Below are 121,896 nucleotides of genomic sequence, written 5' to 3' on the forward strand. Positions count from 1 at the left end.
ATATCGTTCCTAAGAGAGGCTGGCTTTTTTTTTTCCTGAGGAGTTATTAAAAGAAGGTGGCAAGCGCTCCGAAGGATATGAAAATTAAAAAATCGTCTGAAGGAAACTCATGAAAAGGCTCCTGGTTAAGGCTGCTGCCAAAGAATCCCAGCTATGTTATGTCAGAATGTTTAATTGCAAGCTGCATTTTTAATGAATGGAAAGATATGGCAAAAGCAGGAAACCAAAGGAGCCTGTGAAAATAAAATTCCAATTGGCGCACAGGAGACTGAACCCCGATGTTAATATCCTTGTGTGTTCAGAATATAGTATTACAAGGAGGCATTCAGAGGATCATATTCCCCTGGTCCAGTTAACCCTTAATACAAGTGACTAATTTGTCAAATAAATGTTCCAAGGTTAAGACCTGCCTGGTAGGTAAGGTTGCCAACATCCAGGTGGGGGCTGAAGATCTCTTGGAATTACAGCTGATCTCCAGATGATAGAGATTGGTTCCCCTGGAGAAAATGGCTACTTTAGAGGGTGGCATTTATGGCATTATGCCCTGCTGAGGTCTTTTCCTAAACCCAACCTCCCTAGGTTCTACCACTGCCAATCTCGAGGTTTTTCTCAAGTCGAAGTTGGCAGCCCTACTTGTAGGCACATTTCCTCATCCCAGAACTATAAGGCTGCTGGTGATTATTTGTTAGTGCAGTGAGTGTATGTCGAGAGAGGATTTTTACTCTTTAACATTAGTCTCACTTGGAAGATCGGGCTCAAGATAAGTCGCAGCATGCACATTGCCACATGTGCAAACCTGTCACAAGAGGGTCCCAGAAGTTGTCTGTGGTGTTGTGTGCGGAAGATTCTAAAGATGATGCAGAGAACTGAATTCAATTTGGAAACTGAATTGACCAATGTGGAGTACTTCACATCAAAGCAAGGTCTTTAGAGCTGCCATTAAAATGTCAAAATTCCACACAGGAGTGGCAAGGGATTAATTTATTTTTGGCTGATGAATTGCCTGCTGTTAAATTGTGTAATTAATCAGTTGGATGTAAATGGAATCTGCACATTACCCAAACATCAGAATAGATGTCTTTTTGAAATATTGAAGGAAGTGTGAGATAAGCGACTGTGTTTATTTTCTTATCGTGTTAATCATGCCTTGCTTGTCTTCCAGAGACATCCATAGGTCTCCTCTTGAGGCACTTGCTGCAGCTTCAGCAAAGATACTGCCTCATGTGCCTACAGACCATGTCTCAGGCCTAGGGTTGCCAACTCCAGCTTGGGAAATTCCTGGAGATTTGGTGGGATGCCTGGGAATGGCAGACTTTGGGGAAGGGAGAGATCTCAGTAGAAATGTGATCTAATGGAGTCCCTGTTCCAAAGCTGCCATTTCCTCCAGGAAATTTATCTCTTTAGCGTGGATATCAATTGTAATTCTGGGAGAACTCCAGGCTCTGCTTGGAGGTTGGTGGTAACCCTTTCAAGTTTCAGAGGAGTTAGCTGTGTTAGTCTGCAGTAGCAAAATAGAAAAGATTCCAGAAGCACCTTTAAGACTAACCAACTTTACTGTAGCATAAGCTTTCGAGAACCACAGTTCTCTTCGTCAGATGTAAAGTTGGTTAGTCTTAAAGGTGCTACTGGACTCTTTTCTACCTTTCAAGTTTATAACTTAATAAACAACTTATAACTTAATAAACAAAGCTCCTATTCATTTTCCGGTATCAGTTAAAACTGGCACCCAGTTTTAACTGATTAAAATTGGTTAATCTATCTATTAAAGCTTGCAAGGCTACTTTGACTGGTTTGTATCAGACTACTCCGCTAAGCAAAGTTTGGAATCTTCCTCTGGCCTTCCTCCAATCTAACTGTGGAATGCTAAAAGAAAGTATACCCTTTGAAGTCCATTGAAGTCAATGGGCTTAGAATAGGGTTGCCAGGTCATCCCACTTTGTGATGACATCACTTCGTGGCATGCTGGAAAGAACATTGCTGCATTGTGGAGGATGTCATCCGGAAAAGTCCACGGGGACAGGGTAAGTCCCCTGTTTCTTTCCCCACCAGCTAGCTGAGTGGTGGCAGTAGGGTTGCCAGCTCCAAGTTGGGAAATTCCTGGAGATCTGGGGGGTGAAACCTGGAGAAAGTGGAGTTTGGGGAGGGAAAAGACCTTGGCATGGCATAGCTCCATAGAATCCACCCCCCAAAGTAGCCATTTTCTCCAGGTGAACTGATCTCTGTGGCCTGGAGACCAGTTGTAATTCCGGGAGATCTCCAGCCACTACCTGGAGGCTGGCAACCCTAGGTGACAGGGGGTGCAGGCTGAAGGACTGGCAAGCCTAACTTTGAACGGTGTAACTGCTTAGGATGATACTCTCTTTAAGGAGTGATGTTGGAGGAACTTCAGATGTCTCCATAGGCCTGGAGGAACTCCGTCAGCCCAAGGCTGGTTACCACCCAATATTGTTTCACCTCCCTAAACAAACTCATGGGCAAAACATATGGACATTTCATATACCCCAAGGGAGGCAATTGTTTAATCTAGTTTTAGTGATCAAGAATAAAACAGTGGCTTCTGAATGTTTCCGTCTCCTAAATTATACCAATGAACGCTATTCTATTTAATAGAACTAGAGTTGCCAAAGCTGGCAGGGAATTTCCTGGCGATTTGGGAGTGGAGCCTGGAGAGGCCAGGGTTTGGAGAGGGGAGGGAACTCAGCCAGGTGTAATGCCATACAGTCTACCCTCCAAAGCAATCATTTCCTGATCTCTATGTCCTGAAGATCAGTTATAATTCTGGAGGATCTCCAGGCCTTAGCTGGAGGTTTGTGTATTGGAAGGGGTGTTCGGTTGCCCCCTTTTCTGTATCTCCCTGGCCCTTGGGCCCCTTCAAATTTGTTTGTACTTTAGGATGTTTCCCTTTTCATTGGTTGCTGGCTTAGCTGGAGGTTGGCAATCCCAAGGTGAACTCATGAAGATGTGTTGGACTAGATGACCCCAGAGGTCCCTTCCAATTCTATGATTCTATATGGGGGCATTAATCAAGCAAGCTAATATTGAGCAAGCTTAGTATTGTTCATGCGGGCAGTGGCAGGTTTTTCAAATCCATCTCCTACCTGATCCTTTTTAACTGGTGATGCTGGGAATTGAACCTGGGACCTTCTGTACCCAGAGCAGGTGCTCTACCACTGAGCCACACTCCCTCATTTAGTGGTAGCCCTTTTGATCCTTATGTAAAGATACTAGCCCTTTTGAAAGCAGTAGGCTGTTGGATACTTAAAGATTATTTTTGTTGTAGGGACATTTGCAAAAATGCCATTTTTGAGCAAAGGGGAGGCAGCCTCCTCCACTTTGAATTACAATAAAGGTGTAATTTCTTGAGGATCTAAAAAGCCAGTTTAGCGCATGCTGTTGCTATTTATATCGACTCTTTTGAACCCAGCTGTTCGTTCATGTTAACATGCAGCATGGTGTGAAAATTCCAACGGATGACTGTGAATCCCAAAGAGACCTGCATTCCATCTTTTGCTTTCTCTCTTACAGAAACACAAGCACACACGTACTCTCTTTAAGCACATATAAAATATCATGTTTTGCTTGTATATGGGTCAATAAGGCAACACAGGTAATATAGGGAGCATAACTATTTCTGAAAGGTAATGCCGAGAAGAAAACATTTATTTTAAAGACTCAAATTCAGCAGCTGACACTGAAGAACAAATCTGCAACTTTCACTTGGAAGTATTTGAAAGAGATTTTCTTCTCTTCCCCCACCCCTTTCTTTTTACCTGTAACTTCATTCTGGCAAACGTATCCTCCGCCCCCTTTACAACATTCTTATACAAGCTACGTCTGATCCAATCTTGTGTACTTTGGCCACAAGTCCTGGAAAAGCAAATACTCCCAAAGCAATTTAAATATGGAGTGCACTATATTCAACACTATAGAAGCATTAAGCGGTAGATGAACGGGCGACTGTGAAGTTTACATGTAGGCACTACAATGAGAAGAATCACTATGCCCTTTTCTGGGTAAAATTAGCACTCCCTGGCAATAGTTGTTGTTGGAAAATCTTGCAAGGCGGATGATGCTTCGGTTTAGCACATGATGCTTATGTGCAGTTCAAGATACAGTTGCCTGCTGGTACCTCCAAAGGAATGAAGCTTCACCATTGGTCTTCCCCTGGACTACATAATTCTAGTCTGTTTCTAAGGATTCCCCCATGTGCTTCTAGTTTAATATTAAATTGTCTAAGAGTCTCCCTTTTGATAGATGCAGAGGAGTTAGCCGTGTTAGTCTGTAGTAGCAAAATCAAAAAGAGTCCAGTAGCACCTTTAAGACTAACCAATTTTATTGTAGCATAAGCTTTCGAGAATCACAGTTCTGACGAAGAGAACTGTGATTCTCGAAAGCTTATGCTACAATAAAATTGGTTAGTCTTAAAGGGTGCTACTGGACTCTTTGATTTCCCTTTTGATAGGCATTAATGATATCTGCTACTTAATTTGTTGATGCTTTTTAAAGTTCCTGTGCCTGTTAATACCGACATCATCATGAATAAACATTAGACACCACAGTGGTGGGAGAACCTGGTTCAAATCCCCACTTAGCCATGGAAGCTTGCTTCATGATCAGCTTGGGCCATTCACGCTGTCTACCTACCTCACAGGGCTGTTGTTGGGAGGGTAGACTGGAGAAAGCTACAACTCACTTTAGCTCCCCGCTAGGGAGAAAAGCCAGGGTATAAACAAACAAGCAAACAAAACAAAAGTCAAAACTCTTTGCTGCTTTCCATCTTCCACAAGCATGATTTACGTATGTGCAGGAAAAACATGGGAAAGAAAAGTCAATTTTCTTTTCATGTGTGAATGGAAGTGGCCCAGGACATTTTTACACTTTCCTTATGGAATAAAATGGGACTTATTTTGAGTAAATCTCCTTAGGATTGCTCTCTATACCACATAGTTCAAAAAAGGGAGTCTCATTATGCCTTCTGATGCCACATTGGGTGTAGCTGGCAGGCATTCCTCTTAATTAAAGGGCAGGTTCATTAATCTCCTATTATTGCTTCTTGTTGGGTTGGGTCAGACTGTGTGTGAGTACATCCTATACTCTGCCAACCGAAAACGAGCATGGCTACAGAAAATTCACCAAGAAGCATCAAATTCAACTATGAATTTTAAATACGGGCGATTTTTAAAATAATTTGAGGATTTGATCCTTCTTTGCTCAGCATGCATGCATATGTGCTGTGAAGTTGTGACCGACTTATGGCAACCTCAGCAAGGGACTTTTAAGGCAAGTGAGAAGAAGCAAAGGTAGTTTGCCATTGCTTTCCTCTGCAGCGTCTTCCTTGGTGGTTGCCCATCCAAGTACGGACCCTGCCTATCTTCTGAGATCTAATAAGATCGGGCTATACCATGCCGCCTTCCTTTCTCTTTCCTCAGCAATGGTTATATATTCTAAGACAAGCCAGAAGTTACTCTGCTGCTTCTACCCTCTTTGTGCCTTTGCAGAATTCTAGGGGTGAGGGTTCCTAGTTTTTCTCCCGTGTTTTCCCAGGAAAACAAGGTTTAATGGATAAGAATTCCTTGAAATGTGAGAGGCAGAGGGGAAGGGATACCCCTGTGCAGGGTTTTTTTTTTCTGGGAAAAGAGGTGGCGGAACTCTCAAGAGGGAAATGAGGAAGAAAACATGGGATTCTTTGAAATCATTATTTTCAAGCACTATTGCTGAGTATTTTCAAGAGGTGCCGGAACACCGTTCCCCCGCATTCCCCCTGAAAAAAAAGCCCTGCCCCTGTGAAATAATAAAAGTATTTCCCACAGCTATCCACACTGCAAAATGTCAGACACAGAAATCATTATTGGCTTTTTGTTACAGAACTAGATAAACTGTACCTGTGACATGAGCAGAAGAAATGTGAATTCTGTATCAGTAAAGACCAAGACATAATACACAATTAGACTCGAAAGGCACAGTGTGGACACACCCCAAGTTAAATATTAGTCGAAGCCTGTGCTGAAGATGACTCACAAGCAAAGATGACTCAGAAAAAACAGAACTCCTTCCAACTTGAGAGGAATGGGAAACACCGTGACTTAAAAAAAAATCGCTACAAGCTCCCTTATTGGAGACAGCTAAAAATGCTTTGCATCTTGTAGAGCCTTGAGCAACTGGAGAGCTGATAAGTGGAAAACTGAAAATATCCAGGTAGAAACGGAACACCAGCCTATAATTTTGTTTATATCTTCCTGTGAATCTTTTCTGTGAAAGCATTATCCTGGCAGGAAGCTACCACATAGCCCTTCACCACAGTGGGATCCAGCTGGACTTGGGAAGCCCTTCCTCTCCGTCTTCTATGAAAGGATGGCAAGAAGCAGATATAGATATCCATCATATCTGACTCCAGTGCTGCCACCCTAAGCATCCTTCTAAGCCCACTGAATTCTAGTTAGGATTTTGCTGTAGCTCAGCTGAGAAAACGCTCCATGAGAGACATTTTGGTAAGTTTTTACCCCAAGAGTCACTTCAGGAGCTGATTTTGGGCTGGAAAAGTAGCATAAAAATGTAATAAATATTTATCCCTGGTTCGCTGCTGTTACATATGCCGTAGAAAATGGCGTCGTCTTAACTGCCACAGAGAAGTCTTCTTGCAGTTCTTCACATGTGAATAACTATTATTATCAGGGCTTTTTTTCAGCAGGAACGCGGGGGAACGGAGTTCCGGAACCTCTTGAAAATGGTCACATGGCTGGTGGCCCCGCCCCTTGATCTCCAGACAGAGGGGAGTTTAGATTGCCCTCCGCGCAGCAATCTAAACTCCTCTCTGTCTGGAGATCAGGGGGCAGGGCCACCAGCCATGTGACCATTTTCTCCGAGGGCAACCCACTGAGTTCCACCACCTCTTTTCCCAGAAAAAAAGCCTTGATTATTATACATGGTAATGGTAGTTTTGACTTTCTCAGCATTATGCAAAGAGCTTGAAAATGGGTTATCATCCCTAATTTGGTCCTGAAGAGATCAAGTGTGCAGCTAGACTGTACATCCCAACCCTTCTTCAAGGCTGCAAACCAGAATTCATATTTGTTCACCATGACAGAGCACCATCTTGAAAGAATGCTACAGCTGATCTGCATACCATTTACATGCATATGCTAGAGGCAACTGCAGATATGACACAACTTTATTATGCTCTGTGTCAGAAAAGAATTTGAAGCAATTGAAATGACGTGTGTTCGGATGCGTGACAAGTCCCTTCTCACCAGCTGAGACTTCCAGCCAAGAGCCATTTGTGTTACTAAACACTCACTGGCAAAATCATATTACGGCTCATCAAAATCATGAGATGATTTAGAAATGATGCAATTCATTTTTTCTTTCTTGGCCTTACACTGTGACCTACAGTTTGGCAGGTGAAGAAGAGGGAAGTTCGCAAATTATATTCTTACAGAGGAATAATATAAAGTTATGATATTGGGGTGCGGGGGGGGGGGGAGACAGGAAAAAGACATTATGTCCTGTCTAAAACAAGTAAACACCTTTTCACAAGATGGAGTTAGGGGGAACATTTTAATTTATTGATAGTGTTGCCAGTAAGAGGTTGCATTAATTCCCACCAGCTTCTCTCACAGGACGTTGGAGAGGCCCTCTTCCCACCAAGGTGCTAGTACTAAAAAAGCTCTGGGGTTGCCAGCTCCAGGTTGGAAAATTCCTGGAGATTTGGGGAGGAAGTTTGGGAAAGTGGAGTTTGGGGTAGGAAGGGAGCTGAGCAGGGGTGCAATGCCATAGAGTCCAGCCTCTAAAGCAGCCATTTTCTACTGGGGAACTGATCTTGTTGGAATTCCAGGAAGCTTCTGGGCAATTTCAGGAAACATCTGGGCCTCAATTAGCAACCTGTTGATTCCTCCCCCCTTTCAGGTAACTGTTAGTAACACTGAAGCCCTGATAGGAGCAGGGTGAAGCAGAAGGAGACAATCCAGCCAGTGTTTAGTGTCAGACTAGGACCTGGGAGACCTAGGTTTGAATCCATACTCCGTCGGGTTGCCAGCTCTGAGTTAGGAAATGCCTGGAGATTTTGGGGAGTGAAGCCTGGAGAGGGTGGGGTTTGGGGAAAGGAGGAACTGCTAGGGTTGCCAACTTTGGGCTGGTAAATACTTGGAGATTTGGAGAGTGAAGACTTCAGACGGGAGGGTTTGAGGAGGGGAGGGACCTCAGCAAGTTATAATGCCAGTCTCCACCCTCCAGAGCAGCCACTTTCTCCACAGGAACTGATCTCAGTCTGGAGTTGTAATCCTGGGAGATCTCTAGCTACTATCTGGTGGTTGGTAACTCTAGCACTCTGCCATGGAAGCTCATTGGGTGACCTTGGATCAGTTGCATGCTCTCAGCCTAACCTACCTTGCAGTGTTGTCGTGGGGATAAAATGGAAGAGAGCAATGTAAGCCACTTTGTGCCCCTCACTGGGGAAGAAAGATGAGGTATAAATGAAATAAATAGAGTAAATTCTAACCATGTCTGTTTTTTTCTCATTTTGTGTCCTGTCACGTCCTTGACAATCTTTTCTTTTGCACTATGCTTGGTCTCATTTTGTGGCCTATTAAGTGTTTGAAAATGGCCCCTCTTTCCCCCACCAGGGAAGATAACAAAACATGCTCGGGGAACTGTCATGCATGTGTTCAATAACTGGGCGGACCACGAATTGTGTAGGACAAAAGATCTCAGCTAGGGGAAGCACGGCAATAAACTGCAGAGATTGTGAGTTCATTTATTTATTTATTTTCTGTCCCTCTTTTATTTATTTTATTTGTATCCCGCTTTTGTTTATTTTACTTGTATCCCTCTTTTGTTCAATTTGTATCCTTTTTGTTTATTCTATTTGTATCTTTTATGTTATTTCCATCCCTTTTATTTGTATCCCTTTATTCTATTTGTATCCCTTTTCTCTCTTTTGTTTGCTTATTTTATTTCTGTACCTTTTATGTGTTTATTTTACTTGTATCCCTCTTTTCCTGAGGGATGTGGCTGGTACGCTTTACAACCCTCATAGAACTGCACTCAAGAAAAAGTTTAAAAGCTACAGTTTAAATATCCCAGCACTTTAGGGGACTGCTGCTAATAAAGTTTTTTTTCCCTCCTTCAGGACGACTTCGCTCGCCCCAAAACAACCCTAGCTCTCAATTAAGTGAGAAATTGTGAGGGACGGGTTCCTTACAAAAGGAACGGTATGATTGGCTGGCAGTTAGATAGCACACGTGTGAAACGTCAGATGCGTGTAATAGTGTGAACTGCGTGTAGGGTATTCACACTGCTTTCGGTTACAAAAAGGCTGGTCAAAGGACAGCGAAAGCCGCCCAAACGAGACCAGCCTCTCAAAGCTCCCCTGAGGGCGGGAGAACTCTCACGCGCATGCGCCTCCCCTTCAACCCTCACGAAAGCGTCGCTCGTTCCCAGGGGAGGGGAAGAGGTGGACAGGATACTTCGGGCGCATGCGTGCGGCCCTTTACACAGTCAAGGTCTGTTCGGGAACAGCGCCAGAGCGCTTTCACAGCTTCGATTGGCCGTTTATTTCCCTGTGTACTGCGCTCTGATTCGGCCCGCCGTTCTGTCAAACAAAGTTAGAAGTAACCGCCCACTAACATTTCTCAGATTGGTCAGTACGTCTTTCCGTCCTTCAATCTCTAGCCTCTGGTTGGATCTCGTCCTCCAGTGGCTCCCGCCCCCGCCGCCCTATCAGCTCACGGCATCGAACCCGACGGCAGTAAAGAACGTAAGAAAACCAGCCGCTCCCCTAGGGTTAAGCCAACATAGTCCCGTGGCCGGTGACCCTTTCGGACGAGGAAAAAGGCAGCTCGAGTGGACGCGAAGGCAATTTTGTTTGGGGCGTTTTGTCACTGCTCTCGTTGCGAGGCGTCGACACCCGAAGTGGAACCTTGGAGGAGGAGTTGGCGGAAGGATACGAGAGCGGAGTGAGTGAGGAGACCTTGAGGGAGAAGCGTGTTGGGATGTGGAAGTAGTTCCGGCCGTACTTGGTCGCGTCGCCTAAAAATAGCGCCCTGTGGATATCCCTTCGCCGGTGTCAGCCTCAGTTGGGGAGGCGACAGTGGAGGAAGAAGAAGAAGAAGAAGAAAGCGGAGGGAGGGAGGAAGGAAGGAAGGAGGCGGCTGGCGGGTGAGTCAGGACCCGGGGAGGGGGAGATGAGGAAGACTGGGGGGAGGTGGCTGATAGCTCTTCCCAACCCCTTCCCCAATAATCTCCTCCCCAATAATCTGCTCAAGTCAGGAAGATATTGGGGGGGGGGGGTGGAAGAGTGCGAGAAACTCTTAAGTAGGGGGCTTAGGTTTTTCTCCCCCCCCCTCATATGGTTGGAATTGGGAGGAGGACGTGGTTTGGCTGAGCAGTTATAACAAAAAATACTTGGGGGTTCCTGTATAGTGTATATATTTTGCATACACCACGTACACAAGATGCACTTATTAATTTAGAGATTCTTAAAAACTTTATAGCTTGAGAGGATGCCTCTCCAGAGACTGGCTGGAGGTGGCTTGCAAAGTAACAGCAAATATGATGAAATCATAGAAATAGTAAGTGCATAGTGTACAGATGAATACCTTCCTTCTCTTTGTAAATATGTGTGTACACGTATACATACAGAGAGAGTATTCATGCATATATGTGTATGTATGTAATTTCTTACTGTTCTCTTTGGAAACATACTCTTGTTGAGCAGGATGGTATAGAAGGAGCCATGTGTTTATTTTTCCTGTTTTGTTTGTACTCCACTTTTCTCCCCCAGAGTAGCTTACAGTCTTGCAGTTATCTTCACAACAGCCCTGTGAGGTAGGTTAGGCTGAGTGTGTGTGACTGGCTGAAGGTCACCCAGTGAGCTTCTGTGGCAGAGTGGGAGCTTGAACCAGGGTTTTCCAGATCGTAGTATCAGGTGGACAGCAGTGTTGGTCTGCAGTGGAAGAGGAAGATTTGAGCCTATTAGCACTTTAAAGACCAACAAAATTTCCAGGGTATAATTTTTCAGGAGTCAAATCTCCCTTTGTCAGATCCTAGTATAATACTCTAACCAGTATACATGTTCATAGAATCATAGTGTTGGAAGGGGCCATACAGACCGTCTAGTCCAACCCCCTTGTTGGTCTTTTATGTTTGTGTGTGTATGCACACACACACAAAAGATATATCATGATCTAGAGAGAGGCTGAAAATTCTGCGCATATATATGTAGGAAGACGATGTTATTTGACCACGTAATCTGGAATGTGTGTCTGAACAAGCAAACATCAGGACTGTTTTTGTTGGGGTGAATCAACTTTTTGGAAGGTGAGATTTCGGGGTTTAAAGAGGAAAGTTGAAGGAGGAGCTGTATTTGGTGGTGCTTTCAAAGATTGTGCTTTGCTTCCCCCCCCCCCCTCCCACAACCCCAAGGAGGAGTTGGTGGTGGTGTGGTGTGCTTGGCAGGTTAAAAAAAATGTTGGTGTCTGTGTAATATTTATATTTCATCTACAGTAAATAACACAAGTGATCCAGTTGCACCTTAAAGGTTAACCTAACATTTTCTTAGTTATTAAAAGTCACTTAGTCTATAAGTTGCTGTAGGGCTCCTGTTTTATTTTCCTTGTGCAGGCTACAACTGCTGCACATTTAGAATATATAATGCATTTATTTGTGTTGAAAATGCCTATAGAAAATTGTTATACGCATCATCTTGGAAGAGATATTTTTCACAATTTGGGATAGGTTTTTGGAAGGGGAAGCTGAATTTTGAGGTACAAAGGAAAACAAACTCGACAGTGAGTGTCTGTGGTGCTTTCTTTCAAGCACTCTGCCCTCCTTTGCTCCAAATATGATCTTTCTCCCACAGAATATTGGTTTCCAGGTATAGAAGGGAACCTTTTAAAATGTATATCCTGTTCAGTTTCTCAGAACAGGGCCCACGTGCTAAAAGAACTTTTTGCAATGTCTTATCCCTCCCCACGTCTCTCTCTTTTGAAGGTGTGTGTGAAATAGGAGTCTAGAACATTTTTCTGGCTCCCCCCCTCAGCAAGTGGCGGCTCTTGAGGGCAACAAGTGAGTGGGAGGGGGGCACAGAGGAAGGAAGGATGTAGGCTGCTTTGTTGACAGAATCATGTTCCTGTTCCGACTGCTCATTCCCCTCACATGTTGTCCTGGGATATCCTTTCTGGTCTCTTCCTTCCATCTCATCTACGGAGTTAATTCTGTATGGGGAGATTGGAAATACAGGAGCAAGAGCTTGTAGAAGCTGTGTTCTTTCTCCCTCTCACCTTTCAACAGTAGTGGAGGGAGGGAACTCTTGGGTGCTAAGCGTGGTATTTAATGTGCAGAGACTCGGTTTTGAGGCCAGATTTTCATTGTTGGAAGGCTCTTGGGAATTCAATGTACCCTCATTGTTTCAGACTAAGAAATTGGATGGTATCAATAAAATTGGCACAGAAAATACAATGTGTTGGATTTAGGCTTGGGGAGAGAGTAGGGGCAACTTTTTAATGTGGTTAAGATCTTGGTAGGCCTGGGTGGTAGCTGATTTTTTAAATTATTATTGGTGGTCTGATGAGAGGACTGGCAGATGTGGGGGTGGGTAGTATCTTTATTCTTGTGTTTCTGTTTTTTGCTTCTGGATTCAAAGCAGGTTTTTGGCCGGAAATATTTGTGCACATACTGTAAGATCAGTGCAGATACCTGCTTTGAAAGGAGTAGATGTAAAGACTTGTAACAAAATCCACAACAACCATCGATGTAAAGACTGTTGTGAATGCTTCGGTCACAGTAGTGTCTGTCTGCAGATTTGTAAAAAAGGTAATGCTTCCAGAAGGCAACCTGTGTTTTTGAGCATTTATTTTTATGGCTAGGGCAGGAATAAAAATTGCAATAGAATTTTACCTTCTCTATGTGAAACAAGCTCCTCTGGCTCATGCAGAGGCTTTTCCAATGCACTTTTCATGTTTATATAGGAGCCATGATAAGGGATGTACAGCAATCAAAGTATTTAATAAGCATCTAATGTGACAAACTAAACAGACTAATGACATGTTGATATCCATTTACGCAGTGGTGTTTTTTTTTTTACTGCTTACCCCCCCCCCCCCCGCCCAAAGCATGATAGAAGAATTGTCCATGTTATGGATTTTGTTCTCTTATTTTAAACTTTGCATATTCTTTGCTTGCAAAGCATTTACCGAGGGCAAGATAAAAAGAGAAGTAAATTTTCCATTTGTGGAAAAGAATATTTCTTGCTAACAATATCTGTCATACCACACCAATTATGTCATTTTTAAATAGTATGCTAGGTCCAAAAATCTAAGTAACCAGTCTACAGCTTCCTCCATCTGTCATGAAAAGTGTGTGCTGCAGGAAACACGTAAGAATACAGGTGTGTAGCTATAGTATTAATATTCCAGAGGAGCAAAGAGTCTTTAAGAAATTTCAAGCTGTCTATTAAAAAGTAGTTTGCCACATTTCTTAAGGTTGTTTGTATGCCTGGTCACTACATTAAACTGTCTAGCTCCCTGTATGGATAAGGAAAGCAATAAAACTGGGCCACCCACAAATAAGGTAACTTTCTATAAATACTTGGAGAACACCTTAGGTATGCAGGAAATAAGACTTTATGAATTAACCTTCCCTCGCCACAAAGAGGAAGGGTGAAGAACAGCTGGAGGAAAACGGATTGTGCTCCACAAGGGAAGGAATTTTGGGATCAGCTAAGTGTCAATTAAAGGAAGGGAAGGGGAGAGGCTGAAGCCCCTGAGAGTTTAGAGAATCTGGCATGGGAGGAGGTGTTGTTTCCCACCCCTGTGGTTCTTGGGTGGGACCCCAAATGGTCTTGCGGTAATGACAGCCAGTTTTAATATAGAGTGTAAAGGAATGGCAGCATTTTTTTAATTGGCTGTGATGACCTGAATGATTCTTGTTTCCTGCATTATCAAGGAGATAGCTGAAAGATTTCTCTTTCTGTAGAATGGCTGCACAGGCTAGTTGGTAATATGCAAACTAACACCAAGTCAAAGTCGTTCACCTGACGTGTTTCTAACATTCTAGAATAGCTATAGGCTTTCAAAAAAGAAGACATGGGTAGAATCCGAACTTCAGTAATTGGAAGATTAACTGGGATTTGGAGCTGTAAATAATGTGAAGCCTCAGATTAGATGCTGGGAAGGGGGAATAATATGATCTGAGGGCATGGCTTAGGGGAAGATTAAGAGATAACAGTGCATCTAGAGGACCTGGAGTTAATGTTTTCAAACACACTTACTGTGTTGCATCTTGTCCACAGAAGGATGAGCCAGAATTAAGGGAGGATAACTATGATGCTTAGATACTTTGTAAGGTGTGATTTGGAGCAAGTTCAGAAAATGTACTCGGAGATCATTTATCGTGAAAGTAGTCTAAAATAATTTCTTCAGTTGGGATGCATCTGGCATGGGCAAGTGAAAACAATTTTGTCTCTTTGTCTTCTTTTTACAAAAAATTCTGCGTGGAATTATTGGAACGGCAGGAGCAGTTCATGCAGAGCTGCCGTTAGGCCAGGGATGCTTGTGTTGGATGTGAATTAATGTGAGAAGAGAGGCAAATGGTGTGGAAGGGAAGAAGTGGCACAGGGAGATTAAAGAGGTGAGGTGGAATGAGCCAGTGTGGGGTAGTGGTTACAGTGTCGGAAGATCAGAGAGACCCAGGTTCGAATCCCCACTCTGACGCTGAAGCTCGCTGCATGACATTGGTCTAATCACAACTTCTCAGCCTAACCTATGTCACATGGTTGTTGGGAGGATAAAATGGAGGGAAGAAGGACGTAAGCTGCTTCAAAGCCCTATTGGGGAGAAAGGTGGGGTATAAATGAAATAAATAAATATTGGGATTGCTTACACTCTGTAATGTTTTCTGTTTTAGGTTGGTGCATTATATCTAGGCTGTTCAAAAACAGGTTTTAACTTCTCAGTGTTTGAGATCCTGCTCTTGGGGCAGTGCTAGTAAATGTTGCTTTCATTGGTTTTCTCCTTTCAAAGAAGCTTTATTTTTGGTTGTTGGCTAAACTGTACAAGATATTAATTGGAAGATGATTTTGCTTAAACCACTTTAATAGGACTTGTAAAATTGCTTTAGCCATTACTTCCATGTAAGACCCACATACACAGGAAGCTGTTTGGAGCTAAGACAACAGTTTACATCTGCAGTACATGCGTACCCTTATTACTGTGTTGCTTAATAATTTCCATTTTCCATTATCTGAGAAAAAAGTGCAGTTAGGCATGCTGACGAGAGTAATAATTCACACTTGATTTGCTTGTGGTATCTTGTATTTATATAGCAGTCATTACCGTGTTCGTGGTTATGTGATTTAGACTGGTATGTGCATTACTATTAATTATATTAGATTTTCATATCTTTAGCCATTTGGGCAAACCAGTGCATAGCTTAATCTGTCCACTTGTTCAGTACGAGGAAGGAAGCAAGGGAACTTTATCTTGAGTTGGTGAGCCGTCATAACTAATGTATGTATTTAATCGCATGAGCGATTGCCTGTATCCTTTCTCAGTGTTGTAGATACCAATTTCTACTTGGCTGTGTTAAAATTATTCCACAGTTCAATTTTGAAATCATTACCCCAAACTCACACGCTGGTGCTATATAAATCATGTTAAACTGCAACAATTTTGTTATGGTATATACCCGATGGTACCTGATGGTGGGAAGCCAGCAGGAAATGTTAGAGAACAGATATTTGCTGATTAGAGATGGGCACGGACCTAGATATGAACCAGAGTTCGTGACAAACCAGGCCGGTTCATGGTTCGTGAACCAGTGGTTCGTCAGAGCCCATTTCTAACGAACCGCCATGAACTTTAGGCTGATTCATTTGGTTCGTTTTTTGGTTCGTCACTGCAGACAGCCTGGCACCAATCAATCAGTTTCCTAAGCAACAGGGGATGGACTTCCTGTTGACCTTCTGCTGGCCTGGAAGTGGCAATTTGCTGCCCTGAATGTGACGTTTTCACAAACCAAACAAACTGGTTTGTGAACCAGGGCAAGTTCATGAAAGTTTGTGGTCCACGCAGTTTGTTTTTTTCCCCTGATTCGTGCCCATCTCTATTGCTGATCATCTTTGAGGTCAACTAACTGCTTTAACTAAATGACCAAATTTTATCCTTATTTCTAACCTTTTACCTATAAAGAATTGCTTTTACCATAGCATGGTTGTAAACATTTCTGAAAAATACTTTCTTGCATATGTTATGACCTCAGCAGCTTTTCAAGGATTTGTTAACTTGATGATACTGTAGTCAAAATATGAAATCTCATGGGGGAGTCTTCTTTCCTTCCCCGCAAATCCTAAAGTTCCTAATAGAATGTTCTGGATGCCATAATGTAGCGACTTAGATCAAAATTAATGTTCCTTTCATTAGCGTCCTTGTTCACAAGTGAAATTCCATTTTTATATTCACTAGCTCACATCACTCAGATTTTTTTAAAGCAAACCTAAGTCTCCTTTTAGGACATGTCTTGTCCGACATTATCCTTAGGAGCTGTATATTGGTCATGTCAGTTTCTCCCTATTTTAACATTATTTGTATATGGTATTGGCAGTACTTATCCAGGTGACTTTCTAGTAACAAAAATGAATATAGTCAAACTGTAGTAGTCAGTTTTGACCTGCTGGATCTCTGTTGTAGTGGCCTAAGCATGTTTGTCTTCCATAGAAAACATGTATGAGGTAATAAGAGATGGTCCAGAAAGCTAATGTTTTGAGTGGAAGAAATGTATCACTAATGCATCTTTGTGCTTGTTACTGAAGGACAGCTTGAAGCATCCTTGCTGCAATTTTAACCACACGAATCATTTGTTCATAAGTGGCAGCGCTATTTGGAACAAATTGATGCTCGAACAGAGGAAGCTTAGTTCCTCTGACTTTCAGTGTTGTGACATCATAGTTCTGGCTGTCTGACCTTTTGGCTTTGACAACTCTTGCAGGAGGGCCCAGGGTTTGAGGCAGGACTCAGCACTCTGAGGATCAGCGTCATGACGAACAGCGAATTGCTGAGAGCTAATTACCCATCTTGCATCACTGCCTTCATTCGCTCTCAGATTCCTTACTTTGGAAAAAAAATAGTTGCTGTGCTTATCTGCCAACCGTGCTTTTGAGGTGAGCTGTGTAATATTGATGAGGTGTATTAAAGCTCACCTCACACTGGTGTAGGAGAAATTACATTGGAGATTAATAGGATAATGGAATATGCGAGTCTGAAGTCAAAACTGTATTTTTCACTTTTCCTGTATTATGCAAAGCTCATCTTTTAATCTCTCAATAAACTACGGTGCAGTTGGTGGTATATCTTGTCACATGCATAAACTGTTACTTAATTCACTTGTGATATACAAGACATGCCAGTAAAACTCTAGTTTTTACCGGTTTTGTCTTCCTCATCTGTATTTAAAATGTAAAGAATGGTAACTGACTTGTTATAAGACATAACTTCCTCTCTAGGGAATCTACTTTAAAAAACGCTTCCTGAAACGTACTACTCATGGATGATGGTCTAATTTAGAACTGTATCTGGCATAGTATGCAGTAAATGAGTAAAATATAGCAGGAGTTGAAAAGAAATGCTGCACCATGACAGTGTTATTCTTATGCCAACTATGTAGTGTACTGTGTGAGAATTACAGTGAAATCCTTAGCAAACTTACTCCAGTCTAAGGCCATTGATTTCTGTGGGAAACTAAGTAAGTGAGACTGGAGTAACTAAGCCCATTGATTTTAATGGGCTTAAACTGGAGTAACTCTGTTTGGGATTTCACTGTATCTGAAGAAGTGAGCTGTGGCTCACGAAAGCTCACATCCTACTACAAATTTTGTTAGTCTTTATCGGTGCTACTGGACTCATATTCTACTGCTAGTATTTCACTATTAATCTCTTTTCTTCTTGGATATGTTAGTACTTGTACTTGCCCCCCCCGCCCCCTCCCGTTTTTAAATATTAAGACTGTTTTGAGATACCTGATTTACACTGTAAAGTTTTGTTTGTTTATTTATGATGGGAGCTCAAAATGTTATACTATTTTTGGTGTCTCATTTTTCATGAAAATGTCTTTGTATAGGACTACATCTTTTTTTTAAAAGCGCAGATAGAGATGTCACTGATAACATTTACAGGAAACACTGAAATGTGGACTTTCTTCTTCGGGTACCATGAGATGAAATTGTAGCAACCTGTATCATGTTTGGCCTATAGTAACTTGCAGTTCTGATAGACCCAATGGCTGAAAACTAGATCTACAGTTCTGATTTGACATTTCTGGTCCTGTTGTATTGCTGAGAGATTAATGGAAGAGGTATCATGAATAGCATAAAACACTTCTAGTCCCCCCTCCCCACTTTACGCTCACTTGAAATGCCATAGCGATTACACAGAGCAGTATTACTGCTACGCCTAAAATGCTGAAAGATAAATATTTGTGAAATACATCCAGTAAAATGTGTAAGTTTCCGTGTAAGTTTCAAAGATGTGCTCTCTGAGCAGAATCCTCTTCTGGGAGTTCCAGTTGCTCCTCAGTAATGTGGTTGCATGCTTGTCACCAGTTCCCATGAGCACGTCTAGAAACCTATCACCTGCTTCTCCTGGACTTCAAAATATGTATGCTTGTCTCAACTCCTACACTACCAGAAGGGTGGTGTTGTGCTTTTTAAGATCTTAAATGTGAAAGGGTTTTTTTTTAGTTGCCCTTAACATATGGGTCCCTGTGTTAAAGAAATCCATAATTGCTGGTTTCCTTCTGTAATTGAAAAACCTGCTCCTATCCCTAATGAGCGGATGTAGTAATTTCCATTGATCAGCAGTGTTAGTTGCTTCTCCAGTACCGAGTTCTTCAGAATTGGTGGCTGTATAGGGCGGTCTCCCTGCTCAGATACATAAAACGTAAAAACTTTTGCTGGAAAGCAAAGCCTTCAGAACTCAAACATCTGTGTAAATATTTACCGCATGCTCTGTACATAGACTTGTATTACCTCTGAACATACCTTGGTTCTGTGTAGTATTCTGAGAAACCGGCTGTGAGATCTGATAGTGCTTCAAAAGGTGCATAAAGCAGCCATGGGCAGAAGTCATTCAGAGTCCTGCAATGGGGGGTGGGGGTGGGATTGTACTGTGGGAAAGTGGCTCTTGTGTTATGGTAGATTCATGTCAATGTGGAGAGGACCCCTGGAGCTGGGTATCGGCATACCTAAAGGTGGCAAACTCCTGCCCTTATCTTGTAAAGATAAATGGGATCAAGATATGGAAAAGCCTAGGTTCTGGTAGTCGGCATCAGGATTGCTTCAAAGATGCTAAACTGAAATACTGAGCAAAGGTTTTTAGGATCCTGAAAACTTCTGCTTAAGCAGTGGTCGTTCTAAAGATATATAATGCTGGAAGGTGGTTATCTTATAGCTGCCTCCTAACAATTACTTTCACCTTCCTGGGAATCCATATAACTTGCTGTTGCAACGAAGACGTGGAATTAAAAAAACTGATAGGCTGTATACAAGCTAGCTAAGCTCTACCACTTAGTTGCTTGTGTTGTGTAGTGACTGGGTCCACAGAAGATTTCGAAGCCCCTTTTCTCACTTGAACACAAGCCCCTTTTCTCACTTGAACACTTGTGCACCCGGGCTTGTGTAGCTAGCAATGTTGTGGTGGACTTATTTGCCAAGCTGATGTATAGGTGTCGAGATGTTATCTAGAAGAGTGTCAATCAGGAAGAGTAATACTTTGCTGTTTTGTGCTCAAGATTCTCAATCTGCTACTTCTAAAACGGCAATTTGTGATAATAAGCTGATGTAGCAGACTTTGTTACCAATCCTAACAGATCTGTTAACCTGTGATAGACTCCTAGGATGAAAAACAACAGTAAACTCACTTAAGAAGGATTTTTGTACATTGATAAGTGATGCAGGCAGGTGTAATGATACTTCAGTCATTACCAACAAATCACAAAACAGCAACACCTTCACTTACAGAAGTAAAATCAAGATTGCTTTTTGTTTAAAGCATGCTTTCCCCAGCACACAAAGTGCTTTTCTTTTAAATTTGAGCCCCCATAAGGAAGAAACATAGTATAGTGCTGACACTCCCATTTGAAAATTTAGGCAGCTGTACTTGGCCAAGCAATACAAAGCTGTCTAGGCAGCTGGCCAGATATACATTCTTTGCCATCTTCTAAACCAAGGTGCTGGAGGCAATCCAAAGCATTAGGCTAGAGAAACGTATTCACCTATCTCTCGCTGACTTAATCTTTCTTCTTTAACTGATGACATTGGTGGCCGGTTTCTGTGGGTGAGAATTCCGGGGGTCAGTTGAATGCTGTGCGGCAAAAGTCACGTCGTTTTGTGATACTTGGGTTAGTTGAAAGGGTATTCGTTCACTGTTAACTGTTCCTCATGATTCAATTCAATTCAGTCGCATCCAGTCCTAAACAACTGTTGCTCAGCTTTGTCCTTTATTACTTTGTAGACATTATACATATATGTCATGTACTTATATATAAATTGTAGGAAAGTGTCTGAACTCAGTATCCTGAGGAGTTAGCCATGTTAGTCTGTAGTAGCAAAATCAAAAAGAGTCCAGTAGCACCTTTAAGACTAACCAATTTTATTATAGCATAAGCTTTCGAGAATCAAGTTCTCTTCATCAGATGCCTGATCAAAACGATCAGGTTTGTTTAGGTTTTGATCAGGCATCTGATGAAGAGAACTTGATTCTCGAAAGCTTATGCTATAATAAAATTGGTTGAACTCAGTATGTAATTGGTCTTATGAGTAATTGAAGCATGGGATGATAGTTGAAGCCAGTGTGTCAGTTTATGGTGCACAGTGCCATGCGCACAGTGATGCATTACATGCTAACAAGGAATTTCTTGCAAGTTTTTAAAGCTGATTTTTAGGGGATCAGATTCAGTTGTCACTGTGATCATCCCCCCTCCGTGAAGGTGAGGATTATAGTAATGAACCCCCTGCTCCCTTTAACTTTGAGCTAAGCTACAAGAGACAAATTACACGAGGAGGAGCACGTGAAGGGAGTCGCTATGTTAGCTGGGAAGCTGAGTTTTAAAAGAGATCGGAAGGCTTTGTCAATTTCCCCTCTATTCAGAGCCAGGGAGATGCTGCTAAGAGGGTTTGTTTATTTCTCCTTTGCCCCTGGCTCTGTATAGAGGAGAAATTGACAAAGCCTTCTGATCTCTTTTAAAACTGGGCTTCCCTGCTAACATTGTGACTCCCTTCACATATTCCTTCTTGTGCCATTCATCTCTTGTAGTGATGCATTCAAAATTTCTAGAGATACAAAATAAATTTCAACTTTTAAGGTACGTCAAGCAAAGGAGGTGAGAGGAATTCATCAGATAATTGAATCAGACATCAGCTGCAGATGTTTCTAGGAACAAAATTCCATTTTTAACTATTTATATCCCAAACTTTTTGCAATGCAGATAGATCAAAACGGGTAGCTGTGTTAGTCTGTCTGTAGCAGTAGAAAAAAGCAAGAGTCCAGTAACGCCTATAAGGCTAACAAAATTTGTGGTAGGGTATGAGCTTTCGTGAGTCACAGCTCATTTCTTCAGGTACTGTGGAGACAACATACCACAGGGGTTTGCTGTAACTGTGAAAAAATACGAGGTATTCACTCGTAATTTAGATAACAGAGGCTGCAACTGTAAATGGAGTCTTTGAGAAGTGTTAGACTCTCCTCTTTCATTTTGCCATGTTGGTGCTCATGGCAGAGTGACGGTTCCTGCTTTACGTTGATTTTTCCCACTTGGATCTCTTGCATCATCTTTTCATGCACATTCAGCCATGCAATGTGGATTGAATCTTACTGTAATTGAACATTTTTATACAACTGGAGATTAGTCGGACTTGTATCTTTGTAAGATTTTCCGTTTTATACATTCCTTTGGCATAAAGCAATTCTTGGATAGTTGAAATAGGGTACAAAAATCCCAGGCACCTAATGTATTGTGTGCGCGCGTGCGTGTGCATTCACACATATGGAAGGAAGGTGTGGAGCAGGAAGCTGAAAATAAGAAAACTGCTTGTATCTTCCAGTAGCACTGCCATTAATTCAGTATGGCTTACATGTGGCATGGTAACACAATATCATTCTTTGTTCAGAGAGTAGAAAAAGGACCCAGAAGGAAGGGGCTAGGTGAGATGGATCTGCAATGGGTACAGCCAAGCTAAATCCTGGAAATAATCACTGGAGGTGGTGGTTATAAACATAGTCTTGGAGAAGTCCAAGGACATTGAGTGTTGTGTTCAGGTATGTTGGGCCAAGTTAAGAATTCTTGGTTTCGAGTGATGATTGAAGATTTAAGAATCTTCAAATTAGTTATAAATCCTGCAAATGAGGTGATGAAGTATTTCTTCACTTTTTTATTGTAGCTTTTGCAGGTCCAAAGTTGCATTTTGACAGCCCAATTCCGCTTATATGCTGTCTAGACTGTAATACTGGCACAGTGCAGTGGTGTGTCAGATTGCACTCAAGTTAGGCTGGTACAGGGGAATGTAAGATTAGTCCATAACTCATTGTGATAGATCTAAGCTACTTGAATCAAACATATTATCAAAATGTATCTTTAATTACAATGGCTGTAAGACTCCGTGTCTGAGTAACTTTTTAATAAGGTGCATTGAAGCTTCCATGCTGCTTAATGCTTTTCAGAAAAAGGAGCTATGTGCAAATTTCACTTATGACTTTAAGCACACTTGGCAGCTAGAAAGACACCTGTGTGCATTACTCACCACATGTTGTTGTGTGGTTTCAAGTTGTGAATTCCTGTTTCAGTCTTTGTACTTTGAAGAGAATAAATTAGAGGCAGTCCAGTAAAAGAGGACTCAGAGCCCACCCTGCACAGCTTTGACTTTCTGTATGTAGAAATAATTTTTTAAAGCAAGACTAGCAAATATCTGATTAAATGTTTTGCTGTTTTCTTAACCATGTTTTTCAAGTGGCAGGTTTTAAAACTAGAAGATGCCCTTAAGTATAAGAATCTCACTTTTTAAATTATATAGTGTCAAACACTGAGCGTTTCTGTTTTTTGTTCCTCCCCTTTCTCTTTTTTTTCTAAAAGGGTGTATTGGTTAGAGTGTCAGAGTAGGAAGCGAGAGACCCAGGTTTGAATCCCCGCTCTGCCATGGAAGCTTGCTGGGTAACCTTAGGAATTGATGTATTGTCGAAGGCTTTCACGGCCGGAGAACGATGGTTGTTGTGGGTTTTCCGGGCTGTATTGCCGTGGTCTTGGCATTGTAGTTCTTTTGGTGCTACACCTCTGAAGATGCCAGCCACAGCTGCTGGCGAAACGTCAGGAACTACAATGCAAAGACCACGGCAATACAGCCCGGAAAACCCACAACAACCAACCTTAGGAATTCTTACGTACTATCTCAAACCTCCTGAGTTCTCTCTTTCACATGGGTGCATCACAAAAAGTATTTCGAGGACAAAGCATGCTCTGTGTCGCTGATGAAAGGAAGGAGAAAGTCTTGGATCTAGGCGTGCTTCCTTCATGCCTATAACATTGCTGCATTTTGAAAAGGTGAAGCTTAAAGATGCTCCAACATATAGGACATTAGTCATCCATCCTGGAAGCTACATACAGAAGAAGTCATCTATGTTTCAAATGACAGAACCTGAGGCAGCCGTGTTTAAAACTGGTTGGACCTGCAGAACCAAATAAGAAGCGATTGACTGGCAGAAAGACAAGTATGTAAAATTTTAGCAACCATGCTACTTAGCTTATTCTAAATCTGAGCAACTGATAGTAAAGGAATCTCAATTTTGAAAATATAGTACATGGATTCAATGCTATGTGCAGCACTAGAAATTATTTTCTGCACTTATACCCTGCTTTCTTCCCAGTGGGGAACCGAAGCAGCTTTCATTGCTCTCCTCTCCTCCATTTTATCCTCACTATAGCCCTGTGAGGAAGATTACGCTGAACATGTTGGACTGGCGAAACATCACCCAGCAAGCTTCTGTGCCAGAGTGGCAATTCTGACCCGGATCTCCCAGATCCTGGTCCGACACTCTAGGCATTGCATCACACTAGCTCTCCTAATGTTTATAGCCAAGTTTGGGGGCTGAGTCAATTAGAGGAGGGAACTCTTTGGAAATTACCACTCCCCGAGCTCCAGGATTCTCAGTGGTTTGAGCTGGTCAGTTCCTCCCCCCCCCCCTTTAACTGTGACTCAGCTGCTCACATAATTGCAGGTAGCTGGGTTTTGTGGGGTTTTTAGTCAGTTAAAAAAAAACAACCCTTTCTTTTCTCTGAATGGCCTGATATTGCAAATTGCCCAGGGGCCACCTGTCTTTAAAGATAGCATCGAATACCTTGATGTCAAACTTGGTCTTGCATCCCATTTTTTCCTTGTTGATGCAGGTGAAATAGTAGGCCACTGTAGCCTACATCTAAGTTGTTGGCAGCTAGTCATTAATTCTCGATGCTTCAGCTGCTATAGCTCTTCAAGGAAGCAGATAGCAAAAGAATTAGGAAAGCCTTGCCAACCTGCTGTCCCGTAGCAGTGGCTCATTTTTCTTTTGGATGAGAATTACAAGAGTTGGGCTGTTTAGAAGGCCAAAGGGTGTTAAGGCATCAGTTGTAGTAGTGTTTACATAAGAGCCATGCTGGAGCAGACCAGAAGTGCATCCAGTCCAGCATCCTGTTCACACAGTGGCTGACCAGCTGCCTCTAGGAAGCCCACAGGAAGGATGACTGCAATAGCATCCTGCTTGTTTGCTCATAAAATACAGTGCCTGAAATGCAGGTGTTAAGTTTATGTTCTGTGCCTATGTGTAGAGCTCTGCACCAGTGGTTTCCATCCTGGGGGACGGGGACCCTGGGGGGGGGCGGTCTGTGTGGGGAGTAATTGCAAATGGTCCGTGTGAATCCGTATGCCACTTAGCTTTGCCGTTTTGTTCTCTTTGTCACTATGTGTTTTCCTCAACAACAGATACTAATATTGCAACTACTATCATGTGTTGGGAGTTCTGCAGACTTTTTTGATTTTAAAAAGAGAACCACTCTTCTGCATCATGGATTCTCAGCCAATTTCTGAGTACATTGGTAAAAAACTGAAAGTTATGTTCTGGCTGCATAATTATGAGTGTTGAGTCGGGTAGTGACTGCAGAGGCATATTATTTATTTTATTACTTTATTTATCTGTAGAACCTCAATTGAGGACTTACCACACTCTGTTTTAAATTGTCCCTTATACCAGGAACCAAGAGGAAAATTTCTCGTGAATATTTTATCTGGTCTCCATCTTCTGTCTGACTTTGATCAATTAAATCTTATTCTTTCAGATACAGACCCTTTTATTTCAAATAGGATGGCCCTCTATGCCCTGGCTGCTAGGAAACTAAGGGCAAATGTGGTAGCCAGGAGAGTAAACACCTGACATAGATTAGAAACCGTTCGGTTTTAACCTTGTTTAATGTTTACATTTTAGGTGAAATGCATTTTATAGTCATTTTATTTATATCTATGTAACTATCTCTGTATTCTTGTATTTTTTTTGTTCCGTTTTTAATGAATGATTTTAGATTGTGAAGGCCTGTGGCCACATACAATAAATTCGCAGTACAGTATTACTTTATTTATACCCTGACTTTCTCCCCAGTTGGAGGCTCAAAGTGGCTTATATCCTACTTCCTCCATTTAATCCTCACAACAACCCTGTGAGATAGGTTAGGCTGAGTGTGTGTGTTTGGCCTAAAGTCACCCAACAAGCTTCCATGGCAGAGTGGGGAATCGAACCTGGGTTTCCCAGATCTTACTCTGACACTCTAACCTGTAACCACTTACGAGAGTGCCTACCGGCCTCACATTTTCCTTAACATGTTTTAATGCTACCTTTACACATACCCAGGCTACAGTGAGTTGGAGGAAGAGGAGAAAGTCTTCAAAGTACAGAAGCTGAGCTCCTGGTATGAATGAGTTTTCCGTTATCCAGCTAATTAGAAGCAGAAATGGACCGAATAGTTGTATTCAAATGATTTAATAGCTGGTAATCAAACGTATCCTATTTAATGCTAGAGAACTAACGTCTTCCCTATCAAAGACCTGAAATGACCATGCACACATACATTCCACAGAGTTGTTGAGGTTTCTGTCCTAGAATTCAAAATGTGTAGTCTTCTGGAGTTATCTTTGTTATTAAGCTTAATTGTATAGCTTATTCTGGGGGATCTTTTTTCCTCTAAAGGTATAAAAACTGCTCCTGTTGACAAGAAACAACTGTTTTTCAGAACATGTAATATTACTAATGATTAAGAAAGGTCTGCTCTATTTTCAATAAAGAGTTTTTTGTTTCATAATTGTTCTCATCCAAAGACTTTTAAGATGGGTAAACCATACTTTGACTTTTTTTTAGATATTTTCCTAACAGCAAACCTTTTCTGTTAGTAGCCTCTGGCTGCTGGCATCAATGAAACCCAAGCAAGTTTTCACATTGCCTTCTGTAGTGCTGCTGTTGGGTTTGCGGGCAGACACCTCCCAAATTACAGCTTGCTGTTACTATATTTTAAAAAATCAATTTTTAAAAGTAGCTGGATCAGCACGTTGAGAAGAGAACCTTGTTGGATAACTTAATACCAAATACGCCTGTGTTTTGAGAGCATGGTTTGAACAAATCTCACTCTGTATAGTACAGTCAATATTGCACTTCATAAAAACAATGGAATATTTATGGAATGTTAGACTCCACAGTGACTGTATTGAAAGCCCGTAAAATCTTTGCTCTTGTTGCTTACTGAGCATGTGCGGGAACTTGTATATTGACTCAGAATGGACACCCCATTTGTGGCCTGTGCTCACATAGCCATTAGCAGGACTTTTTTCCAGCTAGAATGCGGGGGAAGAGAGTTCCGGAACCTCTTGAAAATGGTCACATGGCTGGTGGCCCCACCCCCTGATCTCCAGACAGAGGGGAGTTTAGATTGCCCTCTGCGCTGCTCGGAGATCAGGGGGCAGGGCCACCAGCCATGTGACCACTTTCACTGAGCGCGATTTAAACTTTTAACCGCCCCCCCCCCCCCGTTCCAGCTTACCTAAAGTGATGTCATTGGCCCTGGGAGCATGCGTGCTCTTTGCACGCGCACATGTGGTACCAGAGGCACCACCTCCTGCCAAGTGTTGCCTCCTGTGCGGGCAACCCGCTGAGTTCCACCACCTCTTTTTGCAGAAAAAAAGCCCTGGCCATTAGTAATATGTAGGAAATACCAGCGTACCATGCAAGCTTGTTGTAAGGGTAACAAGAGAATATATTGTGTAGTGCTTTGAACACCAAATGTGCTCTCTCTCTATAATGCTTGTTATGGCCTTGGTGCGCATGCAGACTACTTTCAGGCAACACTCAAACCGGTGAGCATACTGAACTGTATTGTTGAAAGTGAATAGAAGGGGAGGCACAGTAACACCACCTAACGCAGCTCTCTGTGTATTGACTTAAATCTCAGTAAATGTACACCTTTTTATTACTTTCATACTTAAAATGGAGAATATGGCAAGTCAGCACAATCAGTGGCTGGTTTGTATTGGATATTGTAGCGTAGGAATGCTTGTTACTGCTTTGGTCTACATAACAGAGGGGGCAGCAGGTTGTAAATAGCGTGGCGCTTGGCTCCTCCAGTGTTTACTGCTTTTATTAAACTTGGCATCTAGTCTTTCTTCCAAAAAGAGTCCAAGGGGTTACAACAAACCATTAACACTTAAAACACAGTATTTGCAGCCACAAGGTTTATTTCTTGTAACTGTTTCTGAGACTTGGAATATAACTCATATGGGGGTTTATTAGAAACATATCTATGATTTTACAGAGGACTATTCAGACTTTTTCAGAAGGGTGTAATGTTCAGTGGGTATACTCAATAGCATCATGGTTGCAGGAGTTGAGGATCGGAGGAGACGTGGGACAACGCCTGGCCTAATAGTCAAACGCTGTGAAGTATACTGACGCAACTGCAGTTTGGCCTATAAAGCTGTACGTCGCTGGTATGATTGTGTGATTGGGTTGCTTCTCCCGGTGAAAGGTTTGATTGGAGAAGGGGTGAAAAGAAGAGCGCCGTGCATTCTCCGAGCCCTGTAGCAAAAGCACTTGACAGCACACTCCTGCGTGGAGTTACTCCAGTCTGAGGTAATTAACTTCAGTGGACTTAGGCAGGAATAACTCCATATAGGATTGCGCTGTAATTTTGCTGGGAAATTTTTTGGTCAGCAGCAATAATACAGTAGGTGCAGGATATGATGGTACTACATATCCATGAACACGCCATGTTTAAAAATCATTCAGATGAAAACCAGTGCTGGAACACTTGCACGCCTTTTCATAGAAAGGTATTTTTAATATGAGTTAAGTTTAGGCTGAGAAAGTTGAGAGGAGCTGATTATTGATGACTAGGGGAGAATCAGGAAAGTTGGAAAGAGACAGTATTTATAAAAAAGTAAATACGAAGGCCATACGACTCTTCGCTCTTCCCTAATATACCACGTCTCCCTCTGCCACCCCTTTTGGTCCCATGTCCATATATCCCTTCTCACCTACATTTCCTGCTCACTATGTTCTTTCCTTTTTACCCCTTGTTGCCTCTTCTCCATTTTATTTTTCTTAGGTGTTTTATGCATATCATGTTAAAGATTTTAAAAAATCTAAGTATCCTTTCTCCTTGTGATTTTCTTTATTATTTAATTTGTATATGCTGATACTTCACAGTTGTGTAAGCTGTGTAAAATTTCCCTTAGGAAAGTTTCGATGTGTTTAAATCTATCAGCAGTAGTATTTGTGGGAGATGAACAGAGAGCTTAGTAGCATGCCAGAAGGGAATGTCCTCTTTATACTTAAGGGTTTCATGTAGTATGTAAGTAGTAAGTACTAAGTTTGTGCAGTTATCCAAATTCAGCTTTTAATTTTTATGTTCATCTCTGGTTCTGAATAATCTCTACTCAACAATTTTTTAAAGGCCTACCTGCATTTGTATTGCAGCGCGTAGTCTGATCTAGGTGTGATTCTCTTGGACTGTGTGTGTTAACTGTAATCTTCTGGTAATGATGGTGATGAAGTCCTTGGACTTCAGCAGTGCTTACTTAGAAGTAAATCCCACTGTTCAGTAGGCTTCATTTCCAGGAAAATGTGCATACAACATAGTTAAATTAGATTACTTCAGACTAAATTGGTTGTAAGTTATGCTGCCACAGCTGAATTCACAAATACAAAGGTTGTTTAAAAAGTCATGTTGTATTTTGCTTAATTGGGTCTCAATAGAACAGGTCTGAAATTTTAGAACCGCCTTAAAATGAGTCATTTGGATGTTATTTGCCATGAGGGCAGTATGTTAACAAACATTGGGTTGAAAGTAAGTAGTCCCTTGTTCTTGCTTAGCCTTCCGGTAGCAGTTCCTCTGCTGCAGCTGCCCCTCACTTCGGCTTCTCCCTGTTGCCTTGAGGAGGCTGTACTGATTGCCTAGTGACAGCCCATATATTATTTCCTACTGCTTCCACATGATTTGGTATGCACGATTTTTTTTTCTCCTGACAGCTTGCTGCTTTATTCTTTTGCTTGCTTATATGCTTCTGTAGACAGGCAGCTGGAATGTCATTTGATACTCCTCAGAGGTCTAGACGTAGTCCGAGAGCCGCTGGTTTCCCAGTGCTGCTTACACCAGAGATTAGCATTAATAGTTTGAACTCTGACCTTCTTCTGCCAAAGAAAGAAATGTTGCCCTTACTGCCTTTTATCACCTTGAAGTTCTGTATTTTTGATGCCATGAGCATCTTCAAAAGGGGCTTCAACTTCCAAAAGCCTGTGTTGCGAGACCTCCCTTTTTGCTGCAAGAGATTAACAGGGCGACCCCACCGGAATTCTCACATGTGCTTTAGGGAAATACCAAGACAAGAACCTGTCAGTGCACACTTGGTTCAAGTTGTCAGGGCTTAACAGTGAACATGCTTGGGGCTATGTTGTAAGATCCTTACCCGAAAAATAAAGTCTGTGAAGTGCTGTAGGTGAAATGTACAACTGGAGCAGTAGCAACAGCTGACGTAAGCTTGCAATGCAAACAGGTGCTGGCATCTTAGGCAACTGTATTCAGCCTGCCCTATCCAGATGGCAAATGTGGCCTCCTCCCCATTGTACAGCATATTTGGAATTCTTGATATCATGAGTGTGATCTTCAGAGAGATGCTTGCCATAGGACAGCGAACTTCGGCTTCCTTAGAACCCACCTTCAACCTCTAGATGGCTGCATGGGACCCATTAAACTGGAAGCCTGTGGCAGGAAAAGAAGCAGTCTTGAGTTGGGGCTGTCAGATTGCATGGAGCACTGGAGGTGGTTAGGCCAGGCTGTACCGGGCAAGTAGAAGAGGATAAACACAGGAGAACTTTAGGAAGGACCAGTGGGAAAATGGGGAAGGAAGCGAAGCAGCACGGTACCCTCAGCTGTACAGAGAACTGTTGCATGCCCCGTAGGAGCCCCGTACCTGCCACACTGCTGAGATTTCTACATGTGGCAGGTTTGAATTTCTTTCTGCCAGTACAGACCTTTTGACAGGTGCCAGCACAGAGAAGGAAGCGCATTACTCAGATACCTCCATTGCAAAGCTATTAGCTTCTTCTAGGCAAGGACTCTTATTCGAGGTGAGGGGAAAACAAATGTTTCTGCAGTGAGTTTCCCCAAGAAAGTAGGCCTAGGGTAAACTGAATGGCCACAGAATATATCCTTGTCACCTCTGCAATCATTTAGTGTATGTGTTTTTTGGGGTGGGTGGGGGAGGAGTGAAACAGAGGTTACCTGTTTGGTTCTTGTCAGGGGTGCAGGTAAGGCACAGTGGCCATCTTTTGAACAAGATCCCAGCAGAACAGAGGAGTAGAACTTTTCATGAACATTTCTCCAACTTTACACCCCTAAGACACCTTATAGTGCATTTGAAATCCTTCATCGGCTTGAGTGAAAACCAGCCATATTATACTAGGATAGGAAAGACTGCAGAGAGAGTCATAGTTTGCTGGAACGCCACAGACCGAACATGCCTGAGGTACCGGGTTCAAACCCTGGATGTCAGGTCTGGATGGAATCTTACAAACATCTCAGATCTTACATTGTTAGACCCCAATTGCTGGAGGGTGGGCCGTTGATGCTAATTAGCTTCCCTACTTTGCTTAGCAAATAAAGCCACTCCAGCATAAGCCTGACACTAGTGTAGGGGTAAGAAATGGGTGGTAGCAGCAGAACCTCGGAGGAGCGGGGCTATCCTAAGCCATGTCACACCCTTTTAAACCCATTGATTTAGAAGGATGGAACTTTGCTTAAGCTTGCATTATTAGCATCTAACGCCTTAAGCCAGGTTCTGTCCCCTGGACCATCGGTGAAAGAGGTAATGTAAGTTTAAAGGTTTTAATGCTTATTGTTTTATGATGATTTTTTGTGAGCTATCACAGGGACTCTATGTAAAATACAAGACGGAGTATAAATTTTAATTTTGTAAATGCACAGGCACTCGTTGATAAGAACAAGTTTTTCTGTAGCTCGCTTGCTCTGTACTATAGAATCCACAGATTCCTCATTTTGCTGTTTGTTTTTTTCGCCTGCCCCATTTGATAGCTTCTTAACATCACTTTAATACATTCTGTTCCTCTTTGCTGTTACTGTGTGCTCTTTACTAACAAAGAGATGCTAGGAACTGTGCTAGTTTTCTGCCCAGTCTTAGACTTCACACAGACATGCAGTGAGGCAAGGGAAAGGAACCTGTTCAGTAATATTAGCCCTGCTTCAATCTATCATACAATATTCAGTTTCTTAATCCATAGGGATATGTGTAGAGGAGAGGAAGAAAAACTACTGTTCCCAGATTCTTCTCCGTATACATTATTTAGAAGAATTAACCTTTCCTTAAAATCTCAAGCTGTACTCCCAGTAGGCTTTCAGGAGTCAAAGCTTGACTGAAGTTATCTCAATAAGCTGTATGTTAGCAAGATCCTGGCGATACTGTGGCAGAAGAGTTGGGAAAGGGGAGCTGGGGAAGAGGAGAGACAGCAAGCATTTTGGTCTGTCTTGAGGCAATGTGGTTCATCTTTTTCAGCTCCATACAAAGATTGCTGTCACAGACTCATCCCCAGGCAGAGAAAGCAACATTGTAAACTGTTTGGCACACCTTGCGGTTGTGTTCATAGGCAACCACCTCTCCACAGTTAATGCTTTTTCCATTGCTCAGGATGCACAAGGCCCACCAAGGGACTTTCTCAAGCAGTCCTTCTGCCTGCAGTATCTTTCCCATCACGGGTGTGCTTGTCCCAACTCTGATTCCGCACACGTTGGATAATGCACTTTCAATGCACTTTATCAATCGTTTGAGGTGGATTTTTTGTTCCGCACACAAAAAAATCCGTTCCAAATGATCTGTAAAGAGGATTGGAAGTGCATTATCCAACGTGTGCAGAATCATCTGTCTCTCAAAAAAGCAAAAGTGCTAACCTGAACTCAGATGGTAACTTCAGCTGTGAAAAGAATTCTTGTAACATAGTACTGAGTAGGGGAGGAAGTAAAGACAATAATTCCTGGCGGGTAAGCTTTCCGGTGGGAGGATGGATAGTACGATACACTGAACCCTTCTCATTTCTTCATATCTCTGCATCCATTCATTTGCAATACAGTGTTGTGTCCTCAGTATTGAGAGAGACTTTTGAAGATGAGGCATACAAACCAAATGCAATGTTAATTTGGGTGTCCTCGCTACATACTACAACAGTTTCGTTATGCCACGCCTATCTCCGACCTGTATAATTAGTATCCAGCGGTAAGAAATGCTTCAAAGACACCAGAACAGTCATTCTGAAATGTGTTGTTGTAACTTACGTTACGTAATGTAAGCGGCCCCTTGATGTAATAAGGGGATAGTAGTCATATCAATGACACATGTGCTATTAAATGAGCCTTTTTTCCAGGCACACACAACTGTATTTTACCATCTGAGCCGATGTTTATTTGCTCTGTCTCTCTGTTGAGCGTTTGAGGCAGTTAACTGGTGAATATGGGCTTTCCCCCTTGTTCTGTTCTGGAAATGGGTATGAGCAGGCGAAACAAAGAGTGATGGATATCGAACAAACAGCAAGCAGGTCTAGAGAAGTCACCAACCTTTCTGTGTTCGGAAAACTCCAGATACGTAGTTTCCTTGGCTACTTACCTCTTTCAGTTGGAGATCTCTAGTCACAGGAAGGCATTTCCTTTGCCAGATGTCAAGTATTACCCTCTGTGGGTTTGGATGGGTGGTATAAAAAGGTTCGCAAGACAGGCTATGTCCTTGTGGTTCAGGGGAGATCAGAACTATGGAACATGTTCTACTTCGTTGTTCCTTGTATCAAGAAGTTTGCTCCAAGTTTATCCTCCCCTTATTTAGTAGGTATTCTGATCGATCAGACTCGGCATATGTTAGAATGCTACCAATAAATGAAAATTCACTGGTGACAGCATATTATGCGAGGTTCTGCGCAGCAGCCTGCAGGATTCATCAGAAATTGGTGGCTTGAGTTTTATTTATATACTTTATAGAATTTTAATAATTTTGCCCAGTATTTTGTTAATATGTATCCTCTGCGTTACTATATGTGACCATCAGTTTTTAACCTTATTTGTTGTGGTGGTTGGAATTTTCACAAGATTTGTGCTGGTCTATGACTGTACTAATAAAAATTTGATTTCTGTTCTGTTGCTCATTCAGAGATATTTTAAAACAAGTTTCAAGTTGTCATAGTCAGTTTTAGTAGAACGAAATTAAGAGTCCAATAGCACCTTAAAAACCAACAATTTTCCACGGTGTAAACTTTTGTGAGTTAAAGTTCACTTTATCAAATACTGAAGTGAGCTTTGACTTATGAAGGCTTAGATTCTGGACAATTCTCTTGGTCTTTAGAGGTTGCTACTGGACTTGAATTTTGTTCTAAAACGAGGAAGACTTAAGTGGTCCAAAGATATTTGAGAGAGAGGCAGGTATATATAAAAATTTTAAATATATAAATATATCATAGGAATATACAAACATCTCTTCTTCCAACAACATTCCTCCAACCCATTTTTAATGTTGCATCAGAATGTCACAACTGTCTTTGCATTTGAAGGTGAGTAGAATGTGAAATGTAGTCTGTGACTAATCTCTTGCTATTGCTGCTTATTAACTGTGAGATAGGTGCAACCATGCTACAAACTATTTCCCACTCAGGGTATTTTGTGACAGTTGGCTCAGAAAATTCATGTGTATGTTTCAAGGGGCTTTTTTCTCCTTTGCTTCAGAAAATTACAAGCCCTTAAATCTTCCTGTTTTTCTCTATTCCTGATTTAGTAGCTTAGGATCTAAAGAGGCTCTTCAGGCACACCCAAGAGCTTGGGCATTCCCAGTGGGATTTTGGGTTTTCTTTTGAAGAGTAGGTCCCCTGTCACTTGATAATATGATTCTTAAATTCCTCTTGGTTTCAAAAACACTTTTGGTCTTTGGCTTTGCAGTGGGGGCTGATTTTTTTTTTAAAAAACCCAGCTTTTGCCCCCTAGAGCACATAGCATTGCTCATACAGCATTCTAGGTTCTGGCCTGGGTAAAATCTCTGATTTTATTGTTGTTACTCTGTGGTACTGCAGGCTGTTCATTGAAATAGACAGGGGGGGAAACAGGAATTAAGAGAACAGAAAATCTTATGCTACTTGTTTTGACTCAAAAAATAGCAAAGGTGAGAGGCTTGAACTGGTATATTTGCTGAGATCAAATTTCACGTGCTTTTCCATCATGAGGTACAGCCATCTGATCGGGAGCACTTATAGGCTTGCATCTTTCCCCCTTGATGCATTTGGATTCCCTTTTTCCTTTTCTTGGTTTTCTGCAACTACTACTTGCAGCAACATCAGAGCTAGGCATGTCATGGTTAGCGTTAACCAGTTACTTCCCTACCATGGTTTTGGAGACTAACTGTAGTTGGCACTAGCCGTAGTTTTGCCTGATTATTACAGAGACTTGTTGTAGAGACAATCAGGAGGGGAAAATCAGAGGAGGGGAGGGAACCTGTGAGCCTGTGGCATGTTCCCAATCCTCCCATCCGTGGCTAGGAGGATTGTAATGTGACATCCGTTTGAACCATATTTTTCTGCATCATGTCTCTTGCAGTCTTTGTTTGCTACATTCTTTCAGTGTTGTGCTGTGCGTACACATACACTACTGTTGTCCCTCAAGGTTCTAGGAGGAGGAGCCTGACCCCAATCAGTTTGGTATAGTGGTTAAGAGCACAGGACTCTAATCTGGAGAACCAGGTTTGATTCCCCGCTCCTCCGTTTGAAGCCAGCTGAGTGACTTCGGGTCAGTCACAGCTTCTAGGAGCTTTCTCAGCCATATTCACTTCACAGGGTGTTTTGTTGTGGGGATAATAATGGCATACTTTGTAAACCGCTCTGAGTGGGCGTTAAGTTGTCCTGAAGGGTGGTATGTAATTCAAATTTTGTTGTTGTTGTTATTATCATTACCCCTTTCTAATTCAAAGTACTCATTGACCGTAAGAGGTACTGTGGTGTGGTGAATGGCATGTGTCAGGCTAGTACTGAGGAGTCTTGGGTTCTAATCCTCCTGCAGCCAATAAGTTAAGTGGGCAAGCTTGAGCCAGTCACTTTAGCCTAACTGGAATCACAGGATTGTTGTGGTGATAAAGTGGGGAGAGAACATGTAGATGATCTCCTTAGAGGGAGGGATAGAGTTGCCAGCATCGGCAAATGCTGGGAGATTTTGAGGGCAGTATTTGGGGGAGATGTGATGCCTCTTCCAGGTGGTGCTCTAGAAATTTCCACTAATCTCTGTTGTAGAGCAGGGGTCCCCAACCCCCGGTCCATGGACTGGTACCGGTCTGTGGCCTGTTAGCAACCAGGCCACACAGGAGGTGAGTGGTGGGTGAGTGCAGAGCCAGTTCCAGGGAGCAGGCGAGGTAGTTAGTCACCTATCACCCCCAGATGGAACCGTTTAGTTGCAGGAAAACAAGCTCAGGGCTCCCACTGATTGTGCATTGTGGTGAGTTGTATAATTATTCCATTATATATTATAACATAATAGAAATAAAGTGCACAGTTGTATCATTCTGAAACCATCCCCCTGCCCCAGTCCATGGAAAAATTGTCTTCCACGAAACCGGTCCCTGGAGCCAAAAAGGTTGTTGTAGAGAACATACAGACATGGGGCAATTCCTAGAGCATCACTCTAGAGGACATTTTCTGGACCCTTTTCTCCAGTTCCTCAGTTTCTTGAAGGTGGGGGAATTGAGGGCAAGGGTTTTCACACCAAGGTTGATAAATGGCAAGCCTAAGGTGGGAGGGAGAAAAAAAAGATCAAACAAAAATAAACTTGGAACTGGTGCAATAGAAAGACAGACCTTGATTCTGTTGTCGAATTGTCAGTAAAGTATATGCTATGTCCAGATTTTTCAGAAGACAGTAATACATACACTGTGAGAAAAGTGGAGGTGACTAGCTGTTTGCCAGTTAGTTGCTCCATAAGCATGCAAGCTTTTGGTGTGCAGAAATTTCTTTTTTTATGTGGACAGTGACACCAGCTTACATTTGGAGAGGTTTGCAAGCTGTGGGAAAAGTGTTGGATTGGTAATTGGCTTGTTAGTGATGTGTGAAAACTTGCAAGTTTTACAGTAATGAACATAACCTTGAATTTCTCAGCTATTTGTCAGTCTGTATGTTCCTGTGAAATAGTCTGTTGGGGGAAAGCAGCACAGCACGAAGAAGCATCAAACTGGGTTTATTTTTAAACAGCTTTCAAAATATACTAGTCTTTAAGCACGCACACAGAGCTGGTTTTGACCCTGTGCTATTGTCAGGAGGAGATGGCTATAATCTATAATAGTTTGAAATAGAACAATACCCAGATATTCTGGAATTCAGTTTGCTTTAAATGCTTGGTGCATTGTGTTGGAAGACTCGGTTTCTGCTTGATTTCATCATGTCTGTGACAGAACAGAACAGAAAAATGCTTTAAATGAGTAAATGTATAATATAATGGAATTGCACTTGAAAAAGAGCAAGTACTTTTCTACCCATTGTGGACTATACAGTGATTTTTTCATTCACAATATTGTTTTGAAAGAGTGCAGAAGTTTCATTAAAAGGCTTGCTCGGGTTTTTTAAAAGGAGCTGTTGACTTTTCATGCATTCTGAGACACTGGGAGATGAATGCAAACTTTGACATGGTTTCTTGCGGCTGAATTACACAGACGGACTTCTTGATGTGAGTGCTTTGGACAGGATACAGTGAAAGCTTTATAAGACCTAATTCAGAGTGTCTTTCTAATTAAGGACGAGTTGTACTGTCTTGATAATGACTTCCTGTGTAGAAGTAAATGATGTGAAAATTTATACTTCTGACATCAGAAAACTGATTTCATTATGTCTTTCCATTCCAGATTTTGGAAGCAACACGGTGGATTGTCTGTGGCTTTAGTCCAGAGAGAATCGTCTACCATGCGCTAGGACGCAGAGTTTGTGGATTATTTTACTTGAGTGCTACTGGATTATAAAGAGGGAAACTGAAAATGGGGAGGAAGAAAATACAGATCACAAGAATAATGGATGAACGAAACAGACAGGTGAGAAAAGAGAATTACTTGGGAATACATTTGCCATACATTTGTTTTTAAACAACCTTTTGAGCTTTTGAGAATTCTGAGAACAAGGAATGGGAACCATCATAAAACGGCTGCAACAGAGGGCTGGAGTGGATCACGAAAAGGCTGGCATGGGGGTATTGGGGCTAAACACAAAATTTTGGCAAGTTGCCATCCAAGCATCCTTGTGCCATGTTCTGTGATACAAGGATGTTGTTCTATGTTCTCCTTCTCCTAGAGGTGAAGGAAAGCCAGGATTGGCACTGCTTTGGGGGAGAAGCACATGGTCACCAGGAAATCCCTTGGCAGGCTCCATGGAGCCCATGAATGCCAGGTTGGGAATCACTCTCCTGTATGGTTATAGGCATGGTGAGAAAGCTTGTTAAGCACTGGCTCTTCTGATGTTTCTCTGGTGGACTCGAAGTTTGCATGAGATCTTTCCCCTTCCGTTGTCTGTGCTGGAAAACTGTAATCCTGTACATGTGACAGTCATGTAGGGTCTGAGACAGGAGGTGCCGTTTTGGGAACATTTACAGTCTGAGCCGGTGTATGTACAAAGCTGTGTATCTTCAGGAGGCATATGTTCCTGATCTCCCTCAGGGCTTGTCGTCCCTGTATCCCTGTGTCAGGTGTTCTAATTTCTCCAACCCTCAATACAAAGTCCAGTGTGAGGTAGTGATTATAGTATCAGACTGTGATCTGCAAGATTACAGATTCAAATCCCCACTCTGCCTTAGAAACTCACTCGGTAATCTTGGGCCAGTCACACTCACTCGGCCTAACCCACCTCAGAGGGTTGTTGTGAGGATAAAATGGAGGAGAGCAGAACAATGTAAGCCCCTTACACGACAAGAAAGGAAAGGTATAAATAAATAAAACTGATCAATTAATAAAATGATAAATATCAATTTAATACCTGAATGGAGTTGAAAAGCATGCAGGCTACAAAAGCAGTATCTCATAGAACTTTTTCAGCAATTAAATGGTTCTTTTGGCTTTTTTTAGCCAGCAACAATAAAACATGTATGAAGAAAATCTTCATTGAAGTTTGAGACATTGTTGGATGATGTGAGCTACTATTTTGCCCATGTAGCCAAAAACTTGATTTAATGACATCTTCCTTTTTTAGAGCTGGCAGGACGAATGTGGTTATTAATTGCAGGCATTTGCAGCCACCTCATGAATTGATTAAGAGTGTGTGTGAGTTTTTGGGGGAGAGAGGGTTTAAATCTACTAGAGCTGCTGTAGCATAGTGGTTTAAGTAGTCAGGCTGCAAATCTGCACTCTACTGGTTCGAATCCCCCTACTGCTATGAACTCCGCAGGTGGCCTTGGGTAAGCCACACCTCTCAGCCCCAGCTCCCCAGCTGTATTGTGGGGATAATAACAACAATGACTTTGTTCACCTCTCTAAGTGTGACAATGTGTCCAGAAGGGCAGTATATAAGCACACTGTTACTATTATGTTATTACAGTTACTTTTCCTTGGAAAACATGCTGATTGAAAGGGTGCTTTGTTAATTTTTTAAAAAACCCTGAATAGGAAGATAAAATTACTTTGATCAATGCATACATGAGCTGCTGTCATGATTTAGTTAAACATTTTAGAGTGAACCAACAAAGGGAACCCCCTGGCTATACAGACAACTCAGGCACAACAACCAGGGTCACAAAAATTAATCATGCAAGGTTGATATAAATTTTTATATTATATCCAAAGTGCAAAAGTGCAATATATATCAAACAAGACTTAAAGTGCATATATATACAAGAAGAGGTAGTCTATCGGGTTGACAATAAATATATTTCTATATACAATAAATATTCTGGTGGTGGGAGAGTGTAGACAGATGGAAGCATGCACACGGAAAATGTCCATATGTCCAAGAGTGGAAAAAGGACGTGTCCAAAGACACCTAGCCGACGGGCTACAGCTTGCTATTTCCAATTCCTGTCCCTAGAGTCTAGCCCAGGATGAAGAAAGACCGAAACGGGAATTGGAAATAGCAAGCTGTAGCCCGTCGGCTAGGTGTCTTTGGACACATCCTTTTCCCACTCTTGGACATATGGACATTTTCCGTGTGCATGCTTCCATCTGTCTACACTCTCCCACCACCAGAATATTTATTGTATATAGAAATATATTTATTGTCAACCCAATAGACTACCTCTTCTTGTGTATATATATGCACTTTAAATCTTGTTTGATATATATTGCACTTTTGCACTTTGGATATAATATAAAAATTTATATCAACCTTGCATGATTAATTTTTGAAACATTTTAGAGTGGCAGCACTGTTCGTGTATTGCAGAAAAATGAAAAGGAATCTTCTGGCAGGACTACCGGATTTCTGCCCCATAAGCTTTTGTTAACTAGAGGCCGTCTCATCAGATGTATTACATCAGAAGTGTATATGTTAGATTTAGGTAGAGAGAAAAAAATTGCAGATGGTGCTACTAAGTGAATCTTCCATATTTTTCAGCCTGATTGTGATTGAGAAATATCCATTTGATAATGTTACTGAGTATAACTTTTAAGTGTGCTTTTTTCTGTCACATGTACCAGTGTGATGTAGTGGTTAGTGTCAGACTAACAACTCAGGTTTGAATCCTCACTTTGCTGTGGAAGCTTGCTAGGTGATCTTGAACCTGTTGCACACACTCACCTCACAGGGCTGTTGTTAAGATGGAGGACATTAGGGAGAAAGCTAGAGTAGAAAAAAGTAAGGTTTGAGACTCATGGTAATGGTAGTGCTGCCCCTTTATATCTACAGTTTAGGTTTTCTGATTACACAGAGGGAGAAGTCTGAAAAACATTTCCCTTCAGATAGAATTATACCTCAACCCAGCATGCTGTATACAAAGGAACTGATACTCCAGGGGATTATAATTAACACTAGTCTGTCATTGTAGTGGTAATTAGGAACTCTTATCTGCTTGAATGAGCCGTAGGCCATTTATATAATTGAAATTTACTGAATAAAGTGCTGTAAACTTGCTATCAAAGGGACCAGTGCCAGCATTTTCAAATGCTTTCCTTCTCTTATCAGTAAAAGAATTACATGGGAGAATTTGTTTTCCGTTTTAACATACTGAATAAAAGCATTTGCAAATGGAAATAAATGTCCTGAACGCAAGTGTGTATGTTCCACATAAAGCACATGTAGTCTGAAGGGAATTGTTATTGGTAAACTTTTAAGGTGACTTTTAGCATTATTCCTTTTTCCAGTATTGCGTGTCTGTGTCCACAGAATAGCCTGTTTTGTGCTGCTGAAGTAGTCCATTTTCTGCATTAAAGTTCAGCTCTAATTGAAATGAGGGTTCTTTTCAGTAATGAATGTAGCACTGTTTTACCTTTAAAATGGGTAATACCTGCCCCCGGTGGCACGATCCTAATGTCTGTCTACTCATGAATAAATCACTTTGGTTCTGTTCTCCCAGCGTTTTTCCTTTCCTTGCTTGTCTAATTTTAATTCCTCCTTTTAGTTTTAGTCTAATCTGAAATAGTATGTTTACTTTATAACAAACCAAAACAGCAACTCCTCATTTTTAATTATCATAACAATGTTATGGCAAACAAACCATTTGTTAATGTTGCTGTGTGGAGTAACCATACAGAAGTTGATAACTTTGGATATCCCACATGGATCTCTGAATTTTAAGTAAAAACAAAAACATTGTAAGTCATGTTTGGAGGGGGGGGGAAAGCATTTTAACCCTTGCCCCCCATACTGGAATACAAGTTGATCATATGTTACCTGGCTTCTCTGTAACAAAAAGGTGAATAAATCAGTAAATGGCTAGTTGACTCTTGGTAAGTTTTCAGGGTTGGGATTTGTTTTGCCTATTTTACATTCTTTGTATTTGGGATTGGGAAACACATAATGCTATATTAGTTCAGTTTTATTATACATTTCTGCTGACGAAGTTGCCATTAAATCAATGCTTATGGGCATTCCTAGACATTCAAAATATATTATTGAATAATGTTATTAAAAGAGATTCAGAAGTTGTTCCTCGTTAGGCCAAGAATCTGGAAATGGTTGGGGCTCACTCTTGCACATTTATTTCTTAGGCATGTTACAATGGTGGTAACGTAACCTGGCAGGTGCTTTTGTTGTTTTAATCTTCCGGCATAACGTGCATTGTGTGTGCTGTGTAGAGCTAGGCTGAAGCAATAGCATGTTGTGTTCCATTTCCAATCACAGTCTGGAAATCCAGTTTGCAGATTCGGCTTGTGGGTCAGTGTTTGCCTAGCTATATGTCAGTTTAGATAACTCTTCAAACAAATTTAGCAGAACTGCTTGACAAACACTATCATGGCACGCTGGGATTCCATCACTTTTTCTGAACAAAGCTGCATCTTGGGGCCACCCTTTCACGTCATTTAGTGGCTGGCTTTCCGTTTCTTGCTTCACTTACTTTGCATTCCACCACCAGATAATCCATTCTAGAGCTTGTATTGGTCCTTCAAAAGCCACTGTGGCTCTGTACTGCTAATTTGATCTGTCTTCTGGTCTTAAAGACAAAGAGTAGTGGAACTTGGCATGAACACACAATATGGCAACTTTGCCAAAATGTATGGGTCTGACCCTGTCCTGGATTGGAGGACTGCCGGATATCTTTTTGAGCCAGTTTTATGTAGTGGTTAAGAGCATGGAACTCTAATCTGGAAAGCTGGGTTTGATTTCCCCCTCCTCCGCTTGAAGCCAGCTAGATGACCTTGGGTCAGTCACAGCTTCTAGGAGTTCTCCCAGCCCCACCCACCTCACAGGGTGTTTGTTGTGGGGATAATAACAACATACTTTGTAATCTGAGTGGGCGTTAAGTTGTCCTGAAGGGTGGTATATAAATGTTCTTGTTATTATTATTGTTGAAGATAAGTAGCACCTTGTAGAGCAACAAAATTTAGGGCAGTATTTCCCAATTTTTTTCCCTGTGGAGCAACTCCTAAATTATTTTTTCAAATATTGAGGAATCCCTACCTATGGAAACATTTTCAGGCACAATTCAATTATTGCATACAAAAGAGCTGCTAAAATATAAGGAAAGAAAAAAACAACAACCAAAGAAAAAAAGGTGAAGAATTTTTCCTATCTTTTTGTATTTAATCTTCTTTCAAATGTCAAAATATCAAATCACAATAAAGTTTAAAATTTATTTAAACATCAAAATAATGGTCACATCTGCAGTCAATATGAGATTTACTTTCAGTGTGATATTGAGGTATTTTATTTTTGCACAGATGTTGATTTCGTGGCAGAATTTGGATATTTAATTTTTTTGTGGTATTTCATATTAGTTATTTATTCCATGATGTCCCGTGGAACCCCAGCATTCTACAGAACCCTGGTTGGGGAAAACAAGGTTAAGGGAGTCCTCCATAGAAAAAAGGTTGGGAAATACTGGTATAAGCTTTTGAGACTCAAAGCTCACTTCGTCAGATACAAAAGTGAGCTTTGACTCAAAAGGCTGGGAAAGTTTCATTAGTCTGTAAGGTCCTGCTAGGCTTTAATTTTGTTCCATGACTACTGATTATCCACCTGGATACCTTATGGAAGTTGCCTCAAGTTTGATAAAGGAAAATGGGATATAAATGGAATATCTCTCAGCATAGGATTATCTGGTAGCATCATTTTATCTGAATCTAACTGGTGTTGTTTCTTGGGTATATGGTGGTCTTCCGAAAGAGGTCATAGAGAGGCTTTTAGAAAAAGAATTTCAATACAGTCTTACTGCATACAGCCTAATGGAAACCCCAGTTCCATCTATTCTCTAAGAAGCATTGGTCTTGTATGTTTTCAGACTCACATGAAGTTGTAGAGCTGAGAACAATAACTTAACTCGTAACTCTTCTGTTACTTATTTAATTTGCTGAATTTTTCTTTGGGGCTTGGGAAGGTAATTGTTTTACTATCGCTTTCTTTTTTAAACACTGCTATTGTAGACTTGACATTAGACATGCAACCTTTCCTGGTGACTCCATAATTACACAGGGGGACAAACTCTTAAGTAAAATTGATAGCTCATTAAGAATTTCCCCATGACTTCAAGCTGCTGGCAGAGCCTTATAATTAACTTAGAACATGTAGGAAGAACTGATCTTTGCCAGAGGCGAGTGGACAGGTAATACCTTTAGAACCCATCTTTGGAGCTGCTGATAGCTCCTGTCATTCACCTCTGTCAAGTTTGTAGGCTACTTAAATTATGCAGTCGAATTCCTGAACAAAGATTAGACTTGGTTTGGTTTTGTCTTTTGTCGCTCTGAATGTTCCCCCCCCGCCCCTCCTCAGTGATTGTCTCTGGTGGACAAGGTTTCTGCATCTTAGTTTACTGTTGAAGAGGCCTTTCCAGCAAATGTTCTGAACATGGCTATGTAAACTTTGGGGACATGTGCTAAATTTGTTTTTGCCTGTATAGTGCATCTGACACTTGGTTCTAGTTCTTATTAGGTTTTGCTGGTATCCCAGTAGCATCAGCTACATGGCTTCAGAATTTGCTTCATATTTTTGCATTTCCTATAGACTATGGAACCGGCTTGGCTGTGTCTTTTTATCCACAGGTGCTTCTGCACTTGAATCTTCCTTTTTACCCACAGTTTCACATGCCTACTTATTACAGTCGCACTTAAAAAAGAGGACTTGCCTAAAGTTTAAAATCAAATCCACTATTTTCTTAGATAACTTCCTTCTTGAAACAAAGTAGTATAGCATGACTTCTTAAGCACACTTCCCTTGGCAGAGCCAAAATTTCATGCTTTAAAAGAGACCGCAGGACGAAAAGTTTCTTCTTAGGTATACTGTTTGCTTTCCTAGTTTCTACACAGCCTATGAAAGAACTTATATAAGGCTACAGTCCAGTGGGCTCCTTCATTTCAAACAACGTGAATGGTACATGAAATGAGAGCCAGTGTGTTGTACTGGTTACAGCGTCAGACTAGGATGTTGGATAACTGGGTTCGAATCCCCACTCTGCCATGAAAGCTTGCTGGGTGACCTTGGGCCAGTCATACACTCAGCCTAACCTACCCCGCAGGGTTGTTGTGAGCATAAAATGGAGGCAAGGAGAATAATGTAAGCCACGTTGGGGTTACATAAATATGTTCATAAATATGTCCCCTCTCATCAAGTGCTTTTTTCTCCCACGTCTCACCGATCTTGTTGCGTGTCCAACAGAGGAACTGGCAGTCTGGAGCGTTCTGGGTAGCAAAACAGGCATAAATAATCCACGTGAAGCTGAATGACTTGAGGGCTCAGGAACTCTGTTCCTGACCTTCCTGTAGCATCCAGTTGTGGGTGATGATATAAATGTCAAATGCAGAGTGACAGCAAAACATGAGTTGTAGGGAGTAAGTGGACCTTCTGAGTGTTTTGTTTGCATCTTATCCACAAAACCTTGCTGTATGCTGACAAAACGCTGAATCTCTGATGTCTCTAGTGTTAGGGTATTGACTAGAAGTACTGTTAAGTCATTCAGTCCTTCAGCTAGGAGATGATGATGCTGGATAACCAGCTGAACAGTACAATGGGCGCTCTAGACACATCATGAGAGTCAGTGTGATGTAGTGTTTTGAATGTCAGTCCACGGTCTAGGAGACCCAGGTTCAAATCCACACTGTGCCAAGCTCACTGGGTGAACTTGGCTCAAACATGCTCTTTCAGTCTAACCTACTTTGCAGGGTTATTGTGAAGGTAAAATGGAAGGGGAGATAGATGTACGGCACCTCGAGCTCCTTGGAAGAATGGTGAAATAAAAAACGCCTTAAGTAAATTAAAATGTAGCCTTTGCTTGCTTTTATGTACTGGTTTCCCAAACAAACCTTCACTTGCCTGAAATGTATCTGTGAAGGGCTATGGAAGACCCACTCAAGATCAGAGCAGTTCTTGATCTAGGTTTGATTTCTTGCCATTTGATCACTAATATTCAGAAGCTTGGAAAGTCTCCTTATTTTAAATGGGCTCATTGACTCAGTTTGCCCATATGCTGACCAGCTTTCCTTCAACCTGGTGCTGAATCTGTGGCAGCTACCGAGAGCAAGTGCCCATGTGAAAGAGTTCCTCTGCAATGATCTGCACAGCTGTATGAGGACTGAGCCTGTCACATGGCAAATCACTTTCGAGCAGACTTCCTGAAACAGTTGGTGGTATGACTTGGAAGTGTGTTGCTCAAAGGGAAAATCCCGTGTGGCATGTCCAAGTTCTTAGAGTCATCATGAGTCCTGGCCCGTGAAGTGGACCCTATCCTGCTATTCCTCTGATCAGAGTTTGAAGCCTTCCTCCAAATTAAGTTACTCTTCTGTTGGAGGAAGAGCCACTGAAGCTGGAGGAAGGTGCCTTCGACTGGAGGATGTCTCTGAGGAGGATGGTTGGATCCACCCCATTATGAAAAGTTTTTTAGCAGACCAAAATGGCCAACCTCGTCTTGTGATGAGTGAGATGATTTAAACCTGCTTTTCACCTAAGTTTATACTTTGCCAATTTGATAATGCATCGTTTGTCATGAGTATGCACTGACTAATGTCTGTTTCTACGCCCAGCATTCCATAAGCTTTCTTGTAAAAAAAAACACCCTTCTCTTTTCTCTCCTGTGCAGGTGACCTTTACAAAAAGGAAGTTTGGATTAATGAAGAAGGCCTATGAACTGAGCGTGCTCTGTGACTGTGAAATAGCACTCATCATTTTTAACAGTTCTAACAAACTCTTTCAGTATGCCAGCACAGATATGGACAAAGTTCTTCTCAAATACACAGAATACAACGAGCCACACGAAAGCAGAACCAACTCTGATATTGTTGAGGTAACACAGTTGTAATCATGAATTAATTTCTTGCCTGCTTTATCCGTGTTATCTGAAGAAGTGAGATGTTGCTCACGAAAGCTCATACCCTACCACTAATTTTTTTAGTCTTATAGGTGCTACTGGACTCTTGCTCTTTTCCACTGCTGCAGACAGACTAACAACGGCTACCCATCTTGATCTTTCCTGCTTTAGTTCAGAAAAAGCCACTGCATCTGAATGTTAACCAAAGTCCTGGGAATTAATTGAATTTTACACTCTGTTTAGCCTAACTGCTCAGATAAGGGCAAGATGGATCCTTTTGTCAACATAAAGTGATCACTGGATCTCAAGTACTACTGGTTCAGTATTACTTAAACCAGGGCTTTTTTTGTGGGAAAAGAGGTGGTGGAACTCAAGACTGCACAATGACGTCACTTTGAGTCAGCTGAGACAAAGGGGGAGTTCTTTTAAAGTTTAAATTGTCCTCCGTGAAAATGATCACATGGTTGGTGGCCCCGCCCCCCTGATCTCCAGACAGAGGGGAGTTTAGATTGCCCTCTGCGCCGCTGCTTGGCGCGGAGGGCAATCTAAACTCCCCTCTGTCTGGAGATCAGGGGGCGGGGCCACCAGCCATGTGATCATTTTCAAGAGGTGCCAGAACTCCATTCCACTGTGTTCCTGCTGAAAAAAAGCCCTGACTTAAGCCCTTGTCATCATGGAATTTCATTATGTGTTTTCTCTCTTTTATGGAAGAACATTGAACCTTATCCATTTTTAGACCTACCAGTGATCCCTTCTACTGTTCATATGTATGTGTTCCTTGTATCAAAGGAGGCATAAAGGATTTGGGACTTTGTGAATTGGCCTATTTTGTTGTTACTTGCTGAGTAGGATTTTTGTGGACTTAATATACATTCCAGCTTATGAATTGTTTTAAGGAACTTTTAAAGAGCACCCTGCTCTCAGTTTCAGAGTCAGAGGCTGTTTTTAGGATCGTATTTTTGCTTCGGTGTTCACATAATTTGCAGCTCTTGCCATGGGGCAGTTAAATCAATACTACAGTTTAAGTGGGTTGCTATTCAATCCTTCTGTTGCCATTTTTTATTCAAACTTTTAAAAATAATCACTTTGATAAGAAAATCTCGGAATTGTGTAACTGATCTCCCAGTGGAATTCTGGCCATGAAAATGACTGCACAGCTCTGGGCGATGTCTTTTCAAGCAAGTAGCAAATGGTGTTTTGAGGAGAGGATGGGTGGGACAGCCTATGTTCTGTATAATTGCTCATCTGCTGGCATGTCTCCTTATTGAGCTGGTAGAGCATGGAGAACTATGATACTAGGATGCATAGAGATGTCCCACTATTCTGTTTAAGGTTCCTTTCTGTATTCTAAAGCTTGTCTTTTAGCTGAGAGAATATATAGCTACTACCTTGATCCTCGTTGAAGTCTCTCCTTCTGAATGGAACTTTTATATAGATATCTGATGCAGTGGCTCCAAGTCACGCAGTGTAAAACAGTATTCCAGGGGTACACATTGAAGACCGACAAAAATTTATTCCAGCATAAACTTTCATGATTCAGAGCTCTCTTCAGCAGACACACTCCATCTCATGAAAGCTTACGGTGCCAATGGATTTGTCTTTTATTTGCTGTTACAGACTAACACAGCTACCCATTTGGAATTACAGCCTTACAGTGAGGCTTGATATAGTACAGCTCATTGTCTCCCTCTGGGAAGGAGACAGGCTAATAGAAATGAATTCTAGTCTCCACTTTGGTTGCCAAGCTCTGGACTGGCAATCCTGGGAGCAATGAAGGGGGGGCGGAGCCTGAGGAGGGGCAGTGTTGCTGACACTGATGAAATTTCTGGATAGGCAGCCGGAAGTGATGTCACAGTGGCAGTGACTTTTGAGGAGTTCCTAGAGCGTCACTGGTGCTGTGACCTCATTTCTGTGACATCATGACATCAATGCTGTCGATTCCCCCCTCCCCCAATTTTTCTCCCAATGCTCTATGAAGCAAGCCCAGGGGATAGAGCAAGGAGGCATGGGTGAGCAGCTAGTAAGCCTAAGTGCTCTTAGTTACTGTTTTGTGGTTTGACCAGTCCCGTCTCTGCTCTGTAGGCCATTTCCAGGCCATTGCTAAATGCTTAACCAAAGATCTCTGTACTAGAAGTTTTTCTTGATAAATCTTAAAAAACCTTTCAGCAACTTGCATGCCTAGTGCGGCAGCTCCAGCAAATTACAGTGAGAGGGTGTGACCTGAAGTAAATTGCAACACTTCGCTTGACCTTCAGTAAAGCCTTCTTTTATCTAATTGTATAGTTGCATTTCATGCCTAGTGGCACCGCGCCAACAACGGGTGCAGTCTTGGGTCTGCACACTGGCACAGCAGTAACCTTCAGTGCTGTGACATCACTGAGAATGCCGTGCAATGCAGTAGTCATCACGCGAGGGTTCTTGGCAGCCACAACAGACTCGAACAAGGTGTGGAAAAGGCAACATTCTCTGTAGTTCGGCACATATTAGCCCAGGCATTGACAAATTTCCTTTGGCTTTAGGAGCAAGACATTTTTCATCCTTCAGAGTTTTATATTTTAATGATGCTATTTTCTAATTATTGCTACCACAAAACCTAATCCTAAACCCTTCACCAAGTTTTTAAAACCTATGAATGATCATTACCACTGGCCTCTGCCCCTAGCCTAACTTCTTCCCAATTTCTCATAATTTCATTGTTTTTTTCAAAAAGCTCCGTTAAATTGATTATTGCAGGTGGTAGAGAAAGCAGCTGGTTAAAAAATGACTTGATCTACCACCACTGAATGGTGTTAACAGAACACTGGCAAGAAGTTTGTTTATATTCCTTTTTGTCACACAACAAAACATAGATGTGAAATGATAAATAAGCTTCCACTCCTGCTGCTGAGAGCAAGTACAATAAAATCATTACTGAAAATACAATGAAATTTCTAAAAACCATGATGAGTTGGTGCCTGGGGTTGCCTTAGTCCTTCTCTTCAATTGAAATTAAGCTTCAGCCCATATATCAGGAATTATTGTTTATTCTTCTGCTTCTTCCCCTCTCTTCCCTTCATTTGGTCTCTCATGTCAATTTTTAGATTGCAAGCTCCACCCTTAAAAGTCTGTAAAATCTGCCTTATGAACCCTCCCAACCAGTATGGCCAGCTTGAAAGGCCCTGCTTTTGGTACCCTCCCTCCTTCTGCGATTAAGTGGGCGGCAACCGGGGAGAGGGCCTTCTCGGTAGTGGCGCTATAACTCTTGAACTTTTTCACCAAGGAGATTCGTCTGTCCCCTTCCGTTGCCATTTTCTGCCAGCAGGCGAAGACTTCTTTGTTTTGTTTGGCAATCCCTGAGGAATCCTTCCTTCTAGCCAATGTTTTAATTCAAGTACAGCAGCACCGTAAAGGCCAATAAGATTTCTAGGGTATAAACTTTCAAGAGTCAAAATTCCCTTTATCAGCTTTAAAAAAAAATTCCTTTGTATTTTAGCCCTGTTTTTAATTATGATGATGTGTTTGAGGGGTTGGTTTTAATGATTTTAAAATGTAATTTTCTTATGTATATTTCAGTTGGTTAGCTGCTTTGGAGGCCCTTGTGAGGACAGAAAGGTGGGGTATAGATTGTATAAAACAAAAATAAAGTGTCAAGCTCATCGACAAAAGCTATATACCTAATATTTGCCATCCTGGGAGCCAACAGACTGCAAGGAATAGAGGGGACGGAGCCTTCTTAGTTGTGGCTTCCTGGTAATAAAGGAGCCAGGTGGGAGTGTCTCTCTGGCAAGGCAGAACACGTGGAACTGGAGAGCTCTGCTTACCGTGGCACAAGCCGCAGTGTTGTGGCTGCGCTTGAACTGGAATGCTTGGATAAGAATGCAAAGCAGAAAGACAATGTTATTTTCCTGAGTGTTTTGAGATGTGCTTAAACAATAGTATGAACTATAAGTAAGAATCTGGCAGGCCGCCAGAGGCAAGTGAGAGTTTCCTCTCATTGGCTGCACAGAGCAGCTTTGGTTAATTTTAAGATAGCTCATAATTTTTTTCCTTTTACTCCATTGATATGCTGTACATGATATGCTGCAAAAATTTTATTTTTCATTTATTCATATTTTCGATTTATATTCCGCCCTCCTCGCACAAGCAGGCTCAGGGAGGCTTGTAAATCTTGTGCATTTCAGTGCCTATTTATTTATAATTTAAAGGATGGAAGATTGGCAAATGGAAGCATTGGAATCCCGTTTCAGTCAGTCCCAAAATATTTTACCTCCCCTTTTTTTTAAAAAAAGTGTGTTTTACAAAGCATCGTGAGAATTAGTAACACCAAATGCCCTTTGTTAAGAAGCTCTTAGACTGGTTGCAACAGGCCTTGACATCTTGCCACTCTGCTTGCAAAACCCTCAATATGGGGCAAGTAGGCTAATATAAAAAGCTGTGAGCTGGTAACTTCTATGGACTAACTTGAGTGAGGTAGAACGAAGTTTGATGTTTTGTGTTTCCTTTTTGAATACTTCCTAGCTGTCTTCAGAGCTTGCTTGTTAACCTAGGGAATTTCAGGGCAGAATTCATATATGACTAGTGGGGACTCATGAAACTTTGGAGGGGGGGAGGTTCCATCCATCCCCCTCCCAGCCTGCTAGGCCAGCCACTCACTGGCTATGTTGCCCACCTGCTGCACTGCCAACTTTGCCGGCCTGCCTGTTGCAGTGGAGGAAGACTGTGGAGGCTCCTACTTCTCCTTGCCCACCTGCTGCTTGTCTGCAGCACCAGCAGCAGTGGGAGCAGTGGTGAACTATGAAAGCTGCCACGCTGCCCTCCCCTGCCCACTTGCAGTGCCTCTGCACCAGCCATTCAGGCTGAGGACCACAGCACCAGCGGCAAGGGCGGGGGGCAGTGACAGTGGCTTCTGGTCCCCACCTGCTCGCAATGCCCTGCCTCAGCCTGACTGGCTCAGGTGACGGGAAGGCACCTGCGCCACTTTCTGTAAAAATGATGGCCCATTTCCTTTTTCAACATACGCTTTAAGGGGATCTGATGATGGTCTGCAAAGCTTGAGATTCTCCCAGGTCCGTAGAAAAATATCTGTTGTATATACCAGGCCCATTCTCTGTGTCTAACAATCAGCACGGGGGCTATGTTCACAATTAGATTTATGTTGCTAAAGTATCAATGGTGCCAATGTTAGTGCGCTATGGAAATTGTGAGTTTCGTACCAAGGGCTGGATCCTCGTCCAGTCCCCCTCCTCACTGCATCCCCCCCCCCCAGTCCTGCTGGGTTTTTATGCTATTAGGTTCATAAATTCCTGGAATAGCCTTCTCAATAGTCAAAATGGGAGGCCCTCTTGTTGCCTTTATTTTGTGAAAAAACTGGTTGGATCCATCCCCAAGTTTTGTAATGCAGTATAAGAAGAATGCTACTCAACTATGTTTACAACTTTCTGTTATTCTTGGAGTGTAGCAACAGAGCTTGGAAGTTCTGCAGTTGTGTCATTCCCTGCTAGTTCTGTCCTTTTCTGTTAAGAAAACACCTAATCGGTACCACCCTCTCATTAATTTAAAGTGACATGGTTCAGGCCGGTTGTCTGCAATGTGACCTACCTTCTTGTTTGACTTGTGTTACACTAAATGACATCTTTGCTAGTGACACAAGGGCGGAAAAAGCGTTTTGATGTCTCTTGGGAAAAATAGTTCTGCATTCTAAAATCCTGCAGATGTTTAGATCACTGGCTATCAAACTTCACAAGTCAAGAGGATATCATCTAGTCACAGTTATTCATGAGCTGTTTGCATCCTGTGGGAGTTCCAAAATGACAGGCTGCCTATCCCCGTTTCTCAAAGGAAACAAGGCGTCCACGACAACTTTGTGTATGTAGATATAGTGGGCTGAATCCAACCCATTTTTCTCGTGGTGAAGAAGAGAGGAAGGAGGGTCCCCTTGGACACCAGAAGGGTTATGCTAGGGAGTTGCAGGACTTGTACAGACTATACACATCTGGGATGCGGGAAAGTAGTAAGGTGAGATGGAGTCCAAAAGCTGGCTGGATCCAACCCAATTTGTTTTCATCCAGACAGAGCTTTTCTTCTGGCATGAAGACCTTTGTTACAGTTATTCATGCATGTCTTAGGTCAGGGCTTAACAAATCCCATATGCCAGGTCACTATGGCACCTAGACATTTCATTATGGCGCCTAGGGTTTTCTGCATTAATTTTATTGTACTGTATCTCTGAGATCAGCAGTAGAATTATAAAGCTAATGTATCATTTCATATCAGAATATGTTTTGTAGTATGACAAAAATGCATGTATATGAAGTTCTTAGATTTGCTTGTTTTTATGTTAGCTTTACGTCATTCATTGTCGGTAGATGAAATAATTTGATATATATATTGGCTCCAACATAGATGGATCTGTTTAAATTGATCTTTTTAAAGCAATAACAGAATTATGAAAAATGGGGTGGAGTTTCGATTAGAATTAGAAGTTAGCTTTTTACTAATTTTTGTTAGAGCTTTAGTAAAATTACAAGAAAGTGTGAAGAATTTAGGACTAGGTTTTGTGGTAGCAGTAATTAAGAAAACATGCTCACTAAAATCCAGAACCCTGCTGAACCAATGGGTCTAGCTCCTAAATTGTGGAGCCAACTTCTAAAGCCCCTCCAAGTTTCTCAAGGCTAGTCTTAGCTATGTATGTGGACGATTGGGAACTAGCTCCTCATTCTACCATTCTAACAAATAAAAGGATGGACCTGAGACTACTTCCTTGGACAAAAATAAAAATTTGAAAATTGTACGTGAGCACATTCCCTTGATAGATTACTGCTGATTACTTTCTTCTTTCCTTCTGGGTAGCCACACTAGATTATCTAGTGTGGTCAAGATGCTTCCTGTTTAGGGTAAGAGTACAGTCTCTAGACCAGATGTTCAAACCCAGATGGGAAGCTTTTTAGTTACCACAGTTATCAAACTGCTTCAACAGCAAGACACTCTCTTGGATAATCAGCACAGGAGGTCGATAGCAATATGATGTAAAGATATACTGCCATCCATATCAAATTACTTTCTACCTGTGTATACCAAAACATAAACAGTGCGGCTGTAGTAATGTTTATGCTCTAATACAGTGATATTCAGTGGCTCAGGAGCCACCTGTAGCTCTTCAGCATGCCACCTGTGGCTCTTCTGAGCACTGTTTCCCAATATGGCATCTGTCCCGTGTTTCTGGAAAGTGGGCACGGCCCTTGCCCAATGAGGCTTGTGGTTGGCAGGTTCTTCCCCCCCTTGCAACAGGTATTGCCAAAGGAACAGGAAAGCTGCAAGCCTCCCGGAGGTGCAGGCTTCGTGTCAAGGAGGAAAGTAAATGTGGCTCTTTTGGTTGATGGTAATGGAGAATAACCAGCTTTTAGGACACTGCACATGGCACTTATTTAGTCATGCATACCTGCAGCATAAGGAAATGGGTGCATCATGGCAAACCTGGTGGAGTCTATACTGAGGTGTTAAGGGCTTAGTTAGGGGGCAAGATTGGATTATAAAGATCATGAACAGGTGGCTGAGGCAGGAATACTGGCAGTGATGGCTTTCTTTGTCTTTAATTTCTAGAGTTGCTATTATGTATACACACATTTTTAGAATACGTGACTGAATTTCCATGCTCTTAGCATTTTGAATCTGTTCTTTAAATAGTGCCTACATAGTCTATGCAGAAGCTCTTGGCTGTCAAAACCGAAGAAGAGCTAACGTTTCCCTTTTCAAAGAGCCGTACGTCCCATGTTTAGCAGTTCATCAGCTACTAGGCCAGAGGATTTTTATTGCCTCATTTGCTGCATGTGGAAAGGAAGGCAAAGTAGTCATTCAGAAAGCCCGCTTGGAGGTTGTTTTAGAAGCTTGGGACGTTGCAGTTGGCGTGTGCCCTTTGCCAGTGATCTTCTGAACAAGGTAGCTGTTTAAAATGTGGTTCATCTTAAAGTTATATGCTGTTCAGCGGCAACAGAACAGTTAACCATGAGCGTGTATGATAACTTTATTTGAACTGTGTGCTCTCCGTCGCCAGGCTTTTTCTGTACCTTTCTTTGGATAATGAATAGTTAAGTCTTAAGTGGGAATCTATATGGACATAACAGAGTGTTTACTGCAACTCAGTCTTATCTTTGTTAGGTTTCTAGTGATCCTCATTTGCAACAGAATGTGCAGGGAATCTTTTGGGGATGCCACGAGTTAAGATATACAGTACCCCATCTAAAACTGCAAGGAATAATACTTCATATTTCATCATGTATTAGAAAATACTGGGGAGGAAGTGCCATTGGTTTTCTTTAAAAAATGTGGATATGTAGTAGTAGTAGTTTTTAAACAACGTACACCCTTTGGGACAGTGAGATGCCAACATTTGCGTTTGCTTCTGAAGATGCATGTTGGGGCAAACCCTATTATATTTTACTTGCTTCCAGAAAAATGGAAGCAACAGGGCTCTCGTCCTCAGATTCTGGTTCTGCCAAAGCAACAGCTATCCTTGTTCTAATTAATGGAACCAGCTGTTGTGTTGTTTGTGACCAGGATTCAAAAAGCTACATCAAGTGTGCCTGGGGGCTTGTGCTCACCCAATGAGGTTTTTTATGAGCAGCGGACCTGTAGGTTGTTGCAGTCTGTTTCTGAAGCTCGCTGTAGTTGCTGGCCCCCAGTTTCTGTGGTCCAATAACCAAGCTGTTCCACAGTTGGAAGAAATGAGAGGAGAAGCAGCTATATGAATGTGGTAGGCATTGAGTTGGTGTTTGATGTTTGTAAGAACTAAAGTCCATTGTATTGATTTTATGTAGGAATATTTGGCACAAGCCTGTTTCCCTTTGAAAGGCGAAGGTTTTTTATTCCTTGTTCAGTGGTACTGAATGCACTTGACATCATAGATTAAGGGATACCCATAAAAGTGTGTGTGTGTGTGTGTGTGTGCTACGCCTTTGCAAAAAAGAGGAATTTTAGAAATGTTTGCAAATGTGTTGTGTTACACAGATGTACTTGTTGAGGTTGTGGATGCATGAAAGCAGAACACTTGTTAGCAAATAGAAGTTTGTTTGCTGCCATGTAATGTGTGGTGTGGTCCTTGCATCCATTTACACGATGAAAATGTAAGTGTGGATCCCGTGCAGCGCAAGCTGAACTGTGTTGTCTAAACTTTAACTTTTCCACTTCCCTCTCCCTCTGCAATCTTCTGTGCCCCACAAAACTGTGCCACCATGAGTCAGTGTCTCTCCCCAAAAGTCATGGAAGTTGAACGGGGAGGGCCTGTAGTGACTGGGGGGCGGGGTGGACAGTGAAAATCACCCTGGACCGTGAGCAAAAGCATGAACTGTAAGTGGAAGGGGAGCTTTGGATCCAAGCAATGGGGCCCCTTTCTTGGAGTCTCTCTACACGAGACATATTAGAGGAGAACACTCAAGTGTAGGGAGACGCCATGTTAGCCGGGAAGCATAGTTTAAAAAGACAGATCCAAAGGCTCTGTCAATTTCACCTCCCTACACAGAGCCTGCTGAGACTGCTTCTCAGAGGGTTGGTTAATTTCATCTTCACCTCCCTCAGGGATCTGTTAATTTCACCTCCTCTTAGGGAGGCAAAGATGAAATTAACAAACTACTGAGGAAGGATCTCTGCAGGCTCTGTGTAGAAGTGTGAAATAAATTGATGGAGCCTTCTGCTATCTTTTTAAACTATGCTTCCCAGCTAACATGGCGTCTCCCTACACTTGAGTGTTCTCCTCTAAGATGTGTCGTGTAGAGAGACTCTTGACCTTTTTTTCCTTGATAGCAGCCTAGAAAGCAACTGACCAAATACAGTAGTCCCTATGTTTTGACTGGTGAGGAAGAGGGGCATTTCAATGGTGAAAAAGCCAAAGAATCATCTCACAGTTTAGTGATTTGAATTAGTGAACCAGCCTCGATTTTCAAGTAAGAAATATTGTTAACTGGTACATAAACTTTTTAGTTCAAGGTTGTCAGAACTCCTACCTAAAATGTCATATGTAAATACTGCTGGGACACCTTCTGTTGCCTGGGGTTTATGGTCCCTTTTCAGTCACATGCAAATATTTTAGGTTTCAGCCTTAGAAGGCTTATTCTGCCTATATTATAAAACAAAAGCACATAAACACTAGAAAAGCCTTAAAATTGGTCACAAAGTTTGGATCCAGTCTAATATTTCTGAGGGTGCAAGGATTTCTACCCGCAGAGTGTAATTTTGCACCACCACACCCCTGGCAGGTGACCCCGAGGAACAGTATTTAAGAGGTGGAGCATTCTAGGTCACCATAGAAGAGGGGAAGTTGGAAAATTGTGCTCAACCAACAGAAATACTTGCAATGGAAACATGTAATTCCAAGCCAAGGACTACTTGTCAAAGCAATTACTTCCTATTAACTTTTTGCATTTTTATTTCACCCGCCAAGAAGCTCCAGGTGACATACATTGTTCACTCCATTCCATGTTATTATTACAACAGCCTTGCAAGGTTGGCTTGACTTAAAGTGTCTGGCCACCCACAGTGACATCTTTAAGCTGGGATTGTACTCTTCTCCACCCACTGATCTCAATGGATTTAGAAGGATGTATAAGTGGCAGTGAATCTGCGTTGACCCTGGGTGTCCTTGGTCCTTGTCAGACATTAACCGTAATATAATGTTTGCTCTCATATAGTTTCTTGCATCCGATTTTAAAGGCAACTTTAATTAGGAAGGTTGCAATATTATTTACTGTATAGTTAGTTTATAACAAAAGACTGCTGTATTTTAAAATTGGCAAATGCCAGAAGTTAACCTGTGCAGATTATTTGAATTTAACTCTAAGCAGAACTTTATCACACTTGGAAATTAATACTTACATTTGAAAACCATTCTTCTAGACCTCTAAATCCTGAATGGCTAATAAGTAAAACTGCATACTGTGGTCGGTAAAGGCTAGATTAAATTTAACCTGATTCCAGTTGGCATTGTATCAGATGGTGTTAGTGAATCTAAGCCAAAATGTTGCTTGACGTTAAGGATTACAAAAGAATGTAACAGATCAGTTACTTTTGTTTTCTTGTATGTGTGCATGTATAGTTTGTGTCATGTTATCTGCGCAGGTATTAGGATGTCAAAATCTATTGGAGCAATGCCAAAACCCCTTAAGGACATATATTACAGTGGTTGCTTGTTTTGGATTTTAAGCACTGTTGGAATGTGGGTTGAACTGCAAGTCATTGGGTAACCCCTTTGACTCTTTAGATCTATTGCTATGATGTAAGCTTTTATATGTAAGTGATCCGCAATGTTGTGATGACAGGTGCCATGGTTCCTAATGATGCTTTTCTGGCACCCGCCTGCTACTTCCTCCCACAAAGTAAAGAGCCAGCCCTGGCTTTCCTTCACTTCATCACAGCAGGAGATGCTTTAGAAAAGCCTGGGGGGTCATTGTTTTTGTGTCTGCAGGGGACTTTGCTCGGAACCTCCTAACATTTTGTGGGATCTGCCAGCATTTTGAGATTCAGTTCAGCCCCCCCCCCCCCCCGTGAAAGCCATGTTTTGATTAGTCCCACTCTCCATTGTAGCCATTTTGTTGTGGCACCCAGTGTCTTTTCTCACAATTCAAAAAATCCCCGCTGTATCAGCAAGATTGGTGATCCCAGTGACCTTCGTGACCACACATGCATTTTGTCCCAACTGTCTGATGTCCCAACCCAGTGTGTACAGCATGCCAGTTTGGTGTAGTGGTTAAGAGCATGGGACTCTAATCTGGAGAGCCGAGTTTGATTCCCCACTCCTCCACTTGTAGCCAGCTGGGTGACCTTGGGCTAGTCACAGTTCTCTGGAGCACTCTCAGCCCCACTCACCTCACAGGGTGTTTTGTTGTGGGGATAATAATGGCATACTTGGTAAACCGCTCTGAGTGGGCATTAAGTTGTCCTGAAGGGCAGTATATAAATCGAAGGTTACTATTATAATTATCTGTGTAAAACTTGAAGACCTGTCAGTTGCATCTTACAGGGCCACTAATGATCGTGTGCATACGCTTCTGCACTTGCCATAACTTCTAAAGCTTTTGGAGCATAAAGAACTCTTCCCTTCTCCCCTTTGATTTGGCATTTCTCAGAGTCAAGAGTAGGGCTAGTACTGCATGACCTTGGCTCCACATTTGCTGTTGCGATGTGAAGAGCTTCTATTTATTCATTTTATTTTATTTAGGAAATTTTTGTGCCACTTCTCCAGGACAACAAAGGCAGCTTATAAAGTAAAATGTGGTGAAAACGTAAAACAGCATAAAAGTCATTAAAATCAACACTGAAAAAAACCTCAGGATTAAAATTTCCGAGCTAGAGTAACAGTAGTTTTTTTTATGTTCACAATTCTGCCTTCTAACATTCCTTGTTCCTGGAGAGATGGTGATTGTGTTGTCCCTTGGGAGTTAAGATACAACGGGGCTTCTTTAAGAAATGCAGTATGTAGGGGTGGGGGAGTCTCACCTTCTGACTGATATTTAGGCAAAGACCATAACACGGGTGTTCAGTTTTACTAAAAATGTACTCAGGGGGCTTGGGCAGTTGAAGAGTCCAGGCTCAAAGGAGGTCCTTGCCGAAAGCTGTAGCATAAGAACATTAGAGCCCTGATCGATCGGACCAGTGGTTCATGTCTGTCCAGCATACTGTTTCATACATTGGCCAACCAGTTGCCCTGGAGGTCCAGCATGTAGGACAAAGAGGCCAAGGCCTTCCTCCGATGCTGCTTTTGGTATAGAGAGGTTTGCTGCTTCTATATTTGGAAGTCCCCTTTTACGTCCTAATGTGAAGCAATGCTTTGGCCTAGATTCACAAGTCCTTGATGCCAGCTGTCTCACTCCCTGAGAGCTGTAGTAGCTTAGAATCTATGAGGCAAATGGATCTTGTCCCTCAGCCTTGACCCTGACAACTGATAAAAGGGTGCATAAGACCTGGCTTAAAAGGCGTGACTTAAAAACAGCTGTGAGAAATCTGCAAATGGAAGGAATCTAATGAAGACGCTGGTCTTGTGGCCTCAACCCTTGCCAGGCACCATAGAGCAGTGAAGAAAAGGTTGGGTACCAATGACTCTTCCATTGAGGACCTTTCTAAGAAGATTAAATGTTCAGGAGATTCAACAGAACAAGCACCTGTAGCAGAAACATCCCTGGAGAGTATCAAAATGCAAGATTTGGGTCCAGTAGCACCTTCCAAGACCAACAAAATCTCCAGGTATGAGCTTTCCAAAGTTTGACAAAGGGAGCTTTGTCTCAGAAAGCTCACACCCTGAAAATCTAGTTGATCTTTAAGGTGCTACTGGACCCGAATATTGCTCTTCTACTACAGACCACCCAAAACTATCAGAATGCTCTAGGATCCCTTCTCTCCACCAGGACTCTCCACCAATGCTTTACCTTCATTCAGTTTCAGAAGAAATGGAGAATCAGGTACTGCTGGTGATGACTAGAATATTTTCTGTCCCTGCCTCCTTAGCTAGCATGGAAATAAGTACAATTTTTTTTAAAAAACCTGGCACTCTTTTGTTAGTTCTATAGAATATTCTCTGCCTATGTTTGATGGCTATTAGGATTTGGATTGCTGGTCAGATTTCAACATGACTTTCTCCCATTGTAGGCACTCTAAAACAGTGGTTCCCAACCTTTTTGGCACCAGGGACTGGTTTCATGGAAGACAATTTTTCCACGGACTAGGGGGGGAATGGTTTCAGGATGATAAAATTCTGCACTTTATTTCTATTATTACATTATAAGATATAATGAAATAATTATACAACTCACCACAATGCAGAATCAGTGGGAGCCCTGAGCTTGTTTTCCTGCAACTAGACGGACCCTACCTCGCCTGTTCCCTGGAGCTGGCTCTGCGCTCGCCCGCCACTCACCTCCTGCGCGGCCGGGTTGCTAACAGGCCACGGACCGGTACTGGTCTGCGGGCCGGGGTTTTCGGGACCCCTGCTCTAACATAGGAGATTATATCATATCTAGGTCTGTGATGCATGTTTGAGCTTCCCACATGTGGCCAAGCAGTGGAGGCTGAAGTTTCTGCATCACCAACATTAGAGAAAACCAAGGACAACTCCAGTTTCCATGAGAAATCTGAAGCATAAATTCCCCTTGGTTCAGGGGTTGCTGGAACGCTCTCATGATCCCTGAGTGTGCCATTAAAAGAAACTTCTGACCCCTTCATAATATGCTTCCAACAAAGAATTAGTGGTGCGTTATCCATAGTAACTTCTGATTTGGAACGGGAGGACTAAGCCAAATGTTCTGATCAAAGCCTTCCCCAGACAAGAGAACTGGCAGAAACTCATGCCGCGCACCTTTTACTTACACAGTGAGAAAATGTTGGTAATGAGATCTAAGTTCATGTTATCCTAGTAGAAGAGTAGGATCAACTCCTCAGGGTTAAACCTGTTATGCCAGAGGCTTTATCATCCTCACAAAGAATCCCAATTGGCAACCAGCCTTGACTTCTGCCGTCTCTCTCAAATTACAGTCAGTGGGGTGGGTTCAGCTGAATCTTCTCCTGATGAAAAAGGGAGGAAGGGACTACACAAAAATGTTACTCTGACTATCATGGGATCTGGAGGAACAAAAGTCATGTGAGGCAGGAGCAGGACTGGAATGTGGTGGAACGGAGTTCCGGCACCTCTTGAAAATGGTCACATGGTGCGGAGAGCAATCTAAAAATGATCACATGGCACGAAGGGCAATCTAAACTCCCCTCTGTCTGGAGATCAGGGGGCGGGGCCACCGGCCATGTGACCATTTTCACCATAGGCAGTTTAAACTTAAAAAAACTCCCCCCTTGTTCCAGATGACCCAAAGTGACGTCATTGTGCGGTCCTGGGAGCGCGCGCGCACTTTGTGCACGCGCATGTGGTACCAGGGGCACTACCTCCTGCCAAGAGTTGCCCCCTGTGCTGGCAACCCACTGAGTTCTACCACCTCTTTTCCCAGAAAAAAAGCCCTGGGCAGAAGTTTTACTGAAGAGGGAAGTTGGGTGAGATTGAGTGGGGAAAAAGTACTTCAGCAGGTTGCTTTGGTTTGTTTGTTGTATGCACTTGTTATCATCGTGAGTGCCCTTTGCAAAATCTCTGCATGGCGTGTTCTGATGGAGAGTTATAAGATGCTTTCCTACCTCTTTGAAGGCTTATTTTACAACTTTCCTCATGTTCTGAAGCTGTTGCCAAAAGGGGGCTAGTGGCTCACCCTTTCATAGTTTATGAAAAAACCATTTAAGCCAGTGGCTTTGTGTTGTTTGGGTTGCCTCCCTTTTTAAAATGGCATTCCTAGTAGCAGTCATTACTACTTGAAGAGCAACTCCACCCCCACCTGCGATACATAACCATGAAGTTGTCCAATGCCTTGGTTTAGCAGTCTAACGATATTTTTTGGAATTCATATTGACAAATATGATTTTCTGATCTTTTGCTGTGCTGTCTAATAGTAATCAACTTGGCATTTGCTAGATGTCTGCAAAGGTCTAATTTTTTAAAAAAATACTGCTTTGAACTTCGAGTTCTGGAAAAAGCAAGAAAAAGGCCTGTTTCTGTTTCTGGGAAGTACAAGAGACTCCATCTTTTCCCAGACTTCAGGCATCTCAATTGCTTTGCGCTTTACATTTGTTACAGTGACACCATCAGCACCCTTGAAAAACCCATGCTCATTCTGCTGGTAGCCCTACACCCTTTTGTGGCATTGCCAAGGGCCATCTCTTAAGCAAGGTTTTTTGCAAGGAGCCAACCTGGTATTCACCTTTGATGTTCTTTAAGCATGATGTCATCTATCAATGCCCTGAAGGAAGCAGGAATGGGCAGAGTAGAGTTGCAAAGTATTTTGACTTCTAACCTCTTACCTCCTTCACCAAGTAAGAGCCTTTCAGTCTTCCTTTTAACGGGTCTGCACAGAGGCTACGAAGAATGAAATGGAATTGCACTTAGAACAGATGTTCTTAGAGTAGCTCTCTGTGCGGTCACACCACACACCTGCCTTTCTACATTGGCTTTCGTACATAACAGAAACACTCTTCAGTGGCATCAGGACGGAGCTGAGTGGGTGAGGCACTGTGCTTGTTCCTTGTGAAGGGGATGTGAAGGAGTGCCTCAAGTTCTAGAAGCTCTAAGAGGGTCCATGGTTTGGGCCTGCAGGTGCGCAGATCACATGTGTGCCTGTGGAGAGCCACTTGAAGAATAGTTGCTAGGTACATCTCTGTTTTGTTGTGGCCAGGTGTGTGTATGTTTTTAATGCCAACGTGCCTTAGGCGTTTCAGTGAAATTTTGCTAACGTGCCATGTGCTGTGTCTGTCAAACTTAAAGACATTGCTTACTGTCCATAGGTTTAAAGAGATCTCTCTTTTAGGTCTTAAATTCAAGCACTTGAGATAAAAATAAGCTCTGCTCAATCTTGTACTACAAAATCAAATGAGAGAAATATTACTCCTACTATTAGTCCTACTACTAGAAGGAAGGTCAAGGGGAGCACAGTGAAATGGTCTCCGTGAGGCCGTTGAAGAAATTGTAGGGTTGAACACAACGTGTCATGTTGCTGGGCATGAAAGAGAAGAGCGTATGTAACCACGCTGGCAGATTAAGAGTTCAGGAAAGCACATGTTAATTATCTCCCAGTTATTCTTTGTAATTCAGTAGCATGACACTATGCTAAAAGCAAGGCAGTTAATGAAGATGTTTGAGTGGTTCACATTATGGTCTTAATTTGTTATTACTCCGGCTTACTGTCAGGGCAGATATAGCCAGTCCCAACAAATTGCTAGCCGTGACACTATTCACACTTTTATTTTCTGCTCTCTGAAAGAAAGTGCCCTGTGTTGCCAATGCCTATGTGAGAGGTGGTGTCCAAGTAGGGATGTGAAAGGGCTTTTGTGTCTCTGCTTGCCTATTCGGCATCATCTGCTGCGTCCTGGAATTCGGCTCATATATTTGCTGTTTTCGGCCTCTGAAGTTCATTGGGATGATTGAGATGAGACCCTCCCCTTCTGAAGATACATAAGGGGCAGGAACATACAGACCACAGAATTTGGCTACCAGGGACAGCCGAAATTTGTGATCTCTTGTTTATCTGTGAGAGTGGATAGAGGGGCATTCCTTTGTCTGCTTAGAGGTGAACTTTACACTTTAATTCAAACAAGGTTTAAAACTCAGCGCAAGGTTCCAAGTGTATGTGGAACTGTAAACTTGCCCTGAGTGTCAAGCAGAGGATGTATGGAGTGAAGCCAGGAAGAAGGTATGGAATAGCTCTACCGTACACACCAGCAAACTCCTAAGAATCAAAGTTCCAAGAATCAAGGCTTTCTCTCATTTGGAGCAAGAGCTGGTTATTGGATTTCGTAGGCTGTGAGAAGACCTGCTCTGTCCAGTCTCACTCTGTCTGCCTAGCTTTGATTAAAGATTACAGCATTCCACTTGCTTCCTTGATCACACGGGAGTAACTGCTTACTTTTATGGAGCTTGATAACGATAAAGTAAGTGGTGGCCCTTATCAGAGTTAGGCCCCCAAAGGATTGGTTTTGTGTGCAAGATTAGGAGGCGCAAGTTTCAGATAATGGTCGCAGACTTTTAAAGTTTAGAAACGGAGACTGTGGCTTTAAGCAGCTTGAGAGTGACAGGAACTTTGCTAGGAATGAAGGTTTCCAGAGTCCAAAGTGAAAGATAATGAGACCTTTTCCTTCCTGACTTGTCAGGGTTAATTCCATTCTTAACAGGATAAAAATAACTCTCTTCCCCCCCCCCCCCCCCGTTTGGAGTTTAGAAATTTAAACTCCATTCTTTCTAGCTCTTCTGTGCAGGGTTTTTTTGGGGGTAGGTGGGTGATACGTAGGTTTTGTGCGCCCCAGAACTTCTAGATACCCAATTGCACAACACAGTTCAATGAAAAGTAGTGAATCAAGAGCAAATGTTGTAGTCCATTAATGTAGTTCATCAGTGAAAAAATAATTTGTGTAATTTTTTAAAAAGATGTGCAAGTATAGAGTCTAGTTGGCAAAATAGGTGCATTCTGGAATAAATACCCTAAGCTTCCTGGTTCTATTTATAGCATTCAATAATTTATTAAAGGTTAAATGTAATCCAGACGGTAGTGTTAGCATTTTCCCTGCTGATATTATGATGTGGAGGGGCTGGCAGGCTGGGCTTGTTGAAGGTTTGGGCGAGTTTCCAGCTTTCAAAGCTCTGAACAGCAGAGCCATGTATGGCTAAGTCCATATAAGTATCCACCTGATTGGTTAGACAGTAGAGATAAGTGCTGTGACAGGTGCGGAGTAAAGTGACACCTCCTTTCTCTGTATGCCCTGATTTAGGGGAAGTTCCAGGCACGCTGTGTGTGTGGGGGGGGGGCCAGGGGAGGCCATGCCATGTAACCGGAGAAAGAATTATATCCTGTTAAAGATGGCTTGTTTTCTTTGAGCCATTTGATTGCGGAGGGCGTGCCTTTGCCACTAGGAAAGAAAACGAGCCAAGCATTGCTTAATTGTAACAACTTCTGACATTTCTTTTAGTGCCTAAAGTTGCAGTGTGGAAATGCAGCTGTCTCAAAAAGTTGATCTGGTTCATTTCCTCCGCAGTAAATGTGTTGTAGATAAATACGTATTACCTGAAATTTCACTTGTCACTGTATTTTTTTTTAAATGTAGTGCCAGCAGGTTTTTTTTAAAATGGAAATTTTCTAAAAATCATTAGTAGAAACATCTTTTAACTTTAAAAAAATTAGAAGGTATAATGGGAGTTTTTTATTTACATTATTACTTTGTTCTTTTTTGTAAGTGGATAACTTGAATTGCTGCTATATGCCAATAAAGGCTGACTTGAACTTGAAGTATTTACATTATTTATAGTCTGCCTTTCTCACTGAGACTCAATGTGGATCACACAGTTAACAGGATATGACATCCAATAGACAGTGCAATAGGTTGGGCTTGAAACCTGTGCTTGAATCTTTTATGAGTGCTATCGTGGTTATAAAGAAGAGGCTCTTTTCCTAACCCCATTCTAACTAATATGGCTTTAAAATTTTCTGAGTGGGTGGGGAAGGAGATGTTGTGCTTCTGTATACATGCTGGGTGCTCTTACATTACCAACAAAATAGATTTATACTTGGGGCTAGGCTTTACAGATTAACATAAAAGAAAGAGAGAAAAGATTTGGGATGAGCAGTACTGTTGCATATTTGAAAGCTTAAAGAGCTACAGTTCTTACGGAAGTTCAACTTTTAAGCCCTGTTTAAAACAGCAGCCTTTAAACTTCCATATCCTCAGGGGAGCTCTTCTTACATGGGCTTGTTCTGAGGAACCCCCTTGCTCCTTGCAGGCAGTTCTAGAGCCTTTTATTGGACATGGGGGTGAATCTTGCACTGTCTAGTTTTTTCTTTAGTATTTGAATCTTAGTGAAAGTGAGCTTTAACTGTACAAAGCCAGAGTACTGTCTTGAGCTTAGACTGCACATTCGAATTCTCTAACTGTGCAATCCTAAGCAGAGTTACTTCAGTTTAAGCCTACTGAAATCAGCGAGCTTAGACCGGAGTAACTCTACTTAGGATTGCGCTGTGTGGTTTTTGGTCTTGATTTTTAAAAACAAATTGCCTTGACACGTTTTCTTCATCTCCGAAATGTCCTTGCCACGCTGAGGTCTCTGTATATATCCTTCCTCCTCCTCGTGGTAAAAAGCAGCTTGGCTAGGGCAATTCCAAGCTGAAAAACCAATGAATAGGGGAAAGGCTCGAGTAGCTTCTTTCCACCTGCCACTCCATCTTTCAGCCTACTCCACCTGTTTACAGTTCAAATTAAATCATGGAGGGAAAGAAATGAAACTGTCGTTTGTTTCAGTGTTTCAGCAGTTGGCACCGCTGTTACGTGATCCTGATGCGGTGCTGTTTCAGCAAAGTAAGAGATGCTCTGCTGGACAGGAGTAATGTCCGTGTAGTTCAGCAGTGTTTGCAAAGAACTGTAGCAATTAGATGATCCATTAGTTGATTTCTGCTGCACCTTCTAGAGTAAAGTCTCAGTTCACACAGGGCATCAGTGATGCCTTTAAAATATGCCCAAAACTTACCTGGGATATGCATTGTAAGGAAAGATTAGGTATGAAACAAATGATTTTTCAGGGGAGCTTCTGTTACCTCCTTAGTGATCAGATCCTGAGGAACCCAACATGTCCTAGGAATGCCTTGTGGGGATTACCAGAGGTTTTAAAAAAAACAAACCCGCATGCGTTAAGGGTGCTTAAAAAAAAAAGCAATGATATGTTTTGGAAATCCATGTTTCAGTGGCTCTGGATGTGTATCGGTTTTGTGCCTCCTTAATCCAAGTTTGCTATTTAAAAAAAAGTCATGGCAAGCTAGTATTGTCTGTGTGTGAATTTTCCAATTGTATTTCAGACATTAAGAAAGAAAGGCCTTAATGGTTGTGAGAGCCCTGATGCTGACGATTACTTTGAGCACAGTCCGCTGTCGGAGGACAGATTCAGCAAACTAAATGAAGATAGTGATTTTATTTTCAAGCGAGGCCCTGTAAGTACTTTTTCCTTACCTCCTACTTTTTATTTGTTGATTCTTTTTATCAACTTCATCATTTAGGCTCTGAACAAGAAGGAAAACAGAGGGTGCGACAGCCCGGACCCTGACACTTCATATGTGCTCACGCCACATACAGAAGAAAAATATAAAAAAATTAATGAAGAGTTTGATAATATGATGCGGAATCATAAAATCGCAGTGAGTACTGTGGTATGGCTTGTGCTTTTTATCACATGCATGAGAACATATTGCAATACCTCTCTAATGCTGAAAGTTGCAATGAGTATACAACAGCTACACAGCTTATAAAGCAGAAATGTGTGCATGGGATACATACTCCTGAGACAGGGATTGTGGATGGGCATAAGAAACTTAACCTGCAAATTTGAAGGAAGGATCTTCATCTGCCATAAATCCATGAGGACTAAGACATTAAGGGCCGCAGGAGAACCCTTCTATCTGTATTATCTTCCTAAGAAACATCCTTTTTACGCAAAGATGTTCTTAGTCCTCTTGAGACTCAGGAAAAACATGTATGCAGTGTCTGCTGGGGTCACTACAATCAGTGTACACTACAGACATAGCCTCCCTTGGTGGTCTCCCCTCCAAATATTAACCAGGACCAACCGTGACTTGCCGCCCAAATGTTTCTCTCTGTTTGTTTTAGTGCATTTTTATTCTGCCCTTCTTCCAAAAAGCTCCTGATGGTGTGCGTGGTTCTTCCCTCCTCTGCTTTATCCTCACAACAACCCTGTGAGGTAGGCTAGGCTGCGAAAGGAAGACAGGCTCAAGGTCAGGCAGTAAATTTCGTGGCAAGCAGGAACTTGAACCTGGATTTCCCTGGTCCTAGTCCAGCAGTCTAACCATTACACCACACTGGCTCTTCTGAAAGAATGTGCACCTCTTCTGAACACTGAGGGCATATGAACACTTAGGGTATAGGATTCTTTTATTCTTTGGCATTTGAATGATTTTGAGAGTTTGGCAACGTTTGGGGGCTTTTTGGTCCTGTTAAAGACAATCTGTTGATAACGATGAACCCGTTAGGGTTTCCCACCAAGAAACTCTTGGAGAGTGCTAGAATCCTTTAACAGAGATCAACGCTCTTACAAAAAACTAACGTTTCCTGGCTTTGTTACGAGTAACCGTGAAAAATGGTTTCAACATGGATTAAGATCTGTGGTACAGATTATACTACAATGTACTTCCAATCCCTTTATCCTACAAATAACCACCCAACAGACACCAGCATCCAGTATTTCTGCTTTGTCCAGAACCTGTGCTTGACCCAACTGATTCAGTAAGAGATTTCGTGGGTATCTTGTTCTGTACAACCAAACCAGCTATACAAGCTTTGATCTATAACTGTTGAAAGGTGTGATAATTCATATACTTGTGCATTGGAGAAGCATTCCATTGTTGGGCCTTCTGCCAAGTTAACAAATTCAGGATTGATGTGAAAAATACCTTTGAAGAATGTAATTTTTTTTCCACAAAGGGAAAGAGACCTTTGCCAAAGAGAGCTTAAAAGTCTATCATTCTGTATTGAAAAATTATTTAGTCCTAATTTTTTTTCATAATCACATAATTTAAAAGAATTTTTTTGGGGGGAAAAATGGGCTGTGACATGTTAATATATTAAAGAATAAGTTGTATTGTCGAAGGCTTTCACGGCCGGAGAACGATGGCTGTTGTGGGTTTTCCGGGCTGTATTGCCGTGGTCTTGGCATTGTAGTTCCTGACGTTTCGCCAGCAGCTGTGGCTGGCATCTTCAGAGGTGTAGCACCAAAAGACAGAGATCTCTCAGTGTCACAGTGTGGAAAAGATGTAGGTCATGACCTACATCTTTTCCACACTGTGACACTGAGAGATCTCTGTCTTTTGGTGCTACACCTCAGAAGATGCCAGCTGCTGGCGAAACGTCAGGAACTACAATGCCAAGACCACGGCAATACAGCCCGGAAAACCCACAACAGCCAAAGAATAAGTTGCTAAAGGTACATGCTTGAGAGGTGAAATATTAAAGTTTAAAGTTTTGTTGCTCAGTTACTGATCCCAAAGTTAAATTATTATGAAGTTTACCAATTATTCACTATAATTTATTTGGAAGGCCTGTATAGGGGTTCATTTCTTTTAGTGAAATGCATATTAGCCAAACTGTAGTTCTTTAAACATGCTTTTGCAAAGAACAGTGTATGAATTTGCCACTTTTTTTGCCTTGAAATATATTTAATGGGATAATTTTAATATCTGCTACTGTGAGGTATTACTAGTTTTTCAGGAACTTTTAACATGATGCCTATGTAGGATGAGATAATGTGTATATATCAAATTCGCTTTGTGATCAAGAAAGTACTACCTGGTAGCACATTTCTAGGCTTTCTTCTTCCCAGTAGGTTCCTGTGTTTAGATGCTTTATGCATTTTTAAAATGCAATAGTTTATCCAGAATTCTTTGTAGGAATAATCCAGATGTTGTGTTCTTTTAAACTTGAAATTAACAGGTGAATGAATGCTCATAATCTTTCATTTTTGGTTCACAATTTTAAAAAATATATAACGTAACTTCCATATGATAAATATTTGAAGCGATTGGAGCTCTTGGGTTATTTCTAACCAGGCGTGAGAGTGCTGTGCGTGCCAGTTTAAACACTCTGCATTTAATGATACTTGATGTCTGTTCAATAGGAGAATGTTTTAAATCTGCTTCTTTAGAAAAGGTACAAGCCCGTGTTCTTAACTTGTTGGATGTAAAACTTGGGGAAAAAATGGTCATTTTTATAACATTTGCTGACTCCTCTTTCTACCCCCTTCTTTTCAGCCTGGGTTGCCACAGCAGAACTTCTCAATGTCCGTCACTGTTCCCGTGTCCAGCCCCAACACTTTAACCTACAGCAATCCTGGGAGTTCCCTTGTTTCCCCAGCATTGGCTGCAAGTTCTGCCTTGACAGACACCACAATGCTGAGTCCCCCTCAAGCGTCATTGCATCGAAACGTCTCCCCTGGAGGTCCTCAGAGGCCACCGAGCACAGGAAGTGCAAGTAAGTCGATTTTTCCTCCTCTTATACCTTTCTGGGTTTTTGTTTTGTTTTGCTGGGGAAGGGAATGTAAAAAAGTTTCAACAAATCAATGTTAATTCATTACAAGACTGAAGTCTAGTTTCGGGTAGGTAGCCATGTTAGTCTGCAGTCGAACAACAGGGTTCTGAGTCCAGTGACTCCTGAGAGACCACCACGATTTTCAGGGTATAAGCTTTCCAGAGTCGAAACGCCCTTCCTCATATACAAGTATGAGTGGAGATCCCTGAGCTCTTATTATCCCAGTCAGGAGGTGGGAGGGATGAAGCAAAGAAGGGAGTCAGGATGTAAAGGAACAATGCAGCTTGATTAGAGCAGAAATTAGAGTTTGTAGTGCGATAAGAATCTTATGTCTCTGTTCAGCGTTTGGTTGGGGGTGCGTTTTTTTGAACTTGTGAATGAACTCAAGTTCAGCAATCTCACATTGTAATCTGCTCTTGAAACTTCTTTGTTCGGCTGCCACTTTTAGATTGGCAATGCAATGTCAAGATCAAAATGTTCTCCCATTGGTTTTTGAGTGTTGTGTTTTTTAATGTTAGATTTATATTGATTTATTCTTTTTTGTAAGGACTGACATGTGCTTTTCCTCTTTATTCTTCAATCAGCTGGCATGTTATCCACGGCGGATCTCTCAGTGCCAAATGGAGCTGGTTCTAGTCCAGTTGGTAAGTGTTTAAGTGTAATAAAAGGTTTAAAAACTTATTGAAGAAAGCAAAGCTTAGGCTACTCTGAACTGTCTGTTCAGGACTGAAATTTCCAGTTTGAGGGAGCAAGGTATGTCCAAGCATCTGTTCTGCATCTTTTCTGTGGGCATATGTGCCAATGCTGGTCTTGTTTTGTCTGAACATAAATGTGCATAAGTGCTTGAAAAATTAGGCTGCCCCACATCATCCATTTTAACCCCTGAAGTTGCAGGGAAACTCAAATAATCCTCTTTTGTTATTGTTTAGAAATCAAACTCTGGCAAACATCTAAAAAACGAAACATTTTAAGCAACTGAACAGTGAAGATTTCTTTACCATTTATATATTGTTGTAAAAGTACATTTTCCAGTGCCGGTCTTCTGTTAAATCATTAGCATACCAGATTGACACCAGACACGCTGTCATGTTAATTATTCTCTAAGTGGCGGAGGTGGTAATATGTATGCAGGCTAGACATTGTGAGCTTTGTTTAAATGATGATGATTATTTTATAGTTCAAGCTGTTGCTTTATTACGTGAAATATACATCCCTCCACAGCAGTGTAGTGTCGAAGAAAATGAAGTGATTCATTTGCTGAATGAAGGATTCAGGTTCTGGGTCCATAACTCATCTCACTGTGTAATTCTGCAGTCAACGATTTTTGCTGTTGGGCTGCAGTGCGAATATTGTAGAGAGTGGCCCTATGAGTCTGGCACTGATCATTGGAAAAGTGAGCTGTGACTTGCAAAAGCTCATTTTGGAATAAATGTTATGTCTGTCTGTCTTTTTAAGCGAGGCAGAACTCTTTATTTTATTTTGCAGTATGCATTCATAGCCTTCTCTCTGCTATACTGCAAAGAAGCACCTCCAGATTCCGTAGACTTGGAGGGGATCTTCCGTTTTTCTTTTTCTCCTTGTACTTGTTGGTAAGTTAGGGAGATGTGTTTCTTGCTTACATCCTTGTGGAGTCATTTGTGGCCCAGTTGTGAAGTCACAGGAAGACAGCGGGAATATCTGCTGGTAATACAACTTGCTCCCTCCCATTTGGGAGGTAGAAGATCAGTTAGCTCAGAATGGAGAGAGAGAGTACTTGCCTTTTAAAAAAAATGACCTACTTACTAATGTTTGGGCCTTACCATAAATGAGTAGCTTAAAGGTCTGGAATTTAGATTGGAAGACTATACGTGTGAGCCAAGGTTACAGTTTGTATGCTGTTTGCTAAAACCTGAACCTGTTCTGTTTTAACGGTTGTTCCAGCTGTTCTTTAGACTAACCCTTTTTGAAGATTTTTTCCTAGCCATGTTGCCTATATGTAGCTCCACAAACATTTGGTATAATAAGTATCAGTTAAAGTAGAAATACTTCTTCACATTTCTCTATAGTGCTGTAGTGCATAATATAGTAATAATAATAACTGCGCTTATATACCGCTCTTCTAGACAGATTAGTGCCTTACCCAGAGTGGTGAACAATTTAGTGTTGTTATTATCCCCACAATACAGCTGGGGGGCTGGGGCTGAGAGGAGCGGCTTACCCAAGGCCACCTGCTGAGCTCATGGCAGTAGAGGGATTCGAACCAGTAGAGTGCTGATTCATAGCCGAACCACTAAACCACTGTGCTACAGCAGCCTAATAGCCCAAACGAGCTTGGTCTCATCAGAACCTGGAAGCTAAGCAGGATTGGCCAAGGCTAGCGCTTGGAGGGGAGACCGCGAGGGAAGCCTGGGGTTCCTATTGCAGAGGAAGGCAATGGCAAACAACCTCTGCTCATCTCTTGCCTTGAAAACTCCATGGTTGGTTGCAACTCAGTGGCACATAGTTCATTATGAGAGTGCTTACATACATGCAGCGTATACATGCAATAACCTTGGAAGTTGTCAGTATTCTCTGTGTGTTGCATGTCTGGGCTGGGGCCCTGCAAGAATGGCTTGGTTGAGGCAGTTTTAGGAAGTTCGTGGTTGAAGGAAGATTTCTCTGGGGAAGTGTCTGGTTTGCTAGCTCAGTCAGTTCATTGCACCAGCTCTGCAGGGTAATGATCTTTTGTAGAAGAGTTCGGGCATCCTTTAAACCAGTGGTTCCAAACCTGTTTGTTTTGGCGATTCACAGGTTCAAATTTACTTGGTATGGTGAACCAATGAATTCGTTTCACGTGGATTTTGGATCTTAAGTCTTTGACAGCCATTGGTTTCATACATTTTTAAGTTTGCCCCTTTTTATAACCATTGCTTGAGGCATCCAAGCAAAAATTTACTTCAGTCAATGTAATGGCAAAAACCTGCAACCCAGATTCACAAAAACCCAGGGCCCAAAGGTTGGGAAGCATTGCTTTAAACCCACCAACAATGAAATGGTGTCCGGTTCGGAGACAATTTCTTTGGTGATCGTTTTAAACTTGTGGCTGTAACTCTTTTGGTTGTGAGCTTGCAAGATGAGTCCCAAAAAAGAACTCTGAAGACATTCAGGTGATGCTGTGTTGCTGAATTGCCAGGATGCTGCGATTTGCCCATTGGTTGAATTGACACACAATGGCAGGTGGCTATTAGCTTTTGTCATCCTGGAAGTTTAAATTGCAGCCCAACAAATAGCCTGCCAAGTGTGTTCTGAAAAAAGATTTGCTAAAATTGGAATATGAACTGATGATAAACCACTTGCATTTTTAACAATGTAGCAACATTTATTTCTTTCTGGGTGAAACAAGTAATACTTCACACCCAACTCTCAACACGTTCTCTTGTGATCCCAGCGGCCATTTGGGACTTACTTTTCTGTGAGTTCATCTCATGGCTGTGCTGTAAAGTTTAAAGACTTGGCATTGTCTGGGCAGAGCTAGTCAGTGCCAGACAGTGTGGTGTAGTGGTTAACAGTGTCAAACTAGGATCTAGGAGACCCAGGTTTGAATCCCTGCTCTGCCAAGGAAGCTTTACTGAGTGACCTTGGGCCAGTCACATGCTGTCAACCTAACCTAACTCACAGGCTTGTCGCGAGGATGAAATAGAAGAGAGGAGAACATGGTAAAGTGAGGCAAAAGGTGGAGTATAAATGAAGTAAAGTAAAATAAACAATCTCAAAACTGTTGACAATTAAGAATGTTGGACAGTTAACCAAAGCGACTTTTCATTACTTACAAAGAACTCTTCATTTTTCACTTCCTTTGACGTATCCATCACATTTTTATGTTCTCCAGCACTTTGGAGGTTTTATACTGAGCTGTCATCTCCAGCAAATAAGCAGTTTGGAAATGCAACAAAGTCGAGAGGAGTATTGCTGCAGCCATTGGCTGTGTGAAACTTGATTGGGGATCAACCAGTCATTGAGCACTCTTTTTTTTTTTTTAAGTACTAGAAGTCATAACTAGGGTCTTACTATGCCTTGGAAGCTGTTTGCAATATTCTGTGTTACATAGGTTACTGTTTAATAGTGCTGATTGCGACTCACTAAGAAAAACTGAACCTGCATAAGCAAATTGTGTAGATAGCCATACTAGCCACAGGCAAAATCTGTAGGACCAACAGTAGCCACAAAGTAGTGAGTGAGCTTTGGAGTTTCCTGAAAATCTTTATCAGGCCAGCTGCCCATCCTTGACAGATAGACTCCCCAAGTTCTCCACAGCAAACACACAGGTGTATCGGTTGAAGTAACTTTATTAGAGATCCATCAAGTTCAAGGTGCTCAGACGGATGAATTGGCCGAAGTGACGTAAATGGGGTTGGTGATGTTAGTTATAGGGAACATTCCCGCCATCAGGATAAGGACCGTTAAAGTTTTGGGCTCGAAAGAGCCAGGTTTGGGCGGGGGGTGGGGAGGGAGGTGAAAGGGAGAAGCCAGGTTTAGGCTAGACAGAACAAAGAATGAAATCATCTCAGTTCCCAAGAAGGATACATTTTGAGCTGGCCGCAGCCAGCCTTCAAGGACACTTCTGGAGGCAGCGGGGAAAGAGAAAGTAAATACTTGTGAGATAACCTACTGCCTTAACATCAATAAGAAACTTCCCATGCCCTCAGAGGACCAGTATATAACACCGGCTGTTAAGCACAACGTGGGGGAGATAAGGGGAGAGAACTATCTCAGGGCATGGTGAGAAAGCCTGTAGCTTGTTTAGTCTTAAAATGAAGCCCTGGAACAGTTGTCACCATAATTGGATCAGATTAAGTTAGTACAAAGCGCAAAAAGGTTTCTAGATGCACCAAAATGTACTAGAGTAGAGAAACAAAGAAATAGCTTTGCTTCCTTTGAGAATCTAAAAGCAGGCACTTAATGAGTTGTCTTCCCCAGCTTTAACCAGAATACATCAGTCTCTTGTAAGGCAAAGAGCAGAAGGAAAGCAATGGGTTATTCCGTCAGTTACTAAAGCTGGAAATTTAATTTTAAGTAATGCTGGAAGTTAAAGAGTTACTAGAAGCAAATTGGGCAGCACTACCTAGTGGTTGGTGGGCATGTAATCTCACCCCCAGTAAGCATGTTTAGCGGTGTATTAGGATGAGCTGGTATTCGTTTTATTGTTTGATTAGGATTTTATTGTAAGCCTCTCTGGACTGTTTGGAAGGATGGACTAAGAAAGTTAAACAAATAAAGTCACTATGGGACACATAGCAAAGAATCCAGTAGCACCTTCAAGACTAACCAACTTTACTGTAGCATAAGCTTTCAAGAGCCACAGCTCTCTTCGTCAGATGCATCTGATGAAGAGAGCTGTGGCTCTTAAAAGCTTATGCTACAATAAAGTTGGTTAATCTTAAAGGTGCTACTGGACTCTTTGCTATTTTGCTACTGCAAGCTAACACGGCTAGCTTCTCTGGATCTATGACTATGGGAACAGGCACTCTCAGGGCAACACGAAGCCCTGAGCACATAAGAAGGATCTTTGGCACAAGAGAACACCAAACTAATTCTCCTCCAACGTTTATCAAAGTTTAGAACAGCAAGTGTGATTTCCCAGTATGATCAAGCCACTGCGGGTAAAAGATTCTTTATTATTTAAAACATTTATTAGTCACCTTTCTACCTTGCAGGAACTCAAGGCGGCTTACAATATAAATTAAAAAATTATAAAATGAATAAAAAGAAAGTTTAAAAACACAGTTTAGGACTGTCAGTGAACATAAACACCCATTGAGAGAAGTTGTGAATAAAAATGTCTTCAGTTGCCTCCTGAAGATCAGCATTGAGGGGGCCAGGCGAACCTCCCTGGGGATGCCGTTCTATAATTGTAGTACTGCCACCAAAAAGGCCAGCTCTTGTTAATAGTTAATACAGTTAATAGTTCTTTTAAGTATATTCTAGGCACATTCATCCCAAACCAGGCAAACATTTAGCATCACAGTTTCATGTCGATGCACATACGTACTTGTGAATGGGTCGTGTGACTTTAAGGGCACTACTGAGTACATCGCAGATGGTCCACTAGTAGGTTTCACTATGCCTGAGACGGAAGACAGCTTGCTTGACAGAAAAACATGGTATAAACACATTGGAGCCCCTCAGTCCCAAGATAAATGTAGCAAACCTTTCCCAGGGATGATTACTCAGAACCACAAGATGTCCTAGAAAAATTAAAATGAAAGGAGAGGTTATGGCTTGAAGTAGATAGACAGCTGCCAGATTTGAATGGCAAATGTGTCCTAAGTTGACGGGAACTGGCTCAGTGTTTCATGTGGTTGCTATGTAAATAATACTGGTGTTCCAGTAAAATAAAAGCTGCATGCAAGAAGCTAAGGAGGTGGACTGGAAGCAGAATTGAGGTGGGGGAAAATGTTCAGCAATACTTGTTGGAGGAATATTTGCTAGAGGGTGTCAAAGGTATCAGTTTTACCTGACTTTTTTTTATTTATTCTGTCAACAGATTGGTGGCTTTGTAAGAGAGCCATTCATAAATCACTTTGATTCTTCCAGAGGTGAAATACAAAAGCCTAAATACAGAATAAAAAAAACAACATCTTAGCATAAGACCTTCATTGCTCTAGTTCATACCCTTTTATTTCAACTTTGAAACTTGATGGCTGGATAATGTTCTGGAATTGTAAATGGGGAGAGGAAATTTGCAGAGGGGCAGGAGTACGCATTTGCCTTTGGTCCTCCTCCCCTTTCTTCTCTGCTGTCTGTCCTGATAGCTTATTTAAGAGCCAGTTTGCCTTTGGCATGCTATATTCAGACTCAAGGATGCATAAAAAGCATTCAACTTGGTGCTCCACAGATGCAGAGCTCACTTTCCAAGAAATTATTAAACCTGAACAACGTTTGAAAGGCCTCTGATTTCAGCTAGACAAGGGCTGATTCCGCACACGTTGGATAATGCACTTTCAATGCACTTTATCAATCGTTTGAGGTGGATTTTTTGTTCCGCACACACAAAAATCCATTCCAAATGATCTATAAAGAGGATTGGAAGCGCATTATCCAACGTGTGCGGAATCATTCAGTTGATAAGACAGCAGTGTGTTTATGTGTGATGCTTTCATTAATCTGATCTTTATACAAAAAGTGTGCTTGCAAGCCCAGATTTGCCTAGAGGCTTAGTTGCAGACAGGAGAGAAGGTTATTAATTAAACAATGGAATAGTAGAGATTAGAGAATGGTAAGCTCAGGAACTTGAATGCTCTCTTCTGTGATTTTTTACATGCCTCGACTTCTTCAACCCACAAAGCTTTCAGTTTTTTTGCTGTCAACATGAAGTTGACATAAAAAAACCACAACTCATTTTCAGAAGAATACTAAGGACAAAGAACACTTTCCAGAGCCAGATCTTGATTCTTATCAAGTGAAACCCAAGCCAGCAATGTCAGAATTAAATATTGCACCACAGACTGGAAGAGGGGGCATTGTCTGAGAAATGCCATGTTAAACACATGACAATGAGAATATGTAGCTGTTGAATGGAAGTGCTTGACCATTCTGCCTTTTCTAGGCTAGCCCACCAGGCAGTACCTTTTTATTTCATAAGGACTAATTATATTGTTAACAGTAATCACTGTTTCTGACCAACAAGCGTGAAAAATTGTGTTTCAGTCTTTTAGCTCATGGCGCGTAGTGCAGTAGCGCTGCTCTTGGTAATCAAGTACATTCGAACAGCACATTTTTGCAAGCGAATAAAGTACTGTCTTCAGTAAATAAAAATATATACATATATTCTACAGATAAGGATCCTAAATTTACCTTAGCAATTGCAAAATATGTCTCAGTCCTTTTAGCCCTTGCATCCAAAAAAGATAAGCAACAAGTATTTTCCGCTGCTCAAGATTTATGAAGCAGTGAGCTTCTAAGGGAATAAAAGGAAAGGGATATAAATATATTCTCACCGTAATATACAGTAATACCTCATTTACAGTGCTTTCCCAGATATATCCAGTTTTCACTTGTTTAAAGTCCTTGTGTCCAAAAGTGCAAACTCCTAGTTTTAAATGGAGTGTGTGTGTGTGTGTGTGTGTGTGTGTGTTTAATTGTGCAGGGTGAGTAAGAGATGGCAGATAAAGGGTTACCCTGGCTTCATTTGGGAAAGTGCTTGATGGTTACATCATCTCCTAATCATTATCTGCCTTGGGCTCCTGACCTGACCTTATGTGAAAAAATCCTGTGCTTTCACTTGTGCTTATGATTTGGTATTCTTGGTTTGCCACCAGCTCTGCATCTAAGTAAAGGGCAGCTTGCAAGGTTTTGAAGAACAAGAAACGTTTTTAGGTCCTCAGCGGCTGTTCTCCATATGAGGACTTGCACTATATGCAGTTTGAGTATAGGCGAGTATGCTTGCTTTAGCAGAAATCGTTTGTCGGAGTCTGTCTTACATGGAGTTTACAGCTTGCTTTTCTAAACAGACCTCCTTATTATAAAGCCCATGACTAGAAAATGGCTTTCTAAAAGGCAGAGTGCTTTTGACCAGTTGCTTTCTCTGGCTTAGGGTTCTGCACAGAGAGTTGAATTGAGAAATGCTACTCTGACAGCTCCATTAAAGGGTATGAAATGTTCTCTGAAAGACTGACAGCCCCTTATTATCAGGGCTTCAGGAAATGACTGTTCTGGGTGTGGAAGTAAAAGCTGAACAACTTTAACACATGAGCTTCCAGCGTCGTTTGTAAAACGAACCACAGGAATTGCCTTCCTTGACCAGTGCCCTGGACTGATGTAATTCCTCTCAGGATAAACAGAAATCAGAGCTGGTGAACATGGTTGTTTTGAAGAACCTGCTATTGAAATCAGCGGGGCATTACTTCAAATGAAATAATTATTTCAAGTGGCCATGCTTCGTGCAGGGGCTCCCAATCTAGTTGAGCTGGTGGCCACTTTTATTTATTTTTCCCTATTTTATTTTTTAGTTATAGCACACTTTTTCATTGAAGTTTGAGGTGGGTTACAAGATGTAGGTCAGTGCAATCAATAGGATGAGGTTCCTTGCTGCAGGATTTTTGTGTCTCTGGGAGCAGGGGTCAAGGCACCATTTAGATATATTTGTGCTTCCGTAGGCAGGAAGGTGGACTTTTAGGGGTTTTAGTCCTCTCCTCCAGACATTTTTCTTAAAATAAAGTTTCAGGTACGTTGACTATTGTGGAACAGAAAGATGGAAGATTTCTGTTTTTGAAAGGGACCAAGAAAACTTTCAGGTAATCGTGTGATTTCCTGAGCTTCTTAATATTTATGCAGTTGAACAGCAAGATCTGAGTCTAGAAATAGACCAACGAGATTTTCAGGATATGAGCTTAAGGGAGTCAAAGATACTTGTATCTGATGAAGGGAGCTTTGACTCCAGTAAGCTCATACCCTGAAAACTGTTTTGGTCTTTAAGGTGCTTCTGGATTCGAATGTTGCTGTTCTACTGAAGATCAACATTGCTACCCACCTGAAAATGTCCAGTTGAAATAAATTGGGGTGAGTGGCTTCAGTTATCACTAACAAGTTCACTTGGAACCAAGGGTTCTGATAGCAGTGGAGAGCCCATAAGCCCGTGAATAGCAGATTTATGTGCATGTGAAGGTGTTCTGTATGGGATGAGCACCAAGAAAACGGTGTAGCTTTCTCTAGCTGAGGTCAGGGTAGTGAAAATACTCTATTTTCTTTCTCCTTTCTCTTGCTGCTTATATTTTGATTGTTTATTATTTACTTCATTTATGCCCCACTTCAGTGGCAGCTTGAATAGTGGGGACTGGGGCTGGGGGTAGGATGGGAATCCATTCTGCCTGTTGCCTCCTGTCCCTGCGAGCCTCACGCTGCTCTCCTGCCGCAGTGCGGAGCTTGCTTCCATTGCACACCACTGCCCTCTCAGTGCGCTACTGCTGCCCCGCCTCTGCTATGGCTGCCTGCGGCCGAATAAATCTGGTTCAGCAGAGTTCGGCTGTCTGGATCCGATCTGGGATTCTTCAATTTGATCTGGTATGGTTGGATTATACTAGATTTGTCATAAATCTAGCTATTTGGCTATTTAGCCAAGATCGCACACCTGTAGCACAGTGGTTAGGATGTCAGGCTAGGGTTTGGGAGGGCCGAAGAATAAGTCTGTAGATGTTGGAGTGATGCGTCTGTTGGGTGAAGGAAATTAGACTCATTCCTTGTGAGGAGTGGTCATAGTGCAGCTCATGGGCTAGATGAAGCCATGGTGGCCTGTTTTTGATTTAAAGCCGCTTCATTTGTTTGCGTTGTTTGGGCAGCCGGGGTGGCGGCGGATCAGCCTGCTCACTGGATTTCTGCTGGCTGCCCTGCAAATAGATTTCCCCCCCACCGTTGTAGGTGCCTAAAACCATCTTGCGTAAATGGACTGGAAGAACAGATGGGTTTGCTAGACGTTTAGCACCAACTTCTTAAAAATCAAATGGACGTGTTATGTAAATACTGCCTTATCCGTTGATTCTGTCAGCCAACCATCTTTCTGTGACTCCTCATTTTGGGATTAGGTCCCAGAACGAAATGCTTGACTTTATTATGCACACGATGCTGTTTTCGATTTTTTAAAGAAAAGGTGCCAGCAATTACCTGCCAGTGCATTTGGTTATCCCCTCTGCTGTTCATGGGCTCAGGTGCAACAGGATACTAGATGGTCTGGTACAGACTTCAAGCTCACCTGCCACCTTCTTTGCAGGCCTGTCATCTGCAGCCTGATCTTCCTAACCCCCACCTACCAGAAATGTGCCATTATACCATATCGGTAGGGCTGCCAGCCTCCAGGTGGTAGCTGGAGATCTCCCGGAATTACAACCGATCTCCAGCTGACAGACATGAGTTCCTGTGAAAGAAATGGCTGCTTTGGAGGGTGGACTCTATGGCATTATACCCTGCTGAGCTCCCTCCACTCCTTAAATCCCACCCTCTCCAGGCTCCACCCCCAAAATCTCCAGGAATTTCCCAACCTGGAGCTAGCAGCCCTAGCCAACACAAAAAAACCCTATGTGTATGTGCAGGGCTTTTTTCTGGGAAAAGAGGTGGTGGAACTCAGTGGTGGAACTCAGGACTGCACAATGACGTCACTTTGGGTTAGCTGGAACAAGGGGGGAGTTTTTTAAAAGTTTAAATTGCCCTTGGTGAAAATGGTCACATGGCTGGTGGCCCCGCCCCCTGATCTCCAAACAGGGGGGAGTTTAGATTGCCCTCCATGCTGCTCCAGCAGCACGGAGGGCAATCTAAACTCCCCTCTGTCTGAAGATCAAGGGTGGGGCCACCGGCCATGTGACAATTTTCAAGAGGTGCTGGAACTCCGTTCCACTGCGTTCCCACTGAAAAAAAGCCCTGTGTATGTGTATGTAGAGCCTGGTTACATTTACTGTCCTTCCAGATGTGCAACTCTTTCATCTGTGTAATATTGTTGCTAAGCTACAGCCATTGTGTGAACATTAAAAGCAAGTTTTTCCTAAGAACTTTTCATATCTTGCTTTTAGAATAGACCCAAGGAAGCTTTTAGGGCCCAGTCTGAGATCACATACATGACAAGATTTGAAACTAGAATCATAACAAAATATTGTATTGTGCCTGCAGCTAAAAGCTGTACTTCAATTGAGGAAGACAAGCCGGGGGCTCAGCCTAAATCTTAGCCATACGAGGAAGGGGAAGTAGATGCAGGAGGGAAAGCCCTAAAAAACAGCTACAGCAGAAGACTGGGAAATGCGTAATTTATGCAGTTGCCAAATGTTGTTGATTGGCAGCTTCTCTTTCTTTTTCATTATTCATTTTGTTAAAACCTTTATATATATATATATAGAGAGAGAGAGAGAGAGAGTCTCCGTGGGTTCCAATAAAATATAATCTGAAAAGTAACAAAACATCATTAAAAATCGAAATGCTTGGGGTTTTCTTCTTGATGGACTCACTTAAAAATGGGTGTGTGTGACGTTTTCACAGAGAGGTGGTCAGGAGTGGAAGAACAACCGATGCTTATTGCCTTTAAACGCTTTTCCCGTAATGATTGAAATCTCTCCTGCCATTTTTGCTAAATGCGGCTATTTAATGTGCTTTTCCGTGCAACCATGGGTGCAACTGATTCTGTCTGAAACATCAAACTCTGTTTTACATGCCATTGTCTGTCCAGTTTGGCATGATGGCCAGGCAAGCGTATCAGGATCTTGACTGCTCAGTTGTCCAAACAGAGTGCAAAAGCCTCCGCGCGTTCCTAAGCAGAGCTACAGGCTTCTAGGCCCTCTGGCTTCAATTCTAAATAGCTTATTTTGTAAACTGTGTTAAGGAGACTAGAACAATGGATGCGGAGATTTATGCTTGTATCCAGGAAGCGTTATTCTATGCTTTCAGACTTTCTTCAGGAACTTTTGAGTTCCCTCAGTAAAGTCACTAAAGTTTCTTCATGCACAGTGACAGGTGAGGCTCATATGACTTACACAGACATCTTATATGGGGACACTCAAGTGTAGGGAGACACATTATTTGCTGAGAAGTCTAGTTTAAAATGCTAGGTAGAGTCAAAGGCTTTGTCAATTTCACCTCTCTAGAGGAGGGTAGATTAAAAAAACAGAGGCTGGAGATTGTTAATTTCATCTTCACCATAGTCATTGCGAGCTCATGAATACGATCCAACATCGGCTTAATGAGCACAGATTTGATAGGAAATATTCAGGTGTTTTTGGCCAACGAGTTCATGTTGGAAGTATTCTCTGAAAGCCGGAAGTTTTGAAAGCCACTCTTGTATCTTATTAACACACTTCATTAACATATAATTCTTAGCTCATTAGCTCTGGAGACTTGGACACAGAGTGCAGAGCCAGTAATATATTTTTTTTGCATGCCTCTAAATTTAACATGAACTTGCTGTAATAAAAGAGGGCACAGGGGAGTACTTGGATTCAGTTAATAGTATATTGTTCATGCTTGTGCTGTTCTGCAGCCTGTTAACAGAAAAAATATCACATTGGGTTGGGTAAGAAATCTATTGAATTGTAGTTTTGGAGAGCATGCTGATAAATGGCAGACTGGAGTAAACACAGCTGTAGGAATGGATTTTTTCATCTACTAAGATCACTGTGTAATGAAAGACCAAAGATTCTGTGCAAAGTGCACTTAGGGTACCAGACACTCCTGAACGACGCCCATTCATTTTATTATGTTGCTTACTACAGAACTGCATTCTGTTTCTATAAACAGAGTGCCCAGGCCCCCTTGAATATTTAGCTATTGGTGGATGGTTTCGGGAAAAGGGAGCTTGATTCTCGAAAGCTCATACCTTGGAAATCTAGTGGGTCTTTAATCTTGCTCTTCTACTGTAGACCCACCTGGCTACCCGCCTGAGGTTAAGTGTAACTCCTCTTCATCTCCTTGAAGATACTTTCAGGTGGGTAGTCATACGGGTCTGCACAGAAGAGCAAGATTCAAGTCCAGTAGTATCTTAAACCACCAAGATTTCCAGGGTATAATCTTTTGAGGGTCCAAGTTCACTGCATCAGATACAAGTAGGAATGTTGATCCTTGAGCCCTTACATCCCAGTCAGAAGGTGAGAAGGGGTTTGCAAAGATGAGAGCCAAGATGCCAAGGTACAATGGAAAATGTAATCAGCTTGAGCAAGCAGGGGAGAAAATGCAGAAAATTAGCATTTGTAGAGAGTTAAGAATCCTATGTCCCTGTTCAGCCCTGAGTGTGTATGGGGGCGGGGGGGGGGATTGTCCATTATTGTGAATTTCTAAATTCATTGGGTTCATTAACACTACCCTCCTCAGTGCATGCTGAATATGGACATATGATTCTTATCTCACTACAGACGCTAACTTTCTGCATTTCCTCGCCTACTCTAATCAAGCTACCGTTTGCTTTGCACATTAGCATCCTGGCTCCCTTCTTCACAACACTGGGACCTAAGGGTTTAGGGATCTCCATTCCTGCTTGTATCTGATGAAGGGAGCCCCGGCTCTCAAAAGCTTATACTCTGGAAATCTTGTTGGCCTTCAAGGTGCTACTGAACTAAAATCTTTCTCCTCTCATAAGTGCCTCCTTGATTGTGTTCCAGCCAAGCGTGCCTATTTGCTCTTTGGGATGTAGACACAAAACAAATGTGTGTGTTGACTTTCCTTGGTAGGAAACATTGTTTTGACATTTTTCTGTATGTTCAGACTGTAACTCTCTACAAACCTACAGCCACATGTAGTCCAGCTGGGCCACGGCACCCCATATTCCCCAACCGCCTCGATGCTTCCTCGCTCCGAAGAGCCCCATTCACCAAAAGCAAAACATTGTTTTTAAGCAAAACCGTTACAGCTTTTCTGGTGGCTGGGCCCAGCGCACTGCGGTAACTGTGCAATAAACATTTGCCTCTGGGTTTTGTGGTCCTCTGTGTACACACAAGGGTCATCTCGCCTGAGCAGAAGCTTTCCCTGCGAGTACAGTTGGCTGCTGTCCAGCACACAGCTTAAACCATTGATGAGGCCTGTGGTGTTTCTCAAAAGGAAAGAGTAAATACGTTTTAGTTTGCCCACTGATATTCAATGGGCTGCTTCATGTTTGCAAGCTCTTCAGGAGTCACGTAGGCCAAGGTTCGGTGTTCTTGCTGTCAACAGGATCTGATGCCCCTCCTGGCAGGGTGAGAGTGGGAAAGGACCATGTGTCAGACAAGGGTGCCAAAGGATCTGCAAATACGATGCTGAAAGAACAGATGGCATGAGAACACCTTTTTGACTGTTGCAACTCCTCAGCCGCTGAGCTTGCTGTATCATGCCCTGAAGTGCTGCCATCTCTGCATATTGATTTTTTTTTCCAGGAAAAGACTCCTCCTGCCCACCCACCACCAGTTCCGCCTTATGGAATGTAGACACCCCCCCATTAGCCTTTCTTAGCAGCATCTTTTGAACTTCCTACCTTAAGGGAGCCCTCTCCATACCAATGCGCCTGCTGTAATGCTCCCCAACCTCTCTGAGTTGCAAAGAATTCTGGAAAGTATTTGGGGGCTTATGTTCCTGCAGAGTGCTAGCCAAGCCTGTTGGTTTTCGCTGAGAGATGATGAGGTCTGTATAATGCACGCCAGAGACACAAACGTTTGTGCTGCGGCGTGCTCTTCAGGGAACAAGCCATACTGCCGGGCAGACTTCCAGGAAGTTTGTTAATCGTGAATTGCCTTGTTCGAGAGTCCATCTCAAGTGTTCAGGCTTCTGTCCGTCTTAATACAGCTGTGTGGGTATAAGGTCCTATGTTTTTTTTAAAAGGCCCAAAGTTGTCAGGTGTGTGTATGTTCTCTGATGTAGTAAATGAGCATTGCTTTTTGTCTCAATATGTGCTCCTTTCTTTTTCCCCTTTCTTCTGCTACAGGAAATGGGTTTGTGAACTCGCGAGCTTCGCCAAGCCTGCTTGGCAGTGCCAGTGGTGGAAATAGTCTAAGCAAAGTGATGCCCACAAAATCTCCGCCTCCCCCTGGCGGGGGCAACCTTGGCATGAACAATCGCAAGCCAGACCTCCGTGTTGTCATCCCTCCCTCTGGCAAAGGCATGATGCCTCCCTTGGTAAGTTTTTAATTTTTTGGTTTGTGTGGTCTTAAAAGTGAGATCTGCTACGTTTTGCCCATCTGTGCCGATAGAGCAGTGACTCCAGATGCATTTTAGATGCCTGTAATAGAGGGTACCCGTTAACACGCAATCCACCAAAACTACCTTTCCTGCTTCGCTTATTATCTGTATAAGGTAATGTCTGGATTTGGGAATTCCTGCAGTTACTTGAATGTAGGCTGTCTCTTCCCCTGGATGTTCATTTTTTAAACCTCCTACCCTTGAAAAGGGCCATGCGCAAGGAAATCATAGAGTAATACCTCTGTCTCCAGCTCTCAGGATTATCAGTGGCAAAAAAAAAGTAGGTCTGGCTTTGGTAGGGATCATAGCAACAATCACAATTTTTTTTAAAAATCCCTGCGCTGTTGAAGAGATCTGGGTGAATTCTTTTGGCAGCAACCAACACATCCCATGACAGTAAATGTCTGTGTCAGTTGTGTCCTGTGTGAATTGTTCTAGGGTAGCCTTTCCTATTGCCTTTACTGAGGGCTGTGCACTATTTAACAACAGCCGGATTCTGCACCAGGAAAAGGTGAAATCTGTCTCTGGTATAAATTACACAAATTCACTATGTTGCGTACGTTTGAGTGTTTGAGCCTGCTTGTGGGGAGGGCAGGCTAAATATCGAATAAAATAAATAAATACTGTCATTCTAGTGCTACTAGAATTGTGCAGGGCACTGAACCTAAAAATAAACAAACCTCAATTTCTTCCTTAGGGTCTGAGGACTGTGCCCTGCAACCATCGAGTGTTTTAAGGGAGCATTCAGTCAACAAACAGCATTGTGATTTCATGGTTGTGTTGCTTTAATACAGCCAAAGAAGACTTCATGTGGCTGTTTAAAGTAATGCCTTCCTCACATGTACCTCTGGGTGACCTTGACCCTGGCATAGCATCCCTCTAGCTTCTTGAGATAGCATCCGGTATTGCCATACACTTTCAAGCCCTGTTTGTTTCATTTTTTTTGCCTCAATAAGGGCTAGAAACAGATTTTTTTGTGAAATCTGAGACTTCCAAGATGGAAGAGGCTTGAAGGCAAGCTTCCACCTTTGATCTATCTGGCTCTGCTAGTTGTCATGGCGGTGAACGGTGACTGCATTGCAGTCATGTCATTTGTCTATAGTTTTCTTTCTGTCCATGTAGAACAGGGGTCTGCCAGGCACATCTCTGAGCTTCCGTTCCCAAAGATGTCTAGAAGTTACTGCCTTCCCAAAGCAGCTGTAACAGAGCTACTGTTACTCCATCTAAATGATGATTTCTGTTATCAAGATCAGTTTTGCCTGTGATTGCAGTACGATAGCATGCCTTTTCTCTATAAAACAGTGTGTGGGGCAGAGAGGGGGGACAGAGAGAACCTTTTCCTCCCTCTCACAAAATACTAGAACTTGAGATTGTCTAATGAAGTTGAAGACCAGAATGAACAAAAGGAGTGATTGAAACGTAGAATTCACTGCTAGAGGATGGAGTGATGGCCGCAGGCACAGACAGCTTTAAAAGGGGATTAGATCCACAGGGACAGTCTATCAGTAGCCACCAGCCATTATGACTAAATGGTACCTCTGAATACCAGTGCCAGGAGACAACATCAGAGGAAGGCCTCTATGACCTGTTGTTGGCCCTTCATAGTAACTGGTTGGCCAGTATGTGAGATGGAATCTGAATTAAATGGACTACTAATCAGATCCAGTGGAGGTCTTCCTCTTACGTTCTCTTATGGACTCTGAAGCATTGATAGGCAATTTTGTGTGTGTGTGTGTGTGTGTGTGTGTCAGTCACAGACTGGCCAAAGCGTGTAAGCCTTCACTGTTGCTCATGATACTGCACTGTTGTTGAATTGCAGTGTGCTACTATGCTAAATATAGCAAACTCTTCAAGCACAAACATGACTCTTTCATTCTTGAGCACCGACCTATTCTTAGTAATTTTATTATTATTCCTCTTAACTTGCTGAGGACAGTCGGAGGAGGATGAATTGGAGTTGGTGAGTCTGGGTTCCTACTTGGTATGAGACATCAAAATCTGGAGAACCTTCATCTTAACTGTGTGGTTATAAACTAGACCAACGTTCCCTTCGCTGCAGGAAAACAAAAACAAACCGAACTTGGTTTATTGCAATCTTATATGTCAATCTGTAAAAAAATTAAGAATTGTCAGCTTAACAAAAGTAAAAATTCGTTGTGGACTGAAGCTTATAAGGGAACATTGGAGCGGGACCTTGAACAGTAACTGTCTGTGCAGAAAGGGGAATTTGGCATCTTGCTTGTAAAGTGCCTTATTGTCTCTCTAATATTGTAGTATTTTTAGAGAAGGGACTTCTCTTATGAAATTCCGCAAATTGTAAGACAGACTCTGTGCTGCTGCTTTCCTTCTTGGAGATTACATCATTCCGGGTGAGATCACCAATCTAGGGATGAAGTTAATTTCATGCTCTGAGAGAGAAGCAAACCACAAGGGGGTTCCCTGTTTACCAAAAGAAACACACAATTGCAAGATGCTTTCCCCCTCTTTTCCTCTATTAAGGAAAAAGTATATATTACGTGCCTTTGGTAATTTGGTGCCCTTCACCAAATATTTAATGCCACCTTGGCCTGTGGCAAATGCAAAGCACACTTGTTTTTAATCAGTGTAGCTTTTAAAACAATAGCGTGCACGTGCTTTTTCTTCCTCAGTAGCTGAAGTAGTAGTTGAATCATTTCAGAAAGAGCAACAGTGTGACCAGCTATGTTGAAAAGAAAATTTGATTTTTTTTTTAAAAAAAGAAGGGGTTATTTCAGTTTATTTCTAACACAGACCGGTTGCTGATCTGGGGCTCTCGTTGCATGAAAGCATGGGACTGCTGTGTTTAATTTAGCTTGGTGGATGCATATTTTGTGTCTGTGTCAAAAAAAGAGTAAAAATGTAAAATTTAGCTGTACAAGGTGCAGTGGAGGTCACCAACCAGCTCTTTCAGTACACACTTGCTAGTGATTATTAAAGCTCTATACTATGTTGCACCTGTGTTCAGCTTCCTAAGGGAAAAATATCTCTTCCCTAAGAAAATGAAAAAGGTATCCAAGTCACTGTTAGGCAAGTTACATCTGTATTGGCTTGTGATGTTTTGTAGCTAGGTTGATAGACTTTTAAATTTCAGAACAGAAATCCCTTAAGGTTATAAATAGAGATGGGCATGAACCGGGAAAATGCTGAACCATGCGGTTCATGGCGTTTCACGAACCACCACGAACTTGCCTCGGTTCGTGAACTGGTTCATTTGGTTTATGAAAATGTCACTTCCGGGACAGCAGAAGGTCTGCAGAATAGGGGTGTGCACTTCCAGTTTCCCCCTTTCAAACGCCAGCCACTTTTCAGCTGATGGGAGGGGGATTCCCCATCAGCTGAAAAAAGCTGCCAGCATTTGAAAGCTTTCAAATGCCCACCACTCTCCTTTTCCTGGGAGCTAAAGTGAGGTAAGGGTCATAAGACTGCTTCTCCGTTGGCTTCTTTCCTCCTGGGTATGCAAGCACGCTCTTATATATATTTTTTCAAAGCCAGGGACAATTCTTAATGTTGCTGCTTTTTCCCCGCTGGCTTTAAAAGCCAGGAAAGGTTTAAGGGGCTGCTATTCCCTTTCTTCTTTGGAGTATGCACATAATGCTCTTTTTTTTCAAAGGCAAGAAAGGGTTGTAACATTGTAACATAGTAACATTGTAGTAGCAGCATTTTAACCCTTTCCTGGCTTAGCTTTAAAAAAAATGAGAGTGGAAGAAGCACGAAAGTACATGTTTCCCCCCAGAACTCCATCACCAATTGCCTCTCCAGTAGGTAGAGGACCGCCCAGTCAGCAAATACAGGGTGGAGGGAGAATTCCAACTTGGAACGTTACTATGCTTGCTCAAAGTTTTTTTTAAAGAAGGGTGACGTGAATTGCAAAGCCCAGAAAGCCTGAAACTGCACCAAGGCTTCATGCAAAAAAGTGTTGCTGCTTTCAAACGCTGGCAGCTTTTTTCAGCTGATGGGGGATCCTCCACCCATCAGCTGAAAAGTGGAGGGGTGCACACCTCTACTGCAGAAACCCCATTCTCGTTTGCCTAGAAAACTGATTGATTGGTGCCAGGCTGTCTGCAGTAACGAACCAGCCTAAAGTTTGTCACAGTTTGTCAGAAATGGATTCTGACGAACTGCTGGTTCATGAACCACAAACCGGCCCGGTTCATGACGAACTTTGGTTCGTATTTCGGTTCGTGCCCATCTCTAGTTATAAATATACATCCTGTTTATATGAATTTATAGCTTGCCTTATCTAAAGAACTTGAGTCATATATCAGTCGTTCTTCTTTCATGTTCACAGCTGAATCATGAATTAGGTCATAATTACTCCCTTTATAGGTAGGAAACCGAAAGTGACACATTGGTCAATGTTTGATTAAGCTGTGATTTGAACCCAGCTCCCAATGTGATTTGAACTTTATTCCAATGCCCATATGAGCAGGTTATTCATGACATCGGGAGCATGGGCTTCTGTGTGAAAGGAGCAATTTTCCTAATAGGTAGTGGGGATTTTCAGATGAATGACTCAATCATTTTGCCTACTAGCTAAGACTCCCTCAAATGGTAAGACATTTGAGGGTCACATTTAAAAAATCTGCCTGTCGTGCAGTGCGGACCCATTGTTTCGTTGCTTGTGCGCAGTGGAAATGTACAGCAGCAAGCCAAGACGGGTGTCTCTGCTTTCTGTACGTGGCGGAAGAAACGCATCAATCCACTTCCTCATATTAAATCTTTAAACTTCCCAACATGCAATGTAATGAAATGTCTTGTAATTTCCATAGCCAGGGACAAAGAATGCTCGGTAGCTAGTGTGTTAACTTATGGGAGGAGATTGCCCTCTGGTGGTGTGACTTCCCCCTTTAAGGAAATGTGGATCTAGCTAAAAAACAAGTCCTTCTCCAAGCAACTAGGTCAGATGTTTGTCAGTGGAATAGAAGCTAACCAGACTAGGCTTAAGCTGGCTTGTTGTGGTCCTAACCACCCCCACCCCCCAAACATTTTCCCTCATCCCACCCCACGTTTTTATTACTCACAGGCTGTCACTTGTTCAGCAGATTTTCTGTCCTGTTTCATAAGTGAATAGAGTGCGGGAGGAGACTGAAGTTGGGAAAACTGGGAGAGGGAATCTACGTGCTCTAGGCCTTGCAAGCACAGACAACGGTTTGTCTTCTTTCCCTTCCGCCTAAGGAAGAGAATGCAGGGCAGTCCAGCATCTCTTACATTTTCATATTTCCAGGAGTTGGGCTGGCTTCAAAGCTAGTGTACATAATGCTGAATTTCGAGTTCACACACTTGCATTTTCTCAGCGGTGTCGTGTCTTTAAAACTCATTGATCACTTTAGCAAATTTTTTTTAAAAAAATCCCTCCCTAACAGATCCTGCTGTTATCTTGCAATGGTATTGAGTTGTCTTCTCTAGAATCTTCAGTCTTTGAGTCGCCTTTCGTGGGAGAGGCTCTTGAGATGCATACTCCTTTGTTCGGACAGTTGAGTTAATTTAAAAAATGCATACAAAACACGATATATGTGTTAGTACTCTTGAATTTGCGCCTCTTGTGCTCACAGAAGCCTTCTGAAGGCAGGTGACTGTTCCCGTTTTGCAGAACAGTCCAGTGGGGCTCAGTGCCGCTTGCCGAAGGGCAGGCACCGTATTCTTTTCTCGACAGAATCCAGCACTTCAGTCTGGAACAGCAGTAGTCCCCACATGGGCTTAAATTTTTCTCCTTCCAGTGTGTGGACATGCTTCCTATAAATTCTGTAGGAAAATCCATAGGCAAGAATAAAGTAAATCCAAACTCTGTGTTTATTTTAGCGATGGTTTTGCTGTTGTTAGCAGCCTGAATAGCCCAGCTTTGCCCAGGCTCATTAGAGCTTGGGAGCTAAGCAGGTTTAGCCCCAGTCAGAACTTGGACAGGAGACAACCAGGGCTTCTGTGCAGAGGAAGGCAATGGCAAACCACTTCTGCTCATCCTTTGCCTGGAGTGCCCTGTGGATGGGGTTGCCATAAATCAGTTGAGACTTGATGGCACAGTCTTTTTCTTCTTCTCTGTTGTTGTTTGCATCTTATATCGATTTTGTATGTGCACCGTTTTAGAACACTCAGCGATTAAGCAGTTCACAGTCGACGCAGCCTCTTGCTACACCAGTAGTGTCGGTGACAACGCCAAGCTTGCCCCCGCAGGGATTGGTTTATTCCGCCATGCCAACAGCATACAATACTGGTAAGCATGTACATCTCCCCCCTCGCCTCTGTTTATTTGCAGAAGCCATTGAGAGAATTCCAACCCTTTTAACTCGGCCCTCTCCCAGTGCGCTAGCATTCTATATGTGTGGTAGCATTCGGCATGAACCTTGCCTGTTGTCTGAAGCACGTTACAGAATTGCACATCCTCATTCTGTGTAACGTGCTGAGTGGCGCTTCAGCGATCCTACAGGGAAGCTGTCTCTTGCCGACTCTGGTGGTTGTAGGTGTCATTCCTGTGTGACACCTACAACAGCTGTTACATTCCTGTATTTTTATTGGAGCATTGGCTTAGCCCCTGAACCTAATCTCAGTATTACAGCCTGTTTTAGATTGAGGAATCACAATGAAATTGAGAGCTCACCGTTGGTTTGTTTTTAGAAAAGCAACAAATCTGCTTCTTCCAAAACACATGCAAGATATAGGGCCTCAGACAGTGTAGTGGCATCTGTGAATAATGGACGAGTACAGTAGTCTGTGCCCTGGCCTGGATAGCCCAGGCGAGCCTGAACGTGTCAGATCTCAGAAGCTAAGCAGGGTCGGCCTTGGTTAGTAATTGGATGGGCGTCCTCCCACAAAGACCAGGGTTGCAGAGGCAGGCAATGGCAAACCACCTCTGATAGTTTCTTGCCGTGAAAAGCCCACCAGGGGTCGCCATAAGTCAGTTATATGACTTCAGGGCACTCTCCACCACCACACAGTAGTCTTGCACTGTAATGGGCTCCTGCAAATCTCTCATCAGTGCTGATGCAGTATCAGACTTCTGTGGCATTGTGGTTGTATCCTGCCCCTGACATAGCACTATACTGAGTGAAGTCTAAAGCCTTCCTCCAACTTAAGTGGCTCTTCAGTTGGTGGAAGGCTGCTTGGAAGATGGTTGGTTCCACTAGAATCTAAGCATCTATTTGCTGGTGTAGCAAATTATAGGAATGGCCTTCCAGATGGTACTTTAAGAGGTTTTAAATGATCCTATGTAGGGATCTACTAAACCCCTGTTTGCCACTACTCTTATATTACTGAAGTTTTTTCAAGATACCTTGTTTTCCTAGACAGTTTTGGCTAGGTTGGCATTCAGATTTAAGATTAAAAAAAAAAAAGCCAACGACCCGAAATGTATATTGTAGCTCTTGCCAGAATACTTTAAAAAAAAAATCCCTTTCATTCCTCAGTGGCTAGGTCATAAAACTGAGAGCGGCATTATAGAGTGATGAATTGCCGAAAAGCATTTGCAGCTCTTTTTCTTCCTCCTTCCAGATCCAAAAGAAAAACACAAGTGTTAATGATGGACTGAAATAACTCCCTATGTGTGAATCAATAGTGATAACTATCTAAGCACTCTGTCCTGGATTTCAAAATCTAATCTCCAGTCAGGGGCTTGAAAAGCGTGCCCTTCCACAAAAGCACAGGGAAACAGTTTTCATTTGTGTTTAAACTTTTGCAGACTTTTACAGGATGTAAAATGAAAGGAGGGTTTGAAAAGACGGTGAATACCATTCGGTCCTTTTTCTTATATTGCTTATAAGGACCTCCTATAAGCGCCCTCCAAAGTTATCTTTTTCCCCCGGGAGAGCACCTGCAATTCACTTGGTGTATTTGAATTGCAAAAGTGCAATACAATACATTCAATAAATACAATAAATATATCAATAAATATATCAGTAAATATTGCTATGCAAAATCAATTCATGTCTGTCTGTCCAATGAATTTCAAAAGTTCTGAAATGTTTTGTAATCACAGAGAGCACCAGGAAGTAAGGGGGATGGAATTCTGACTCGCTGGTCTCCACTAAGTGAATATAATAATAATAAACAATAACAATAATAAATTTCAAATCATTGTTGTAGACCACTACAATATTATTGTAGACCACTAGAGATATTGCCCAAGAAGAAGACGTGGTACGAAACGGGAATTGGAGAATCGTGCCTGCACCATCCCGTCGGCAATTCTGCCTCTTGGCATTATATTCACCTAGTGGAGACGAGCGAGTCAGAATTCCATCCCCCTTACTTCCTGGTGCTCTCTGTGATTACAAAACATTTCAGAACTTTTGAAATTCATTGGACAGACAGACATGAATTGATTTTGCATAGCAATATTTCCTCATATATTTATTGAATGTATTGTGTTGCACTTTTGCACTTTAACACATTCTAAATATATTAATTGAAGAGTTTTTGACTGCACTTCATATCCCTGCTGTTCTTTAGTCTACCTTGGTTAACAGGGATATCCCCTAGTGTTTTTCCTTTGGTATTTGAATTGCAACAAGAACTCTTGTACCTCTTGAAAGGTGCTCTTCTGCCTTCATTTGTGTGTGAGTCAGTTTTTATCATCTCTGACTTGCCAGTCTAGCAAATGTTTCTTCCCCTTTTTTGTTTTCATCCTAGAAGGCATCAGGCTGATGCATTTCCTTGAGCAAAAAGTGGGGGGGGGGAAGGTTTCATCAAAATATATTATTATGACACGGATGATTGGAATTAGAACGGCAGCATGCCTCAGAAACCAAGAACAGGTCATAAATCCACACATTGTTTAAAAGAAAAAAAATCACTCTCTTTAGTGGCTTTCATCACTTGAGGGGGAATCACATTGTTCGGAAGACACAAGGGCACTTTTCTCTTTTGGAAGAGGGGGTGGTGATTTCTGCTGCCCCCCCCCCCCAGTGCACACCCCCACCTTGCCCCCTGTGCTATTCCTGAGGTCTTCTGAGCCCCAGGATCAACATTTCAGGGGCCTTGGTGGGCTCCAGTGGGAGGGGGAGGAAGAAAAGTTCCTGCTCTGTAAGCAGACCTTGTTGTATACCAGCCACTATGTTTAGGACAGCTTGCTGTCTGTGCTGTGTTAGATTCTTTCAGGGCAGCTGTTGCTGTTTCTCACAGCATTAAAGTGAATTTGCCACTCCAACTCCGTTTGCTCCAGTTACATCCCTGTTTTGCTGCCAGTGAACTTAGCAGAGTTTTGCTCTTTAGACTGCAGGGTTGTGGCAAGTTCTCAGTTTTCTACAAGTATCTATATATCATCCATTTTATCTAAAGGGGATTGTCTGGAACATATGTGAACAACAGACTTCTGAAACTCCAATTCTCTTTGAAGGCCTTAGCAGCAAAGATGAATTTTACAAATCATTTATTTTATTTAAAAAAATGCTGCCTTTACACCCAGCCTAGGGCCCCCAAGGTGGCAAACAATAACAATCATTAGACAAGCTTTGAAATACAAAGTATAAAACCAATTAAAAATAACAATTAAAACACATTAAAGTTAAACAAAATGCATACACAAAAAACACCTACACAAGAAGGCAAGTCAGTGAGGGAATACCCTTCGCCTGCCAGAAGAAGACAATGACTGAGGGAGACAGGCACATCTCCCTGTGATGGGAATTCCTTAAATTTTGGTGCCCTTTCTTGTCTAGCCTCAGGTGGTGGGGGCGCCCAAAGAAGAGCCACCAGAGAATTGAATTGGAGGCACGTGTGAGTCATATTTACACACAAAAACTAGACTTTGTTGTTGGGATAAGCACAATCCAATGATTTTGAAAGGAGTGTCAGAACCATTGCACCATAAGGACGTCTGGGCAGATTCCCTTGGAGGGCTTGATCCTGGAGCAGTTCTGTCCATGATCGGCCTCTGTCTGTTGGAGTGAAAATCTTATAACTGTGTGATGAATATAGTATAAAATACCTTCTCTCTCCCCCCCCCCCCCAATTTCAGATTACTCCTTGACTAGCGCAGACCTGTCGGCCCTGCAGGGATTTAACTCCCCGGGAATGCTGTCATTAGGACAAGTATCTGCCTGGCAACAGCATCATCTAGGACAGGCGGCCCTCAGCTCTCTTGTGTAAGTAGGCATGCAGGAAAAAAAAACCTTGGAGGATTGGCAGTCTTCACCGTGTTACACCCAGCTGGGCACACCCTCTTAGCCAATGGGCCGTGTTTGGGCTTGACCCTTTTTTGTTGGGCAGAGCGTTCTGTTTAGCTCTCGGTGGATTGATAGATGTGGGTGGCTTCCTCACCGAGGTGTTTGATATATTAATTGAAGGTTTCTAAGCAGTTTTTGTGGAGGGGAGGGGGAGAGAACTTCGTAGAGGAGCATTGTGCTCTTATATATCCAACTCCTTGTCTTGCTCACCTGCAATTCCTGGAATCTTTCTTGCTTTCTTTGAATAAACATGCAAGGAGAAATGCAGCTGAGCCACTTGTGCAGTCAAGGAGAAGTTGCTGGGGGACAGCGCAGCGTGATGCGCAGTTTTGCTTGGAAAGGGCCTCTGCCCCTTTGCTCTCCACAGATCTGAGCAGCCTCCCTGGCTGAGCTAGAGGGGTAGCAAGCAGTCGTGGTTTGAAGAGCTGTATACAGTTGAAGATTGTTTCTTCTCCACGTTGGAGAACAAGGCTATATTTGGGTTGTACGAACTTGCGTCCTCCCTATCTCAATAACAGTCTAAGCAAGGGGCCTGGGGAATGAGTGGCACAACGGGTCTGTGTTGTATTTATGCTAGTGTTGCTCCTGATGGCTGGATAAAATGGGTTTTATAGGACTAGGACCACACAGCTGATTCTGCAGTAGCCAAAGCACCCAGCGGCGAGTTGCTTCCAGTTCTGCCTGTATTCTAGGTTGTGTGAGTGATTTTCCTGCCCTTTTCCTTACCACTGAATGACAGGAGCTGCATGTGCAACAATATCACCCTTGTTGGGTTGGCAGGGTATCTTAGGTGGTCTTGTGACCTAACAAATCACAGTGTTGTGGGTGTGTAGCAGCCGTCCTTTGGGGCAAGCAGGAGCGTGTTTGGTTGTGCGAGTGCCATAGTGTTGGTGCTCAGTCACGATCCACTAGCATTCTTTGTATCTTTGCCTGGCATCTTGTTCTATATTTGTCTTCTTAAACTTCAAATCTTAGTTTCCTCTTTTGTCAGGGTTGAAGGGTTCTTTCGTTCTGGCCATATAATACTATACACTGACTGTTCTTCCTCCTTTCCCTTCTCTCGCTTTCGATTTTATTAGGGCCGGAGGCCAGTTATCTCAGGGTTCCAGTTTATCCATTAACACCAACCAAAACATCAACATCAAATCTGAACCAATTTCGCCTCCCCGAGACCGCGTGACTCCATCCACGTTCCCGCAGCAGCCGCAGCAGCAGCAACAACAGCCACAGCCGCCGTCACGGCAGGAAATGGGCCGTTCCCCCATTGACAGTCTCAGTAGCTCCAGCAGTTCGTATGACGGCAGTGATCGGGAGGACCCGAGGAGTGACTTCCATTCCCCCGTCGGTCTGGGAAGACCCCCAAATTCAGAAGACAGAGAGAGCCCGACAGTAAAGCGCATGAGAATGGACGCCTGGGTGACATAAGCTCCCCATTCTCTTCTCCGTTTCTACCTTTGAGTTCTCCCAACGAACAGTCCTGACATATCTAAATTTATAAATAGGACACGAAAGAATATTTATATGTATATACATACATGCATATATATATATATATCTTTGTATACTTATATATGTGTGAGTGTGTGTAGCAAAGACGGAAAAAAACAAAAATCAGCAGGCACTTAATACAAACTCCTTGTGTAGCTGCAGAGGCCCTGTGGTTCTACAAGAAATACATATATATATATCACTAGCAGAAGAATCTGCATAGGTATTGGTCTTGTCTGGCTTTTACCTGGGACTCGTTCCTTGAGAATAACGTAACCTGTTTTGCAAAAGAAACATTGTACCCATATTTAATCCTACAAAATTAGAGGGCAGAACCGCGAGGGACTCGCCTGTTGTAGTGTTCCGGTGTGTTTTTTTTCAAATGCTGTACGGTTCCCTGTAGTACGCTTTGTAGCAAGCAGAGTAGTAGGAAAAGAAAGCAATACTGTACATAGAATGACCTTTATATTACCCAATCTAGCATGGGTCTCTTTTGCAGAGAGTGCACGGAGAAGGGCTGGCGTTAGTTCAAAACAAAACACCCGTTTTTGCACATGCAAAAAAAATGTACTGGGAGTCAACAATGATTTTTTTTTAAATGATGAAAGACAAAGAACTCGCATGGAATATTCAGAAGATATTAGCCTAGGAGATAAACCATAAAGAAAATTTTAATATATTAAGTTATAATTGGAACACGTTGAAAAAGTTTCCTTTTTTATGTTCCTCCTACCTTTTTTTAAAGAAATGTAGAAAACCAATTTTAGCTCATGTATATTTTTTATTAAAGAAAACCATACCCTCCTTGAAGACTATATAGAAAGTTATATACTGTACTTTTTGAACACATTCTGCTATGAATTATTTATATAAGCCAAAGCTGTATGGGGTTGCTTTTTTGTAGAGTATAGTTCTAATTTTTTTTTTACTTTTTTTGTTTGTTTCAGGAGAGGAAGGAAAAAAAAACTTGCAGGCAGAAGCTTGGGGAAAAATAAGCCATGAATACTTATTATTCTATATGTAAATTAAAAGTTGAGCCAAACTTCGTGTATATAGCATCTTAAATATATTATCACCTTTTGGTGTAAGTACCTATCTATGTATTGTATGTTCACCAGATTAAAAAGTATATTTTTGTGGATTGACGCCAACTTGAAAAAAAAAAGGCGAGGTCCTTATTAAGTAGAGTATTCACTGTTTAATATTTACTATTTTGTTCCATATACTGTACTTCTTTTGGATTTTAAGTAATATTATCCAGATTTTTTTCAGAGGGTGTTTTAAAAAGGGGTTGTCCCCTCCCTCACCGGTGGTGAATGTGTGCTGTTAAATTGTACTCTTTTTTGTGCTGTATGGTAAAGCTTCATTATACATTTTATAAATATATATATACATATATGTGTATATATACATATATAAATATATGTATATAGATAGCAAAGTGATACCCACCCCCTTGTCTTGACACACACACAGAAATCTGGTGTTGAGTTCCTCCAGCATAAATAGAAAAAAGTGTTGTAATATGTTCTTTTAAGGCATTATATTAAAAATTGCCTCTTGGGGGAGGGAAGAAAGCGATCCTCTGGCTCACATTGAAGTAATGGAAATATGCATCAGAGAAGCAGAAAGGGAATTTTTGGAAGTGGTGTGTGGGTTTTGTGGGCAAATCATATTTAAGAAAAGTTTTGATTCTCAGTACCATTAAGAGATTATCCTCTCCCCGCCCCCCAATAGTGGGACAGGTCTGATCCTGCAACCGCTACTCTTAAGTAGGTTTGAACGCTATACTTGTAGAAGCCACAAAACTGGAGGACTCTATAACCATCTGCATATACTTTTAATATGTATGTCTAATAAGTTCATGTTAAAGATTTTTTCGTACATACAACACAGGTGCTTTCCAAAGCTTTAATACCTGAAGTGGCCTGACACCTCCATTTAATGTTGGAGCAATATAGTCAACAGGTTAATTGATACAGCCCTGAGACAAGTCTCAAATAGCTAAACCTTGCAAAATTGTTGAAATCTGTATTGGAACCTGGATTGCGCTTATCCCAGGGAGGGGGCACTCTTCAAATTGAGAGCGATCCCCATGCAAATATACTTACTTAGAAGCACCTTTCCTGGAAATCATAGCTTCCTTGTGTGGGATATACACATGGCCACTGTAGCGCCCTGTTCAAGTTAATCAGTCTGTGTACAACCTGCTTGTTCAAGTGCATATCTGTTTGTAAGAAAGAGCCAATGTGCGTCCACTTTACAAATGAAACGGGGGACCAGTACCTGGATAAGGGTTTAAGTGCATGTGTTGAATGTAACATGAGTCGGTGTGCACATGAAGAAAAACCAAGTGTACTCTGTACATGGATTATATGCACATTCACTATAATTTATGAATAGGGCTTGTGATCTGCTTGAATGTGGCGGGTTATTCACAAAGGCCACCACGTTTGAGCTTCCCCTTTGAGGGACCAAGAACTTAACTCTGTTCTCTTTATCAGAAGAGTTTAGAGTTTCCTCAGAATGAGAGATCAGTTGTGTTTTCCCATCCCAAGTCCTGTGATTTTGTTGACAGAGGTATGACTTGTTTTTCTGCAGCAACTGGGTTTAAAGAGAACCTAATTTTTTCCCCTGCAGAATCTCTAACTCTTGAAACTGAGTGGTGTTAAAGCGGATGGAAAGATTTGGAAGTTCAGATGAAGGAGAATGGGATCTCCTTCCATGTCCCTGTAGGTGTGTGACTATTTTAAAATTAGATATTCAGCCGTCTTTTAATGTCAAGGCCAGTCCCTGTATTGCTCATCCCACCTTCCCACCTTACGTGAAAATGGTATATGATGGTGTTTTTTTAAAAAAAATAATTGGCTGAGGTTTTTCAACTAAAAAAAAATGCTGTAAACGTAAAAGTTTTGCGATGTATTTTTTTCTTTATAATTCCTCAACGGTTCAAGGAACTGAGAATAGGCACACCTGTTTCTATCTTGCTGATGTCGAGCAGTAGAACATCCTGGGGCTTATCCTCCCCTCCTCCAAAACCGACCCACCACTTCATGAATCCCTCTGATGCTTCAAAATGATGTCATTTCTCTGTTGTTCTTTATGCACCCGCGTGAGCTTTTCGCTGTACGTTGGAATGGGAGTTCTTCATTTTCACATTTACTGTCTCATTTCTTGTGTGCCTTAAGGAGATGGCTCTGCTGACTGTATCTCAATAAGTCTTTATTCCTATGCAGGTTTTGTTAGGAGTGACATCGCCCTTTAAAAAAAAACACAAGACCAAACATTTAACCTGAAGGCTTGTGCTCGCTTGTGTTTGAATCAAGCCAGCTCAATATTCAGAAGTTCTCAGACTGTTTACTTTCAGCCCGTCTCCCTGTTCCAAGATCTGGCCCTGTTCATTGTCTCCTATGGAAAAACTTCACATCATGGGAATACAAAAAGAGATTGTAAAAAACACTAATAAATGTAATTCTATCCGGCATTCTAGGAAACCTTTACACCTTGATCCGGTAGAAAAGCAACTTTGCAATGGCGTTCAGGGTTGCTCGTGCTGGTATCGCCACAGCTGCACCCTTCATTTTGGAAAGCAGGCGAGTCAGTGTTTCTCCGCTGCCTGTTTGCGACCCTTTCATACCAAATATTAGCATTTGCACCCAGGTAAAGCAGACTAAATGTCCTTTTGAGGGGTGGTATATCAGTGGCATCAGGAGAACAGTTCACTTCTAGCAATGCATCTTCTGAGCCCAGGTCTGCACTGAGTGACAGAAGTTTGCACAATAACTTTGGTAACAGCACCCGTTGAGGGTATTTGCAACACATCTAGGGCAGAATCCAAAGAATTGTCTACCGCCCTCCCCCCTGCCCCTTGCCTGGCAGGTTTCAGGGTTTCTTTCTTCAATGATAGCCCCTTCTCACACGACAAACCACTTTTGGAATGGAGAAGCAGCAATAGTCACAGGAGGTGAGGGGCAACTGTTTGAAGAAATTGAACGGTCCTCTAGGGGCAGGCATGCCCGATCCTTTGGCATACCTCAAGTAGATCTTTGGCTCCCAGCCTTGGGGTCCCCATGTTTTAGTAACATAATTGAAGCTGAACAATCAGGGAGCAGATGGTCTACAGCCTCTGGGTCAGTATCATCTTGGGAAGACGGGAAGCTTCATGCTTGCAAGTGCTCCCATGTGAAATCCGGCTAGCACATGAGGAGGAAGAGAAGCTTTGTGCTGTGTTGCAGCCAACTGTGTTTTAAGAAGCCACAACCTCCCCTCTCTTCCCTAATGGCTGAGATGCTAATTGCCTGTCAGGGAGCTATGCTACTTCATAGAATGAAGCTGTTCGAAAGTGTGTATTTTTTTTAAACCCGCTCCCCCCAAAACCTTTTGACAACTTAAAAAAAAAAATCAATGGTGTAAATTAAATCGATAGCATGTAAGGTTGCAGTCAGATCTTTTGCAAATAAGAGTTGCTGGCATTGATTCAATTGTTGCTTATTTTAACGTGAGAAATGCTGACTTGCTGTGAATAGCGGGTTTTCTTTTCTTAAAGGAAGAGTAACGTCGGGAATGCTTTAGCCTTTAATTGTAAAGGACACTAATGCATTGGATGTGTATACTGTGCGCGCACAAGAAATATATAGTAAATAAGGAACGTAATGACTCCTGCCAGATCAGCCATGGGAAGAAGTTTGAAATTTAGAATGTGAAAGACTTAAAACTTCTTATTAAATACTTTCCTCACTTTGCTGTGCGAGAAGAAACACTGCTTTGCTATATTTAAAAAAAAAAAGAAAAGCTTTTTTAAATATATATATATATGTATTTGGTAAATGTTTGTAGTCAACAGTTCACAGACGAAGCTGTTCGCGGTTGAAGCCGTCTGGCAGCACAAGCTGGACTTTGTTGCCATCTTTGAGACGAATCTTTAAGAAAAAAAAATATTAAGTTAATCTCCCCCCCTGAATGTGGTGGCTTTTTTTCTTCATTATACAATAAATATTCTAGTGAACTTTTTATCAAATGGTTAAGAAAATGCTAGAAGTTGTTGTAAAATATTTGTATCTTGTATTCACTAAAGTAAAAAAATACTGGCTTTTAACTGTGTACATCAGACTCTCTCATGTTTAGAAAGTGACGCTTTTCTTGATGTTGTGTCTGTCACTTTTCTGCATTTCCCACTCCCTAAACCAAGATAGTTTTGTCCTGTAAATATCTATGGGCCAGTACGAGCAAAGGAGGTACTCGCAAGTATTTTAAATCCTACCCTACTTTATGAGTTCTGGGCAGGTTAATAACAGGATAGGAAGTCTGTGGCAGCTGGGTGAGTGAAGCGATAATGTTCGACCTTTTCAGAGCTAAGGCTTAGTTCATTGCAACAGGCCTCATTTCTAATGTTTTGAGTACATGCAGGGCTTTTTTTAAGGGGGAACGGAGTTCCGGAACCTCTTGAAAATGGTCACATGGCTGGTGCCCCCCCCCCCGATCTCCAGACAGAGGGCAATCTGGAGGGCAATCTAAACTCTCCTCTGTCGAGATCAGGGGGCGGGGCCACCAGCCATGTGACCATTTTCTCCGAGGGCAACCCACTGAGTTCCACCACCTCTTTCCCCAGAAAAAAAGCCCTGAGTACATGTGACCATCTTTCCCCTGGCTTTACCTAGGCTGAGGTGCAAAAGCAGATGGTATCATGTGGTAGTTAATACGGAAGAGGGAATCTTGGCAGGTTTGGTTTTGTAGGGTACAGAAGCCTAATGCCCGAGAATTCTTCCTGTAATCGCTGTTTAGGAGTAGGCATCTCTTCCTTTGCATCTGGCCACCCCATTTCTCTTACTGCCAACACAAACTTGCAGAAGATATACAGATCGATGCACTAATAGGCCTGCTCCATACATTGAGTGGTCTAAGCCAATAATCTTCTGTTTTGAACTTGGGCGAACCACTTTTACCAGTGCTGGAGGCTGTGTTGGGAAGGCCTTGGTGTCTACATCCTGTTGGTTGGCTTATCAGGGCACGTGGTTGGCCACTGTGTGGAACAGGATGCTGGGCCAAATGGTGATCTCTGTTCTGAATCCAGTAGGGCTCTCCTTAATGCTTGCCCTCAGCTTGCAACAAGGAATCTGTTTGATTTTTGTTTTGTTTACTGCCGTCTTCCCTTATCTATCTGTTGAAGACCAACGCACAAAGTAAGCCCGACAATAGCGGTGGTTCTGTTCTGGTAATAACATGTCGAGTGTCTTGCTTTTTTCTAGAGGAGTTAGCTGTGTTAGTCTGTAGCCGCAAAATAGTAAAGAGTCCAGTAGCACCTTTAAGACTAACCAACTTTATTGTAGCACAAGTTTTTGAGAGCCACAGCATTCTTTGTCACATGCATGGAGGGTATGAAGAAATTGGCCAGAGGTGTATAGGTGGTGAAGGCACGGGGCTGGGGGAGAGGGTGCAGGGAGTGAGGGTCATGTAAATGTCCATCTGCTCTGTACGTTGGACAAACCAGCCAACCTATGTGCAAAAGAATAAATGGAGACAAATCTGACATTAAAAATGGCAATATCCAGAAACCAGTGGGAGAACATTTCAATTGACCAGGACATTCCATCAAGAACTTAACGGTCACCATAGTTCAACAGAAACTTTTCAAAAACAAAATCCCATGGTAAACTGCTGAACTGGAATTCATATGTAAATTTGACTCAGTCAGACTTGGATTGAATAGAGACTCGGAATGGTTATCTCATTACCAAAAGTAACTGCCTTCAGGCATTCCATTCAGATTCAGCTATGGAGGGGAGGGGTCACACCCAGCCTGGATTGTGCATTCCACCTATTTCATGACTTCTTGTAACTTATTTACATGACCCTCACATCCTGCACCCTCTCCCCCCTCCCCTCATCTCTGGCCAGTTTCTTCATACCCCACCTGCATCTGACAAAGAGAGCTGTGGCTCTCGAAAGCTTATGCTACAATAAAGTTGGTTAGTCTTAAAAGTGATACTGGACTCTTTACTATTTTGCTCTTTTCTGTTTAACAGTGAACACACACAGCTACCTTTTTCTGAGTCAGGACCTTGGTCTACCAAGATCAGTTTTGTTGTCTAGAGCCAGTTTGGTGTAGTGGTTAAGAGCGCGGGACTCTAATCCGGAGAACCAGGTTTAATTCCCCTCTCCACTTGAAGCCAGCTGGGTGACCTTGGGTCAGTCACAGCTTCTCAGAGCTCTCTCAGCCCCACCCACCTCACAGGGTGTTTGTTGTTGTGGGGATAATAACATACTTTGTAAACTGCAGAAGGGTGGTATATACATCAAATATTATACTCAAGACTGGCAGCAGCTCCCCAGGGTCTCCGGTGGAGATTTTTCACTTCTCTGACTACCTGGTTCTTTTAACGGGAGATGCCGGGGATCTGCAACGTATAAAGCTCTACCACCGAGCCACAGCCCTTCCCTGGTGCACCTGGTAGCTCATGCAGCTACAGTCCACTATTTACTTATGATGTTGAATGCCTTGTTAATAAGAACTTATTTTGTGTATCTGGTTTAGCCTTGAACGTTTCCACGCAGTTGACGGCAGATGTTTTTTCCTGGCCTAGTTTTTAGACTCTGAAAAGTATGTGGGTTTCTTTGGACTGAATCATCCCGTTTAGAAAAGCCGATTCTCTCGCATTTAGCTGTGTGTTAGCTTCACTTCCTGGCAGCGGCGGCCATCTGGATTATTGGTGGGTCTTGAAAATTCATCGAGTTCCTCAGGCTAAAAATATTCAGAGTGTAGCTACAGATGCTTAAAAAATCAATTCACTGTTATCCCCCCTTCACTATTAGCTCCTGGAATTGCTTGTGTGTTCGCGTCTTTCCCCTCTAAAATCTAGTTCTTGTGCGAACGTGTGCTAGCTGAGAAAGCACCACTTTATCAACTTAAAAGATCTGTAACCTTGTGTATACAAAGGGAGCCGAGGAGAGCTGGCAAGAGAGCTATTTATTTCCCCCACAAAAATACAAATATTTTGTATTTTTACATTCAGCTTTGTTTTTTTTAAAAAAGCACTACGGTTAAAGCTGGCATAAAATCAGTTTCAACCAACCGGCTGTAGCATATGTGTCCTTGAAAGACCTGGGGTTTTAAAATTTTTTTGGCATAGTTATAATGGTAGATGATCTGGAAAAGGAAGAAGGCAAAGGAAGAGGGGGGCTCAGGAAGTTTTGTGTGTTGCTTTCTCAATCCATTTTTTTCTCCCCAAATTTTCACTCTTACTGTTCAGGGCATTCTACAAGCTGTGCCCCCCTTCCACACACCAACTTTTTCTTCATGGAAGCAATGAATGCTTAAAGAAGAACTTTAGGATGACAAGCTATACACTGAATTTTGCGTTCCCTAGCCCCTACCTAGCTTCACCCCCAAATCTCCAGGAAACTGCCAACCCAGAGTGATCAACCCTAGGTCAAGTTGGGAAATGGAAATGTCTTGTTAAGCAAAAGGGCTTCTCCACAGCATATCATTAAGCCCTGTGAATCCTACTGTGCCGACACATTGGTAAATATTTCTTTTGTATTTCTTAGAGAAACTTTTAAAGTTTACCTGTGAACTCTGTAGTAAAAAAATATGCGCTAAGAAAAGCTGAATTCTGTAATCAGTATAAAATGCAATTCGGCTTCTTCCAGGCTTCTGGGAGACTCATTGTACAGGGCACAGAAGCCCTGGACACTAGACGTCTTTGCTTGTTTCAGAGGCTTTACCAGAAGCTTTCCAAATAGCCTGAAGCCTAAAATTTGAAACCGCCAAGGTCTACAAATGTAGATGAAAGCCAAGATTCTCAAGAAGTTCGTTTCTGCACTTCTTTCCCCACCAGGAATCATGATTTACATGAGATATGCCTTGGACATATCTCAACATGTTTATAGCAGGCCTGGAGAAAAATCTAATAAAACTGTTGCCTGTCCTAAGGTTCTCTGTAATCATACTGTGCTATCTTTGTCAGAGGTTTCTTCATGCTACAGTAAAACAGGAGCTGCGTCGCCCTTACTTTCCTATTGAGGCTTCATGCATTTGGGAGCCATTTCCTTCTCCCCGCCAGATTTCTCCACGAAACTGCGTTCAATCAGTAAGTTGCAAGAGCAACGAAATGGAAATTAACATTTGGAGTTCTGGCATGAATCAAAGGGTGTGTCTATTTTGGTCTTCAGATTTACGATTAGACTGATTTTACAGACAACTTTCACCAGTTTCCGTAGACATTACGTTAAACTTTGGAATAGCTGTGTTTATAAAGTATACGGCTCCCTGCATTACCAAGCACAGATGTTTTTTATAGTGAGAAGAATCTAATGGGGCGAAGCACCTGCAGTGGCCCACATTGGCAGTGTTGAACGGTCAAGTAACCAGCCTGTCTCTTCTGCATAGATGGACTTGGGGAGGTGGGAGGAGTTGGTGCCGTTTAATACCCACCTGTTGCTTAGGCAACAGTTCAACTGGCCCTGCAGATCTACTCTGGCTTGGACCCGCTTGGTCCCACCAGGACCTTTCCCTGTAAGTTGAATGGCCAGTCCACTCTCAACAGCCAACCAAAGCTCAGGAAAGGTTTCGACCGGCTCTCCGAGTCCTGACCTTGTGCTCTGAGTGGGGGGCGGGGGGAAGAGGAGGAAAAGGAGCCAATCCCCCCCATCTTCCCCTATCCTTTCAGTAGCTGTATTTGGTCTTGAAAGCACTAGCTTCTCATCTGCTCCAGAAAGCAGATGCTTTGCCCTACTCAGCTGATACAGGTAAGCTGCTTGGAGGGAAGACCCACAGGAAGTAGCATCTTCTCTTGCTACTTTCCCTGCTCCTTTGTGGACAAGGGATATCAAAGCCCCCGCAACCTTTTCCGGCCCTTGGGTGATATCTCTAAATGCTAGTAAAAGAGAATCTCCTGAAGATTCTTTCAATATGTGTGACAAGCAGGTACTGTTAAAATACTCGCACAGGAACACGGCTTCAGTGTATGCAAACAGACTTGCAGGAGCTGTTAAGCAACATGGGGTTTTAATAAATCACCTCTTAAATAATTGTTCGGAGCTTGGTCAGCCTCTTCCTCGAGACTGGATACACCTGTCTGAAAAGAGGCGGTGAGAAACAAACTCGGTACAATGCTGGGAAAATCTGATAGTTTAAACCAGCGTTTCCTGACCATTTTCAATGGAGGAATCTCTAATTTTTCAAATCTCAAGGAACCTTTACCTATAAAAACAGTCCAGGAAATCTTGACGGTGGGGAGCATGATTCAATCACCACCAAATTATTGTCAAGAAAATGTATTTGCAAACAGCAGCTGTATACGTCAACTTGGCGGTGATCGAAAGTGCCGTCAAGTCATAGCTGACTTACGGTGACTCCCAGCAGGGTTTTGATGGCAGTTTGCCATTGCCGGCCCTTGCAACCCTGGCCTTTGCTGGAAGTCTTCCATTCAATTACTAACCAAGGCTGACCCTGCTTAGCTTCTGCGATCTGACAAGATTGAGTTTGCCTGGGCTAGAGAGAAAATACATTAACCACCTGGAAAGGGTCACAAATCTGGGGCACACATGGTAAAAACTGATATGCTTTTTTTAAACAGCCAAGCATTGCACCGCCCTGTTTTGCTAAAAAAAATACATGCATATCTCGGAAAGACATTTTCCTATCTGCAAAAGGTTTTCTTTCTTTGCCTGTCCCCCTTTTTAAAATTCTAAATCAATCTTCTATCTGTCAATTTTATGGCATGTATTTTTAAAAAAAGAAAATAACACCTTCCGTTTACCCCAAAACAAGGACCACTAAAAAGAGAGATTTTTGACAGCCATGTTCTCTGTTCGTGTACCAAAGGAAGGAGACACCTACATGCGCGGGCGTGTGTGCACACATACACGCACAATCTAGCAAACCCCAGAAGTTATGAACACAGTCCGTGCAGCTGCAGCGTGCCATTTCAGTTTACTCACAGGACAAGGCCTAATCCTGCCCCTACAATTCCTGGTAGCCAAACTGCGCCCCCTTCCTGAGTGACAGTGCAATGCAAAGACAGAACCATGCTTATCAGGTGGCCAACCCGGATCAACGCACAGATACCACAATGAGTGATAAAGAATTAGCACAAGCTTCCCCGCGCGGCACTGGCTCCTGCCCCAATCCTGATTCTGGGAGCCAGTGGCCAGTGTGTATCACTTCTGGTTTTGAGGCAGAAGGTGAATTCTGTGAAAGCAGAGGGGAGAGGGAAGGAGACTGGGAGGCATGTAGGAAGCTGCTGGGAAATGTTATCGCTCCACTACATGCTGTCAGGGGAGGCTGTTTTTCCTGCAATGAAAGAGCGTTGCAAGGCAAAGCTGTGAGGCTGCAAGGGGGAGAGAGATTCTTGCAGAACCCCTGAGGACGTCCAGGGGAACCCCAGTTGGGAAATACTGGTTCAAATAGCAGTCTGGCCTAATGACTTTGAAAGAGAGGTGGGGCAGGGTGGTATCTCATCGTAACAACAGAAGTGCGTGCAAGAGAGAAATGCACAACGGCTTCCTTTTTGCTGTTAGGTGGCAAACCCTCCTTTTTTCTACCCCATCAAGGCAGATTCACGTTTAAATATTCAACGCGTGAGCTATTCATTTTGTTTGGCTTCAAGAGTCCTATTTCGCCGTAGCCTCTTTTCTGAGTTCAGTTCCATCAACTTAAGCTTTTCAACTTTTTTTTTGGTGCGAGTCTTCATTCTCTTGACTAGAGGACAGCTTTTGTTTTAGGGGTACGGGAGGCGGATGGGTGGTCTTCCCCGGAACAGATACGGAAACTCCCGCCACCGATCCACGTACCAAGTTAGGAACGGTCGTGTTGGAGGTGTCGGCGGCCACTCCCGAAGCTTGCGTTTTGAAATAAACAACATAAAACACAGGCAACACTATCCCTATCAAAAGCATAACGAGGACAGCGTTCCACCACTGGATCCCGCAGTCTGCTCCACTGCTGGGTTCCTTTGGCCCTGGAGGTGTCCAGTTTGGGTTTTCAATGCAACAGTCTGAGCTGAAAGTGGCTTCTGTCTGGGCCGCTCGTTCGATATTCCGGTCAATCCCTCTGAAATACTGATCGATTTGCTTGTCGCCCGTGGAGTCGCCGCCTGAGCCCGGGGATCCAGGCAGTTCAGTGGGTGACAGACCAGTGGTCTGTGGAGCCAAAGACATTTCATTGGTCTCAGTTAAAATGCCATTGACTTTCACTGGAATCTTGATAGATTTGAGAGCGTACAAGTCTTGCTCCCGGATGAAGTTGTTGATCCGCTTGATATCTGCAACCTAGAGAATTCAGAAAGGGAAAGATCAGCGACCAGAGTAAGTATTTTCCCTCCCACATTGTATAGAAATATCACCTTTCCCCTCTATACTATGAGTCTGTAGAGCTGCTATAGCATAGAGGTTATGTGGCTGAGCTCTGAGCCACTACCGCCATGAACTCTGCAGGTGGCCTTGGGTAAGCCACTCTTCTCAGCCCCAGCCGTATTGTGGGGATAATAACAACACTGACTTTGTTCATCTCCTTGAGAGGGTCACTAATCTGTCCAGATGGGTGGCATATAAGCACACTCTTGTTATTGTTGTTGTTATTGAGGTGGGGAACCATGTGGGGACTGGGTCTCTTCTAGGGATACTCCAAGATTCTTTCCTGAATAAATGAAAGCTCTAGTCCTCTTAGTCAAGGAGGTCCAGAAAAATTCATGGGCGTTACTTTACCCAAATGCTCAGCAAGTTGCAAACGTGGTTTTGCCTTCTAGTAATCTGGCAAATGCCCGAAAAGGCCCCGGGATGATTGACAGTTATTGCTAAAAAAAATAAAACCATTGGTTCATCAAGGTCAGTATTGTCTACTCAGATCTGCAGCAGCTCTCCAGGGTCTCAGGCACAGGTCTTTCCCATCACCTTCTGCCTGGTCTTTTCACTGGAGATGCCGGGGATTGAACTCGGGACCTTCTAGATGCAAAGCAGGTACTCTACCACTAACCCACAGCCCCCGTTCACGGCTCCCCAAAACACACTGTTTAGGAAACCTTATCTCCTCGATCATACAGTCTTCTAATCACTGTATAACTAAGCAGGTGAACACGTCACCGTGCATCGAGAGCAAGGCTTGCTCAGTTGCCCTTGGGAAGCCGCTCAGAGTTGATCCTGCTGATTTCAACTGCACTTCAGTCTAACCAGACCCAAGTCAGTCACTTTGCAGGATTGTTTTTTTGTTGTTCTTGGCACTTGAGAGCTTCATGATGAAATTAGTAACTGTAGCTGGGCCACGCGAAAGTGCGGTTCAGTGGCTGTGGTGCCAAGTGAGAATGAGCAAAAGAAGACGGAAGAAACAGATGCCCAAATGCACTCTGAGACATTGCTGACAACTCCTTCCCCGTCAAACCTAACACATGTCTGGGGGGGCCTCTCCCACGGTGCTCACTGGGTGCTGCTGTATTAGCCCCCAAGGTTGAGACAGCAGCTCCCTGCCAAACCAAGCAGGCTCAGAGTTCTGCAGTCAGCTTTCTGGATTAGATCTAGGACCCATCTAATCTAGCTTTCTGTTTCCAACAGAAGCCAACAAAATGCTTCTGAGAAACAGGACAGGAAGTTACCAGCCCACCCCTTTGCCCCCAGTATTCCGAGACTCCTTCTGAAGGTGAATTCCGCTGGCTAATTCTATTAATAAACATCTGCCATCAAGTTGTCCAGGGCTTTTTAAAAGCCATCTGACATAATGCCTGTTACTACACCTTCTACATTCCATAATACAATGCGTTTTATGCACTGTAGGAAGTACTGTGCTGCCAATAGTAGTACAAAAAGGGGAGAAGTTTCTCTTTCCACCATTCATAACTTGGTGGGCCTATCTGACATTCCGCCACCCCCTTATTCCTTGGCTCCAAAGGACTTTCATAGACATTCTTGGATTTCACAAGGCCATAATGCAACGCCAACACACTTGGCAAAGTCACTGGCTAACTTTCTTGTTCAACAACCAGCTTTTTCACCAAAAGTGCCTTTTTCTCAAGTTTAGCTCCCAAAGTCACGTTGGCTCTTTTATGATTAGGGTGGGGAGATGTTTGTTTCAATGGATCTTGAATGGATCCAACAAGGCACTTCATTTCTGTTCTGATTAGAGATGTCAAGACCCAGGGGCAAAATGGGAGCGGTGTTTAATTTTTTTCTGATGTAAAAACTGGAAATATTGGGAGCACTGGGCAAAAACTCTTATTAAACATTTTCTCCTTTAGAATGCAGGAAAAGCTTTTAAAGAGAACGATCTAGTCATTCAGAAAATGTAGTATGGAGATTTTTATGCAACCATCTACAGTATTAGAAATGATACTGTAGATATACATACAATGTATTTTCAAACTTATGCTTATTGGTTAACTATGACTAATAGGGGCACAATTAATATGCTGGAATGGGGGTGATGATATACTAGTAAAGTTCAGCGTTACAAAATTTAACTCAGTATTTAGATATGCTGCTTGACTTTACCATATGATTCTGTGAATAACCTAGTTTCTTTTCTTTACTACAAAACCTGTTTTCTAATCTTCAGCTTCTGTTTTTCCCCACGTCATAAATCCAGAAGAGTTAGCCGTGTTAGTCTGTAGTTCCAAAATAGTAAAGAGTCCAGTAGCACCTTTAAGACTAAGCAACTTTATTGTAGCATAAGCTTCCGAGAACTACCGCTCTCTTCGTCAGATGCATCAGACAAAGAGCGGTAATTCTTGAAAGCTTATGCTACAATAAAGTTGCTTAGTCTTAAAGGTGCTACTGAACTCTTTACTGTTTTTTCCTAACTCTCAGATAGCAGAAAGTAAAATGTATGTGCTAAGGTAACATAAAGTGCAGGGGTGCCTCTTTAGTACAGGGTATACATACAGTTTAGCTTGCAGAAATTTCTACTTCTGGCTTGTAGGCATTTCTACTTTTACACTTCAGGAATATGCCGAACAGTAGAACTGTATATGCTAATTTAAATTATGGTGCATTTTATGTTGTTAAGGGAGTGATATTAGGCTTGATAAGAAAGCAGGTACAGCATGATTCAGGTCCAGCGACACCTTAAAGGCCAACAAGAGTTCCAGCATGAACAAAGGGAGCTTTCATTCTCAAAAGCTTATATCCTGGAAATTCTGTTGGTCTTTAAGTTGCTGCTGGACTTTAATCTTGCTCAACTACAGCTACCCACCTGAAACTAAGTATTGTGTATAACCCGGTTTTTCTTCGTACTTGTACTTTTCAACAACTAAACACTCCCCGCCCCCAAAAAAATCCCTTGGCATTAAAGTTTCCATAAACATTACATCTCTAATCGTAGATAATTTTAGATTGATTTTGGTTATTGTTCCTCCCACCAACTACAAAGACTGGGTTTTTTTTATTGTTAGGGTAGCAAGTCATCTGAAGGACGGGCAACACCTCAACTGCACAAAGATCTCAGTGACAGCATACAGGAGTGGCCTTTTTCTGTTCAACACCAACCGTGGGACCAGACTGTGTGTGTACTTGACAAACCAGAGTGGCTTCCTTAAGCATGCAACGCCCTGAAACACGTATTAAATCTATTAAGTGTGTCACTGAAAAGAGAAGCCTAATAGAAGAACTCCGACTATGGTTTCTTTTGGCTGAAGCTGCTTCTTACTTTACAACCGTACTGTAGAGCCAACTTATTTAACGTGTCATCTTTTGCCACTTCTCTTTCCAGTAGCATCACATCTCCGGTTTTCTCCCGGCCGGCGTTGCTCCTCGGCTGCTCTTTCCCTCTCACTCGCAATTCCATGATGTCTAGTTCCTCCTCCGAGGATTCTTCCGAATTGGACGGCTCGTTTCTGAACCAGGACACATGGCTGCTCGGGAATCTTCGGACAGCGGCGGGACCTTGATAGGGCCTTGTGATCCGTTCATTTAGCCTCATCATTTACAATGGGCCCTACAAGAGAAAATGGTTTTTTTAATATTGGTCCTAAAAATGTAGTGGTAACTAAAACATGCAGGAATAGTCAGACCAGACATGGCTTGCCCGTCCCAGCAAGGATTACTGTCCTACCTAAAGGACCTCAAAGGATACTCCATCCTGTACATCTGCTTGCAGCTCAGATCATGGTATCTCTTTCCTCCATTCATCACTTTTAACAATCAACGCACTAAAAAGTTTTTTCTTATCCGTTCTTTTTTTGGCTTAACATAATTGTGCCCAGATCTGTATGGCCCAGGCTAGCCAGATTTTGGAAGCTAAGTAGGGTCAGTTGCTTAGAGATCATCAAAGTTCAGAGTTGCTACACTGGCAAACTTCCTTGGTTCGTCTCTGGCCTTGAAAACCCTATGAGGCTGCCATAAGTCGGATGCAACTTGACAGCACCTTACACATGTGATGCCGAAATGGAAACAGATGCAACATTAGCCTGGCAAATCCACCCCACTGGTTCCCCCCCCCCTTTGCTCCATCGGGAACCGGATCTCACCAATGGCAAAGCACTTTCCTAAAAAGCAGTTTGGCCCTCCATGTTCACTCAAGCACGGTGTACAAGTGATTACGGCAGAATACACCTTCATGTACTCCTTCCTTCCATCTTTGCACTCATCATTTTAAAATGCTGTCCAACAACGAGCAAGCGACAGGGAATAATCACAAGGTTATCACAGCAGCAAGCTGGGGTTTTATGACAGTCATACCCTCTTCTTGCAAACCTTCATGCAGATTTTAAAATCGTAGTACTAAGAAGAACTCTGCTTAATCAGACTCGTGGTACACCTAATCCAGCGCCCTGTTCCATACACTGGCCAACCAGCTGCCCAGGAGGGTCAACAAACGGGACACTGAGGCCGAGGCCTCCTGATCCTGCCTCGTGGCAGCAGGATTAGAGCTAAATTGACTAGGGAGGGTCCCTTTAGTCCGCGATTGACGGGGGCCTCCCCCATGAATCTGTCTAATCTCCTTTTAAAGGTTCAGGATGAAGAAATATTAAAATTTCGTAGTTTGCCCAATTAAGATATGCACGCCTCTCTTGAGTCTTCCGACTGGTTTAATAAAAGGGCTTCCACCCTCTGGATCCCAAAGGACTGCGGCACAGCAAGGATGTGCAAACCACACACTTCACCAAACCACTGCCTGGTGTGTAGTGCTGAGCTGAGTTTTGGCAGAAAGCACAAAAGCGTTTGGCCTTCTCTGTTTACTCCAGCACGGTGTACATGGCAAAATACACCTTCATGTACTCCTTCCTTCCATCTTCACATTTATCATTTTACAGTGCTGTCCAACAACAAGCAAGTGACAGGGAAACGATCACAAGATATCACAGCAGCAAACTGGGGTTAAGAGACAACACTACCTTACAACTGCCATCCTTACACAGCCGTTTCTCAACTGAAAGCTCATAAACCTACATAACAAGCGACACAAATATCAGATCTGAGACCGAAGAAGGGTTAACAGGCTTGTGCATGGATTTGTCCGTAGCGGAAGCTTATCCTGGACCGGGATATCACAAGAAGGCATAGATTAAAGGTTGCTTTCGTAGGTGATCAAAGGTTGCTCATGGAATCGGTTCTCGGGCTTCCAGCCGTGAGACCTATTGCAAATTTTATGTGCTTCACTTCAGATCTCTGTGGGCCTGACCTGGTCCAGCTGAATCTCTGGGCCTGTGAAGAGTAGCTGCCGTCGTACAGGGTCAGATGCACAGATGGCAGCGGCTGTCCAAAGCAAAATGCCTTTTGGTTGTGTTGGTGCCGAATTCAACCTGCGTTCCACCGTAACCAGTTATCATGAGCAGGGTTATTTAAATCCTGAGGACCAACTGGTGGACTGCCTCAGTGTAAGTAAAGTTCATGTTGATGTCCCTGCTCCATCAAGATTGGTCTTGTCTACTCTGACCGGCAGCTGCTCTCCAGGGTCTCAGGTAGAGGTCTTTCCCATCACCTACTGCCTGGCCCTTTTGCTGGAGATGCCGGGGACTGAACCTGCTGCATGTCGATCAGATGCTCTTCCACTGAGCCATGTCTCCTCCCGCAAAGCCCAAGTAAACAGTGAACACATGAACCTGCCTTCTACCAAATCAGCCCCTTGGTCCATCAAGGTTAGTATTGTCTTCTCAGGCAGCGGTCTTCCACATCACCTCCCACCTGATCCTTTCCGCAAACGCTCTACCACTGAACCACAGCCTGGCTCACAAACACAGTATCACCAAGCAAGCTAAAGCAGGCCAAGCCGCAGCAGCGTCTGCCTAGCCGCGCATCTCCTGCTCGGGCTGGCAGCGGCTAGCTGTTCAAGCCCCTTCCCCCAGCCGGCCCAGAAAGGTCTCCGTCGGCTCCTGTTCCCGAGCCCTTCTGCACGCAAAGCACATTCCCCAGGAGTCAAAAAACATGCCCCCACCCGCTCCCCGGCAGGCTTCCAGCCTCGCATTCCTAGCCGCGGAGCCTCCGCCTCTTTTCCCCTTGCGCCGGGTTCCAAGTCCAAGCAGCCAGCGAGAAAAGGCAAGGACTGCTCCAGCCACCTCGCCTCTCCCTTCTGCGCCCCAGGAGCAAAGCCCCAGCAAGCCCTTGCCACCCTGCAGGGAGGGTCTTGCCCAACCAATCTCCCCCCCCCCCCAACTTCCCCCAAGCCTTAAAGAGGGAAGAATTTGCATCACAAAATTTGCTCCCTTTAACCCATTGCAAGAGACCCCCCCCCCAATACATTTTCTCCCCCCAGCCCTATTCGCTTTGCTAACCTGGCTTTCCAACTCTCGCTCTCTTTCCATCAGCCTCCCTCTGGGCACACCCGCTCTCGCTATTCTCGCCTTCTCCTCCGGATTGGCTGAGATCTCTAGGAAAGGCTGGCCAGGGAGGCACTTTGACCAATCAGCGGGGGGAAAGGCGGGGCGAGGGTTGCGCAGGGGGTAGAGAACAGAGTCAAGTTCGGAGGAGCGGTCAGCGCTGGAACGTGGAAGAGGCGGAGGCAGCCGAGGGTGCATTTAAAGGGCCAGAACCTCCAATTTTTCTTTGAGCTCCTTCCCAAATATTGAAGGAAATCTGGGCGGCGGGGGCAACCAAGGGCAATGTCTCCCTCCCCCTCCAGGATCCACAGGCTTTTATTTATGACATAATTGATACTATTAATTTAATGTCGTTTCCAGCCTGCCACTTTCTACATTGTGCTATGCCAGGCCTTTTAAAAAGTCTTTTGTTGTTTGTATTGCTTTCCAGTCCCGGCATTCTAATTCTTGTCACATGGTTTATTGTCTGACTGAATAGTAGTAGTAGATTTATTGTCATTAGCCATGGGCGACCACAAGACAAGAAAAACATGCTTCATCTAAAAACAGTTCTATCCAGCATCATAGTTAGAAAAATCAAAATAAACTGAACAAGGAATCATACGGGTCATAAGGACACCCCATTCGGAGAAATCTTGGATCTGCTCTCCCTGGCTGCTCATGCAAACGGTGGAACTCTATAGGATACATGGCTGTCGCTATCCGCTAACAGGAACATTTTTTTCTCAGTTCAACTTGTCAGATCCCACCAAGTCCTTTGACACAATACTCCAGATTATTTTATTTATTTATTTTATTTATTTCAAATTTGTATTCCGCCCTCCCCGTGAGCAGGCTCAGGGCAGATAACAACATATTAAAAATACAATTAAAATACAATTAAAAATTCATGTTAATTAAAAACAGCACATTTAAAACAAGATGGTGGACAGCCTTCACAGGGAGGGTTTTATACACCCCTTTTTTCCAGGCTGGCGGAGGCCCAGCCTCAGCCATATGCCTGGCGGAGCAACTCTGTCTCGCAGGCCCGGCAAAAAGATAGTAAGTCCTACCAGGCCCTGATTTCAGCAGACAGAGCATTCCACCAGGACCGAGGCTAGGCGGGCCTCCTTGGGGCCAGGGACCACCAACAGTTGTTTGTCCCCTGATCAAAGTGTCCTCTGGGGAATATATGGGGAGAGACGGTCCCGTAGATACGCTGGTCCCAGTCCGCACAGGGCCTAAATGGTTATGAAGTGACTGGAACCCAGGCTTCTGTCCTCTTCTTGGGAATTACAGCATTGCAAGAATAATAGGATTCCAGTAATAATGCACACTAATTATAACACACATGCACCACTTTTAGTCACTCTTGTTCACATAGAAGGTGTTTCCAATTACCTTATTAGAGGTGATAAGAGCATGCAAATGGTTGTCATGCTCCCAGCAGACAACCTCTTCCTCAGCTGCCTGGCTCCAGACACTAACTCAACCCTACTAAACCAATTAGCTCATGGGAGTTGCACATGGTTCTTGCAGAATAGTTTTCAGAAAGTCAGTGTAGGGTTTCAAACTTGCAGGTGGGGTTTGGAGATCTTCTGGAACTACAATTGAGCTCCAGACTAGAGAGATCAGTTCCCTTGGAGAAAATGGCTGCTTTGGAGGGTGGACTCTGTGACATTATACCCCTCCGAGGTTCCTCCCCTCCCCAAATCCTCCTCTCCAGTCTCCACCTCTGAATCTCCAGGAATTGCCCAGCCTGGAGTTGGCAGCTGTACTTCAGGGGCAGCTTCTTTGCTGGAATGTGGCCCCACGTGGAGTGAGGCCTTTTTTCACCACTGGTGCAAATTAATTCCGGCTTCAGCAACATCATGAGGTATGTAACTTTTTGGCACAGTTCAGTTTTTCTTGGCTGTAGCGTTTAACTGTCTTAACAAGATGCTCCTTAGGTAGAAAATATTCTCCTAACTGGGTGCAGATGGTTTGGTTGTTTATTTAGCCTGCCCTTCCTCCAAGTAAGTTCTCCCCTCTGCAGTTTCATCCTCAAAACAACAACCTTGTGAGGTAGGTTAGGCGGAGAGCATGTGACTGGCCCAACACCACCCAGCAAACTTCCATGGCAGAGTAAGGACTTGAACCAAGATCCTAGGTGGACACTGAATCTCTCTACGTGAGACATCTTACACCGGACGCTCAAATGTAGGGAGGCGCAATGTTAGCTGGGAAGTATAGTTTAAAAGGGGAGGTGAAATTGACAGAGCCTTTGGGGAGGTGAAGAAGAAATTAACAAACCCTCTGAGGAGCGATCTCTGGCCAGCTCTGTTTTTAAACTACCCTGATATAGAGAACTGAAATTAACAGAGCCTTTAGCTCTGTCTTTTTAAACTATGCTTCACGGCTAACATTGAGTTTCCCTACCCTTGAGTGTCCCTGTGCAAGATATTTCATGTAGAGAGACTCATTGTCAGTGTGATATGTCATTAAACGCACCTGAAAACAAATGCAGGGGCCCAGTCCCTGACTGTCACTCTTGGCCCCCTTTGTTGCATGCAGAAGGTCCCAGGTGAAAATGATCAGTTAGGATGTGAAAGACAGTACTTAAACCAGTCATCTGACTCAGTAAAAAAAAAAACACCCAGTTTCATGAGTTCATATTTGTTTATTGACTTCATTTATACCTCCCTTTTCTCCCCAATGCTGACCCAAAGTGGCTTAAAACATTCTCCTCCATTTTATCCTCACAGCAATAACCCTGTGAGGTAGGTTAGGCTGAGAGCATGGGACTGGCCCAGGGTCACCTAGCAAGCTTCCCTAGCAAAGTGGGGATTTGAACCCGGGTCTTCCGGATCCTAGCCCGACACTCTAACCACTGCACTACTACATTGGTTCTCAAGCTTGATGGCTTCAATTGCATGAAACTGTGGACTGGTGTGCAAAATGAGACAGTAGAATCCTACCATAGCGGATGTTGTGTGCCAGTTTTGAGTGCTTACCTATCTTAAAACTACCTCCAAGTTTTTTTTAAAAAACACATAAACTAGCACAGACGATACTGGCCACGTGGATAAAACCGAGTGAAATGAGTTTTAAAAGGTATTGCTGAGGTCACTGTGAGGCTACTGAGAAATTTTATTGTTACAGCTGCTATTTTAGTATCAATGGTGTTTATTTTACTGCCATTTTAGTAGGTGGTTGTTATATTACACTGGCATTTTAAACAGTTGGTTATATGGTTTCAGTTGTTGCTACCACAAGTGACTTTGGTTGGCAGAGTGAGAAAGAAATTATTAAAATAAAAATATAGTTTCAGTTGTTGCTACCACAAGTGACTTTGGTTGGCAGAGTGAGAAAGAAATTATTAAAATAAAAATATAGTTTCAGTTGTTGCTACCACAAGTGACTTTGGTTGGCAGAGTGAGATAGAAATTATTAAAATAAAAATGAAAGCAAATAAATAGTAAGTAGAAGTGCCCTTCTTTCCTGACCTCAAAGAATGCTAAGCCAAACCAAACACCATCAGACTAAAGGCCACTAAATTTTCTCAATTTAGAATACCTTCAATGGGTTTGGGTCCAAGAATGCTGTTCTACCAGTCTCCCACCCCCTCAACTTTAAATCCTTAACCATTATCTGTATATTTTAAAATCTCTTTAGGAGATCCTGCCACCTCCAGCAGTCAAGAGACTTAGATATTGCCTGAAATGGTGGTGTCTTGGTTGGAATGATAAATTTTGAATGGAGAGATGGAATTCATGTTCAGCAGTGAAGCGTTCTTCTTCAACTTAGACTGCCTCACAGGGTGGTTGTCAGGATACATCCCCTGAGCCCTTTGGAGGAAGGGTGGAGTCTAAAGTCTAAAGACAGTTCTTCATAGTCTTGCTAATTTTGCATTGTCAAAAAAGTTCATTATGCATTCTACACAATTGATGGTTGAAGATGCTTGAAGCTGATGTTTGGATTGCACCTGACCACATTGGCAGCCAGCTCAATTTTTTATCCAACATTTGTACAATTAGACATTGCAACTGACAAATCATGTGGGAAATAATTGCTTTTGAAGTAATTCCTAATCTGAGATTAATAATAAACCGAGTTCAAGGAGATCATCGGCTTCCTTTAGAGTCAATAGATTTTTAAAAAGAAACCATAGCCCATTAGAAGGTAACGTTAAAAAAAAAGAAAGCCTTGTTTATTTAATGTTGAGAACTGGCTGATGCTACTTTTTTTGTAATAAGATTTTCTGTGGTCTTCTCAGTGTGCTTAAGAATATTTAGTATTCAATGCATGCAATTGTGGCCTGTCAGTGGTCACTTCCAGATTCAGAGGCAGTGAACCTCTAAATACCAACGCCAGAGGGCAACATCTGGGAAAGGCCTCTGCCTCTGTGCCTGTTTGCTTTACAGAGTAACTTGTTGGCTGTTCCGTGAAACAGGATGCTGGACTAGAGAGACCGCTGGTCTGATCCAGCCGGGCTCTTCGGATGTTCTTATAATCCATTTCATTATCTTAGTAATTCTTTAGCTGACCTACTTTACAAGGTTGTTGTATCATCCCTGTACTGTAAATGTGAGGCGGACAGTGCGTTCCTAAGCAGAGTTAAACTCGTCGAAGTTCATTGAAGTCAATGGGCTTAGAACAGGGTAACACTGCCAAGGACTGTAGTGTGAAGTTGAAAGAGAGCAGTTTCAGAGAGGGAAGTTCATGGCTGTGGTGAAACTGGAATGGGGTGCGTGTGTCTCCTTGTTTGGTCTATTTTATTTATTCTGCCCTTCTTCCAAGAAATTCATGGTGACATACATGGTTTTCTCTCTTCTCTCTTTTATTCTGAACAACTCTGTGAGGTAGGCCAGCCCGAGAGAATGGACTGACCTAAGGTCCCCAGAGCGTCATGATGAGAGGGACAGTTTGAAACCAGGTCTATATCACACTTAGGGTTGCCAGCTCCAAGTTGGGAAATTCCTGGAAATCTGGGGGGTGAAACCTGGAGAAACCTGGAGAAAGTGGGGTTTGGGGAGGGAAAGGACCTTGGCATGGCATAATTCCATAGAGTCCACCCCCCAAAGTAGCCATTGTCTCCAGGTGAACTGATCTCTGTGGCCTGGAGACCAGTTGCAATTCCGGGGGATCTCCAGCTACTACCTGGAGGCTGGTGACCCTAATCACACTTGGCACTTTTGTTAGTCAATTTGTGAGCAACAGAATTCTGAACCGCCTACAGTGTCTGGCCGAGATTCTTATAACCAGGGCCATTTCCACACACGTTGAATAATGGACTTTCAATGCACTTTAGCAATCCTTTGGAAGTGGATTTTTTGTTCCACACATGGAAAAGCAGTTCCAAATGTTCACTAAAGAGTATTGAAAGTGGATTATCCAACGTGTGTGGAAGCAGCCCAGGAGTGCCTTCGTGTTGTGGTTCGTTGCCCGATTCTTTGCATGATGTATCCAAATCTGAACTTCCAGGCGTACAAATAATCCATTTTGCGTCTTGCTAGTAACAAATGTAAAAATGATTAAAATTGAAGGTTTGGACAAATGTTGAGAAATGTACACTCTATATCTACAATGTATGTAAATCAATGAATATGATTTACTTTTAAGAGTCTCTCTTAACAAGGCCAGAATGTTACCTCAAAGAAAGAAAATCCTGGAAGAGCAATTTTAAACTCTGGCCAGAAGGTGCCGCTATCACCACGCACTATCAAATTATGTCAGTTTACAGGTTTCTCCAGTATTTAATAAACCTGGTTCTTATTTCTCTCTCTTTGCTGATTCACAAGTTGTGTCAGCCGAGC

General features: G+C 42.6%; 2 protein-coding genes across 9 annotated transcripts; one reads left to right on the top strand and one right to left on the bottom strand.

The window, feature by feature from the left end:
* The first annotated feature begins 9,743 nt into the window (after positions 1-9,743).
* Positions 9,744-102,485, top strand: MEF2A (myocyte enhancer factor 2A). 8 transcript variants are annotated; one of them, XM_055002337.1, is made up of 11 exons: positions 9,744-10,152; positions 37,460-37,642; positions 46,255-46,458; positions 66,864-66,995; positions 67,062-67,199; positions 69,822-70,041; positions 70,683-70,742; positions 85,472-85,662; positions 91,825-91,951; positions 95,690-95,816; positions 96,977-102,485. In XM_055002337.1, the coding sequence occupies exons 2-11, from the start codon at positions 37,589-37,591 to the stop codon at positions 97,320-97,322; spliced, it is 1,599 nt and encodes a 532-aa protein (XP_054858312.1). In that variant the 5' UTR covers positions 9,744-10,152; positions 37,460-37,588; the 3' UTR covers positions 97,323-102,485. The 8 variants fall into 8 exon arrangements, with proteins under 8 accessions (XP_054858312.1, XP_054858307.1, XP_054858309.1 ...); XM_055002332.1 differs by lacking the exon at positions 67,062-67,199 and adding an exon at positions 87,662-87,706; XM_055002334.1 differs by lacking the exon at positions 67,062-67,199 and adding an exon at positions 87,662-87,685.
* Positions 102,486-107,369: 4,884 nt separating this feature from the next.
* Positions 107,370-116,146, bottom strand: LYSMD4 (LysM domain containing 4). Its single transcript, XM_055003070.1, has 3 exons — positions 116,078-116,146; positions 113,014-113,301; positions 107,370-109,652 (listed from the first exon to the last, which is right to left on the bottom strand). The coding sequence occupies exons 2-3, from the start codon at positions 113,287-113,289 to the stop codon at positions 109,047-109,049; spliced, it is 882 nt and encodes a 293-aa protein (XP_054859045.1). The 5' UTR covers positions 113,290-113,301; positions 116,078-116,146; the 3' UTR covers positions 107,370-109,046.
* Positions 116,147-121,896: the final 5,750 nt, after the last annotated feature.

This window comes from Eublepharis macularius, chromosome 18, assembly GCF_028583425.1.
Source record: "Eublepharis macularius isolate TG4126 chromosome 18, MPM_Emac_v1.0, whole genome shotgun sequence".
Taxonomy (NCBI): domain Eukaryota; kingdom Metazoa; phylum Chordata; class Lepidosauria; order Squamata; family Eublepharidae; genus Eublepharis; species Eublepharis macularius.

Bases quoted from the DNA above. Each gene is read 5' to 3' on its own strand.
- MEF2A (XM_055002337.1), top strand. From the start codon at position 37,589: ATGGGGAGGAAGAAAATACAGATCACAAGAATAATGGATGAACGAAAC. The intron at 37,643-46,254 runs GTGAGAAAAGAG...TCTCCTGTGCAG, and splicing joins TGGATGAACGAAACAGACAG to GTGACCTTTACAAAAAGGAA. The intron at 67,200-69,821 runs GTGAGTACTGTG...CCTTCTTTTCAG, and splicing joins TGCGGAATCATAAAATCGCA to CCTGGGTTGCCACAGCAGAA.
- LYSMD4 (XM_055003070.1), bottom strand. From the start codon at position 113,289: ATGATGAGGCTAAATGAACGGATCACAAGGCCCTATCAAGGTCCCGCC. The intron at 109,653-113,013 runs GTAAGAAGCAGC...TGAATTCTCTAG, and splicing joins CTCTACAGTACGGTTGTAAA to GTTGCAGATATCAAGCGGAT.